Here is a 123907-nt window from a genome sequence, read left to right as displayed (position 1 = left end):
CGAGATTATCTCCTCCACCACGACACCGCCACCAACTAGATAGTCGCTTTGGTCTCACTTTTTTCCTGGATTCACTTTCGGCTTTAATAATGCCCAAATGTTTGAACTAGCTTAGCTTGCTAATTATTAAGTTCATAAATTTATCTTTTTTTTGTAATGATAAGTAAGTATGATGTTGTCTTTGAAGAAACTAGCTAGATTCATCTGAATTTAGCATTTCAAGATCATCATTTGTCCAAGCAAAAAAAAAAAGTTAGCAAAAAATAAGGGCAATTTCCCAATACTGTAATTTTTTTTTCTTATGTATCAGTGTTTGATATTGTTTGATTTATTTTTTAAAGTGAATTAGAGGAGTATGATATGACATAGTTTGTTTCCCTCAAGGAACCTATTTTCTTGGGGCTGTGTAGATGAAGAATATATTTTAGTTGTGATCGGTGGATTGCTTTTTGTGTTAAGACTATGGGTGTTCCTACCCATTTTTATTACCTGATTATTAAACATGTTCAGGAATAGGCTATCTGCTTTGCATTCTCCATTATCAGTCTCTTTTTTCTTCTATTCTTATTTCTTGCCAATCAACATTCTCCTAAGTTGTGTGGAAAACTTTACCTGCTAGAGTTTCTTAATTCATAACCTTTTCGGAATAGTGATATTTTAGGTATTCACCTTCAATATTTCTATTGTTCTATTGTACTGAGGTTTTTTAATGATTTATTTTGATTATTTTTCAAATGTAACAAGTGAAAGTTATAAAAAAATAATAGTTTTATTTATTTTACTCATCATTGATGAGATATTTAAAGTTGTTGCATAATATTATGGTCCACCCATGTCGTGGAAACTCGTCATGTAATTCATGTGACTGTGGTTCAAGCACGCGCGCGTGTGGAGTGAACGGCCATATTCTCATGATTAGACTATGATTCTCTATACTACTAATGGTTAATGATTAAAGAAGTGTAATGCTTGTCAAATTAATTTTTGATCTTGAATTGACTGAATATTTACATATAGGTAGGTCCATTTTGGTGGACAAGTCGATGGAGGGTGGACAAGTTGATGGAGAAAGGGGAAAAAAGCACAAGGCCTACCAACAGTTCTACAAGGCCTACTAGCACTACTGCATTCACTTAGGTATTCTTTTCTTATCCAAAAGCCATGTTATTGGTGTGATTTATAATTTGGTGATAAATCATTATTCGATATTATTTCAGGAAATGCCAAGACTATTTTATCTAGATTGGTCAACATATAGCTATATTCATGGTTACCATGAGATGATGCCACTTACATTTTTCCCACCATTTTCTTCTCGTCCAAATGCCGACCCTCATTCATGGAAAAACGAGGTGATAAACTTTATGATTCAGAAGTTTTTATGTTTAAATCCACTTTGTGAATGCTACATTTATGTTTTTTTCATTGTAAATTGCAACAGCCAACGAGAGTACCATTTAGACCACCGATTTCCTATCCGGGATGTTCAAGTAATCCTAAGGATATGACAGAACCCACCTTGTCTACTAGGCGATTGTTGTAATCTTCTGAAAGCAATACTTATCAGGATAGCTCAAATGTGAGAGACGAGTTCATTGAACAACAACATGTATACACTTTATATATTGAAGTTGGATTTATACCTTCCTTGCCCTGATATGCATTATGGTTTAATGCGAGGCTGATAATTCAGTGGTTGAGGAAGTACTATTGATGGTTGAGGAAGTACCATCGAGCAGCCATGGAAATGATGATGATGGTGTTATAAAGTCAAGGTCGGGGATGTCATTTAAAACTGAGTATGAGCTTTTAGACTTCTATAAGCAATATGGAAAACAGACAAGGTTTGACGTAATGGCTCAAAGAAGTAAAAGGAAAGATGATGAGAGTGTTAGATATTTAACACTTGGTTGTGCTCATGGTAGTAAGACAAGGAACCGTACTTCGAAAGTTTTTAAACCACGTCCGACAATAAAGACGGATTGTAAGGCTAAGATTAATGCAATTTTGCTTGATAGGGTGTTGCATATAATTGCCGTTGATAATGCACACAACCATGGTTAAGTTCAAGAAAGGCAAGGTTCTTTAGATGTAATCAAGCTATCGACGCTTCCGTAAAAAGGCAACTAGATATCAATGACAAGGCAGACATAAGTATGCTAAAAGTTTCAACTCATTGGTTGTCGAGGCAGGTAGATATGTTAATCTTCCATTTGTTGAGAGGGATGCGTAGAATTATATTGACAAGGCTCGACACCTTAGACTTGGTAAATGAGGTGTTGATGCACTTCGTGGGTATTTTTAAAGAATGCAGTATAAGAATAATGAGTTCTATTCTTTGATGGATTTAGACGACGATGGAAGATTAAAGAATGTTTTTTGGGCCGATGCACGTAGCAGAACAGCATATGGATATTTTGGAGATGTTGTGACATTTGATACAACATACCTAACAAATAGATATGACATGCCATTCGCCCTTTTCATAGGTGTTAACCATCATGGACAATCAATACTTTTTGGAGCAAGTCTAATTTCAAACGAAGATACTAATACATTTGTTTAGTTATTTGAGACTTAGTTGAAATGTATGGATGAGAGAACTCCAATGCTATCATCATTGACTAAGACAAGGCCATGAAACATTTCATAGCAATAGTCTTCCCGAAGACTTGACACAGGTATTGTTTATGGACATTATACGAAAACTACCAGAGAAGTTGAGTTCCCATTCTAAATATAATTATGGTTTGAAGAGCGCATTGCACAAATGTGTTTATGATTACCAAACTTCTGAAGAGTTTGAGAAGTCTTGGGAGGTGTTGCTTAATACGTATAATTTGCACGAGAATACATGGCTTCAAAGTCTATATAGTGAGAGGAGGCATTTGGTTCCTGTATATCTAAAAGATACATTTTGGGCTGGAATGAGCACAACTCAAAGGAGTGAGAGCATTAATGCATTTTTTGATGGTTTTGTGCATTCGGGGACCACGTTAAAAGAGCTCATTGATTAGTTTGACAATGCACTGAGGAAGAGAGGAGAGAATGAGATGGCAGTAGACTTTCACTCATTCAACTGCACAATCTCATGTATAACCCATTTACTCGTGGAAAAGCAATTTCAAGAATTGTATACTAATTCTAAATTTAAGAAGGTATAGTCTGAAGTAATGAGGATTATCTATTCTCATTGTATTTTCATCAAGACGGAAAGGAGAATTTCAACATATCAAGTTAATGACCAGTTGCAAGTTGAAGGGTCCATTAAAAGACTTACATATCAGGCATACTTTAATGAAGATGAGTGTGAGCTGAAGTGCATGGGTGGACTATTTCAGATGAGAGGCATTTTATGTAGGCACATTCTTGTTATTTTATCAGTAAAGGATGTTTGATCGGTGCCTTCAAAGTACATTATGGACAGGTGGAGGAAGGACATTAAGTGTAGGTATTCTCTCATTTGAAGTAGGTATGATGATTTAAGTAGTAAACCAACTATTGGAAGGTATGCTAATTTGATTAAGTTATGCTACGAAGTTGCTACAAATGTAGCTAAAAGCGATCATGATTCAATGGATATGACACATAAGTTGTTTGCTATGAATTTGAGTTACACAAAAACCAAGGCACAACCTGTACTTGTGAATACTGGTACTGAGGTCAATGATGTTGAAATGGGAAGTTCAAAAAAAGTGTTGATCCTCGCATTGTTAGAGGTAAAGAGAGGCCTCCATCGAAGATGATGACACCTATAGTAGAGAAGGTTGTGAGGACGCCACAAACTAAATGTAAACAGTCCGAGACCAGTGCTAAGAGAAAGGGGAAAAATGTATTCAATTTATTTGTTATACTTATGCAAAGTTGTTTCATAAATCTATTTAATTTAATTATGTATGGTTGAAATGTAGGCAAGTCAACTTCCGGATGAGGTCTTGAGTGGTGCTCCAACAATAGATAGCGTTGCTGCAACATTAGATGAGGTCTTGAATACAAGTGGCATTGCAGCATCAACAGATGAGGTTTTGTACAAAAGTGGCATTGCACCAACAACGGATAAGGTCTTACTTCCTAGCACACAATAAAGTGTCATTATACAGGTATGTAGTAGTTCATCTATACAAATTTTTTTACTAAAGTATGACAACTTTTAAGTGATTTTTAAGTCTATTTTATTTAACCTGGTTATAGGTGCATCTTCAACATAGTTAGTTTTAGTCAGTGTATTGGAAGTTGGCAGCAACTTTATGCTTGTGGAGTTGTTGGCATTTGTAGAGCTGGTTGCTTATGGCATTTTTCATTTGAAATGTTGTTGTTGCTGGTCGTTGTTGGAATTTTTGTACTCGAGCTTTGTGGTCTATGTTTGAAAGTTGTGGTCGTTGTTTGTATTTGACATTTTTGTGGCTATGGTCATTGTTTGTATTTAGCATTTTTGTGGTCACCATTTGTGGTCACTGTTTGTACCTGGCACTCGATTTATTTTCAGACAAAAGCAACAATTGTATAACTATATAAGCAATATACTTGTTTTGTGTTTTTTAATAAAGAATGTCATTTATTTATTTTTAAAACAACCCAGGCTTGCCTGGACCTTGGTTCTTAAAGTTAGTCTGGTTATTAGGTGCTAGAAGTGTTCGATATATACTTCAATTTTACACTTTATTAATGTACTGGTATGTAAAGAAGAGCAGCTGCCGCATATTACAAATTTCAGCTTACTATTACAGCAATAAATTTGATGGAAAATGCGTTATATTGAAGGGATCATAAGTTTGGTTTAGTTGGAAACATAAACTGCATAGTACAACTTCGACAAGACTACATATTAATGCAAAAAGTTTACAAGTCACCAGTCTAGCTACACTAGAACACTAACAAAGTTAGCAACACACAAAAAGCCCTAACATGAACTTAATCTTCCATTGATCTTGATCGTAGCAAACAATATGAAATTAGAATTGTAAATCCCAATACACGCAAAGTAGCAAGCGTGCATGATGAATATCTCTTGACTTTGAATATCTTCCCTTGCATGTTGGAGTTCATTCTCTCTCATTTGGACTTCAACCTCTCTTTTCGAGTTCTTCCTCTCTTTGCTAGAGTTCTCTTTCCCTGACAAATGGATTTTCATTTCGTTCTTCAAAATATGCCCATATAAAGTAGTTGCAGTATAGCTTTCCCTGTAGCAAACAACTTGCAAAAATCAATGTAGAAAAAAGAAAGATTACTTCAACAGTGTAAGAGATTAGATGACCTTCTTATTGTACTTTGGACAAGTAAAAAAAGTGTCTTCTTGGATTTCTTGAGGTGTTCGAGACTTTGAGATGTGCAATCGACCCACATAAACATATTGGAGCATTTTTCAAATAACGATCACCCAAATAAGATGATGACTGAGATTGCGATGAAGACATTGCACTTTATTAAACACAAACACCCTTGAAACAAGTAAAATGTTAGTATACTGGTAAACACCATTGAAACAAATAATATCATGAATGAGTTGAAGACTTCCATGATTACTTGCTTGTAAACTTTAGAAGGAACCATATAGAATATCGAGGTCCATACTGTTCTAGCTACTTTGCAGTTTGTCGGGAGTAAACAGAATGTGTCTTAGTATTTGATAAAAAAATAAAAGAGTAATGAAATCCCTAACACATGAATGCATCTAATTTGTTGGGTGGTTTGGATGAGTGTTTGATCTATAACATGTATGTATCATGTGTGGCTGGTAAGGGTTAGGGTGGATGGTGTGCCAAGAATGCTTAAGTGTGGGCAACAACAAAATCAAAGAATAAAAGTTACAAGTTCATACATAAAATAATAATTCAAAGTTTCATGTGTTCATATCAAATAATAAAACCCATGCCACAAAAGGAACACGTGATCACCAAAAGCAATGTTGAATGTGACAATACCAAAAATATAAGCCACCAATGTTATGGCATCATAATTACCTAGCAGAATGTAATGTCAAATACTACAGGCAAATATGTGCACAGGAGTAGTGGCAAAAAGTGCATGGTCAGAGCATGTTAAGGTCCCTATAGACACCATTAGTTTCTGGAAATTGGACAATCACCTTCATATATTAAGGTAGAGTGCAGGAAATTAAAAATTAAAATGTAAAACAGGATCCAGCTTTACATGCATTGGTTGATTAGGAAGCTAGGTGCAAACTAGGGTTGTACACGAAAGTGGCAAACCGATCGGGACCGACCCAAATCGGCCACCGGAGCTCAAAACCAGCCAAAACCGACAGTGAACCGGTCGGTCAGTGGTGGAATTTCAACAAAATTGACGTCGGCCGGTTCATCTCAGTTTGAATTAGGAAAAAATCAATGAACTGGCCGACGTTAGCAACCCTTTCTTTTATATATATATGACATTCTAAAACGACATTGTTTCACTTAAATAAATGAAACGGCATCATTTTGCTTCTTGAGCTAAAAAAAAAAAAAAACACTAAAGGGGAACGATGCCTTTTGGCAAATCTAAATAGCGCCGTTTCATCCTAGGGCTTATTCAAAAGGGCGCGCCCTCTTATTCTATTCTCATTCGAGCCCTCGGCCCTCATTTCATCCTCGATCTCCAGCTTCAGCCTTCCGTAGCCCTCCTCTCCAACGACTGCGACATCGGCATCGGTAACGGCTGTGGCAGTGGCATTTGCAGCGGCAGCAGTAGCGACCCAGCCTCCATGATGTCCACGTCTCTCTGGCAAATGGTGTATCCCACTCCCACGGACCCACTGGTCTTTTCAGTTTTCACTCCAAAATATTTTTTTAGGTCTGATTTTCAGTTAATAGTTTCACTCCAAAAGGTAGCATCATGATTTGTATTTTGTGGTATCTTATTTTGTCTAGTGTTATTTTTATTTTCTTGATTCTATTGTGGGATTGAATGGCTATTTCAGGATTGATGGATATTTTTGAATTTGGTGGTGGGATTGTAAGAACTTATTTCCAGCAAATCGCCAAACCGACTGTGAACCAGCCGGCAACCGAAACGAACAGTTTTACCCCTTACATGGTTTGTTTTCGGTCGATTTTCTTCTCCAAAATACTAGTTTCGGTCGGTTTCGATTTTTGTATAGAACCGAACCAAGGGTCAGTTTTTCATCCCTAGTGCAAACCATATTCCAAAATCATCTTGCTTAAAGTAATCAATGAAACCGTGAAATCCCCTGATTGGTAAAACCCAGAGATCATTACATTTCATGAAACTGAATCCCTCTCACACATTTTCTCAAGCAATTGGATTGCAACTTTTACTGCACGACATTTCCAATATGAACTCAACACAAAATTTTCAACAAAAACGTGTATGAAGATGTAATTAAAGATGCCTTAATTTCCAGAATTACCAAATGCCTTAATTTCCAATACGAACTCAACACAGAATTTCCAACAAAAACGTGTATGAAGATGTAATTAAAGATGCCTTAATTTCCAAAATTACCAACTAGCTTAATTCCCAATACGAACTGAATACAGAATTTCTAACAAAAACGTGTATATAGTTGTAATTAAAGATGCCTTAATTTCCATAATTACCAACTAGCTTAATTTCCAATACGAACTCAAACACAGAATTACCAAATGCCTTAATTTCCAACAAAAATAAAAAAGCATACCAAATGCAGTAATTAAATATTTATTCTTATTTGAATTGCTCAACTGGAACGTGTATGAAGATATAAGGAATACCAAATGCCTATCAAATGCCTTAATTTCCAAAAAAAATCAGAAAGCATAATAAATGCCATAATTAAAGATGTAAAGAATCTAAATTGCTCAGCTAGAAAATCACATTGCAATAACAGAGAAACATTGCCATAAAAAAATTGTCAGAAATCAACCTATTTCACGAACGGAATGGAATTAGGGCTTAAACAGAGTGAAGTTAAGGCTGGGCTCAGACGGAATTACTCTTTTGGGCGGAATCAGCTCCTCCACCACCTCGCACGATGACGATAAGGGTGGGCTCAGGTGAACAAAATTACTCTTCTGGGCAAAGCGAATTAAGGCTCAAACGGAGTGAAGTTAGGGTTGGGCTTAGACGGAAGTACTATTTTGGGTAGAAGCAACTCCACCACCTCGCACGACTTTGTTAGGGCTGGGCTCAGACAGACGAAATTACTCTTCTGGGCAAAGCTTGGGTCTCGGGAGGAAGGAAGAGCAATCTCTCATGAAGAGAAGACCAGCCAAACGAGAAAAGGGGAGAGTCATCACGAAGAGAAGATTTTTCTCGAGCAAGACGATGTCGTAAACTCAACTTAGTAAAACGGGACATTTTTGCCTCGTTGGACATGCGCGCCCAGTCATCTGATATGGGACTACATAGAGAATTTCTCTTAAAAATAATAGTCATGTACCTTTCTCGTGAGACTCGAGAGTGATGCGCGACCACCCCCATGATATCTACAGGTCACACAAGTGCCACTTGTAGACTTCATTGGATCGATGAGTGGCCAAATGGTGCAAGCATACGTTTTGCAAACACGCTGACTCGCGTTCGAACCCCTCCCCCTACGAGACAATTTTTTGCAAACTCTTTTTAAGAATTTCTTAAAACGACGCCGTTCACACCTCTTATATGTTCATCTCTTCATTTCAACTAAAACCTTATGTTGTTTTCTCTCTTCTTCTGTTTTCTCTCTTGTCCTCAGCTGATAGCAACTACTCAGCCTCACATACTCTCTTTCTTTGAGTCTCTCATGCTTGTCTTCATCAAGTTTTGTGAGTTGTCTAGGCATCCTAATTTTTGGATGTTGTCTTCGTCATTGACATCAATTTCTCTCTCAAAAATCTTTTCTAGGCATCCTAATTTTTGCGAGTTGTTTCCTCTCAAATGCTTGTCTTTCTTTGAGCCTCTCCGCACATTTTTTGATATGGCCATGCAATAGGGGTGCAGATATGAAAATTGTTAGATGTTGTTTAGAATTTTTGTATATTGTTTGGATGCTGAAAAAGCGGTAAGATAATTGGGAAAAAAACCTAACTCTAAGTCGGAATCCTCTCCGATTCGAAGTAGAAGTCGGAACTCAACTTGGCCTTCGACTTTAGTCGGAATTGGGCATTCTGACTCCGTCGAAGCCCAGCCCCAGATGTCACCTCCCTCTCTTTAAGATTAAGGGTGTAACGTGATCACCATTTCACTTTAGCTTATTTTAAAGATTAAGGTTTTCTTAATTTAAAAGTTTTTTTTGTTTATAAATTGAAGTCAAAATTTAATTACATTTATTTTATTTTTATTGAAACGTGTTGACAAACATTCTATAGGCACTTATCTTATGTTCGTGCTTACAATGTGTAAGCTTCGTTAGTGACGTCTTAAACCAATGGGAAGTAAAATTTTTAAAATTATAGTAATTAATCTATCCAAACGCCAAACCATAGAGATTATTTTTGTATGTAACTCTACTATTTATGTCTTGAAAATTTCTATTTTTAAGTCAGTATATAGAGTCCACCTAGTAAAGTACTTACATGACATAATTTGATTTTGAATATAAAATTTGAAATTTGAATCTTACAAATCAAATTTTACCATTTAATTGATGTAAATAGTGTACTTTACACACCAACTTAAAAATAGAAAAACTCGTATCTCCCTGGCACAATGCTTGTTATGGACGTGTTTCACCGTCACCACCTCACGACCAACTGCAAAGAGTAGAGGGCTTGGGTGTTTAAGGGAACGTCTCCGATACCTAAGTCAGTGACTGAAGATAATAATAATAATACCTATAAATCTGATCCCTTTTACGTACCTGGTTTTCCTCTTATATAGAACTTATGAACAATTCTGTTGCTTAAGTGATGAGGGTTTTTACTCTAATGGATTGTTATAATAACTACCCTTCCTTTATTACCACTGGGTGGTTACGTAGTCAGCAATGGTAAGTGGGTTGGGTCATTCTTGTCTCTAATGGGCCCCTTCAGTATTGGGACTCAAATCATGAGTAGGTGAAGGCCCCGGCCCGTACTCTATGGGTGAGAGGAATGCCCTCTCTAGTTACCCCGCGAAGTCTTATTACATCTGGTGTGATGGGACTTGAATCATTAGTAGGTGAAGGCTCAGGCTCGTACTGTATGGGCGAGAGGAATGATCTCTCCAGTTACCCCGCGAAGTCTCACTACATCTGGTGTGATGGGACTTAAATCTAAGCACCGTTTCAGTTTTCGAGGCATGTCAAAGCGCAGTTTCACCTTCATTTCTCGGGCACGTCAACCGTTTCCTCACGTACATTCCTAATTAATGCACATTTGCTATTCATTTTCCCTTCTCTTTCGAACTTCTGCCTCTTTTGCATTTCTTGCTTTCTTTCTGAGTTCTTGCTCTCCTTTCAAGTTCTTGCCCTCTTTCCAAGTTCTTATTCTCTTTTCTTTCTCCATGGCGTCCTCGTCTTCTAAAGGTAAGGGCATGGTTTCTACCTCTGAAACTTCACCACCCTGCGACTCTTCTCCCCGGATTGTCGTTGCTCCTCCGACGTCCATATTTGTGGGCTCTCGCTGGTCTTCAACCATTACTTCCCGCGAACTAGAGAATCAATGAAACAACTTCAATATTCCCGACTCTGTCAATTTGAGGGCCCTTACTCTAAACCAGAAAGCTATCAATGCTAAAGATATGGTTGTTTCTGTTGCCCTTTGCTTTGCTATGTTTACCATGGGGCTTCATATGCCCTTTGTATGACCAGTCCACGACGTGTTAGACGTCCTCGGGCTCGCCCCAGCTCAATTAGTGCCCAACAACTGGAGAATTTTGATGGGTTGCTGCGTTTTGTGGCGAAAGGTCCTAGAACCTGTGGGTAATCAATATCCAGATTTAACAGCCCGTGAGTTTTTCTCCCTACACGGGTTTAGGCGTTTGGATGGGAATCTTTGCAGTTTTAGGGCCAAAAGGGCATTGGTTGAGTTGGAGCGTAAATATTTGCATGTGAAAGATTGAACCAATGAATTTTTTCTACTTACTGGCAAGGGTTGGGAATTTCCCACCGATGAAGCTGTTATTCGGGAGTTTCATGTTAAGGCATGCTGGTCTCCTATTCCTGATGGGGATGACTTTGAGGTTATTCTTTCCCCTCGTGAGGAGGGTCGTGTGAGGTTGGTTGATTCTTGAGAAGTTCCAATGGTTCCTAGTCAGGCCCATGTATTAGGACGTGAGTGTTTGGGTGCCCCCTACCGGCAGGTGACTTGAGGAAAAAGAAGCGCGCTGGTGCTGATGGATCAAAGAAGAGAAAACTCAAAAAGGCCAGTGTCTTGCCTCATTCTGATGAGTCCATCTCTTCAAAGCATGACTCCTTACTCCCTCTTGCGCCTAGTGGAGGCAATAAGTTGACTCCTCTTCCAGAGCAACCGAGCAAATTGATGCCAAAGGCGAGCGAATGTGACATTAAATCGGCCCCCCCAGTCTAAACATAGTGGAAAGACTTCCCGAGCGAGTGGGAGCATGGAGGCGACACCTAAGGAGAAATTGAGCAAACTATCTACCTTTGTGGTGCCATCAACTCTTTCCTTGGATGATGTGATGTCTCTATCCGACGAGGATCTCGAAGCCATTATTACCGCAGAAGCTGCCACTATGGCCGCTGCATAGCCCTTAAGCACATTGGGAGATGTTTCTACAAAGAAGGGCGATGATAATCCTCTGGGAGAGGATGATATGGTCCCTCTGAATCCTTACTTGTTGGTGCCTCCATCTACTCAAACGGAGTTCCAATCTTTCGAGGCTCCTCTGCTTGTATTGCCTTTGTCTCCACCTTCCGCTGCTCGGTGCCTTGATGTTCCCGTGGAACCTCCTCGGGTGGAAAATGTTGACGTGGAAAATGTTGAAGAATATGTTGAGGAAGTGGCAGCAGGTTCTGGCTCGCCACTTGCTTCGACGATATCTTGTGGGGCTACTCCTGATTTACCTTTTGTTTTTCAGCCCTTTCTCTCGCCAGTGGAAGCAAGGTTTTAATCCCTTCCCCCCCCCCCCCCCCTCCCCCCTCTTCCTTTAGTGTTTCTCCTAGAGAGAGATAAGGATGAAAATAGCAGTTGCTTTGAGGAGAGAGAGGGATGAAAATTATTGAGGGGAGAGAGAGAGAGGAAGGGAGAAAAAGAGAGCAACAAAGGAGGTGAATGGGTTAATAATATTTACTTAACATCTTAGTATATCAGGGAAGGGAGCGGTGAAAAATAAAATTTTACACCATCCAATCATAGTTTGACACGTGTAAGTTTTAAGATATGTAAAACAAAATTGATTGTAGGGAAAAAATGGAATTAGTTGCAGGTTTCTCCCCCTCTCCCAATTCCCGTGTTTCTCCCCTCACCTCTATATCCTCTTTCACCCCCTTCTCACTCTCTCTCTCTCTCCTCAACAAACACGTTCACGTTCTCTCCCTCCCTCCTTCCATTTGCTTCCCTTGACCTCATCACCCAAAATACAAAATATACTAAACACAATTGAATCGAACGCATTTTGGTTCCGTAGTTACTAACTTCTTGCTATTCAACTCAGAAAACAACTGATACATACCGCTTAAAACATTGATTGAAGATATGCGAACTCAGGCAAATAATTGAAATGAATGCACTTTGGTTTCATAAATGCAAGTTTCTTATTTTTTATTTTGAAGAAAATTAAAGATTGAAGATACCCATAAGTTTTGGTACCTAAAATGATCTTTTTGCTCTGATATTTAAGGAATTGAAGCCAACATTCACATTCGAGATTTTAGAAGGAAGAAATTATCAACCACTTTGGTTTGTTCACGTTCCACAGCAAACACGTTCATGTTCTAGAGTTTGGGTTTGGAAAGAAAGAACCCAGATTTTTACTGTTTCCTAATGCTTGGATTTGATGAACATCAGATGAATGTTAATGTAAAAAGAATGAAAACAAAAGATATTTAACTCTTCAATTAAACAAATGAAGTTTTAATTGTTAAAAGACGAAATGGAAAGGAGAGAGAGACTTACAGGCTGTGCTTGAGGATAGAGAGAGAGAGAGGCCGACGGGCTGGCTTGAGAAGAGATAGAGGCTGGCTTCGGCTTGTGAAGTAGAGGAGAGAGAGAGAGCTTGGCGATGGAAGAGAGAGGTTGAGCAACATGCTTCAGACATTTTTTTCTATTTAAATCCGCTATAGTTGCTTCGAAGATTCGGCTAGAGATGAGAGAGAGAGTGAAAGAAAAAGGTAACGCTAGAGAAAAGAAGAAAACGAACTGAATGCAGAGAGGATTGTGGGGAATGTGACAGAACAGAGGGTAATAATCTACAGTCATATCCATGGTAAACAAAAAGAAAGGCTTGCGTGTTCTTTTTCCATTGGATGGTGTAAACTTCTAATTCACTCCCTAACCAATTTGAAGCTTTTCTCATCAGGGAATTTGATATTGTAATAGATGAGATCCAAAATAATAAGCTTAGCATGAAGAGTCCATCCTCCTCCCATGTATAAACAGATGAGCATGGCCAAACTGCTTAAATCTTATTCAACAAACCACAAACCATCTTCCACAAAAGCCATCCCATATGCTATTCATGTAACGCCCCGTTCCCAGAGGTCCGGAGAGTTAACTCTTAATACCTTAAATCAACTTAAATAGTACAACTATAAAATCTGAAAAATCCAATAAAATATTAATCAATTTAATCAATCCAAATGTCTAAATTCCTCCATGAGGACGATAAAGAAAAACTCAATAACATAAATTAAAAACTCTCTAAAACTCGAAATTATCCTTAACTCATCAAATCAAAATATCTGAAACATAAATTTGGTTTACTAACTACGACTCTCAAATAAGCACTTGTACCCTCTGGCACTTATTCCACTCTGATCATCACACCTGTTAAAACTTTCTACTCTTGTTCTCCAGCTGAATCATAAAAAATATCTAAAAAATATATGGAGATAAGGGGTGAGTTATCAACAACTCAGTAAGCAGATGACATATACTAGTGTGTAAACATGAGCATTTACAGAAAACAGAATGCAGAACAAAATATTTTCTTTCAGAATGCAGAAACAGAATAATGTCTTCAAAATATAGCGTCATAACATGTCATCAAAAATATCAGAGTGAAAGATCGAAAATATTCATAATAAAAAATCCCTTTGGCATAGCATAAACTGAAACATCACACCTTATCTTATCAAATCAGAACAAATACCATGTTTAACCCCCGTGGTAGGGTTGTGCAAACCCCGGTAACTAACCGAGTAGAAATAGAATGTGAATCTTCCCCTTATTCATTCTCGAAGCCCCGAGTGTGCACATAGGAAAGACTATGCAGAAAACCACTTTGTTTCCAAAGTGAGTGCACCAGAAACAGAAAAGTTAGTACCAACCCGAACAGAGTCCATAGTTTTACACCCCTGGTGAGGTCAGAACGGAACAGAAACAGAAATAGAATGTTATGCCAGAGGTTTTCAGAAATCACATCAGATCATATCAGAGTGCAGAAAATCTTTAGAATAGAACAAAATCATTATACAACATAACTTATGCACAAAATTTCATATTCGCTCTCTTTTTCAAAATTCAGAAACAGAATGTCAAAAAATAAGCTCATGTTTACACCAGTCATGACAGAAAATAATTTATTCTTATACAGAATCTCATGAGTAATGCAGAACAAATAACCGAGGTAGTTCAAATTTCTTTTCAAAATCAAATATGTATATTTTCCAAAATAACCTTAGCACATTTTATTTTAATGCAAAGTCTAGCATAAGAACCCCGCTTACCTGGACTTCTTAGATTTTTCAAAATTCCTCAAAAGCGTCAGATAATAATTAATCGTCACCTATAAAATAATCACGTACTTCTCATAAATTTTCAATTAATCACGTATCTCAATATTTAAGCCTAAAATGCTAAAATAACCTATTTTAATTCCTCAAAAACCTAAATTCTCATTATTCCTAATATACCAACATCACTTTCTAACTTATCAATATCCAACATAATAACTCCGACTAAAACATTAAATTCCAATTTATTTATAAATTATAAAACTAAAAATAGCGTAACTATATCGAAATCATTATAAGTAGATGATCATACTTTTGTTTAAATCAAAAAAATATTCTTTTAAAAAGGATTTAAAATAAGATTTTGCATTTACCAATCACTCCAAGAATTTCTCAATATTTTCATAAAAAAATATTTTGTTAAAAAAAAAAAAATCAGTCTTTTACAAAAAAACAACTTCACAAAGTACAACTCACATGTGCCTAAGTCTAAAAATAAATAAAAAAACACATGCAGCTCACGTTGTAAACCCATGATTTCAAAATCCAAAGTACATAATATAAACTCACAAAATTAAACACCCGAAACAATAAATCTAGAGGTATGCTTTAAGGGGTAAAAATGTAATAATACATCCTATAGTTCACGTAACATACAAATACATATATATATATATACACGCCGGAAAAGAAAACTCCACACAGTGCAGCTGAAGCACTTACGGAGAGGTGGGGCACGACGGCGTGGAGCTAGTGGTTGGCTACGGCGAAAGGGAGTGGCACCTGGTCACTGGCTGCGAGAGCAAGAGAGGGAGACGAGTGAGAGAGGCACACGGTGAGGAAAAAGTGAGGTAGATACCAAGAGAACAAAGACACCAACTAGAAATGGCATGAGCTTACAGGGGAAACAGAGGCAGTGTGCGACGGACAGGGGTGATGAGACGTCCTTCCTGGCAGTTTTTGAGTGGGCACATCGCGGAGGAGCTTTCGGTGGAGGGTGTTTTCAGCGGCTCAAGGTGGCTGGAAAAATGCTCTGTTTTTGGATGCCAAAACAGAGCAGTCCGATGCTTGTTGTAGAGGCTACGGGAGGCTAGGCGATAGCTTCGTGTGACTGGGCAGAGGGCACGGTGGTGAGGTCTGGATAGTTGGTTACGCGCGGTGGACAACCCAGGTTGCGTTCGCTGATGGTGAAGACGCACGGGAAACGATTTTTAAGGAAACAAATCACGGAACAACTACCGAAAGTTTCTCGGGCTGGCTCGACTGCGATGCCTAGTGGCTGGGAAAGGTTCCGAGGAGGAGTTTGGGAGATGGCAGTGATCACCAAGGAGGGCAGAAGCTTAGGGAAAACTGGCTGGCCGAGGTCATCTAAGGAGGGTAGCGGCGTAAGCTTTCTTCGAATACAAATATATATAAGAATATATATAGGTGGATGAAACAAGAAAGAAAACCCTAAAGGTGGAGACGTGCGAGCGGATGAAGATGGGTTGAGCGAGAGCATGCACGACGTGCACGAGAAAAACAAACTTACGGAAAACAATAAAGACCGAAAGAGAAGAAAAAAAAAATCACTACTCAAGTCCGTAAAATAAAAACTTAAAACATCAAGCTCCAATAAATAAATAAATAAAAATCTAAAGTCCAACTATACCCATTTTGGGTCCTTGTGTTACATTCTCCCTCCCTTAAAAAAAATTTCATCCTCGAAATTTGCTAGTACCAGAAACAAGGACTAAATATTTATCCGCTACAACAATTCCATGCCTAACCCATTCGATAATCATAATGTCAAACCTAATTAATATTCCGCAATTGTCAAACCTAATATTTCAAATTCTAACCCTCCCATATTGTCGATCGTATTCTCCCATAATTTCTCTAGCCAAACACATTCGCATACACTGCCTTTTAAAGTCTGGAATATAAACCTCAATAATACAATTAAATATCCAAAAATAAATTTTAAAAATCTCCACCTAATATAAAGCCTCACTAAATGACGAAATAAACTCTCAAACTATCATATCACTCACCAAACCACGCTTCCGCTGCTCACTCTATCAACTTATAGTCCTAAAAAAAAAAACATTGAGTCGCATACCCCGGAAAAGAACTAAACCCCGCATTTACAACTAATTAACAGAGAACTCTTAAAACAAAGTAGTATAATCAAAAGTTCCAAGCTTAAGTCCTGAATAACCTCGATTCACAAATTTCAAATCCTTAGAAAATCTACTCTCAACCAAACTTTAATATTCTAAGCTACCCTATAAGAACAGCTCCATACAAGCATAACTAATCTCGACTAAATTAAAAAGATTTCAAGGAGAAATAGAGTGAGGTACCTGTGATCTCATTGTTGTCATTCTCAGCATCTTCAGATGTTAGTGCGAACACTCGGGCCGGTCCCATTCTACGTTGATTATTACCCTGATTCGCTTGTTGGGAACCTGGATGTGGGTTAGGCTTCTTGTTGTCTGTCAGCAGCAAAGGGCATTCCCTGATAAGATGTCCGGTCTTACCGCATCGAAAACATGCCCCCATTTCCCTTCTGCACTCTCCAGTATGTGCACGATTACAAAACTTACAGAGGTTGTTCGATTGATTTACTTGCATTTGCTTTTGTCCCGAGCTGCTTCCATCATTTCTCTTCTTCCATGGCCCTTGATCCATACTAGAGGATCCATGTGGAGTAGCTCTCTTTCTCTGTTCTTGCAATTCAGTACCCCTCTTGAGATTCTGCTCAACTAGCATCGCCTTGTGTACTAATTCTGAATCTGAAATATCATCACACGTTCATAAATCCTATAGTTCAAACCTTCCTCAAACTTCCTAGTCTTTTTCTCCTCATCAGGAATCAAGTATGCGGCGAAATGTGATAATTCCGTAAACCTTGCAGCATACTAGCGCACAGTCATGGTCCCTTGCACCAAGTTAGTGAACTCACGAGCTCTTACTTCCCTATCAGTTTTAGGGAAAAATCGATCAAAGAAATTCTGCTTGAATTGAGCCCAAACAAATAACCCAGTCCCCTCAGTTTCCCTGATAATTTTCTCAGAATTCCACCATCTCTTTGCTTCTCCAGATAGTTTGAAGGCTGCGAACCTGACTTTTTGCTGATCGGTGCACTCCAAAACACCAAATATTTCTTCAATGTCTTGTATCCAATCTTCCGCAGCATTCGCATCGCCTCTTCCATCAAATATGGGAGGATGCGTTCGATTAAATTGTTCGAACGTGCAACCCCCACCATTGTCATCTTCGTTCAAATCTTCAAGAGTTCGAACTCTACGACGAGCAGCCATCCTGAAAGTCTAAACTCGGTGAAACGTTCTAAAAATGAAAGAAAGCGAAAATACCAGGTAAATAGAATAAAATAAGAGGATAAATAAAATATGCATCTAAACACATATACATATATATATATATATATATCAGATAACTAAGCAAATCTGACATCACTTAATACACACGTATATCACTAGAATCTATAACCTCAAAGTTCCAAATTCAATTCCTAACATTAGCAAAATCTGAAACCTCAAATCCCATCAAAATCCATCATAAGGTTCTTGGAACTCAAACTTAAATATCTACATGGCTATCCTTATAATCCTCCAATTCCTATATTGAAATTTCCACATCTTATGAACCCACAGATATCTAAACCTCCAAGGTCTACAGTATGCAGAATTCAAACCTGTCTCCGATACCAACTGTAACGCCCCGTTCCCAGAGTTCCGAAGAGTTAACTCTTAATACCTCATATCAACTTAAATAGTACAACTATAAAATCCGAAGAATCCAATAAAATATTAATCAATTTAATCAATCCAAATGTCTAAATTCCTCCATGGGGACGATAAAGAAAAACTCAATAACATAAATTAAAAACTCTCTAAAACTCGAAATTATCCTTAATTCATCAAATCAAAATATCTTAAACATAATTTTGGTTTACTAACTACGACTCTCAAATAAGCACTTGTACCATCTGGCACTTATTCCACTCTGATCATCACACCTGTTAAAACTTTCTACTCTTGTTTTCCAGCTGAACCATAAAAAATATCTGAAAAATATATGGAGATAAGGGGTGAGTTATCAACAACTCAGTAAGCAGATGACATATACTAGTGTGTAAATATGAGCATTTACAGAAAACAGAATGCAGAACAAAATATTTTCTTTCAGAATGCAGAAACAGAATAATGTTTTCAAAATGTAGCGTCATAACATGTCATCAAAAATATCAGAGCAAAAGATCAAAAATATTCATAATAAAAAATCCCTTTGGCATAGCATAAACTGAAACATCACATCTTATCTTATCAAATCAGAACAAATACCATGTTTAACCCCCTTGGTAGGGTTGTGCAAACCCCGATAGCTAACCGAGCAGAAACAGAATGTGAATCTTCCCCTTATTCATTCTCGGACCCACGAGTGTGCACATAGGAAAGACCACACAGAAAACCACTTTGTTTCCAAAGTGGGTGCACCAGAAACAGAAAAATTGGTACCAACCCGAACAGAGGCCACAGTTTTACACCCGTGGTGAGGTCAGAACGAAACAAAAACAGAAATAGAATGTTATGCCAGAGGTTTTCAGAAATCACATCAGATCATATCAGAGCGCAGAAAATCTTTAAAATAGAACAAAATCATTATACAACATAACTTATGCACAAAATTTCATATTCGCTCTCTTTTTCAAAGTTCAGAAACAGAATGTCAAAAAATAAGCTCATGTTTACACCAATCATGACAGAAAATAATTTATTCTTATACAGAATCTCATGAGTAATGCAGAACAAATAACCGAGGTAGTTCAAATTTCTTTTCAAAATCAAATATGTATATTTTCCAAAATAACCTCAGCACATTTTATTTTAATGCAAAGTCTAGCATAGGAACCCCGCTTACCTGGACTTCTTAGCTTTTTCAAAATTCCTCAAAAGCGTCGGATAATAATTAATCGTCACTTATAAAATAATCACGTACTTCTCATAAATTTTCAATTAATCACGTATCTCAAAATTTAAGCCTAAAATGCTAAAATAACCTATTTTAATTCCTCAAAAACCTAAATTCTCATTATTCCTAATATACCAACATCACTTTCTAACTCATCAATATCCAACATAATAACTCCGACTAAAACATTAAATTCCAATTTATTTATAAATTATAAAACTAAAAATAGCGTAACTATATCGAAATCATTATAAGTAGATGATCATACTTTTGTTTAAATAAAAAAAAAATATTCTTTTAAAAAGGATTTAAAATAAGATTTTGCATTTACCAATCACTCCAAGAATTTATCAATATTTTCATAAAAAATATTTTGTTAAAAAAAAATCAGTCTTTTACAAAAAAACAACTTAACAAAGTACAACTCACATGTGCCTAAGTCTAAAAATAAAAAAAACACATGCAGTTCACGTTGTAAACCCATGATTTCAAAATCCAAAGTACATAATATAAACTCACAAAATTAAACACCCGAAACAATAAATCTAGAGGTATGCTTTAAGGGCTAAAAATGTAATAATACATCCTATAGTTCACGTAACATACAAATACATATATATATATACACGCCGGAAAAGAAAACTCCACACAGTGCAGCTGAAGCACTTACGGAGAGGTGGGGCACGACGGCGTGGAGCTGGTGGTTGGCTACGGCGAAAGGGAGTGGCACCTGGTCACTGGCTGCGAGAGCAAGAGAGGGAGACGAGTGAGAGAGGCACACGGTGAGGGAAAAGTGAGGTAGATACCGAGAGAACAGAGACACCAACCAGAAATGGCGTGAGCTTACCGGGGAAACAGAGGCAGCGTGCGGCGGACAGGGGTGATGAGACGTCCTCCCTGGCAGTTTCTGAGGGGGCACATCGCAAAGGAGCTTTCGGTGGAGGGTGTTTTCAGCGGCTCAAGGTGGCTAGAAAAATGCTCTGTTTTTGGATGCCAAAACAGAGCAGTCCGATGCTTGCTGTAGAGGCTGCTGGAGGCTAGGCGACAGCTTCGTGTGACTGGGCAGTGGGCACGGTGGTGAGGTCTGGATAGTTGGTTACGCGCGGTGGACAACCCAGGTTGAGTCCGCTGATGGTGAAGACACACGGGAAACGATTTTTAAGGAAACAAATCACGGAACAACTACCGGAAGTTTCTCGGGCTGGCTCGACTGCGACGCCTAGTGGCTGGGAAAGGTTCCGAGGAGGAGTTTGGGAGATGGCAGTGATCACCAAGGAGGGCAGAAGCTTAGGGAAAACTGACCGGCCGAGGTCATCTAAGGAGGGTAGCGGAGGAAGCTTTCTTCGAATACAAATATATATAAGAATATATATAGGTGGATCAAACAAGAAAGAAAACCCTAAAGGAGGAGACGTGCGAGCGGATGAAGATGGGTTGAGCGAGAGCATGCACGACGTGCACAAGAAAAACAAACTTACGGAAAAAAATAAAGACCGAAAGAGAAGAAAAAAAAAATCACTACTCAAGTCCGTAAAATAAAAACTTAAAACATCAAGCTCCAATAAATAAGTAAATAAAAATCTAAAGTCCAACTATACCCATTTTGGGTCCGGGTGTTACAGTTCACAGGGCAATAACTAGAACTAGAAGCCAGTGGAAATACAGAAAAGAGTACAGACAACATTGTTGTCATACCAGTGGAAAAATCTATTCATGAGCCAACTGCAGCACTGCTTCTGCTTTAAGTGACTCAGAGAAACTATATACATATATAAACTAACTTTATCAGTTCGGAGATTTCTCCTTGTTGCATGTCAACCCAAAGCCTAGTGAGAATAGAGGGTCGCATGCATTCATTTCAGCATGCAAGGGCAGCTGCTCGACCCTTTTGAACCATGTCACTGGCAGTCTGCCCTCAAAGTCATGATCCCCAAAGACAACATCTGCAATTCCTCCTCCTTCACTTCCCGGCAACCAAGCAGCAATCAGAGCATCTATCTTCTCCAAAAGCCATGGCTCAAGAGCTAAGGGTCTTCCAGATACCAGAATTGCCAATGTGGGGATACAGCCAGCAACTGAACTTAATAAGTCAGCTCCATCAAACGGGATTACAAGCTCCGAATTGTCACCATGTGTCTCTGCATAGGGTTCTTCCCCAACAGCTACAATTGCATAAGAGAAATCCCGACGTGCTAAGGTGTCTGCCGATGGATATTGCTCATAAACTACTTCTGTTTCATTTCCAACTGCTTCTTTAATTGCATCCAAGATAGTTGTGCCTAAAACGAAATGACATCATGAGTTCATCGCCATCGTGCTTCCAACACATCTATAACATATATAATTTTCGAAACAGAACTTTCGCTCCTGTTGAGCCACATGATGAGTTTTATAACTTAACTGTTTAAACTTAAAATAATTTTGAAGTTTAAAGTTTTGTGACCATTTATTATTTTCTAATTTTACTTTTTCAATCCAAAAAATATCTTCAGTTTTTGGTCCAATCCAAGAAATGGCCCCCACCAGATCCAAAGGACTGACTCTCATGGATTACTTTGTGGCTGACCTGCAGCTTTAAAAACCAGTCATCCACTACCAGATGAGGAAAACAAGCAGGGAACTTCGATTGGCATGCAGGCAACTTCCCCTGCACAAGCTGTCAAGCTGTGCAAACTAGGCTGAGCCCACCAAGGAACCAATACAAAGTAATTATGATGCTGCAGTTGCGGATAGATTCTCCATGTTAGCTGCTGTTTGTAGTGACGGAATAGATTCACCATGCTTCGACTTAAAATGATCAATCAATCAACCCCAACATTGGAAACGCCAAGCAGCTCTCCTCCTCTGAACCATTCAAACTGGATATGGACAACCTCATTTAAGGAGACTCGTTGACTGTCTCTGTAGCCATACATGCCATACAAAACCCAGGAATAACCATAGATTGGAAAATATTGCCCATCATAACTGATATAGTTAGCGAGTATCACAGTGATTCTAAAGAAACAAATCAGTCTTACAAAGCTAAATATGTTTTCGCTCTCATGGTGAAAGTCAACCTATTGCTTAATACTTATAAGATTAACAACGTAATTACATACCAATTGCAATGTTGCCGCTGCTTCCTTTCCAATCAGCTGTCCACCCACCACACTGATATCCAAGATCATCAGCATGTGTCCCAGCAACAAGAATTCTTTTCGCATTTCTATCCAATGGAAGAAAAGGGTTCTTCAGATCCTTTCCATTTTTCAAAAGAACCAAAGACTTGCGGACTGCTTCACGTGCTAAATCTCTGTGCAGCTGCAGAAAATTTCGATTGCCAAACTTTTATCTCAGTTTTTAAGTACTAAATCAGTTGAGTTTGATGGTATAGTTAGTTGCTAACTGAAAGCATTTGATATCTTTTAAATAATTAGAATGAAAACAGTAGTTATGCAACTGTTTCTAATGGCATTAATACAAGGGAGAGATGACTGATTCAGCTTAACGAATAAAGGGAAAGCTTTTGCATCTTCCAAAGATCGTGTAGATGCCAAAAATGTCTGCACCACCGTTTGCTAAATGTTTCAAAAAGTCACCTTGCATCCAACTGTATCAAGCACAGATCTATTCGCGAAAGGAAATTCAAAAAGACTGGCAGCAAACTTCACTCTAAGTATCCGTTCAACAGCATCATCGATCCTTGACATTTGTATCTCCCCTGATTCAACTAGAAATGTCAAATCCCCCACAAAAAGTTCGTATCTGTAAGGCACCATCACCTGCATCTTTTCTCAGTCAGGCAAAGAAGATATAAATAAATGAAGAAACCTTGTTATAGATTTTGGAATTGGAGTTCAATGAATCTATACCATGTCTATTCCAGCATTAATAGCAGAGGAAATACAGTAACGATAGTTTGAGCCACGAGGTTCGCTAAGTCTGTCAAGTCCTCTCCAGTCAGAAATTACAACACCCTGCAGCAGAATATTTTCCCACGATTTATCTAGATGTGCAGAAACTATAATCTCAGAACCCCAACAAAAGAAATGAGTTATACAAGTAATATCAAGCTTTTTACCTTAAAACCGAGCTTATCTTTTAAAATTTCTGTCAAGAGAAAATGGTCAGCATGCAGTTTACGCCCATTCCAGCTAGAATAGGATGCCATAATAGTGGAAACTCCCCGAGAAATACAATCCAGATAAGGTGCCATATGTATCCTTTCTAATTCCTCGTATGATAATATGGTATTCCCCTCATTTATTCCTCCTTCCGTACCCCCATCCCCTACAAAATGCTTTGCACAAGCAATAACATTGTTTCTGGAAACAAAAGTGGGATTATGAGAAAGAGTCAATCGGACGGCTGCTAACAGAGGAATTGACAATCAGGGTTTCTTTGCATTATTATGAGTATATATTACAAAGCTTGAAAGTATGAAGAGTTAAGTTAGTTATGTAACTATTTAAGAATCGAAATATATGAAAGATATTACATAAAATAAACCCACAAATTGACGTGATTTCTAGAATCCGTTAAATCTTTCTTTTTTCCCAGTCGCCATATGTTTTTCTCAGACATTAATAAACGTATTTAAATTGATGATGAATGTGGAATGAACTAGCTAAGGAGTGAATTTGATTAAAGATATAAGTATAGTCATTAAATAAATGCAAATAGAATATCAACCACTTTTCGCTACCTCCCAGCCACAAAAGGGTAGCCCTTTGGGTGTTTCGGGGGCTGCTGGCCCTGCAGGCCTGTGACAATGGAAGTCATCTTTCTAACAATTCCAGCGTCTTCACTGTAACTTTCATAGCACCTCCCCCATCTGGGATCCCTTGAAACCTATCAGAACTTATGTAAATGAGTTTTCCTGACAATTTCTTGTCCACAAAAGAGTGTTTAGAAGACAAACACGTGAAAGGAGATAGAAGAATAACACCTCAGACATAACGCTAGCTAGCATAATATCACTTGTTCATGATTTACATGTCGAGCTTCTCAACATTTAAATTAGTTTGTTAGTTCTTTACACTACAAGAGATCCCTAACTCATTGAAATGGCAGCAACATTTGAAGAGAAACATAGTCAATATTCTCCACAGATATTGAAAAGCATAAAGAACTGTTAACTTCTTACAACTATAAGCCTACTGCCAAATTGCAAGCACCAACCACTTAAAACAGATAATGGCCCAGCACAAGGTCACATTTACAGTACTTACAGCCACACAAGGAGCAAAAGTATAGTTAATGCCGCTAGCTCTAACTTCAAGTGCCGTTGCTTCCCCAATCTTTCGAGCCAAATCTGCATCCCTATCATAAGTTTTACAATATAAGTGGTCCTGAAGCAAAAGGGCCAAATACCTTCCATTTGGCTGCTTTGAGATTTTAAGAAGAGCGGAGAAATTCATAAGGGTTAGCTGTTATGGTTATTTGTCCTTTAACTTCCCCAGAAATGGTTTTTATCCCTACCTTTCAAAGGCTAAAGCATAAACTAAGCTGGTGGCTGATAAGATGGTCCTATGAGAAATTAAAGTACAGGTTATGGAGTACTCTGACCATTGACCTATTTATTAGTAAATTAAGATTTCAAACGGCATGCCATTTTCCATCTTTCTTCCAACAGTCTCCCATCAACTGTAATACTCATATTTAATATGAAAGGGTGGTGGATAGAATCCCATATAGTTTGGAAGGGATAAGTTCTTGCAAATTATAACGATTCCAAGAGGTTGCAGTTATAACATTTACTGGTATTTTGGGGTATAGGTCCAGATATGACTTTGATTTTCTTTGGATATAGTGATTTGAATGCACTTTTTAGATTTAGAGTCTATAAAGCAAACTTTTTAAGGTCTTTTCCTTTTTTTTTCACAATCTTTCTATGTTTCCTGTTCTAGTTTTGCCCAGAAGTGCCTAATTATGTAAGAAACCCGGGACAGAGTCAAACACTAACCTTGTAGCTCCAAGGCCAATATTATGAGGAAATATGGTGGCACCATAGATACTATTGTTACCATGAATCGCATCAATCCCATATATTAAAGGTATCCCTAGCCGTGAATCAAGCGCCGACTTCTGAAACCTGTCAACCATATCGGCCCAATCCGACGACTTTGTTTTCACCTTCCGAAGGGTCCACTCCCACCAGCACTCATCATGCCCCCTACAGAAAATAGTCCACAAAATGTCAGCAAAACTGCAGAAACAAAACATGCACAGAAGGGCACATACATGTAACAGTAAGCAACTTCTAGACATGGGAAGAGAGAGAGAGAGAGATAGAGAGGTCCGTACCAATGGAAAGGTCTTTAATGGCGTCGTCGGTGGCGACACGGCGCTCAATCATCGTCATCTGGCCGACCTTCTCTTTCAATGTCATTCGAGAGAGCAGGTCTTTGATGCGAGCCTCCACTGCTGCATTGGGGTCTCTGTAAACGCAATAATCCAAGACCTTCACTTGGCTCATAATTCTGGTAATCCGCCTTGCTTATCCGTCGTCAGCGAGCGTACTAAAACACAGAGAGACAGCAGAAAGCAAATGAAACAGACAGCAACTTAAAACTTACTATGTTCAAATCTGTGAGACTAATCGCTGGAGTTCACTGTCTTTTATAAGGGGCGGGAATGACTAAGGGTAGGAAGTAGAACCCGCATACAAGTGGACGTGAAAAAGTTCTGTTCATTACAAAGAGAGTATATTTGCGCGTAAGAGTGGTGCTATTCTGCCGGATGTGCCCCGGTTAAATTGTATTTTTTTAAAAAATATTTTTTAAACATATTTAAATATTTTTTAAAAATATATATGTATATATATAAATATACTAGTAGTCATTATTTAAATTTTTTTTTAAAAAAAATACATAATGGAGCAATTTGAGGGGCATAATAACATTAGTCTTGAGCGTAATGCCGTGGATTCTTTTTGAAAAATATTAGTGAATATAAATTTATATAAGAAAATTAATTTTTAATGACAGATTTTACTTTTTTATAAAATAAATGTACATAATTCACGATTGTATTTAATATTACTCTTACAAAAATTGGTGTGTATTTTGAAAATTCTAGTTGTTGAGTAGGTGTGTAGAATATATCAAGTAAAGTATTTACATTATATAATATGATTAAAGATAAATTTTAAAATTTAAATCTTATAAATTAAATCTTACTATTTAAGTAATGTGAATGATGTGTTTTACACACCAATTTGAAAATAAAATAACTCGTAAATATTAACCAATTTTAATATTTTGTAATTTACATTCTAGTCATATAAATTTTTCCAAAAGATGAAAAATATATCGGCATTTTAATTTTTTAGAATCATAATAGATCCTCAACCCACAATAAATAATACATTGAAGCACAAATAGTAAATAATCGAATTTCTCCAAAATATTCGCTATAATCGGATAGACGTGTCAAATAAGTTTTATATAATTTATAATAATCCGAATAAATTAATATCACGTAAAATGTTTAACAAAATTATAGAATCTATTTTAGGTATATCTTTTATTATAAGTTTTGATTTGAAGTGCTGACTTTATTTGTACCGAAATTTGTTTTTCTTTTAGCTGTTTGTTTATTTTTTACTATTGTGTTTTTTATTGTATGTTTTTTTTAAATACATAAAAAATGCTTTAAAAATTTTTTTTTTTACAAAAAAAAAACTAATTTCACGCTATCATGTGCATGTGGTTGTAGCACCATCAATTATTGGGTGCTTAGGCTGTATTTGGATGTTGATGTAATTTCAAATGATTTGAATTAATTTATAAATAGTAGTATTTTATGAATCTCATTAAAATATATTTAAATATAAATAAGTTAAGACATGTATTTGAATGTATGACGTATGTAGAGATGGATTTAAACTTTGAGTGGCACTACAGCCATAAAAAAAGTGTCCCAAAAGTGTATTCCGATAAGTGCATTTCACTTTTTTATTATTCTTTTCATTTTTTTCATGTATTTTTTTAATCATCATAAATATTTTTTAAAAAATTAAAAATTAAAAATTCACAACATCATTAAAAACTATTTCCTTAATTACTAAATAAAAAAAATTAAAAAAAAATTACTTCGGGACTCATTTTTGGGATCCAACTTCGGTGGGTTTAGTATTTCCGTTAAACTTTTTATAGTAAGTTAAAAAAGTAGTAGATTACATTAATAATTTATTTGAGATTATTGTAGTGATTTTGATATCAAATATAGCTAAGTTTGATGGACGATGATTCTCCATTTGTAATAAAATAGAAAGATGTTGTCAAGTCAACAATCCACTCACTGTCTCACATGCTCTTACTTAATGACTTAAAAAATAACTGATATAAACAAAGACTAATTTAAAATAAATATTTATTTGGAAGTGAATCTCGAAGTGGTTTTCTTTGCTGAGCAAGCAGCAACTGAGACTTGTCGGTGTAGCTTTTACAAACATTTGGCGCAAAACAAAGATAGGAATACACATTGGTATGACCCAAGGTTCTTCAAGTTTTGGTCTAACTTGATTTATCTCATGTTGAACCTAGATTTGATAAGTTTTTTTTTTTTTTTTCTTGATGTGTGTGTATATATATGTATATATATATATATATATAACTAAATAAAAGGATATGAAGAAATAATCAAAAGTGCCAAAAGCCTGATAGCATATGAACTGATTTTTCAAATAAAAAATTTAGATTCGAAACCCCCCTTATATAAAAAAGAAGAAGCGATATCTCTACCGATGTGATCATAATAGCACCCTATGTATATATTATATATTACTTAGCATTTAGGTGACACCCAAAAGGATAAAAACACCATTTAGATCTTAGTCCATTTGTTTTTACAACTTGCACTAAGAATGGCACTTACTAAAATGGACAAAAAATTCTATTTATTTATTTTTATATTAATAACTTTTCAATCATGACTAATTGTCTCTCCCTTCCTCTCAATTTTGTAAAATTTATATTATATTTCTATCTTAATATTTTATCCTACAATGTGAAATATGAGATTTTTATCACTCTTGATTATCCATTGTTTAAAAACAAATTAAAAGTTTGGGCAAAGCCACCTCATCGCAGCGGGAAGAGAGTGAGATTTGTAGAATTTTTCTTCCATAAATGATAAATCTTGATCATTAATAAAAGGTCAAGTGCTATGTTAGTATTTAGTGCAATAAATATTGTAAACTCATTTTTAAAATTTGATCAAGAATCTTAAAAAATTAAAATCTCGAAATGGAACAAAAAAAAAAAAAAAACTATGGATATTACTTGTCAAAATAATTTAAACTAAATAGAGACACAATAATGGATAGTGGCCACTAATTAAGGAGCTACAAAGCATATATATATATATATATATATATATATATATATATAATATGTGTATGTGTATATAATTATTAGGATAATGATAAGGTTACTACCTTCTACTACTTATTTATTATTTCTTTTATTATTATTTTTTTACTTAATTATTACAAAAGTGACTATTAGTGAAATTGTATATTTTTTTTTATTTTTTTTTAAATAAAGGATGTTAAAAAAATACTTAAAAGAAAATAATAATAAAAATAAAGATTTTAAATAAACTATAGAATAGTAAATGGATAGTAAAAAATAATAAGCCTATTATTATTTTAATTATTAATCACTAAGATGCCCTTAAAAATAGTATTTTTTAAAAAAGTCAAATATTTTAATTATAAAAAATTTATATAAAAATAAATTTATAAATTAATATAACTTGAACTATACGTAAAATCAAATCTGTCCCTTGCGTGTGAGAAACGAAGAAAAAGACTAGCATTAAAAAAAAAAAAATCAAGGTACCAAAGTCATCCTTTGCCGTGGCCGGTGGGAAAAAGACTAATGCGAATACGAATGGTTCACGTAAGCCTAACTAGAAAAATAAAATGAACGGTTCATATAAATTTAAATGGGCTAGGATTATTTATTAAGGTCTCATTTGGTTCTTAGACTCAATTAATATTAATTTAGTTTAGTCTAATTTTAAATTGAATCTAATATCTAAACACTCAATTTTAAAATTATTATATTTATTTTTACTTAAAATCTCTTTACATGTAAGATCCATAAACTTTTTTAATTTAACACTTATTTACACGTGAAATTCATAATTTTTTTAAACTTCCTACAAAGCATAATGTAAGGCACAGAGTTCAACTTTACAAAAAAAGAAAAAGTAAAAAAGCTTACAAAAAATAAAGGCAAAGAGTTCAACTAGTTTTAGCCCTTCAATTCTTATTTGAGAATGGATTTTGGGAAAGCCAACAAAAATATTTGATTCTAACGGAGGGTTGGTGCTGATGTTGCTTGCACATGATAGGGTCATCCTCCACTCTCGTTGTCCCTGGGACGTGATGTTTGGATAAAAAAATATTTTAAAATCATCTCATTTAATCATTATAATTTTATCAAATTTTTAAATAAAATATAATAAAATATTTAATATTTTCAAATCTCAAAATAACTATAATATTAAAAAATTATATTCGATTATAATAATATTTTATTCAACTTTTATCTCATCTCATCTAGCTCATCTTAACTATACTCCCTAGCATAAGGGCTCTAGCTTGTTCTTTGAACATTTAAACCATGCCCTAAAGATTAGGAGTAATAATAATTTGCCACAATGATCCCTATAAAGACCACCAGATCATATCCTACCATACCCAAGAGATGAACCATTAATGTTAAATCTCACAAGACCTACTATAAGTTTTAAACTGCATTAACATGGAATAGTTTTAAAGAGAGATTTAGGGGATGCTCACGGAATGAGGTGAGATGAGAAATCTGTGAATAGTAATGAAATAGTTTAAAATTATAATATTTTATGGAAGTTTAATAAATGAGAGATAAAATATTGAATAATAATATTATAAAGTTAAAATATTATTAGAATATATTTTTTTAATATTATTATTATTTTGAGATTTGAGAATGTTGAATTATTTTTTGTGTTTTGTTTGGAAGTTTAGAAAAGTTGTAATGATTAGATGAAAAAATTTAAAAATTTGAAATTAAAGTGTATATTTGAATAGTGATTAGATATTGAGATGAGATGTGATGGAATGAAAACATCTTAACATCTCAACAACCCCTTGATCCTGCGTAATCATAATTTCTTAAATTGTTAGATAGGGTTTGGATAGTGAGTTGAAATGAGATGAAAGTTAAAAATTGAATAAAATATTGTTAGAATATTATTTTTACTTTGAGATTTGAAAAAATTGAATTGTTTATTGTATTTTATTTAAAAATTTGATAAAATTATAATAATAAAATTAGATAAATTGATATATTTTTTGAATACAAACAAGGCATAAGAATGGGCATAGGAACTAAGGTTGAAATGATGCGGCCCACTTGTTCCTTTCTTTTACTATTTTCCCACCACATGATGAAATACCTATCTTGCCATTGAAGATTAAAACCAAAGATGGCAGAAGAATCGATTTGCTTCCATACCCCTACAGTCAAATGATCACCTTCTGCAACATACAGTGAGCAGTTGATTCTGCATTATTAAGATAGAGGACAACATTGATGCTTAGAAGCCATTTGAGTTTCACAATGCTTGATAGCCAAATTCACATAAATATTATGAAATTATCATTTATATTAAAATTTTAAACTAATAAAAAGACGTATATTTAATTATTTATATTATATTTTTAATATTGTTCTTCACGTGAGTCACGTGTAGGCTAGACTCTCAGTCATGATTCAACACAGACTTTTGAAAAAATTTATATAATTTTTTACTATTCACACAACCTCTATACATCATATTTTTTTTAATTTTTAATATTTTTTTATCAAATATTTAATATATGAATAATGAATAGAAGAATTTAATTAGTTTTAAAAAATAAACTCAAAAAAAAATTAAAAAAAATATTAAAATTAAGTAAAAATATAGTATACGGAGGTTGAAAGGTTGTGTAGACTTTTTTGGTCCATGGTTGTCAGTTGACCAGGTCAATGGAAGTTAGTGGTTTTGTTTTTATTTGTTTGTTTTTCTTCAGATTACTCGACCAGGCTACCTACCCCATAGCTAGTGACCTTCATTGTCGGGAAAATGTGTCATTATACGTATGACCAGGAAGACCCCCGTTTATGTCAAGGTCAAGTTCTACCAGCCAATAATTATTAATTGATATAAAATAATATAAAAATTATATTTACAATTTTGAGTGGATGACTGTATATTCAATCTCATTGATAAATTGAGATAAAAAAGAAAAAATATTTTCCTCCTTACTTCCTACCATGATTTGATTATAATAGTTTTTTTAGGATTATACTAACATATAATGGATAGATTAATGGTAAGATATAATAAAATTAAATAATTTAAAATCTTTTTAAAAATAAATTAAAATTATGTATTATTATATAAAGAATATATGTATAATTCAATGTGAAGATTGGATGTAAATAAAATAGGTAAAGATCATAAATTCATGTCATATTAGCTAAAACTTGGATTTGGGTTTAGTTATTCTAATGAGAGTGCTCTTATCCTTATATTGGATTATCTATCTATAATCTATATAATAAAAAAATATTATTAATTTAATATTTTTATTATTATTTTTTATCTAATTTATTTTTATCATAATCTCTATTACCATTACCTTCAGCTCAATCAATTGCATAAGACACCAAATTTAATCAACACTAGGCCTGTTCATTCGAACCAGATTTTTTCTCGGCCCGATTCGAAACTTGGATAACTGGGTTCCAGTCTGTAACAAATCTGGGCCATTGAAAAATTCGAGTACACCCAATCCGAGAACCAGGTTTACAACCCAATAACTTTTATTTTTTAAGTAATGTTTTTTTTTTTTTTTCCTTTTTAGCAACTAAATGGACAGAAATTCAAAAAAAAATGTATATTATGTCTAATGAATCATAAATTTTATGATTTTTTTTACTCTTTTCTCCATGTAGCTTTTTAATGGTGGTCAAGGAACATGTAGGCTTTGATTTAAAAAATTAAATAAATAGAGTTTAAATGCTGCATCATCATTCTTTTCATAAAAAAATATTCATAATATGTAGGCTTTGATTAAAAAAAAAAAAAAGCAAGGTGCAACCCGAAACCTGGGTTCCGGGTTTTTAAAAACCGGTTTCAATCCGGATTCTAGGCCGAGTTTGACCAGGGCTAACCAAGTCCGGGTATATCCGGGTTTCCGTGCTAAAACACGGATGAACAGTACTAATCAACACAATATTGAAGATACAAAACTTAACTATATAGAGACATTCAAAGGCAACTAGATACAATTACAACATCTTTGGCTTCAAGTTTCTCGGCACAGGCATTCATGCCATATGGCATACATCAACACATCATAAAGCAACAAGTTCACCACATAATCGAAGAGAAAACATGGTCCTTGCATTATGTGTCAGACTTTCAGTTCAAAATCTATTACAAACCATACGGAATTCATTAATAAAATTTATTAAAGTAATGTTATACATTATACTCTTATCTTACATTTATTTTATTATATAAGATATGATACATTTATTACTATTAGATGATAAATAATTTTTTAATAAAAGATAATCTAACGGTGATAAATATATCATATAGTGGGATGAAAGTGAGATAATAATATGATATATTGAATTTTTCAATTGATCAATATCTATTACAAAATCACTAGACCAACCGACAAGTCTATTACAATAGATGCTGACTCATTACATTTGGAATTCCATTACCAAAGACCAAGTCCACCAGCAATCCAGCGAGTCAAAAAAGCAATACCACTAGCAAGTCCACCAGCAACCAACAAGTACATTACAATAGAGCAAGTTCACCAGCGAGTCAAAAAAGAAGACACTAGCAAAAATCAGATGCTCCCTCGTTACATTTGTAATTCCATTGCAAAAGACCAAGTCCACTAGCAAGTCAAAAAACCAATTCAGCAGCACTAGCAAATGAATGAAGAACATGTCATGAATGGTGTATGTCATAAAGAACCAAAAGCCCATCCAAGCAATCAACAAGGCTTTGGTTTTAATTGCTGCAATTGCTTTGCATTTTTCAGAGAATAGGGTGACATAGTATATAACAAAGAAGTATGTAATAATACTTATCAATTTTCCAGAGAATCTACAATTTACAATGCCTATCAATTTTCTCAAAACCTGTAAGCATAACACATTGAGGTTAGATTTAGATAAATGAGTTGAGATGAGATAAAAATTAAATAAAATATTATTATTATTATTATTATTATTATTATTTTGATATTTAAAAATATTGAATTGTTTATTATATTTTGTATAGAAATTTATAAAAATTATAATGATGAGATAAGATGGATTGAAACTCTGAGGCCCTCTCAATCCAAACCAATCTTGAGCCATCATGGGAAAGTACGATTTCTATATGTAAGAAAGGGGCACCCATAGTGGGCAACCCTTCACCTTCTCTTGGTGGTTATGAAGTGGTTCTTAAACTACTTCATGAGACTTGATAACTGGCCATTAAGGGCCAGCCGGGGGTTACACTTAGAGGGGCTATTTACATAGCCCCTCTCCACTTTAGAGAAGATTGGCATCAAAAACATGAAATCTCTCTCTCAAATGATTCTCTCTAGTTTCGGCATTTAGGCTGTGGAATATGTGGGTGTTACTCTGGTATTACCACGTAGCACACTCCACCATCGATATGGGAGATTGTGAATGACAACGACGATGACGAAGAATCTGTGGAACAACCGCACTAGATCCTAGATATTTACGATGAGGTAATATCGCTTCCGCTGTGTACTTTGATCTAGTATTTCTAACATTGGTATCAGGCATGAATTGGTTGTTCTCGATTTGTGTTTGATGTGCATGTTGTGATTTCATTCACTGATTTTTTTTCTGCCCGAAAATTTATTTTCTCTCGATAACCGTGAGAGGCGGTTTATGTTCACCCCTTAATGGATGCCGATCATTGTTAACGCAATCAAAGAATCGCTGCGGCTATGGCCATATGAGGCAACAACCTGCACTGGAGGGTATTGTACACCCCGGTGCCATGGGCGCCGCAAAAGACACCAGAGCGCATCGCTTGGGTGCTGCCGCACAGGTGATGGGTGCACCTCTGTGTTGCATCTGCAAGGCAAACATTGAGCACCTCTTGAGATGTATGAGCGCCACGGTGCTGCTCGAACCAGAGGGCAGCGACGTGCACCCAAGGTATTGCGGCACCAGGTGCCGATGCTGCATACCAAGCGAAGTGGCACGATGGTGCACTACGTACCAAGAGCGACTGCACCGCAATGAGAAGCAGCGACAAGGCTGGCCTTGCTGTGCACAAAGCCGCCCACTTGGGCGCGGCAAGCTCTGCTGCACTCAGAGCTACGCACAAGGGGAGTGAGGCAGTCCAGCGCCTCAGGAATGCTGCCGTGGTGCAGCGTTGCACACAGTGCAGGGTGGGGGTGGTGCTGCCGTGGATGGGCGCCTCTGCCATGGCTACGAAGTGCATCGAGCACTGCAGTGGGGGCGCACCAGCTGGGTGTTACGCTGCCCATGCAGTTGCGCGCACCAGCCATGGTGCAGCCCGCCATGCTCTGTGCTGCACCATGGCTTACCAATCCGTGTCGCACAGTCCTCTGCTGCGTGCAGAGCAGCGCGCACCATGGTGGTGCTGCGAGCTCTGCTGCTAGCAGAGGAGTACGGCAAGCTCTGCTACGGGAAGAGCTGCGCACGGATGGTGCGACAGTCTCTGCCTCCCGCAGAGCTGCGTGCTGCGAACATACGTGTGGAGCGTAGCCCACGGTGCTACGGCCGTTGAGAACCAGTGGCCGAACGTGTATATTAGTGCCAACATGAAACGGCAGTAGGCGGTTACAAGATGTGGCATCGGTTCCAATTTTTTTTTTTTGGATGCACTGTAACCATCGCTGAAGGAGGAAGATGAACAGTGATGTTTGTGATGAAGTCTGGGCTGGATTTAAAGGGAGTTGGGCCTATTTTTTTTTAAGTTCTGGGTCCGGCCCATTTTTTTTTGTTTTAGCAAAACCCATCTGTTTTAAGTAAAGGAAAACAGTTTTGGTTTAAATTATTTATGGGCCGTGGGCTGCAAAACTATTTGTTTTATTTCGATTGAAAAAGAAAAGCCCAACTAGTATTTTTAAACAAAATGCAGGCTAGCTCATTTAAAAAAAAAAAAAAAACCACTGGAAGATTTGGGCCGTGAGCCCAGCAGGCACAGGCCTGCTTTGCAATTGGGCGCCCAAGAAGGTTCGGCCCTTTGGCTGTCCAAGAACAGTGGCATAAAATTTTTTTTTTTTACAAAATGCTTGAGTGGTGTTTTGAAGCCAAGACCTCACACACAAAGACTATAAGCTCAACCATTTGGGCTAGAGCCTATTATTGGTAAGTTTGCTGATTTTAGTTATTTATTCAGCATGTTATTGTGGCATAAATGTTTTTTGAAATATTTTTGCATGTGATTATGGTTATTAAATACATGCTTGCCATGATATTTTTTTTTGTCACATTTGTTTGGCATTTTATTTTAAGTTATAAATTGCCTAGATTATTATTTTTTTTGTGAATAATAATTATTTGGATAAAATGTGATGTGATCATTTTTTGTACATGTATTGTGATTACATGTAATTGTACGAGCTTATTTTATCACTTGTATTGTTAGACTATTTTTAAGAATTGTCTTTAATTTTTTTTAGAATGTGATAAACTAGAGGATTAAGTAGCCCGAGTTTGATTAGTCCATACTTATTATTGGCTCATATTGATTTCTTCAATCAAGGAAGAATTTTTTTTTTTTTTCATGTGACTAACTCGGTAAATTGCTTATCCTAGTGGGAGTATGGTTGAGATTGATTTGTAATTAATCTCCTATACGATATAAATTTGCGCGAAAATTAAGTTAGAAATTAATAATTAGACATTGAGGCGCAAGAGATGATTAGGAAGCTTAGCGAATTTTCGATCTTGCGACGTGTATTAATTATTTTTGTTCTGACTTAGATTAACGCGGCAAATTTCTTAAATGTGTATGCAATTAGATGTACATAGTTTAGTAACTTTGAGATAACTATGAAAAAAGCCTAGAGATTATTTATACGACTTAATCGTCGCATTAATCTCCTCCATGAGCAATAGTTGGAAACAAATAAAGATTATTTTGAGAGTCAGATAGTCTTAGACCTTCATTATTGTAAAACCTCTAAAATGTCTAGAATAAAATTGGAAGTGCGCGTGGGACGCATGCACTACAATTTTTATAGAAGTTGATGGGATCAACTATCATATAGAGCTAAATCACTATTTTGCCTTTAAGAATCTTGTGGGTAATAGAAGAAATTGCGCGTTATTTTTTGTAACGCAAAGATTAATTGCTCCTATATTTTGAGGTTGAGTATTATAATCTTAAAGCAAATTAGATTACTCACAGATAAGAACATACTCTCTAAAACTTGCTAGTATGTCTGGCGAGGAAGGATATTAAAATCTGAGTGTCCAAGCGTGTTGAGGACATTCTTGATTAACACATTCATTTTTTTAAAAGATTTTATCAGTGCACCTTTATGTGGTATTAGCATTGGTAATCTTGCTCAAGTTTTATTTCTCTTTAGAGAGAACAGATAGGTTCTTGCAGATATATAAACTTTGGAGCACCCCTTGAGAGTTATACCAAGCACCTTGGAGGTTTGCATGGCAACTGTGGCAAAAGTCTGAATAATTAGGTATGACTTATCTAAACCTAAACTAAAAATTTTGCTCGTGGTGGCACTGATGCAAGATAGGTTTTAGGTTAAGATAATTTCTCGCAAAGTTTTTTCTTTTTCTCTCCTATAGTGGATTGAAGAATATGAAAAATATTAAGTAAGCGAGAAGTGAAGAAATATTGCTAGTTAGCGACTAAAACGTCACACACTGCATTTTTTGCACAAAGTGATATTTTTAGTGTTTTTAATGCGATAATAAAGAAGTCTATACCTAATTTGATTTAAGACTCATAGAGTGGTGTTAGTGAGAATTTCTAGAGGTTTAGAAGTTAGATGGTCACTCATTGACTCAGTGATATTATTTCTCGAGTGGGGAAATGATATATTAAAATATGCCATGAAAGCATAGGATGATGGGTGTGAAGCTTGAGAAATTGAAGATTTTTTCGCTAATGAGATCCCTCTCCTTGGTTTAGAAAAGTCAAAGAGAAAAGGCAATATGAGCATTTTCTATGTGAAAGTTCCTATACATGCACACTAAGGACTTAGATAATAAAAATATTGTTTCATCATATAAATGCGATCCAAAATTTGTTTTTAGGAAAATATATTTTTCAGTTAAAATATTTTCAAAATCGCAATCGTATGAGTTATATGATGAGAACAATTATCTCGCAGTTTATTGACTTGCTGAGAATGGTGTTATGGCGCAAAGCAGTTGTTACATCACACTTGGGTTGATGTAATATGGAGTTGCGGCTGTAATTCTTATTTGTCGTCCTTAGATCGAGTTCATTCGCTTTTGAGAAAGGTTGAGTGATTATTTTGTGCAAACGTGAATTCTATTAAAAATCGAGAGGATCTAAGCTTGATTATTTTTTGGTTGAGTCAAGTAAATTACTCGTATTTTCGGCGAGGGTGGGGAATTGTGGATTTTTTGTAACACTTATTTTTTGGAAAGAACGTTTTCATCACGTTTCATTCCACATTACCTTAACCAAAATATTTTCAAAATTCTTTTTATATAAGATCGCCGAAAATAGTGGGAGTAATTCAACAGCTAGTGGGAGTATACTTTTGAGTTAAGGTGTACCATTAGTGATAGTGACTCCCAAAAGTTATAGAATATAAGGATCCTCTTAAATAGCGTGGTAGCTTTATATCAATATTCTCTCGTCGTTTAGAGACTAGAAGAAAATATTTGTAATATGGCTCCGCTAAAGGTATTGAATTCACATAGTAGGAATCCCAACATAGAATCTTAGATTCGCTTCACTTATATGATCCAACTTGGGGTTGTTGATCTAATTGACAAAGGTAAAGTGGAGTTGATAGAGGTATAGATCCATCTCTTGGCACTAATTGAGTTGCATTTAGATAGCCATTGATCGCATATTCATTGAAACTTTTCTTGAAGGTGTTAACTAGCTGATTCTCATAGGAGAATTAGATGGTTAGCTTTTGTGATGTTTAGGCATGAAGTACTTTGAGCGCCTGATTATTGCTAGTACTGTTTTGGTACATAAAGCGAATAAATGTTGCTGGTACTATTTACATGCGACCTAAACAAACCATCTATTCAAAGATACCCAATGTACCTAGTCGTTTTTTTTATTAAACGACTTATTGAATAAAATGGGGTTCTTTGAATGCTGTTGACAATATTAGAAAAGTGTCATCATAAGAGATATTGCGAACTGGTTATCTTAGATAATTAATTGTCGCCTAAAAAGAGGTTTTCCATACTACGAGGTGATGGACATGGGTTTGTGAAAAGTAGCTCAGGCTTCATGTCTTGTGAGACTGTTTATAAGAAAAACAGTTTCTATGAGCTCTTGTTCAAAATCTATAGACAATTAATGAGATGGAAAATACTAAAGAATCTAGTTTTGCCTATATTGTTTGATGTTTCCATTATGGTTTGCTCATGGGAGTTAGAGGTTAAGTTTTTGTTAGAGGGTAAATATAACTTACTTTGTTAAGTGAGTTTGTGATGCGATTGTCATTAAAAGTAATGATTAGACTATTATGATTGTCTTTGGGGGCAAAGGCCCTAATCGCTTTACCTTTAATGAAAAATAAATTATGGTTATCTCACATGCTTTTGTGAAACCTTGAAGTCGCAAATTAAGTTTGTTGAATAACATTTGTGGTCACCTTATAGATTCTCAGTTAGACTTACTGACTAGAATCTACGGCTTATATTGTGAGTCTGACCTAAATGAGATTCGTGATGAGTCATCTCTGACTTCATGATTGTGCAAAGGACTTTTACATGTAAAAGTTGAGTCTCTTGGTAGGAGCATGTTTTGGAAAGTTACTATACATTAGAATGCGCATGGAGAGAAATGGTCATTAAACACCACTTGAGAGTTGTGGTTTAATAATTTGTTGTTGACCATGTGATTTCTCTGTACCTCACAGTATTGCTCGTCATGCACATGATATTGATATGTTCTATGATCATGTGGCGTGATTGGAAGCATTCTTTGGTATGCACACACATTCACCATAAATTTAGAAGTTATGGTGAAAAATGTATATTGACAGGCTTAGATCGGCTCACTTACACGAGCGATCGCCTTTGGCGCTACAAAGAGGTAGCGAGCAAAAATGAGACAATGTGTTACTCGGTACTTGTCCAGAGAGGGATAAGTTGGAAGACACAAAATATATGTTGCCTTAGTGGGAGCTAAGATGAGGTCTAAGGATCGTGCATGGTTACCCACATACCATGTAGCCTGTGATTTAGCCAGATGCGAGATCCTCTTTGGCGCTTTGGATAGCGAGCAAATGGAGGGACTCGGGTTAGGCGCTGAGATAGCGATTAGACTAAAGTCTGTACGGTGAATTGAGAATAGATATACGCTCTTTCTTTGGAAAGAAAACTTCACCGTAGCATGTATTTCATACTACATGTGCTTTTACGACCAATAGTAGAGGTGAGTGAATGGTTCCCTGCTTCCTCACCGTGTGAGTCTTGTAGGTTATAATTGATGACCTTAATTTATTTATGCTCTTAGGAGACCTTTGACTATGTCACGAGGTTGATGTTTTAGTGTCTGCTACTTTGGCATGTTATCTATGGCCATGAATGATGCGGTCTAAAGAGGCATTGCTGGGAAAGCGACTAAACTAAAACTAAATGACATGAGCGCGAAGGGAAGACTATTTGGTAACACATCGATAATGGTGTGTACTCATTGCCGGCAAGTTATGTTGCTTCCTGGGAGTTGCAATATAGCTGTGAATACATCATGTTTTATGGAAATTGAGCATTGCTCTGAGTCATTTGGACTCGAGAGGGATTAGGGATGCTTAGTTTGATGTGACCAAATGAGTCGGGGCATAACGAGACACTTTTTTTTAGGGATGTTGCTATGCTAGTCTTCTCTAGGAGAGATTTGGTATAGTGCTCCTATTTTTCTTTTACAGATGTGCTCGATGGTCGCACGGCCTATTTGTCAGTATGAATAAGATTGAGAACATATTGAGGGATGCAGACCTGGGGTCTTGCCCACTATGTGTGAGTGGGAGATGTAAGAAAGGGGCACCCATAGTGGGCACCCCTTCACCTTCTCTTGGTGGTTATGAAGTGGTTCTTAAACCACTTCATGAGACTTGATAACTGGCCATTAAGGGCCAGCCGGGGGTTACACTTAGAGGGGCTATGTAAATAGCCCCTCTCCCCTTTGGAGAAGATTGGCATCAAAAACATGAAATCTCTCTCTCAAATGATTCTCTCTAGTTTCGGCATTTAGGCTGTGGAATATGTGGGTGTTACTCTGGTATTGCCACGTAGCACACTCTACCATCGATATGGGAGATTGTGAATGAACAACGACAATGACGAAGAATCTGTGGAACAACCGCACTAGATCCTAGATATTTACGATGAGGTAATATCGCTTCCGCTGTGTATTTTGATCTAGTATTTCTAACACTATAAGAGTTTTATGTTTTCTTTTTCTTTTTCTTTTTCTTTTTCTTTTTTGTGAATAGAAAAAGAACATGGCACTTTTCTTGCCTTCTCTGCAAGCTTGTCTTGTAACTCAATCACACTACTGAAGACAAACATTTTCCGTTTCTTAAAGATAATTGCTATTTAAATGTCATACTCAATTTCCTAGTAAACTTCCTTTACACTGGTTAACGCACCATTTATAATACAACCTATTATAATTTAAGAAAAAAACTAAACACCAATTATTTTTTAAAGAGAAATAATATTTATAATCATAGAATACTGTACAAGCATTGCATAACTTTTTAAAAAAGTAAGTAAATACATGACATAGATGAAAAAAACTAATTTTTTAATAATAGATCTTACTATTTTTTAAAATGATTGTGCAACGCTTGTATGCTCTACGACTGTATCTAGCATTACTCTTTTTAAAAAGTGTTAGAAATACAAAGAGATTCCATAAAAATAAATTCATAAACTGATAATTACAAATCTTCATATGATGCATCATATCTATTTTATAATAAAAGTAATTTTAGAAGGTCATGTTAGTTTATTAGCTTATTTTTTTAAAAAACTTTCTCGTCAGCAATGCGATGGGTGTATAAAAAATAAGGTTTATAAATAGATTTTCTATTTAATTTCTTCTTATAAATCAAATTCTGCATGTACATGTCCTCCTGATCATTGACTCGCAAGTAATATAATTACTTTTCATTTTTAATAGTAATTCGGATAAAATTATTTACTATATATATACGAATTTTGCTTCAGATCATGATCAACCACAAATATTTAGCAGAAAATATGTACTGATTTTAAAAATCATCTCAAACTAATTATTAATAATGACGACGTACACATAAGTCTGTACTAAATTAAGGGAATTAAGGGAGCTAAAAAAGAATAATCATGATCAAGCCAGTTGGTTTTCCTCTGCTTTAGCTTGCATCTCTCTGTCGTCGTCATCAAAGTACCTCTTCCAGAGCCAATGCTTCTTCCACACATCTATTGTTTCGTTTTTTGTTGGAATGGATTGTGTTTGGAAGGTATGGATTTCGAATTTGAAATCTTTCATTTTTGTGTTTTTTTATAGAATTAACACCAAAATAATCAGTAGAAATGATGGAGCTTCAATTCTTAATCATTTCTACCGATTAAAACCAAAGATCCTCACTAGATTGCATTTTTTCGTTCGAGGCTGAGTCGACTCAGCCACGGTTGTTTGGCATGTTCCCGTTCTAACGGACTCAAACGCCCAGTTGCCAAACAGATATTTCTGTTCAAACAAATTAAATTTGTCTGAATAAACAGAACATTCCATTCGAATAGAGATTTTCTTAGTTCGGACTATGAACTATGAAGTTACATTACAATGGTTAGTTCAAACAGAATATGTTTCGTTCAAACTAATTATTTCAATTCAGTTCAATATAGTATAATTCTTCAATAATATAATTATATTCTTACTTTCATTGTGGTTAAATAGTATACTAATGGCATCCAGAGCATACAGTCCATCATCACCGATCGGAGATGGACACCGATCTATCAGTAACGGGGGACTGCTTATCCAAAAATGGTCAATGAGTTTTACCATGCCATGGGATGGCATGACTCTAATGCTCTGTGCTACACTATAGCGGTCCGGGGAGTGAGTATTACTTTCTCTCCCCGCATTATTTTTGAGTTCCTTGATCTTCCGCGCATGCCCAATGCATATCCTGTAGCAGCTGCGGCGGCTACACCGTGAGTAGTGGTCGCACCGTCTCATTCGGACACACCAGCCGCATCCTCATCGCTAGCAACAAAAGTAGAGCTAGCAGCTAGTTCGAATGATAGTGAGGATGATGATCTACTTGATGATGGTCTCATAGATGATCAGGTCTGTTAGCTAGTACGAGACCTTTCGGCTCCTCCATATGATGGGAGCAAGTTGATCCGGTAGGCCGACTGTATAGCATTTTCAGAATGCTTAATTTGATTGTTGGGCATAACATTGATCCGAAAAAATACAAAACTGATTTTGAGATCGATTGAGCCAGATTTTTGTTGCGAATTACAGGGGGACCCCATTGATCTGGCATTGTATTTCTTCCTCCGCATTCGATCGGAATCACGCTATTCCAGTGGAGGTAGTCTACCATTTACACTGCTGATATCTAATCTCCAACTCCGATCAGGGGTTACAATGTCTGGGACTGAGCGAAGGTCACCACAGATGAGGCCCCTTAACAAGATCACATTCAACAAGAGCAAGGGGCACTTGCAGAAGACTAAGTCCCTTTCACACATTTTCTCAAACAATTGGACTGCAGCTTCAACTACATGACATTTCCAATATGAACTCGACACAGAATTTCTAACAAAAACGTGTATGAAGATATAATTAAAGATGCCTTAATTTTCAGACTTACCAACTAGCTTAATTCCCAATATGAACTAACACATAATTTTCAACAAAAACGTGTATGAAGATGTAATTTAAGCTGCCTTAATTTCCAGAATTACCAGCTTAATTTCCAATACAAACTTAAACGCAGAATTACCAAATGCCTACCAAATGCCTTAATTTCCAACAAAAATCAGAAAGCATACCAAATGCAGTAATTAAAGATCTATTCTTATTTGAATTGCTCAACTAAAACATGTATGAAGATGTAAGGATTACCAAATGCCTACCAACTATGCCTAAATTTCCAATAAAAATCAGAAAGCATACCAAATGCCTTAATTAAAGATGTAAAGAATCTGAATTGCTCAGTTGGAAAACTACATTGCAATAACAGAGAAATATTGCCATAAAAAAAATTGTCAGAAATCAACCTATCTCATGAACGAAGTGAAATTAGGGCTCAGACGGAGTGAAGTTAGGGCTGGGCTTAGACGAAATTACTCTTTTGGGCAAAATCAGCTCCTCCACCACCTCGCACGACGACGTTAGGGCTGGGCTCAAACGGATGGAATTACTCTTCTGGGCAAAGTGAATTAGGGCTCAGATGGAGTGAAGTTAGGGCTGGGATCAAACGGAATTACTATTTTGGGCGAAAGCAGCTCCTTCACCACCTTGCATGACCTCGTTAGGGCTGGGCTTAGACAGACGAAATTACTCTTCTGGGCAAAGCTTCAATCTTGGGGAGGAAGGAAGAGCAATCTCTCATGAAGAGAAGCCCAGCCAAATGAGGAAGGGGGAGAGTCATCACGAAGAGAAGATCTGTCTCGAGCAAGATGACGTTGTAAACCCAACTTAGTAAAACGGTGCATTTTTGCCTCGTTGGGCATACGCGTCCAATCCTCTGATATGAGACTGCATAAAGAATTTCTCTTAAAAATAATAGTCACGTACCTCTCTCGTGAGATTCGAGAGTGATGCGTGACCACCCCCATGATATCTACGGGTCGCACAAGTGCCACTCATAGATTTCATTGGATCGATGAGTGGCCTAATGGTGCAAGCATACATTTTGCAAACATGCTGACCTGTGTTCGAACCCCCCCCCCCCCCCCCCCCCCCCCCCCAACAAGACAATTTTTTGCAAACTCTTTTTAAGAATTTTTTAAAGAGTGGGGCTACTATGCTGCCCCGCCCCACTCTTACCGCTGGGCGTACCGTCCAGTAGTTTTTTTTTTGTTTTCATATTTTTTCAATATATTTAAATATTTTTAAAATATAAAAAAAATACATCAATACACTTAAAATCACTTCTTTAATCACTAAGTTAAAAAAATAAAAATAAAAATAAAAAAGATTTGACCAGCAGTCAAATGGAGCAGTAAGAATGGGGCGGCAAAGTAGTTTTTCCCATTCTTAAAACGACGCCGTTCACACCTCTTATATATTCATCTCTTCATTTCAACTAAAACCTTATGCTGTTTTCTCTCTTATTCTATTTTCTCTCTTGTCCTCAGCCGATAGCAACTACTCAGCCTCACATCCTCTCTTTCTTTGAATCTCTCGTGCTTGTCTTCGTCAATTTTTGTGAGTTGTCTAGGCATCCTAATTTTTGGATGTTGTCTTCCTCATTGACCTCAATTTCTCTCTCAAAAATCTTTTCTAGGCATCCTAATTTTTGTGAGTTGTTTCCTCTCTCATGCTTGTCTTTCTTCGAGTCTCTCTGCACTTTTTTCGATACGGCCATGCACTAGGGGTGCATATATGAAAATTGTTGGATGTTGTTTAGAATTTTTGGATATTGTTTGGATGCTGAAAAAGTGGTAAGAAAATTGGAAAAAAAAAAAAAAAAAACCTAACTCTAAGTCGGAATCCACTCCGATTCGAAGTAGAAGTCGGAACTCAACTTGGCCTCCAACTTTAGTAGGAGTCGGAAGTCGGAATTGGGCATTCCGACTTTGTCAAAGCCCAGCCGTAGATGTCACCTCCCTCTCTTTGAGATTAAAGGTGTAACGTGATCACCATTTCACTTTAGCTTATTCTAAAGATTAAGGTTTTCTTAATTTAAATTTTTTTTTTTGTTTATAAGTTGAAGTCAAATTTTAATTGTATTTATTTTATTTTTATTGACACGTGTTGACAGACATTCTATTGGTGCTTATCTTATGTTCGTGCTTACGTGGTGTAAGCTTCGTTAGTGAGGCTTAAACCAATGGGAAGTAAAAAATTTTAAATTATAGTAATTAATCTATCCAAACGCCAAACCATAGAGACTATTTTTGTATGTAACTCTACTATTTATCTCTTGAAAAATTCTATTTTTAAGTCCATGTATAGAGTACACCTAATAAAATACTTACATAACATAATTTGATTTCGAATATAAGATTTGAAATTTGAATATTACAAATCAAATTTTACCATTTAATTGATATAAATAGTGTGCTTTACACACCAACTTGAAAATAGAAAAACTCTTATCTCCCTTGCACAATGTTAATAATATTTACTTAACATCTTGAAGTATATCAGGAAATTTGATATTGTAATAGATGAGATCCAAAATAATAAGCTTAGCATGAAGAGTCCATCCTCCTCCCATATATAAACAGATGAGCATGGCCAAACTGCTCAAGTCTTATTCAACAAACCACAAACCATCTTCCACAAAAGGCATCCCATGTGCTGTTCACAGGGCAATAACTAGAACTAGAAGCCATTGGAAATACAGAAAAGAGTACATACAACATTGTTGTCATACCAGTGAAAAAATCTATACATGAGCCAACTGAAGCACTGCTTCTGCTTTAAGTGACTCAGAGGAACTATATATATATATATGAACCAACTTTATCAGTTCGGAGATTTCTCCTTGTTGCATGTCAACCCAAAGCCTAGTGAGAATAGAGGGTCGCATGCATTCATTTCAGCATGCAAGGGCAGCTGCTCGACCCTTTTAAACCATGTCACTGGCAGTCTGCCCTCAAAGTCATGATCCCCAAAGACAACATCCGCAATTCCTCCTCCTTCACTTCCAGGCAACCAAGCAGCAATCAGAGCATCTATCTTCTCCAAAAGCCATGGCTCAAGAACTAAGGGTCTTCCAGATACCAGAATTGCCAATGTGGGGATACAGCCAGCAACTGAACTTAATAAGTCAGCTCCATTAAAAGGGATTACAAGTTCCGAATTGTCACCAAGTTTCTCTGCATAGGGTTCTTCCCCAACAGCTACAATTGCATAAGAGAAATCCCGACGTGCTAAGGTGTCTGCCGATGGATATTGCTCATAAACTACTTCTGTTTCATTTCCAACTGCTTCTTTAATTGCATCCAAGATAGTTGTGCCTAAAACGAAATGACATCATGAGTTCATCGCCATCGTGCTTCCAACACATCTATAACATATATAATTTTCGAAACAGAACTTTTGCTCCTGTTGAGCCACATGATGAGTTTTATAACTTAATTGTTTAAACTTAAAATAATTTTGAAGTTTAAAGTTTTGTGACCATTTATTATTTTCTAATTTTATTTTTTCAATCCAAAAAATATCTTCAGTTTTTGGTCCAATCCAAGAAATGGCCCCCCACCAGATCCAAAGGACTGACTCTCATGGATTACTTTGTGGCTGACCTGCAGCTTTAAAAGACAGTCATCCACTACCAGATGAGGAAAACAAGCAGGGAACTTCGGTTGGCATGCAGGCAACTTCCCCTGCACAAGCTGTCAAGCTGTGCAAACTAGGCTGAGCCCACCAAGGAACCAATACAAAGTAATTATGATGCTGCAGTTGCGGATAGATTCTCCATGTAGCTGCTGTTTGTAGTGATGGAATAGATTCACCATGCTTCGACTTAAAATGATCAATCAATCAACCCCAACATTGGAGACGCCAAGCAGCTCTCCTCCTCTGAACCATTCAAACTGGGTATGGACAACCTCATTTAAGGAGACTCGTTGACTGTCTCTGTAGCCATACATGCCATACAAAACCCAGGGATAACCAAAGATTGGAAAATATTGCCCATGATAACTGATATAGTTAGCGAGTATCACAGTGATTCTAAAGAAACAAATCAGTCTTACAAAGCTAAATATGTTTTCGCTCTCATGGTGAAAGTCAACCTATTGCTTAATACTTATAACATTAACAACATAATTACATACCAATTGCAATGTTGCCGCTGCTTCCTTTCCAATCAGCTGTCCACCCACCACACTGATATCCAATATCATCAGCATGTGTCCCAGCAACAAGAATTCTTTTCGCATTTCTATCCAATGGAAGAAAAGGGTTCTTCAGATCCTTTCCATTTTTCAAAAGAACCAAAGACTTGCGGACTGCTTCACGTGCTAAATCTCTGTGCAGCTGCAGAAAATTTCGATTGCCAAACTTTTATTTCAGTTTTTAAGTACTAAATCAGTTGAGTTTGATGGTATAGTTAGTTGCTAACTGAAAGCATTTGATATCTTTTAAATAATTAGAATGAAAACAGTAGTGATGCAACTGTTTCTAATGGCATTAATACAAGGGAGAGATGACTGATTCAGCTTAACGAATAAAGGGAAAGCTTTTGCATCTTCCAAAGATCGTGTAGATGCCAAAAATGTCAGCACCACCATTTGCTAAATGTTTCAAAAAGTCACCTTGCATCCAACTGTATCAAGCACAGATCTATTCGCGAAAGGAAATTCAAAAAGACTGGCAGCAAACTTCACTCTAAGTATCCGTTCAACAGCATCATCGATCCTTGACATTTGTATCTCCCCTGATTCAACTAGAAATGTCAAATCCCCCACAAACAGTTCGTATCTGTAAGGCACCATCACCTGCATCTTTTCTCAGTCAGGCAAAGAAGATACAAATAAATGAAGAAACCTTGTTATAGATTTTGGAATTGGAGTTCAATGAATCTATACCATGTCTATTCCAGCATTAATAGCAGAGGAAATACAGTAACGATAGTTTGAGCCACGAGGTTCGCTAAGTTTCTCAAGTCCTCTCCAGTCAGAAATTACAACACCCTGCAGCAGAATATTTTCCCAAGATTTATCTAGATGTGCAGAAACTAAAATCTCAGAACCCAACAAAAGAAATGAGTTATACAAGTAATATCAAGATTTTTACCTTAAAACCGAGCTTATCTTTTAAAATTTCTGTCAAGAGAAAATGGTCAGCATGCAGTTTACGCCCATTCCAGCTAGAGAAGGATGCCATAATAGTGGAAACTCCCCGAGAAATACAGTCCAGATAAGGTGCCATATGTATCCTTTCTAATTCCTCGTATGATAATATGGTATTCCCCTCATTTATTCCTCCTTCCGTACCCCCATCCCCTACAAAATGCTTTGCACAAGCAATAACATTGTTTCTGGAAACAAAAGTGGGATTATGAGAAAGAGTCAATCGGACGGCTGCTAACAGAGGAATTGACAGTCAGGGTTTCTTTGCATTATTATGAGTATTACAAAGCTTGAAAGTATGAATAGTTAAGTTAGTTATCTAACTATTTAAGAATCGAAATATATGAAAACGGGACAAAAAAATTTTAGATGCACAATATATAATGAGAACTGTACAGACACAAAGATATTACACAAAGTAAACCTACAGACTGACGTGACTTCTAGAATCCGTTAGATCTTTCTTTTTTCCAGTCACCACGTGTGTTTCTCAGACATTAGCAAACGTATTTAAATTGAGGATGAATGTGGAATGAACTAGCTAAGGAGTAAATTTGATTAAAGATACAAGTATAGTCATTAAATAAATGCAAATAGAATATCAACCACTTTTCGCTACCTCCCAGCCACAAAAGGGTAGCCCTTTGGGTGTTTCGGGGGCGGCTGGCCCTGCAGGCCCGTGACAATGGAAGTCATCTTTCTAACAATTCCAGCGTCTTCACTGTAACTTTCATAGCACCTCCCCCATCTGGGATCCCTTGAAACCTATCAGAACTTATGCAAATGAGTTTTCCTGACAATTTCTTGTCCACAAAAGAGTGTTTAGAAGACAAACACGTGAAAGGAGATAGAAGAATAACACCTCAGACATAACGCTAGCTAGCATAATATCACTTGTTCATGATTTACATGTCGAGCTTCTCAACATTTAAATTAGTTTGTTAGTTCTTTACACTACAAGAGATCCCTAACTCATTGAAATGGCAGCAACATTTGAAGAGAAACATAGTCAATATTCTCCACAGATATTGAAAAGCATAAAGAACTGTTAACTTCTTACAACTATAAGCCTACTGCCAAATTGCAAGCACCAACCACTTAAAACAGATAATGGCCCAGCACAAGGTCACATTTACAGTACTTACAGCCACACAAGGAGCAAAAGTATAGTTAATGCCGCTAGCTCTAACTTCAAGTGCCGTTGCTTCCCCAATCTTTCGAGCCAAATCTGCATCCCTATCATAAGTTTTACAATATAAGTGGTCCTGAAGCAAAATGGCCAAATACCTTCCATTTGGCTGCTTTGAGATTTTAAGAAGAGCGGAGAAATTCATAAGGGTTAGCTGTTATAGTTATTTGTCCTTTAACTTCCCCAGAAATGGTTTTTATCCCTACCTTTCAAAGGCTAAAGCATAAACTAAGCTGGTGGCTGATAAGATGGTCCTATGAGAAATTAAAGTACAGGTTATGGAGTACTCTGACCATTGACCTATTTATTAGTAAATTAAGATTTCAAACTGCATGCCATTTTCCATCTTTCTTCCAATAGTCTCCCATCAACTGTAATACTCATATTTAATATGAAAGGGTGGTGGATAGAATCCCATATAGTTTGGAAGGGATAAGTTCTTGCAAATTATAACTATTCCAAGAGGTTGCAGTTGTAACATTTACTGGTATTTGGGGTATAGGTCCAGATATGACTTTGATTTTCTTTGGATATAGTGATTTGAATGCACTTTTTAGATTTAGAGTCTATAAAGCAAACTTTTTAAGGTCTTTTCCTTTTTTTTTTTTCACAATCTTTCTTTGTTTCCTGTTCTAGTTTTGCCCAGAAGTGCTAATTATGTAAGAAACCCGGGACAGAGTCAAAACACTAACCTTGTAGCTCCAAGGCCAACATTATGAGGAAATATGGTGGCACCATAGATACTATTGTTACCATGAATCGCATCAATCCCATATATTAAAGGTATCCCTAGCCGTGAATCAAGCGCCGACTTCTGAAACCTGTCAACCATATCGGCCCAATCCGACGACTTTGTTTTCACTTTCCCGAAGGGTCCACTCCCAGCAGCACTCATCATGCCTCCTACAGAAAATAGTCCACAAAATGTCAGCAAAACTGCAGAAACAAAACATGCACAGAAGGGCACATACACGTAAGTACGTAACAGTAAGCAACTTCTAGAGAGAGAGAGATAGAGAGGTCCGTACCAATGGAAAAGTCTTTAATGGCGTCGTGGGTGGCGACACGGCGCTCAATCATCGTCATCTGGCCGACCTTCTCTTCCAATGTCATTCGAGACAGCAGGTCTTTGATGCGAGCCTCCACTGCTGCATTGGGATCTCTGTAAACGCAATAATCCAAGACCTCCACTTGGCTCATAATTCCGGTAATCCGCCTTGCTTATCAGTCAGCGAGCCTACTGAAACACAGAGAGACAGCAGAAAGCAAATGAAACCGACAGGAATGTAAAACTTACTATGTTCAAATCTGTGAGACTAATCGCTGGAGTTCACTATCTTTTATAAGGGGGCGGAAATGACTATTTCGATCGCAATCTCCTCGTTATAATTTTTTTAAATTTTAATATAAAATATAATAAATAATTCAATCTTTTAAATTTTAAAATAATATTAATATTAAAAAATAATATTATAATAATATTTTATTCAACTTTTAATTTTTATCTCAATTTAATTTAATATCCAAATGCAGGTCGAAACCGCATATAAGGGAACGTGAAAAAGTTTTGTTAATTGAGTTGTACTACACAAAAGTCACACACTCTTACATACTACTTAAAAATATGTAATTTTACTTTTTTATCTTTATATTTTATATTTCAATTCAATATAAAATATAATAGTAAAAAAATAAAATTATATATTTTTAAATAGTGCACATATGAAGTTTATATCTATAATTTTTCTTGTTAATCACAAAGAGAATATATTTGCGCGTAAGAGTGGTGGTATTCTGCCGGATGTCCCCACTCTGAATCTCTGGTGTAAATTGTTTTTTTGTTTTTTTAAATAACTTTTAAACATATTTAAATATTTTTCTTTTTTAAAAAAAAAAAAATATATATATATATATACTAATAGTTACTGTTTTTTTTTTTAAAATAAATGCTTGAAGGAGCAAATTAAAAAAGTATAGTAACATTATTCTTACGAGTAATGCCGCGAATTATTTTTGAAAAAAATTAGTGAATATAAATTTATATAAGAAAATTAATTTTTATTGACAGATTTCACTCTTTTTTAAAATTAGTGTACATAATTCACGACTGTAAGTCTGTATCTAATATTATTCTTACAAAAATTGGTGTATTCTGAAAATTCTTGTTGTTGAGCAGGTGTGTAGGATATATGAAGTAAAATATTTATATGATATAATATGATTAAAAATAAATTTTAAAATTTGAATCTTATAAATTAAATTTTACTATTTAAGTAACGTGAATTATGTGCTCTATACACCAGCTTGAAAATAAAATAACTCATAAATATTAACCAATTTTAATATTTTGTAATTTTCATTCTAGTTATATAAATTTTTCCAAATGATGAAAAATATATCGACATTTTAATTTTTTAGAATCATAATAGATCCTCAACCCACAATAAATAATACATTGACGCACTAATAGTAAATAATCGAATTTGTTAATAATCGAATTTCTCCAAAATATTCGTTATAATCGGAAAGACGTGTCAAATAAGTTTTATATAATTTATAATAATCCGAATAAATTAATATCACGTAAAATGTTTAACAAAATTATAGAATCTATTTTAGGTATATCTGTTATTATAAGTTTTGATTTGAAGTGCTGACTTTATTTGTACCGAAATGTGTTTTTCTTTTAGCTGTTTGTTTATTTTTTACTACTGTCTTTGTTTATTTTTTGTTATGTTTTTTTTAAATACACAAAAAATACTTTAAAAAAATTTAAAAATAAAAAAACTAATTTAACGCTATGTGTATGTGGTTGTAGCACCATCAATTATTGAGTGCTTAGATTGCATTTGGATGCTGATGTAATTTTAGATGATTTGAGTTGATCTGTAAATAATAGTATTTTATAAATCTCTTGAAATGTATTTAAATATAAATAAGTTAAAACATGTGTTTGAATGTATAAAATAGATAGAGATAAATTTAAACTTAGAGTGGCACTACAACCACCAAAAAAATGTTCGGATAAGTGCATTTCACTTTTTATTTTTCTTTTCTTTTTTTTATGTATTTTTTAATCATCATAAACATTTTTTTAAAAAAATAAAAAAACATCATTTAGATCTTAGTTCATTTGTTTTTACAACTTGCACTAAGAATGGCACTTACTAAAATGGACAAAAAAATTTATTTATTTATTTTCACATTAGTAACTTTTCAATCATGACTAATTTTCTCTCCTTTCCTCTCAATTTTGTAAAATTTATATTATATTTCTATCTTAATATTTTATCCTACTATGTGAAATATGAGATTTTTATCACTCTTGATTATCCATTGTTTAAAAACAAATTAAAAGTTTGGGCAAAGCCACCTCATCGCAGCGGGGAGAGAGTGAGATTTGTAGAATCTTTCTTCCATAAATGATAAATCATGATCATTAATAAAAGGTCAAGTGCTATGTTAGAATTTAGTGCAATAAATATTGTAAACTCATTTTTAAAATTTGATCAAGAATCTTAAAAAATTAAAATCTCGAAATGGAACAAAAAAAAAACTATGGATATTACTTGTCAAAATAATTTAAACTAAATAGAGACACAATAATGGGTAGTGGCCACTAATTAAGGAGCTACAAAGCATATATATATATATATATATATATATATATATATATATATATATATATAATATGTGTATGTGTATATAATTATTAGGATAATAATAAGCTTATTACCTTTTATCACCTATTTATTATTTTTTTTATTATTTTTTTTTATTTAATGATTATAGAGGTGACTATTAGTAAAGTTGTATATTTTTTTTATTTTTTTAAAAAAATAAAAGATGTTAAAAAAATACTTAAAAAAAATACTTAAAAATAATAATAAAAAATAAAGATTTTAAATAAACTATAGAATAGTAAACGGATAGTAAAAATAATAAGCCTATTATTATTCTAATTATTAACTACTGAGATGTCCTTAAAAATAGTATTTTTTTTAAAAAATAAATATTTAAATTATTAAAAATTTATATAAAAATAAATTTATAAATTAATATAATTTAACGTGATACGTGGAATAATGAGAAATCAAATCCGTCCTTGCGTGTGAGAAACGAAAAAAAGGACAAGCACTAAAAAATAAAGCATCAAGACCAAAGTCATCCTTTGCGGTGGCGAATATGAATGCTTCACGTAAGCCTAGCTAGAAAGATAAAATGAAAGGTTCATATAAATTTAAATGGGCTAGGGTTATTTATTAAGATTCCGTTTGGTTGTTAGATTAACCGATATCAATTTTGTTCCGTTTAAATTTAAATTGAATCTAATATTTAAATATTTAATTTTAAATTATTAAATTTATATCAATTCAAAACTTCTTTACAAGTGAAACTTATAATTTTTTTCAATTTAACACTTATTTACACATGTAATCCATAAATTTTTTTTTTAATTTCTTATAAATACATCTAAACTCATATTAATATTCAAATATATTATTATTTGAATCCCACAAAACTCATATTAGGTGAATCTCATAAAACTTATTTTACTATCTCAACTTATTAATATTCATAAAAAATTAAACTAAACTCAAATCAACTCAACTCAATATCTAAATTCAGCCTAAGTTTATTAATTAGTCACGATTTTTCTTAAAAAAGAAAGTATTTGGATTTGAAAAGATCCCTAATCCATCACTTGAATTTAAAAGATACTTCTTGAGACTCTGAGGGCATATCATTTAATAATAAGTAATGCTATATACAATCGTAAAATATATAAGTGTCGTGTAGTCGTTTTAAAAAAGAGTAAAGTTTACTATTAAAAAATTAATTTCTTTTCATGTAAATTTCACATTTATTTATTTTTTTAAATTATTATACGGCGCTTGCGTACTCACGATTACAAATATTATTTCTATTTAATTAAGCTTGACTCATGAATCAGTAAAAGTTATTATTTATTTATATATTTTTTCAAATCTCCATATTTTTTAGAGGAAAAGGTAATTGAAAAGTCATTTTTCATTTAAAAAATACCAAGATTTAAAAAAAAAAAAAGATTCAAAATATTAATTTTCAATTAATTCAGTCAATTTTGGTTGTCAGATTCTTTTTTCTTTTCTTTTAAAGAAAGAGGAACGAAACTATCAATTTTGTCTTCACTTATGACCGAAAGAAATTACAACAAAATTTGGAGGTTACAAAGAAAGAAGAAGAAGAAGACGGAGGAGAAAAAAAAAAATCTCAAAACCAAGACTCTAAGGCAATTATGAATATTTTCAATTTATCTCATCTAATTATTAAAATATTTTTAAAAATATTTGTACAAAATATAATAAATAATTTAACTATTTCAAATTTCAAAATAATAATAATATTATAATAATATTTTATTTAAATTTCATTTCAATTCATCTTATCTCAACTTAATATTCAAACCATTCATTTAATTAGTTTTATTATATTCTTAACAAATACCATTCATGATGGCTTTCCAATGAAAATAATAGATTTCTTAGTGGGAATCAATTTACTCCATAATAGATTATGATAAGGAAAATAAGGATTATACACCCTTGTTTTGTCCCGTGTTGATTTTGTGGAAAACTCCTTCATCATTAATTCTTATAAGTAGAAGTAAAATTCCTAAAGAATTTATTTGCTAACGTCTCTAGGTTTTTAAAATGAGTTATTCTATTTAGCGCTTTACAATACACACATACTGACGTGAGTTTTTATTTTTTAAAAAACTTTACTTAGCAACTTTACATTACACACCTGCCTTATATTTTATCTTCTTAATTTTTTTCCTCAACATGTATGTGGTGTAGGGCTGTTGAGTAAATAAATTCTTATTTTTTTATTTTTTTTATCTTTTTATGTTTTGAAAAACTCTACTCAGCAGTCATACACCACACACAAAACACCACACATATTTTTTTTCCCCTCAGTAAGTGTGTGGTGTACATGTGTAGAGCTGCTAAGTAGAAGAACTATTATTATATTTTTTTCTTAATAAGTATGTAGTGTAAGACTATTAAGTAAAATTTTTCTTTTAAAATTTATCAAATTACTCATTTTATTGATATGCGTCTCAAAAGTTTGACACGCATGATTTTATCTTTTTTTACATTCATTTAAAATAAAATAAAAACTCATATATCTTCGCTCTTGATTTGTCATTCATTTTATACTAATGTAATTGAAGACAAAGTAAATTTTTCAATATTTACACAATTTTAAATAAAATATGCTTATTTTCTAAACTTATTTAAATCTTATTTTATCTTGAAGGGTTAGAATTCAAAGAATAATAATATTTTATTGAATAATTATATTTATATCATTTTTTACTTAAAAATAACAGTATACGATAAAATAAAAAAAAAGAAAAAAAAAAGACTTAAAAAAAGAAGAAGAAGAAGAAGAGAGAGAGTCATACCAAACAGCCTTTTTTGGTCCATGGTTTATCGGTTGACCAGGGGTCAATGGAAGTTAGTGCCTGAACAGTCTCTTTCCTTTTATTTGTTTGTTTTTCTTTAGATTACTCGACCAGGCTACCCCATCGCTAGTGACCTTTATTGACGGGAAAGTATGTCATGGTCAAGGTCTACCAGCCAATATTTATCAATTGATATAAAATAATAATAGGTGACTGCTACAGCCGCGAGAGTGACCACCGACGCGTATTTTTTTATTTTTTTAAATATTTTTAAAAATACGAATTTATTAAAAAACATTTCTTTAATCATTAAATTAAAAAAATAAAAAAAACAGTAGCTTTTATCTATGGGTATCTTCAGTGGATACAACATTTTCCATAATAATAAGACTGTGTTTGATAAGTGAAGTAATCTCATACTACTTCACTATTATTAATTATTAATTTACAAATATTTTACCATTTTTTTACTATTATTTACTATTTTTTTAATATTATTAACAAATTATTTGAAATCACCTTAGCATCTAAAAGTAGACTAAAATTATTGGAAATGGTTTTCTATTTGCAGCTCGGGCGTAGATAACATCATTTGCATTACTTAGAGCATTCTCATTAGATTAGGTAAATGCAAAATCAAATTTTGGCTAATTTCATATGTTTTGGCTTTTGCCTATTTCATTCAAATATTATCCCACAATGGATTATCCATCTATAATCTAATAATAAAAAAATATTATTAATTTAATATTTTTATTATTATTATTTTATTTTTTTATTTAAGAGATAATATATAACAAGCCCATAGTATTTCCTAGGCCTTGCCAAATGGGAGGGACTCATCAGGATGGAAAAATGAGAAGAAAGAGGGAAATGACAAAAGGCTGAGGAAGTGCAGAGTGTCAAGAGGAAGAGAGGGGAGAAGTGACATAAAGAAGGGGTGAATGGACGTAAAGCAAGGGGCAGAAGATAAAAGAGGATGGAACCAGACGACTTGGCGGGACTTTTGGCCAGCTTCTTGGAGACTTCACCTTCTTCAACCTCACCATAGTGACTCCATCGAGGGGATGAAAACTAGATGATAGAACTTAGCAAGTCAAATAGAATTACAACATCTTTGGCTTCAAGTTTCTTTACACAGGCATCCATGCCATATGGATCATTAACAGCAACACAAATTACAGAATTAATATTTTTTATATAGTTATAGATGTTCCCTTATATTGGCATACATCAGCACAAACCAACAAATTTACCATAAAAACAAAGAGAAAACCCGGTCCGGTCCTTGCATTATATGTCAGACTTTCTGTTCAAAATCCATTACAAACCACATATAATTCATTAATAAAATTTATCAGAGTAATAATATACAACATACTCTTATCTCATTTTTATTCTCCTGTGTAAGACATGGCACATTTATTACTATTGAATGATAAAGAATCTTCTAATAAAGGATAATCTAACAGTAATAAATGTGCCACATGGTTGGATGAAAGTAGAATAGTAGTGTGATGTATAGAATTTTTTAATTGATCAACATCCATTATAAAATCATCACTAAACCAACCAACAAGTCCATTAATATAGATGCTGCCTCATTACATTTGTAATTCCATTACCAAAGACCAAGTCCACGAGCAATCCAACAAGTCAAAAAAGCAATCCCACTAGCAAGTCCGCCAGCAACCAACAAGTACATTACAATAGAGCAAAAGAACACCAGCAAGTAAAAAAAGAAGCCACTAGCAGAAATCAGATGCTCCCTCATTACATTTATAGTTCCATTAAAAAAGACCAAATCCACTAGCAACTCAAAAAAACAATTCAGCAGCACTAGCATGTACAACAGAAAATACAAGACTGAAAAACATGAACGAAAATGAAGGTATGCCAGGGAAAAATGAAGAATATGTCATGAATGGTGTATGCCATAAAGAACCAAAAGCCCATCCAAGAATATGTCATGAATGGTGTATCTCAATATTTTTTAAAAGGATTGTGTGACGCTTGTACTCCATGATTGTATCTAACATTATACTTTTTAAAAAGTGTTAGAAACACAAAGAGATCCCATAGAAACAAATTCAGAAACTAATAATTACATGTCTTCATATGATGCGCCATATCTATTTTACAATAAAAATAATAAAAGTAACTTTAGAATATTACGTTAGTTTGTAGGTTTATTTTTGTAGAAACTTTCACATCAGCGACGTGGTGGGTGTATAAAAAATAAGGCTTATAAATATATTTTCTACTTAATGTCTTCTTATAAATCAAATTCTGTATGTACATGTCCTCCACGTTCACTCGCAAGTAATATAAATACTTTTCATTTTTAATAGTAATTCGGATAAAATTATTGTCAACTATGTATGAATTTTGCTTCAGATCATGATCAAGCACAGATATTTAGCAGAAAATATGTACTGATTTTAAAAATCATCGCAAACCAATTAATAATGACAACGTACACATAAGTCGCTACTAAATTAAGGGAGCTAAAAAAGAATAATCCTTATCAAGCCAGTTGCTTTTCCTCTGCTTTAGCTTGCATCTCTCTGTCGTCATCATCAAAGTACCTCTTCCAGAACCAATGCTTCTTCCACACTCTTTCATTCATTTCATCAATGGGAACTCCCTTTGTTTCAGGCAGCAAGAAGATGGCAAAGGAACCCATCAAAATAATCCATGCCACGAAGAAGAAGAAGATCCCAGACCGCATATGGCACAGCATTGTGAGGAATGCTTGAGCAATGAGGAAGGTGAAAAGCATGTTGGTGCTGACAGCAAAGAAGAACCCAGCACTTCGAGTCTCGAGTGGGAAGATTTCACTAGGAATTAGCCAGCCCAAGGGACCCCAAGACCATGCAAAACCGGACACGAAAAGACAGACCAAGAAGACCACGAACAGTGCATAATTGCTTGGCATCTCGTTTGAAGCTTTCAAATGGACTGCAAGTATCGCTCCCATTACAGACTGCGAGAACACAAAACATGCACAATTTAGTAACACGTAAAACATGCATGCTAGAGACTTATCGTCTCGGGCAAGACTTCATGTGTCTAGATCTCGTTGAAATTGGACCCATTAAACGTGAGACACGAGTCTCACATTAATGGGTCCAGTTCCAAGTATGTCACATCCCCATGAATAAGAAACTCTTCACAAAACAAAATGAGAAAAAAATCTAGAAAAAAACTGAATGGATCGATGAGTAAATATTCAAAATATTAATTATATATCCGTTTCTGTGCTTCTAATTTTTTCCTTACCTGGGCTACAAGCATTTGAACGGCAGCTTCGATGAGCAATTTCCTTCTCCCGATTCTGTCAACCGAGAAAACTGCAACCAATGTGGATAACACGTTAACCAAACCGGTAACGACGGCAGATAACAACGATCCATCGCTCTTGAATCCCATGGTCTGAAACAGTACTGGTGCATAAAACATGATGACGTTGATTCCTGTAAGCTGCTGGAAGACCTGAAGAAGCGCAGCACAAATGAGCTGAGGCCTGCTGTTGCGTTTCATGAGACTTCTGTAGGCGTGCTTGGTTTGTTTAGCCAATTCAGTGGTGTGCACGAGTTCGTTGAATTCTTTCTCTACATCTTCCACGCCCCTAATCTTCCTCAGAGTTTTCAAGCCTTGGTCTTCCTTCCCACGCTCGATTAGGCTGGTGGGCGTCTCGACGATGACGATGGATCCGACGAGAAGAATTATGGCGGGCACCGCGGCACCCCCTAGCGACACTCTCCAGCCGTATGGGTGCATGTTTGACGTGAAATAATTAATGACGTTTGCGCACAGAATGCCGACTGTGATAAGCAACTGAAAGCAGATGTTCAGGCCTCCCCTGTACTTGGCCGGAGCAATTTCTGATATGAACAACGGTACTGCCTGTTCATGCATTGAAAACATCAGGATCAGCGATTGAGAAACCTACTGTATTCTTTCAATTAAATAACACGAGGGTGCAATATGATCGTGACTGGGATATACTCTCATGCGTTCACGTTAAACTATTAGCACGTGGCCGGTCGGCATTAAATAAAACTTATCCACAAAAATCAATACAATTTTAAAAATAATATTAAATAATGGTTTGAATTTTTACTATTAAAAACAAAGAAATTAATTTTTTATAATATTTTTATTCAATTTTTCTCTCTAATTTTTCAAACTCCATTAAAATATCACAATTTAAAAAATTTCAATACTATTCAGAAAATTATGAAATACTCATCGGAGTGTCCAATTGAGTCCTAAGTCTTAGATACTAATTTGAAAAGGAATTCGTCTCATATATGCTATATAGTCTCCATTATGTATAAGCTTAATTAATTTTATCTTTAAAATTTTTTAAATTATAATAATATATTTCTCAAAAGGATATTTTTTTTCTATTTAACAAAGGATTTGCTTATACATTCCCTAAATAAGGACCGTAAATAAAATTTCTGGATTAGTATCCGGCGCCCAGATAAAAATACTTATTCGATTGTATGCTGGACCTCTTTTAATTGCTAAGAAAAAAAAAAGAAGGAAAATAATTATGTTCGTGATGTTATTGTTACCTGGTTACCAAACCCAACTCCAGCGCCAAGACACAACCTGCCTAAGATCAACATCAGTAGATCTTTGGCAACAGTGTTTAAAATGGCTCCGGCAACAAAGAAAACAGAGGCGGCTTGGATTGCTGGTTTCCGGCCAAACTTCTTGCAAGCCATGGATGCAAAAAACGAAGCCACGATGGCTGCAAGATAGAGTGAAGAAGTAAAGAGCTGGAGATACTGATTATCGTACTTGCAGTAGTTGTTTTCCTTGGCTCGGTGCTTCTTTTCATAAACAGCAGGAAAGAATTTAATCAAGAAATCATCCATTGAAGTCACTCCCCCTGTAACAACGAAAAAACAAAGCATTAAACCAAACTTCTCTCAGCCACGATCAGACATGCAAAACGTATAAAAAAGAAAAGAAAAGAAAGGACAGACGTACAGACAGACAGACAGACGTTCATGAAATCATAAATGCTTGTATGCATTACGTACCGGAGATGCCAATATCGTAGCCAAACATAAGGCCTCCAAAGGCGGCGATAACACTACAGACAACAACCTGCCCTGTAAGCTTGGCGGGGAAGTCTTGTCCACCTCCAGATTCTGAAATAACGATTGCAGGCATGGTTGCAGATTGGCCTTACTTTTCCCTGGCTGATCGATCGATCGATCGATCTATGATGTGTGATGGAAAGCCAGGAAGAGTTTGGCCGCGGCCTGAAGAACTGAAGGTAATGAATTATATATATAAGCAAGTAGTACTGTTCCTTACGTCTGTGAGTCCTTTTTATATATCTACTCCTGACGGCATAAGGGTAATCTTAATAACAGGAAGTTTGATCGTTTCAACTATCTTATCCTCGATCGACGATAATCTGTTCAAACCCTAAAGTCTCTCCCAACTCGGTCCTTGGATTTTGGATATTATCAACAATTTTTGTTCGGATATAAAGGAAAGGAAGTTAATTTAATTTTGATTTGTTATTTGACACGCTTTCTTTTGTGGGTTGAGTGTTGGATGAGCTTGAATTTACGTATTATTAGTCATACTAATACTTATAGTATCAGTGATATCGCTATACTAATACTATTATATAGTTATACTAATCACTATAATTAAATCACTATAACTATATATAGTATTAATATTATTATTAGTATAATATCATTGTTTGAACAATTTTTTTTTTAGACGAACCAATTTCATCTCAAAATATTGTTTAAATGAAATATTTCTCAGTTCAAACTGACAAGTCCATTCGAACAATATGAAATTTTGATTCGAACTAATGACCATATTTGATCATGTTTGAACGGACGGAATGTTTGAACTGATTTTATGCGTTCTACTAATAAATTTTTCTAATGACTTGTGTTCGAACATAAATTCCATCCATTCGAACAAACATTTTATTTTCGAAAATTATATCCATTCGAACGGGGTTTTCATATTAATGTTGTTCGAATCAATATTTTATTGTTTAAACAGTTGTACGGACTGTATTTCTCGATTTTCGTTTAAATGGGTTTGTTTTTGTTCGAATGAGTCTGTTTTGTTTCGAATGGATTTATAAATAAAGTCTGCAGTTGAATAACCAAAAAATGTTTGAATAGTTCTAGTCAATAATGTCCCAAAATTTTATGCCACCATTACAATCTTAAAATTTATTTTTTCTTTAATTACTTTTATATTATGATGTTCCAAAACATTTGAACAATTGATATTTGAATTACAATTTGTGTAATAATAGTATGGTATTATTAATTCAATTCTGTTATGTATGGTAAATTACCGTTCGAACAGTATTAATCATACATAACAGAATTTAATTAATAATACCATACTAATATTACACAAATTGTAATTCAAATATCAATTGTTCAAATGTTTTGGAACATCATAATATAAAAGTAATTAAAGAAAAAATAAATTTTAAGACTGTAATGGTGGCATAAAATTTTGGGACATTATTGACTAGAACTATTCAAACATTTTTTGGTTATTCAATTGCAGACTCTCTTCTAATCTTGCCTCTAAATCTGCTGTTTGATCTAATCGGGTCAGTAATTTTTTTTCCTTGGACCTCAATTGTTCTATCTCAAGTGTTGCATACTCCAATTATTTAATCTTATCGTCATTCGATCTGGCTCGAGAAGAGGATGATGATGTTGATGATGGCTTCAAGCAACGTCTTAGGCCCTTCAAATATCCAAAACGTAATCCAAGAACTTGATAAATGATTAGAGCATCATTGACAGATGATTCATCAGATGGATTCGCAACAGTTTCTTTAAGAGATATCATCTAGTCCTACAAAAATAAAAATATTAAAGTTAGTATAAGTAACAAAAATATTATTAAATAATGGAATTACAGAAATTTAAACTTACATAATTTGTCTCTGCTTTGGGACTGGTTCAAACACAAACATGATTTTTATGTGTTTTAGCATATAATTGGGTCAAATCATAGTCAGTAGGATTTTCTTCTTCCTGCAAAAGGAAAATCTATATTAGAATTTAAATCAGAAAAATGTATTATATGTTAATATTTAACGGGGATAAGAATAACTCACCATTTTTTTAGACAAACAATGAAAAGATCGAGAACCTGCATTATGATGTGTCGTTAATTTTAATCTATTTGCTTGGTTCACAGTACTTTGTTGCTAAAAAAAATTATGTCTATATGTTTAATATATCTATCATTTACTATTAGAAAAAGATAGCAGCAAAATTACCTTATAAGTAGGATCTTCAAACATATCACAAACTTTCTCCCATTTGTTTGGTGGCATTGCTTGGAATAGACTTTGGCATGCCTCTGTTGTAGTACTAAACTTTTTATAGTGTGCAAGACATCAACCTTTGTACCTCCGGGATGCATTTGACATCAGTTCCTCAACCATTAATCGATCCTCTCGTTGGTCAAAATTAAGTTCAAACTCGTCCTTTCAAAAATTATAAACAATTAGTATAAATACAAAGTAATTTTAAATTAACATGTTATATACTTAGTTGCTTGGGATGTAACTTATTATCAAGTAACAATTTTTGATATGATCTTTCACATCTTGTGAAATTTTAGACTAGGGGGATGTAGCCATCAGTGCATACGTGTGAGTAAGCGTACCAACATAAGAAGCAAGCCACGATGCCGAATCTCCGGAGCCACTAGTGTGATAATCAGGAATATCAACTTTAATTTTATCCAATTTCCTTACTTTCTTTATGCAAACAGCCCTCGTAGTACCTTGACCTCGATGCTAGCCTACAACAGCTATATATACAATAATTAAAGTATATATTTTAATTAAATTATTTTATTTATATATATTACTTAAATTGAGTATAAAATATGGTATTTAATTTGATAAAATATCTTGTTCTAGATTTAGTGATGTTAGTCTACTATGTTTGGCAGATAAACCATACGTGGAGTCAGTAATGGATGGGGATAGCGCACGTGTTGCTTTGCATTTGGGAGGCATATATGTTTGAAATTGTAACAAATTATTATTCGAACAAACATTACAGATATTTATAAGAATAATACTTACAAAAATATCGGTTTGAAATTTATTCACTATCAGTTTTGCTGGACTAGTTGTCTTCATCCTCACTAGATACTTCAGTTGATTCATATTCTTCTGACATTTCACCCTTAATTACTTCGGGTTGAACATATTCACTATGTAATGAAACCATGTCATATTGGCTTAGATTAACAAATAAATTTATGACTGGTTTGTTTTCTTGATATACTTCTTTATTTTCTAGACTATTAACTTCTTCATGTGGTTCATCTGCCTCTGGAATGTAATCATATACATTTCTTGGTGCAAACTTCTCAATTACCCACTATGGGTTCTCATATTCTGGATCATCTAAATAAAAAACTTAATTTGCTCGACAAACGAGAACGAAAGTATCGTCCTCATACCATATGCAAGATGTATTGACACTCACAAAATATTCATTGTTACACACTTCCAATCTAGGATTTGTGACATCCTATCAATTACATTTAAACAGTCAGACCATTTATCCCCCATGTACTTTAATGTTATGATATCTTTAACAATTCCGTAGAAGTCAATATTATCATCTCTATGGCATCATTCAACTACGACCCCACAATTTTGAATTTTCTTATATCGTTTTCTGTCAGCTGTATGAAATCTATATCCACAAACCAAACATCCTGAGTATTCAATGACTCATCCGGATGGATCACATGCCAAAGCATACAGTTAAATAAATATTATGGGAAAACTTAAGCGATCTGTTGGGAATAAAGCTCATCTAGAAGGTTCGATTGCAAAGTCATACATTGATAATGAGTGTCACACATTTTATTCAATGTATTTCCGTGGGGTTGATACTAGATTTACGAGACTGGATCAAAATTATGAAAGTGGATGCACGAAGAGGAATTTGCCTTGTGGTTTGAATATACGGTAGTACCACTAAACTCCATATATTTCTATCTTACATTAATATAACTATAATAATATTTATTGATGTAGGTTGTATCAAAACAAGGCGAAAATTCAGAAGAAATCTCGCATGTGAGTTTTCACCTTGTTTCGATACAACCTACATCAATAAATATTATTATAGTTATATCAATGTTAGATAGAAATATATGGAGTTTAGTGGTACTACCGTATATTTAAACTACAAGGCAAATTTCTCTTCGTGCATCCACCTTCATAATTTCGATCTGGTCTCGTAAATTTAGTATCGACCCCACGAAAATATATTAAACAAAATGTATAACACTTATTATCAATGTATGACTCTGTAATCGAACCTTTTAGATGAGCTTTATTCCCAACAGATCGCTTAAGTTTTTCAAAAAACTGTTCAACAAGATACATCCATCTATACTGAACTGGGTCATCGACTAAAGTCTCACGAGGTAGGTGCATAGCCAAATAAACCATTACATCAAATAATGAAAATGGGTATAAACTCTCCAATTTGCATAATATCATTGCAATGCCAGCTTCCATTTTTAACAATACATAAACTTTCAACGTTCTACTACAAATGTCCCTGAAATATTTTTTCAATTCTGTGAGAGCTGTACGAACATCTCGAGTAAACTTTCCACGCACACCAACTGACAATAGACACTGTAGAAATACATGACAGTCATGACTTTTAAGACCAGTTATCTTCTAATCATGTGTTCGAACACATCTTGACATGTTTGAACCATAGATATCGGGTAATGTGATTGTCATGAACCAATCACAAAATTCATTTCTCTCATAATTTGAAAGTGTATGACATCCGATGAGCATATAGGCTAACAACTCATTATCTTGTAAATGTAACTTCGGTCTTATCCCAAATCCTTTAAATCTTTACAAGAGTTAGCTGTATCTTTTTTCTTTCCTTTTATTGACATCAGAGTGCTTAATATATTCTCACATATATTTTTCTCAATGTGCATAATATCTAGATTGTGGCGCAATGTCGAGCTAGACCAGTATGACAACTCTAAAAAAATATTTTTTTTTGTCCAATTCAACTCACTGCTTATCGTTTTCCCTTTTGAACTCTTGTATCTTTCCCAAATCTATTTTCTAAAACATCCCCTAACTACGCGATAATATCATTCACAAACAACTTTGGCAGTGATGACATGCACTCAACCCTTCAATCAAACATCACTCTATTTGAGCATCATCTTTGTTCATGTAGTAAATATCGACGGTGTCACATGAAACATAATTTCCTACCCATTTGTCAACTATTGAGACTATGTATCTTTATTGTAAACAGGATAAGCTACTTTAACTTTTGTGCTCCACCCAGACAAATTTTCATATACTGAAAAATTATTTATTATCCACATCATTACAACATGCATCTTGAACTCCCGCGACGAGGCTGCATCATATGTACTGACACTTTGATTCCACAACTCTTTCAACTCTGCAATTAGTAGTTACAGATATACATCTAATTCGTTCCTTGGTGACGTTGCTCATGGTATCAGTAGAGTCATCATAAAATACAGATTCTTCATACACTTCCAAGGTAGCAAGTTATAAGGTATTAATATGATAGAATAAGTACTATGAGAAGTCATGTTGACAAATGGATTAAAACCATTCGTTGCTAAACCAAGACCTACATTGCGACGTTTTTCGGCAAACTATGAATATTTGACGTCAAATTTCTTCCATTGTAAGGAATCTGTAGGATGCGAGAGGAAGTTTTCATTTTGGACTCTTTTTGTGTGATGCCAAGACATATATTTCGCAGTCAACCGAGACAAAAACAATCTTTGAAGTCGAGAAATCAATGGAAAAAGTCTTAACACTTTTTGGGGTACATTACGTTTATCGGATATCCATCTTGACTCATGACACACTGGACATGAATCAAATTCTGCATATTGCTGCCAAAAGAGAACACAATTATTTTTACAAGCGTAGATGATATTACAATCAAATCCTATCCTCGCTTCAATTGTTTCGTTTCATAAAAATTACAGGGTATTACATTATCCTGAGGGAAAGCTTCTTTAAATAATTCTAGCAACATATTGATGGTCTTGGCAGAAATATGACAAATAAACTTAATATGGAGCAACCTCACCGTAAAAGATAACTTGCTATGACAGGTGCACCCCTCGTACAACTCTCGTTGTGCATCCTCCCATAATTTTCTAAAGTTTCCATTTCCCTCAAATGATTGTGTAGATGTTCTTTCTCAATCCTTTGTCCCAAATATTCCTGCACCCAGATCGCCTAACATCTCAGTCATATCCTCTTCATTATAATCATTGTCATCAGAAGCATATATATTAATGTTGTCTATGTCGATGTTGTTACTCTCCTCCATTTGATTGGACTGGCTACTAAATCTAACACCTTTAGAAAATGGTTTGTTATGTAAAACCCGAGGTGAGTATTTAGGATCGATTTCATTTACAAATAAATGATCCTCCACTACAACGAAATTATAAGGACTAAGATTTTTTCACTTCTTGTATAGACATCTTATAAATTCTCGATTGTCAACACTCATGCGGGCAAACTTAATAAAAAACTTCACCCATTGTGCATACTCCTTATAGTCTCCCCCAAGTCTATTTCCCAACAACATCCAACTATTATCCATAGTATTTCTGTTACTCGTCGGTTGTCTATCAAAAAAATCCAATTCATATGATAAACACTATCAAGAGTATATTCATACTTGTTGATCATCTATTTTATAAGGTAATTGGTTCTATCTCATTCGAGAGATTATCATCTTTATCGCATATATACTCTGTCCAAAATTTTAATGTTAGTAAAAATTTCGGTAATATTTTCCTACAATTCTCCAAGTATGCTAGTCACAATAAGTCGTCGACTCTATTCATGGGTCCTAAATAGTAAACCAACCCACTAGTAAAGCAACTCCTACAATTATTAAATTTTAAATCAAATCACATTCCAAATCACAAATACATTACCAAATACATTACAAATCACCAATATTATTATTATTATTTTATAAGTATATATTTTAATTTAAATATTAATAATTCTTATGTTTATTATATTTTAAGTAGTAATTTTAATTCTATCAAAAAATATTTTTTAATTATACATTATAGTTTTTTAATTAAATATTTTATAAGTATTAAATTTAATTTAAGTATTAATAATTCTTGTGTTTAATATATTTTAAGTGTTAATTGTAATTTAAGTGCAAAATATTTTTAAATTATACATTATTGTTTTTTAATTAAATATTTTATAAGTATTAATTTTAATTTAAGTATTAATAATTCCTATGTTTATTAGATTTTAAGTATTAGTTTTAATTTAAGTGCAAAATATTTTTTAATTATACATTTTAGTTTTAATAGAGAATATTTTATAAGTAGTAATTTTAATTTAAGTATTAATAATTCTTATGTTTAATATATTTTAAGTATTAATCTTAATTTAACTACAATTTTTTAATTATACATTATATTTTTTTAATTAAATATTTTATAAGTATTAATTTAAGTATTAATAATTCTTATGTTTATTATATTTTATTTATTAATTTAAGTATTAATAATTCTTAAGTTTTTTATATTTTAAGTATTATTTTTATATATATTATTAGTCTTTTAAGTAAAATCTTTTAACTAAAATCTTATTAAGTTCAAAAAGGATTCTGTTCGAATAAGATTCTTTTCGAATAGGATAATTCTGTTTGAAAACTATAAATTATCAAATCACTAAAAATTAGAGATCTTACCTCAAATTTTTGCTATCTAATAAAAATATGAATCCACAACACCTACATATGCATAAAATACATTATGAGAAAATCCTAAATCAAATTCAATAAACCAAATACAAAGTAACTCGAAATACAAACACAATAGCAAAAAACTAATGCCTACTTATTCTAAACATCTCCCCTCTCTCAAGAATCCATTCTCTCTTATTTGAATTTTTCCCCTCTCTCTCTCTCCACAACACTCACTTACGGACCACAAAATTGTCTTATAGTGCTCTGCCTCTCTCAAATTTCAATTCATGCGTGAAAATGAACTGAAGGTATATGTATTTGAATCTTTGAAGTCCTGTTCGAACACGAAAATCTTAAAAAACAATAAAATTCTGCTGTGATTTATTTCAATTTTTAACATTTGAACAATTAATATGGTAGTTCAAACTAACTAATCAGAAAATTCTGTTGTGATTTATAACTAACCAAATTGCACCATTGCTTTCGAATGTGGCATTTTCACGTTCAAATAAGTGAATCTTCAGAGTATTTGACGTGAAATTTTCCTCTAAACATATTCTACGAGATAAATCCGTTCAAACGAGACTTTATTTTGTTCGAACTAATATTGATATTATTATACTTATAAGTATATATATAGTTATAATAATATATGTATATTATATATTTTAATAATCTATAATATATAATATACATATATATAGTAATTATTAATATATAGTACTTATGAGATAATGTTATTATAATTTATAAAATAAAAGTTTATCTTAACTATGAAAATTTAATTTATCATATGCTTTAAATATAAAATATATATTTAAATTCTTAATAATATTTTATTTATAGCTATACTAATATATAACTAATTATACTGATATATTATATATAGCTAAATAATCACTATACTAAATAATCACATATAAAATAATGATATGGTATTATACTTATACTAATATAGTTATATATATATATTATAGCTATACTAATATATAACTAATACTAATATATAACTAATATTAATATATATCTATACTAATAGTCTAATATTAATACTATTATATAGTCTAATATATTACATAGATATAACTAATACTAATATATATACTAATACTAATAGTTTAATATAAACTATAGTTATACTTATAATAATATAGTTATACTAAATCACTATTAGATATAAATCATTATAATTTTTTTAATAGGTTAAATCACTATAACAAAATACTATATAGTAACTATATATAATACTTACACTATAGTAGCTATATAATTAAGTGTTTATAATATATACTAATTACTTAGTATGTTATAGGTAATAGAATAAGTATATTAAGTATTATTATATATTAGTATTAGTAATATAATTAGAAATGTATTAGTATAATAACTGTTCGGACAGATTTCCTATCGGTTTGAACAACATTTATTAGTATAATAACCGTTCGAACGGGTTTTGTACTGTTCAAACGAAACGTCGCGGATATCATATACCTAGTTCAAAGAGATTGCCATTTATGTTCCCAGTTCAAACAAATATCCCTCAAGAGACTAGTTGCCCGTTCACAACTTCGCCACTCATCCGCCATAGCAAGCCCACATTTGAACTTCTAAGAGGTATGGGTCAAGTCTCCACACCTATTATTTCATTTTTTGTTTGAATAGGTTGTGTTTTGGGGGGGTATGGATTTTGAATCCGAAATCTCCCATTTTGGTGTTTTCCATATAACTAACACCAAAATAATCGGTAGAAATGGTGGGGCTTCAATTATTAATTATTTCTACTGATTAAAACTAAGGATCCTCACTAGATTGCATTTTTTCTTTCGGGGCTGAGTCGACTTAGTCATGGCTGTTTAGCGTGTTTCCGTTCGAATTTGTTTGAATGCTCAGTTTCCAAACAGATATTTTTGTTCGAACAAATTAAATTCGTTCGAATGAATAGAACATTCCTTTCAAATAGAGATTTTCCTAATTTGAACTATGAAGTTACATTACAATGGTTAGTTCGAATAGTATATGTTTCGTTCGTACTAATTATTTCAATTCAGTTCAATATAGTATAATTCTTCAATAATATAATTATACAATTATTTTAATTATATTCTTACTTTTCTTGTGGTTAAACAATATACTAATGGCATCCAGCGGAAGAAAACGTGCGAGAGATTAGACTGACCAAAGTAGTAGAGCAGCTCATGCTCAGGAGACGAAGCTTATACTTGTCGAGTGAGAGATCAAGAGATGCTCGGTGAGTTTTACCGTTTCATGGGAGAGCATGACGTTGATGCCTTGTGCTACACTTTAGTGGTCAAGGGAGTGAGTATTACTTTCTCTTCCTGTATTATTGTTGAGTTCCTTGATCTTTCGTGCATATCCTGCAGCCGCTGTAGCGGCTACATCAAGAGCAGTGGCTACACCATTTGATTTGGACACATCGGCTGCATCCTCATCGCTAGTGCCGAAAGTAGAGCCAGATGCTAGTTCGGATGATAGTAAGGATGAGAATCTACCGATGATGGTCTCACAGATGATCAGGTCTGTCAGCTAGTGTGAGACCCTTTAGCTCCTCCATATGATGGGAGTAAGGTGATCCGACAACCCGATTGTATAGCATTTTCCAGAATGCTTCATTTGATTGTTGGGTATAACATCGATCCGAAAAAACACAAGACTAATTTTGGGATTGCTCGAACCAAATTTTTGTTGGGGATAGCATGAGGGGAACCCATTGATCTGGCATTTTATTTCTTCCTCCTCATTCGATCAAACTCACATTATTCTAGTGGAGTGAGTCTACCATTTGCACTGCTGATACCTAACCTCCTACTCCGATTAGGGGTTACAGTACCTGAGACTGAGCGAAGGTGGCCACAGATAGGGCCCCTTAACAAGATCACATTCAGCAAGAGCAATGCCCACTTACAGAAGACTGCACTAGAACAACCTAGTGGTATGTAGACCGATCCAGCTTCTAGTAGTACTGTCAGTGTTGAGAGACAGCCTCTTGGAGCTAATTTGGATCAGCTACGAGCTCTGTTTGTGGAGTTCATTGAACCTATCATAGAGAAGCTTAGGAATCTGGATGAACGCATTAAAATGTTACAAGAGGATTTTGATCTACTTAGCATGTAGATCGTTTTAGTTATTATTTTACTTTTTTATATTGTATTGAACATTATATATTTGGGATGTATTTAATGTATGATTTTTATTTTTCATTTTTGCAACCTTGTTTATTTTTTTCATTTTACTTACCATTCATGATGATATAAAAACTGACACTATCTTTAAATTAATATTTATATAACTTTAATATAATAGAAATCACTATAAAATTTTGAAATTAATTAAATAAAATTAATTTATGAATTTATAAATATTTTAACTTACCTTAAATCATAATATATAATATTTTTATATTTGAAAATGATAACAAATCAATAAAAAAAATATTTATTACTTTAATGAAAAAAATATATACACAAATTAATGACGATAAACAATTTTTTTATAATTTTCAACTAAATTAGTCGTTCGAATGAATAAATATGGTGTTCGAACGATATTTGTTTTTGTTCGAACGGTAAAGCAACCTTGCCGCCACATTTTTCCACCAAACCTAGTCTGTTTAAACAAATATATTTAAGTTATAACGGTTTTAAACTTTTTCCGGAAAAAATTAATTAATTTCTCGTCAAGATTGTAACACCTCGTAAATTAGTACATTTTTAATGAAGCATTTTTATTTATTTATTCAAAATTTATTCTCTTATTTTATAATTATCGGGTATTTTAAATGGGTTATTTTATGATCTTTAAATTGTGGGAATTAAATTGTTATGTTTCCTTAATATTTATTTATTGTTGTACATATAAATTGTTCTTCTTTAAAATTAATTGATTGTGAAATTTAATTATTTTATTTTCATTGTATCATTACGTTTAAATTATTTTAATTGATTTGCTGTTTTAAAATCATTTCCGTTGGATCATTTTCGTGACTCAAGATGTGAGGACTAGACCTCATTTCTTTCACTTCATTTTCTCTTTCCTCTTTTTTTTTTTTTTCTTTTCTTTTCCTTTTTTTTTTTTTTCTTTTTCCCCTGCTTTCCCCCCCCTCTATGCGCGACCCAGCTCCCTCTCTCTCCCTTTCTCTCCCCGTGCGTCCGTCACCTTCACCCAGACCGCCGCCGTCGCGCCGCCGTGCCCGACACCGCCCGGCCGACCAGCTCCCCCTCACTCCGGCGACCTCACCCCCCAAATCCCAGCCCCTACCTCGCTGCCGGTAGCCCGCACGCACCCCACGAAGCCGCGACATTCTTTGCGCCGTTGCGCCGCCGTCGCGACACCTCCGGCCTCCATTTCTTCACTACTTCATCCCCGACCTCATAGCAACCCAATGGACCCAACCCCAGCTCCGATCCGTCACCGGTGAAGCCCCACCAAGCCCATTTCCGATTTGTGCATCTTTGGCCTAAAACCACCCCTTGCGCCGCCACCCACGGCAAACCACCACCACCATTGGCTTCACCGACCTCTCTAAGCCCTACCCTATCAATTTTGGGTTTTAGTTTGTCCCCGTTGAAAAGTGGGTATTTGAGACCCACGGCCACAGTGTATTTTACACTGTGTTGTTGCTGAGTCGCTACCTTTTGCAACTCCGTGATCCTCCAGAAATCATATTTTAGCGCTGTAAGTATTATCCTTAAAGAACTTTTGTGATTTAAATATATTTTTGCACTAACACATATTATCTGTGAATTGATTTGTTTTGCCGGACTGAGTCCGAGGAGTTTCGGGGGTCGGATGGATTGTGGACGGAGTTGTTGTGTGTTTGTTTGCATTGTGAATTGTGGTTGTTGGTTATGGCTTGTTCATGTACATCGCATATTGCACGCATGATCATGTTTGTAAAGAAAACTGAGTTTTTGCATGATTGCATACATGTTCATGTGTTTATTGAAAATTGGATTCTCATGTGAGTAAAAGGAAAAGAGACTGTAGGGATGGTGGTAAGCAGGGATGGTGGTAGAGTCCCGCCTGCGATTCCCGCCTACGGTGCACGCGATAGGGATGGTGGTAAGCAGGGATGGTGGTTGTGTCCCGCCTGCGATTCCCGCCTATGGTGCACGCGGTAGGGATGGTGGTAAGCAGGGACGGTGGTAGAGTCCCACCTGTGATTCCCGCCTACAGTGTTCTGTTAAGTATTCATTGTGTGTAAAGGAACTGTATGGATGGTGGTAAGCAAGGATGGTGGTTGTGTCCCGCCTGTGATTCCCACCTACGGTGCACGCTGTAGGGATGGTGGTAAGCAGGGACGGTGGTAGAGTCCCGCCTGCGATTCTCGCCTACAGTGTTCGATAAATGGTTTGTTTTGTGTGAATCATTTTCTGGGAAAATGACAAACTATATTTTTGGGCCAAAATAGGGTTTTTGGCGTGTGTTGGAAATAATCATTTTTGGGAAAAATGGTATTTTATGACTAAATGTATTTTGTCATATTGTTGGTTGCATTAATGTATTTGTATCTCGAGAGTTGTTTGGTTTAAACTTACCTGTGGTACCATTTTATGGTATCGCAGATTTTGATGCAGATGATGATGACGAGCCTTAGCATGGCTCCGTTGGTGGAGTGATCTGGGATTGCTCCTGTTTAGCGAGTTATGTTTTTATCAATTTATATATTGCCTTTGTAATATATTTGGGATGACTGTATAACTCTTTAAAGATAAATTGTGTTGAATATTTGTATTTAAAATTCTGGTACTTAGTTGACTATTATAATATCCGCTGCGAATTTTTATTGTGCACCTTTGCATGTTGCACACACACTTGAGCACATTTCGTTGGGATGCATGACTGTATTGTCATCATCCCGACGTCACGATTCCTGTTCTTTTGTACGTGGGAGTCGGGGCGTCACAAAGATTATTATTCGAACAGATTATATACTATTCAAATAGACATTAATTCCCTGTTCGAATCTATTTATTTCCGTTCGAACGGTTTTTTTTAGACGATTTTATTCGTCCTAAAATATCTCGTTCGAATGGATATTTATCCGTTCGAACGAATTTAGAAACTAAGCCATTTTTTTGAGACGTCTCTAATAATTACTTTTAGGGACGAAATCTCATTTGTTCCTAACAAAATTCATCCCAAAAAAGAATATTTCTTGTAGTGAGTAATAATTTAGTATCAATGTATTATTATATTTCATAATGTATAACATATAATATTAATATCACTATAGCACTATAATATATATATATATATATATACTATATGCAACAGGAACACTATAATAGTATAATATATAGTACTAGTATATATTAATATATTATAAGAGTTATATTATAGCTATAGCAAATTTTTTTTTTTTTTTTGCTGATTTTCATATTCTGTTTTTATAGTAGTTTTATTTATTGAAGATTTTTTTTCCTTTTTACAACAGATTTTCATTTTATGTTTCTTATAGCAGTTTTTTTTTATAACGGATCTTTTATACAGCAGATTTTTTTATACAAAAAATTTTTTTATAGCAGTTATTTTTATAACAGATTTTTTTTTTATGAGAAATTGGCATTTGATTAAAACCCATAAACCAGACCGAACCAGGCCAGAACCTGTAAAACCGGAAGTACCGTTTTATGAGGGTAATCGGTACGGTATCGGTTTTTAAAAATACAAAAATGGTGTATACCGATTCGGTTCTAAAATTTATCTAAAACAGAATCAAACCGGATCGGTTACACCCCCAAGTGAAGTAAAGCATAATGTAAGGCAGAGTTCAACTGCTTACAAAAAAAGAAAAAGAAAAAAAGCCTGCAAAAAAAAAATAAATAAATAAATAAAAAAGATAGAGAGTTCAACTAGTTTTAGCCCTTCAATTCTTATTTGAGAATGGATTTTGGGAAAGGCAACAAAATATTCGATTCTAATGGAGGGTTGGTACTCCTGTCGTCCCGGGGACATGATGTTTGGATTAAAAAATATTCTAAATTTATTTTATCTCGTCTAATCTTTACAACTTTATTAAATTTTCAAACAAAATATAATAAATAATTCATCTTTTTCAAATCTCAAAATAATTATAATATTAAAAAAATAAATTCAATTACAATAATATTTTATTCAACTTTCATCTCATCTCAACTATACTTATTATCCAAACCTTGAGGGCTTTACTTGTTCTCTAAACATTTAAACCATGCCCTAAAGATTAGGAGACATCTAATAATAATTTGCCACAATGATCCCTATAAAGATCACCAGATCATATCCAACCATACCTAGATTTTCAAGAGATGAACCATTAATGTTAAATCTCACAAGACCAACTATTAAGCGTTAACCATTTAATTAAAAAAAGGCTTCACACTTTTAACAATGAGAGGTGCCATATTTAGGGTTGTAAAGAACACAGAGCTTAAATGCACTAGGAGAGGTGGCTTGAACTGAGTAATTCTTTTAATCACTCTTAAACTGCATTAACATGGAATAGTTTTAAAGAGAGATTTAGGGATGCTCACGGAATAAGATAAGATGAGAAATCTGTAAATAGTAATGAAATAATTTGAAATTATGATGTCTTATGAGATTTTAGGAAATGAGAGATAAAATATTGAATAATAATATTATAAAGTTAAAATATTGTTAGAATATATTTTTTTAATATTATTTTTATTTTTGGATTTGAGAATGTTGAATTATTTTTTATGTTTTATTTAAAAGTTTGAAAAAGTTGTAATAATTAAGTAATGATTAGATAAAAAAAGTTAAAATTTAAAATTGAAAAGTGTATATTTGAGTAGTGATTGGATGTTGAGATGAGATGAGATGGAATGAAAACATCTCAACATCCAAACAACCCTTAATCCTGCGTAACCATAATTTCCTAAATTGTTAGATGAGATTTGGATAGTGAATTGAGATGAGATAAAAGTTGAGAGTTAAATAAAATATTGTTAGAATATTATTTTTTAATATTATTTTTACTTTAAAATTTAAAAAAATTAAATTATTTATTATATTTTATTTTAAAATTTGATAAAATTAGATGAGTTGATATATTTTTTTTTGAATCCAAACAAATCATAAGAATGGGCGTAGGAACTAAGGTTGAAAGAAAAATGATTGAGGCAACCGCCTGGTGTAATCGGCGTGCAACTGACTTGTCCACGTCATTTAAGAGTTTTTCACCTGTTTCATTTTCTTCTCTCTCTCCCTTTCCATTTCGTTCGCCCTCTCTCCCTCGAAATTTCATCTCTCCCTCCCTCTCCATTTTGTTTTCTCCTCCATCTTCCACTCCATGTAAAATCAAAACCCATTGCTATGAAAAAAAGCAGATCCAAAGAAAAACAGGAGCTGAGATTGGATAGAGAGATCGGAGGAAAAAGAACCGAAAGAAGGGGGCAGAATTGGAAGAGGAAGAAGGACCAAGGAGTCTGCCGCCGCAACCGCCACCAGGTCTCAAGTTCAGCACTGTCGGATCAGCTTGCTGCATATATACCTCAAATCTTTCGCTCAGATAAAATATGAAGACAATCTCAGCCGCCCGATTCAAACCTTGAAGAAGAAAGCAAAGGAGATTTAGCTACGTAATTCGCCGAATCAGAAGGAAAATATATCAAATGGAGATAGAGATAGAGAAGAAAAGAGAAGCTTTTTATATGTATTGTGAGAGACACAGTCCATCCCTCTCCATCTCCATGGGGACATTACTGTGGGTTGACTAAAGTAGGATCGTTTTGTGTAACGGAAAGAGAAATTCGATTTCATTGTTGAATCCGTTGATCTTACATTCGCCTGAAATTTTGTTGTTTCGCTAGAATTTCTTCTTTTTTTAGGCGGAAAAATGTTTTCAATGTCGGATTTCGTGGATTTTGTTTCACGAATTTGTTGAAATTTCGGTTTCTGTTGTGGGTTTGATCGTAAAGACGGGGTTAGCTCTCTTGAACATTGAGTTTAATATCTAAGAAATCATGCGAAATTGAACAAGAAACTTCTATTATGACGCGCACTTCAACCTCAAAAGCCTTATACGCACACGAAGTTCATTTTTTTTCCTTAAAATTTTCCCGTCAAATGGCTTCGTTGTTTTCACTTCTATGACTTTTTTTCTCAATTTCCTTACCCTTTTGCTAATTAATGTGCAACGATCAGTGTTGATGCAAAAGAATTTCTGGTTTGTTTTCTTCTGCTGTGCCCGTACCTTCAGAGAATCCATGACGAGATGAACAATCTAATCTCTAAGAACTACTTCTCTTAGGCTACAAATTGCCAGGAACTCGGTTATGCTCCAAGGACGTCCAGATAAAGAAGCTTTTGTTAAATCTTTTGTTAAATTGAATTGAGAAGAATGAGAATTAAAAGTTAAATAAAATATTATTAAAATATTATTTTTTAATATTATTATTATTTTAAAATTTAAAAAAATTAAATTATTTATTATATTTTATATTTAAATTTTAAAAAATCTACATCAGGTACAAATAAAAGATCTCAATGCCGAGATCGTGCAATTGCTTACGTTTCAGTCAGATTTTTCTATCTTCTAATATATCTTGACTGATGTGACTTTATGCCACGTCAACCCATTCCTCAGGATTTCCCACCCCGGTTGCCTATAGCAGGAGCCAGGTTGAAATGATGCCGCCCACTTGTTCCTTTCTTTTACTATTTTCCCACCGCATGATGAAATACCTATCTTGCCATGGACCAAAGATGGCAGAAGATTTGTTTCCATACCCCTACAGTCAAATGATCACCTTCTGCAACATACAGTGCGCAATTGATTCTGCATTATTAAGATAGAGGACAACATTGATGCTTAGAAGCCATTTGAGTTTCACAATGCTTGATAGCCAAATTCACATAAATATTAAGAAATCACCATTTATATTAAAAATTTAAATTGATGAAAAGATGTATATTTAATTATTTATATTTAATTTTTAATGCTCTTCCTCACATCAATCACATGTGGGCTACACTCTCAATAAATAAGTGACCTAATACGTGAAATATTTAATTAAGGACAATACTAGGGTGTACACTAAATGCACCCCAAATATGCACATCAGTGCAACTGAGTTTTTTTTTTTTTTTTTTTCTTTTCTTTTTCTTTAAGTATTTTTTAAACATCATTTACCATTAAATAAATAAATAAATAAATAAATTCACTAATAATCACTTCAACCTTAACTATTAAGAAACAAATAAAAATAAAAATATATGTGTGGTCATATTTGGTAGACATATTTAGAAGTTATATTATTATTTTCCTTTAATTAAATAAGATAGAGTGTAGAGTTAGGGTTCGAACTCAGGACTTTTACTCTAATATCATGTGAAATTATCACTTGTCTAAAAAACTTAAGTTAATAGGAAGAGATATATTTAATTACTTTTATTATATTCTTAACAAATACCATTCATGATGGCTTTCGGACTTGAAAATAATAGATTTTTTTAGTGGGAATCAATTTACTCCACAATTGATTATGATAAGGAAAATAAGGAATTATACACCCTTGTTTTGTCCGGTGTTGATTTTGTGTAAAACTCTTCCATCATTAATTCTTATAAGTAGAAGTAAATTAAATCCCTAAAGAATTTATTTTCTAACATCTCTAGATTTTTAAAATTAGTTGTTCTATTTAGCACTTTACACTTAACACATGCTAACGTGAGTTTTTAGTTTTTTGAAAAATTCTACTTAGTAGCTTTACATCACATACTTATTTTTTATTTTTTTTCTCAATAGGTGTTTGGTGAAGGGCTATTGAGTAGATAATTTTTTATTTTATTTTAATCTTTCTATGTTTTGAAAAGCTCTACTCAGTAATCCTATACCACACATATTTTTTTTCCTCTCAATTAGTTTCTGGTGTACATGTATAGGGCTACTAAGTACAAAAATTATTTTTTTTTTCAACAAGTGTATATTGTAAGACTGTTAAGTAAAATTTTTCTTTTAAAATTGATCAAATTATTCATTTTATTTATATGCATCTCGAAAGTTTGGCACACATGATTTTATCTTTCTTTTCATTCATTTAAAATAAAATTAAAACTCCAATATCTTTATCATTCTCAATTGAGTTATGCTAGGTAGCACTCACTTTAACGGTGCACGCATTGCACACCCTACGAAGCTGCTGGTCTTTTGTTTTAATGCAAAATGCACGTTTTGCTCGGTAGCGTTTTCTCCTCTTCCCAATTTGAATTTCGCCCGCGTCAACCTCTCGATTTTTCACCCGCGTCGAATCTCCTTTGCCCACCGCCACCGATGATGCCATTTGTCTTTCCAGCGACACCGAGTTCATCTGCACTGTAACTCGTTCCCTACGCCGCATCGATTTCTTCCTTTCCTCCCTCCCCATTTCTTTTCTTCCTATCCTCACCCCTCCCCGCGTCACCTTCCCCGTCGGCATCCTTTCCCTCACTCCTACGCCGCATCACCCATCCTCCACCCCCACCCCGCGTCTCCCAAACAATGCCCTAGTTGCCCTGCATCCCCTCTGCCCTGCACCCCCTCTGCCCAGCACCCCCTCCCTCTGCCCATCCTCTGATTGCCCAGTTTGAAAATGTGTTATTTCTGCTGAAGAGATCTGCGGGCACGGGCTACTAAGGTATGTATTTATTCATCTTATGAATCTGATGCAAGATGGTGCCATGCAAAGCATTTTAACCTTTAGTATGCAACACCGTAGCAACAACATATTAGAATGCACTGTTTCACTTGCAATGGATTGAAGCACAATGTTTTACCTTTTAAAACTTTAGGCATACATAAATGTTCTGATATTTTTTTTTGGGTGCTTGTTTTTGCATAATGGATTATTCACCTAATTGTGAACAAAATTTTCTGATATTTTTTTTTTTGTTCTTGTTTTTGTATAATAATTTAGAAATTGTTGTTGAAACTGTTTTGGAAATTCTGTGTTTGGTTTGAGAAGCAAAGGAATACAAAACAAAGCCTTAAGTACCCTCTCCAAGAACTAAAATGTCGTGATCTTCATTGGTGTTCACATAGATCTGTCGTTGTTTACAAATTCTGGAAGGTTGGTTTGTGTTGTAACAAAGACTGAAAGGCAAATAAAGGATAGATTTTTCTCTTTTTGGTTTGGTTTTCTGCTATTGGGCAAGATAAAAGCAACAAAATGTTTGAATAAATTCCTCTATGAGGATTATTCATGAATCAATCCATTTAACTGACCAAAACAACTACAAGAAAAAGTTCCAATCCTAATTCAAAATCAGCTACAATCCTAATCTTAAAATAGTCGTAAGAATTATTTAGCTTTTATTACCTCTTGGGGAAGAATTTGAGAAGGAATTTATAAAAAGAGCTAGGAATGTAAATGAGAATAGATGGGGGAGAGTAAAATTTGAGGTGCCTGCAACTATGCAAGTGCGAGTTCAAGTGTTTATACCCCAGCTTATTGTGAGTTGGGAAGTCATATGTTCGAGTATAGGAGACATTGGGGAAGGCTGTAGCTCCATAGCAGAGATTAGAGGCATTTTAGATGGACTGTAACTTTGTAGGAAGCTACACTGATGTTAGTGGCCTGATTGAGCTTGAATCATCAGATTCTCCCAAGTTTCCTCGTGATATAACTTGGTTGCATATTTGCCCTGAATTGAAAGGAAGTGTGGTTAGTGCGGTGTCAGGCTATGGTACTAATTATTGTTCAGATTTGAAAAATGTTAGTAAATTAAGGTTGCAGATTTATTGGCCAAATTAGGTGAAAATAATGGCGTCACTCGCTGAATATTTTGGTTGGCTTGATGTTTCGAGAGAGGTGGGAGGTTTTTGGTTGGTTGATAGATAAGTGTTTATCCTAAATGATTATATGATTTTTACATCAATGTACAATGTGGAGAGGGTGTTTATCGGTATGCATGGACATTTCTTTTGCTTAGGGCTGTACAAAAAAGCCATGTATCCTACTCGACTGATTTTTCATCGGTATCCATGGGTGAAACTTACGGTGCTTTCAAAGTGTTGTAGAGACTGACCCTTTCACTCACTCAAACTTCACAGTTCTAGAAAGAGACCCCTCTGAGTGTTGAACTTATCCCATATTTTTTCAATCATAAAAGTCTAGTCATCTATTAAGGAATTGAATGTTTGCATTTTTTTATTTATTTCAAAACCAGTGGGGTATGTGATCTTATTAAAGAATAAAACAAAAAAATAAAAAAGAGCAGGTAGTGGTGCTTATGATTTCATTCATTGAAATCAAATATGTTCACATACCCCACCAGTTATATACATTGGGATGAAAGCTAAATGTTGCTTGTTCCTGATTAGGTGGGTTATTTTGCCAACCAAATAAGCTAAATCTTTGTAAGGTTCTTTAGCGGCTTAAGGGGTGAAAAAAAATAGTGAAGTTGGGACATTTTCGCATTGATTTAAGAGCTGTAAAGTTCTTGTATGCCTGAGGGCTTTAGGTGGGTTATATTTTTCAGAAAACATAATTTTTTGCACAATAGAACCATTAAATTAAACTAAATGATAGTAAAGCAATAATAATAAAAAAAGATATATGGCTTTATGTACATTATGTTCATCCTATGTCTTTACAAAATATCCAGTATTATAGAATATGTTTCTATCTACCCCTGCATGAGAAATTTCTTTGGGAGATTGAATAATGTGATCGTTTGCCATTATAGAATATGTTTCCATCTTCCCCTATCAGTGGATTGCAAGACATATATAGCAATCAAATCTTGTAAGTTCCCCTCTTATTATTGTAGCTTAAGATGTTAAAGTTTCATTAATCATTAACTTTTCTTTTCTCATTTTGCTCATTTTTTCATGGCAGAAATGTAACATATCTTAATTCTCAAAACCACAAGCACATTCTAGAACCTTCATGAAGAATACAATGAAAGCCCAGTTGCCCGGAAAAGAGATCTCCAGTAGAGAGAGAGGGAGAACTCCATCAAAAAGAGGAAAAACACCAAAAGAGAGGACAATTAGTTTTGTTAATGTTGTGTTGGGGACTTAGCTGATTGATTAAGTTTGTAAGCATTGTAGTTAAACGGATACAATGCTTTCTTGTAATGCTTTCGTGTCATGCTGATTGTAATATTTTTTTGTGATGGAATGAGTATACCATTTTGATTCAGTACTATCTTTAGTGTAATGGTTTTTCTGTGATGGAATCAATTTACAATTTCCTACAATTTCCAGTAATAAATGAATGATAGATAGCTACTATGTTGAGTGGCCTTTTTTCAACCAAGGGAATTCACCATGTGCTTACTATTTTGATGGATACAAATCAAAATAGGACATATTTATCTGTTAGGAAAGATAAAAGTAACACTGTGCAAAACTGCCACATGAAGATAAAATGCAAAATTAAAACTGCTTATTCATTCTCAAGTACATAATATTTACAATCAAGAGAGTAATGTTTACAACCAAGTACTCAAATATATTGCCTTTACATTTACTCGCCATAACTCTTGGTTACGAATCCTATATTATAGCAGAAGACACTTTCGAAAAAGTCAAAGTAGTTGTAAATGACTATCGTAATCAATCTTCAGTCCACCTTATAAAGAATGCAGATGTTATAGAGCAATGACAAAATGATCACCTCCATAGATTTTAATATCTTTTCCATTTCTACCTCTTTGGATGACTTGGGCACAAAAGGTTCTCCTGGAGGTGGCTTGGTATTGCATGCTTTAGTAAGGTCTTTACATAAAAAGTTGACCAACAAATCAAGTTGTGGCTTGGAGCTATATAGATATTCAGCAACATCAGTATCAGAATATCTGATGACCTGGAAAATCCACAAGCAGTGATTTGATCATAATGTGAAGTGTGGTATCCAAAAAAATGTAAAAAGAGCCAAAAACCAAACAAAATTTTCTGGACAGTGACAAAATGCACATGAATGCCACAATTTAGAAGATGTTAAACATCCCTTTTAGCTTTACTTAGCAGTATCTTAACCTGCGACCTCACCCAAACGCAACATCAAACTCAAGTCCACCTATGTACCATCTGAGCAAGATCCAGGGGCAGACAACTTAGTGCCAAGAATTCCATTAGATTGTAACATATTACCTCTCTCATCCTATTCAAAACTCTACCCATTTAAATGGTAAACCAAATAAAACAAAAAAGTTAGCCTGTTTTGTCCATATTATAGCTACTTACTTTAAAGAAAAAGAACTTCGTTGCCAATATAGAGTTACATTATAATAAGCAGACCAAGACAAAATAATGCTGTAGACCCTGACATTCTGGATTTGATTCTAAAAAAAGAGCTCCTTCGAATTATAGGTGGAGTCATGTATTTGGAATTTAAACCTTAGGGGCGTATGAAGTGTCCTACCATGGTGAAGTTCTACGCCATCAAAGAAAATAATAATCCATGGATATTCTGACTTGAGATAGCTAAGAAAGTAGGTAGAGATACAATATTTAGCAATTGAAAGGCGTCCCCACCTCTCCCTTCTCAAACAAGTGAGCCAAGAAGGAAACTGATGAAAGCGGAGTCCATGTTGACAAGGCAACTTAAACTCAAGTCTTACATTTCATCGCCATACACTCGCAGCAGCTAGCTGGCATCTTGAGGGTAAAATTAGTTATGCAAAAAAGAAGGACGTACACAAGTTTCAGGGGCTTTGATGGGAAAATATGGACTGATACAATATGTTAGGCATGAATATACTTCACACTTTTGTTAATTTATTGCATTACTCAGATACCCAAGAGATCCTAATCATGAAGTAACACTTCTAGCCTCTGAGTCATCTATTCAATATGCCTAGAAGGTTTATCAGAACCACAACTGTATGTTGCCTTCCACATTAATTATGATATATATATATATAAGATAATTTTTTTTTTAACAAAATGTGTACAAATTATAAGAATCTGCCAACATTCTAAAACATCACAATTTTCAAAAATCAATATGCTAGAAATGTTTATCCTGTTAATCATTCTAAAATATCAGCATGTTTAGAGTTACTATCAACCAATATTAGGCATTGTATATAGAAAGGGGGCAACAGCCAACATATAAACATTTGAACCGCATCAGGGGGTTCCTCATCATGAAGCTCAATTGAAAGTAGAATAGCTCTTCGAGCCAAGGAAGCAAGAAATGCCCCCACAAATAAATCTTCTATTGAATAATGGTTTTGCAAAATAGCTAGAAGCTAGATACCCTACCCCCACGTTGATGTAGGGAAGCCTGTAAAACATTGTAAATAAATCAATTAATCAGAACTTACTAGACACAACTTGCCCAAAGTCACAAAACCGTATACAGGCACACACAAATATTCATTCCACCATATTTTCATTTTTACATCTTCAAACTACTTACTACATGTAAACGACAACTTAACTATACCTCTAGAAATATACTCTAAATGCGCAACATAAAATGAAAAGAGAAATAAAGGACAAAGAAATTAATCCCTCTTCTTCTTTATAAGAATAAATACCTTAGCCCGTCGGAGAGGGTGCTGGGTAGAGGGAGATTCAACGACAACAGAGGTAAGGGAAGGTTAGTGGAGAGAATGTGAGGTGCTAGGCAGAGGGATGGTTGCAGCGTCAGAGCAGAGGGAGGATTGGGTGACGCGGGGGTTTGGGTGGGGGAGAGGAGGTCAGCAAGATTTGCTGGAGCTGGGAGATGGGGATGGGGATGGGGGCGAGGACTGCGAGGTCTGCTGCTGGAGATGGGGATGGGGGGCGAGCACTCTGAAATCTGTGACACGGGCTGGGGCTAGGAACATTCAAATTTGGTTGGCGCCCATCTCCTTTTGTTGCAGGGATAAGTTGGTAATTTAACAATGGTGTGTAGTAGCTGCTGTCAATAGTGACTTCTCTCGAGAATATTTCTTCTCGAATATTATATCATTTGATATGACACAATATGCTGACATTTTATATCAATCTTTTCAAGTAAAATGATATATATATAAGTTATATTCCAACTCAACTATTATTATATATTAAAATATTAATATTTTTTATTTTAATTCAAAAATTTTATACTTGCAGAAGTTTAAAATAGATAAAATAATAAAATAATAATTTTTTTATACTTAATTATAAACAAATTGTAGTATAGTTGTTCCCATATCATTTTTCATCTTTTAAAAAATAAGTCACTGTTTCACTAAAAATATGTTAGGTATAACTAATGTAATTGAAAACAAAGTTAATTTTTCAATATTTACACAATTTTTAAATAAAATATTCTTATTTTCTAAACTTATTTAAATCTTATTTTATCTTGAAGGGTTTAAATTCAAAGAATAATTATATTTTAATGAATAATTATATTTATATCATTTTATAATATAAAATAAAAGTATCCGAAAAAACAAAATCATACCAAACAGACTTTTTTGGTCCATGCTTATCAGTTGACCAGGTCAATGGAATTTAGTGGTCTGAACAGTTTGTTTTTATTTGTTTGTTTTTCTTTAGATTACTCTACCGGACGTTGCTACGTCCACTAGAGGATTTCTACCCTCCAACGATCACTAAAAATCTTTTTGGTTTTTTGTTTTTAATTTTTTTTAAAAATAAAAAATAAAATCACATATTCATTTAAAAACATTTACTTAAAAATTAAAAAATTAAAAAAAATTCGGTAAAGAATTTCGGTAGAAATCCTCTGTAGACATAGTATTTTCCTTACTCTACCAGGCTACCCCATAGCTAGTGACCTTCATTGACGGAAAAATGTGTCATTATACGTATGACCAGGAAGACCCACGTTTATGTGAAGGTCAAGATCTACCAGCCAATAATTATTAATTGATATAAAATAATAATTATTAAAATTCATATATGAATTTATTAAAAAACACTTCTTTAACTATTAAATTAAAAATAAAAATAAAAAAATCGGTAGCTTTTATCTTTGGGTATCTTCGGTGGATACAACATTTTCCATAATAATTAAATTATTGGAAATGGTTTTCTATTTGCAACTTGGCAAATGCAAATCCAACAGGGTGTTTGGCTAATATAATCACAAAATGTATTGCATTGAATTATGCAAATATAAAAAGGGATGGCTTTTTGCAACAGTAAGTTAGTGCTGTGGGTCAAATTTGATAGTTACTGTAACATGACCAAATGAAATAAAAAATAATTTCCTCCTTACTTCCTACCATGATTTGATTGCAGAAGTTTTTTGAAGACTATAATATTATTACTAACATATAATTAATAGAATGGTAAAATATAATAAAATTAAATAATTTAATTTTTAAAAATAAATTAAAATTATTTTATTATTATATATGGATAACTCAATGTGAAAATTGAATGTGAATGAAATCGGTAAAGATCACAAATTCAAGTCATATTAGCTAAAACTTGGATTTGGATTTAGTTATTCCAATGAAAGTGTTCTTCTCCCCAAATTGAATTATCCATCTATAATCTATATAATAATAAAATATTATTAATTTAAGATTTTTATTATTATTTTTTATCTAATTTTTTTTTTCATAATCTCTATTACTGCTACCTTTAGCTCAATCAATTGCATAAGACACCAAATTTAACTAATACTAGGTCTGTTCATCTGGATCGGATTTTTTTCAGGTTCGGTCCGAAACTTGGATAACCGGGTTCCAATTATGGGTTCCGGCCAAGAAAAATCCTGGCCGGTACCAACATAGAAAAACCTTAGTACACTTGGTCCGAGTACAGAGTTTTGAACCTGATACCTTTTTTTTTTTCAATTTGAATGTTTTGATTTTTTTTTCTTTTTTAGCAGCTAAATGGACAGAAACTTAAAAGGAAAATGTATATTATATCCAATGAATTATCAGTTTTTTTTTTTTTTTACTCTCTTCTCCAAGTGGCTTCTTATTAGTGGTTAAGGAACATGTAGGTTTTGAATTTAAAATTAAATAAATAGAGTTTAAATGTTGCATCAATAATTTTTTTTCATGAAAAAATATTCATAATATGTAGGATTTGATTATAAATAAATAAATCGGGTGCAACCCGAAACCCGGGTTCCGAATTTTTTAAAATTGGTTTCAATTTGGGTTCCAACCCGGGTTTGATCCGGGCTAACCCGATCCAGGTATATCCAGATTCTCAGACTGGAATCCTGATAAACAGTACTATTTAACACGATGTTGGAGATATGAAACTTAACTACATAGAGACATTCAAAGACAACTAGATACTAATGGAATTACAACATCTTTGGCTTCAAGTTTCTCTGCACGGGCATTCATGCCATATGGATCATTAATAGTAACACAAATTACAGAATCAATATTTTTAAATAGATGTTCCCTTATATTGTCATACATGAGGACACTATAAACCAACAAGTTCACCACGTAAACAAATAAGAAACCCGATCCTTGCATTATGTGTCAGACTTTCAGATCAAAATCCATTACAAACAACACAGAATTCATTAATAAAATTGATCAGAGTAATGCTATACATCATACTCTCATCCCACTTTCATTTTACTATATAAGACATAACACATTTATTACTATTAGATGATAAAAAATCATCTAATAAAGAATAATCTAATTGTAATAAATATATCACATATTATACAATGGGATGAAAGTGGAATAGTAATGAATGTATATAATTTTCCAATTGATCAACATCCATTACAAAAGCATCACTAGACCAACCAACAAGTCCATTAATATAGATGCTGCCTCATTACATTTGTAATTCCATTACCAAAGACCAAGTCCACGAGCAATCCAACAAGTCAAAAAAGCAATCCCACTAGCAAGTCCGCCAGCAACCAACAAGTACATTACAAAAGAGCAAGTACACCAGCAAGTAAAAAAAGAAGCCACTAGCAGAAATCAGATGCTCCCTCATTACATTTATAGTTCCATTAAAAAAGACCAAATCCACTAGCAACTCAAAAAAACAATTCAGCAGCACTAGCATGTACAATAGAAAATACAAGACTGAAAAACATGTCATGAACGAAAATGAAGGTATGCCAGGGAAAAATGAAGAATATGTCATGAATGGTGTATGTCATAAAGAACCAAAAGCCCATCCAAGGAATCAACAAGGCTGGGTTTTAATTGCTGCAGTTGCTTTGCATTTTTCAGAGAATAGGGTGACAGAGTATAACAAAGAAGCATGTAATACTTACCAATTTTCCAGAGAATTTACAATTTACAATACATATCAATTTTCTCAAAACCTGTAAGCATAACATTGAGGTTAGGTTTAGAGAGTTGAGATGAAACGAAAATTGAATAAAATATTATTAAAATATTATTATTATTTTGAAATTTGAAAAAATTAAATTGATCATTATATTTTGTGTAGAAATTTTTAAAAATTATAAGAATGAGATGATATAAATTGAGACTCTGAGATGATACTCTGAGATTGTCTCAATCCAAACCAATCTTGAGCCATCATAGCAAAGTACGATTTCTATAAGAGTTTTATGTTTTTCTTTTGTTTTTGTGAATAGAAAAAGAACATGGCACTTTACTTGCCTTCTCTGCAAGCTGCTTGTCTTGTAATTTAATCACACTGCTGAAGACAAACTATTTAAATGTCATACTATTAAATGTCATACTCATTTGCCTAGTAAACTTTCTTTACACTGGTTAACGCACCATTTATAATACACCCCATTATAATTAAAAAAAAATAAAATCAAAACACCAATTATTTTTTAAAGAGAAATAATATTTATAATCGTGGAGTACTGTGCAAGTGTTGCACAATTCTTTTGAAAAAGTAAGTAAATACGAGACCTAGATAAAAAAACTAATTTTCTAATTGTGTGATGCTTATGCACTCCACAATTATATCTAACATTACTCTTCTTAGAAACACAAAGAGATCCCATAACATAAAATTCATAAACTGATAATTACATGTCTTCATATAATGCGCCATATCTTTTTTACAATAAAAGTAATAAAAGTAACTTTAGAATATCATGTCAGTTTGTATGTTTATTTTTATAGAAACTTTCACATTAGCGATGTGGTGGGTGTATAAAAAATAAGGCTTATAAATATATTTTCTATTTAATTTCTTCTCATAAATCAAGTTCTGTATGTTCATGCATGTCCTCCACATTGACTCGCAAGCAATATATATACTTTTCATTTTTAATATATAGTAATTCGGATAAAATTATTGTCAACTATATATATATATATATGAATTTAGATCATCAAGCACAAATATTTAGCAGAAAATATGTACTGATTTTAAAAATCATCCCAAACTAATTAATAATGATGACGTACACATAAGTCTGTACTAAATTAAGGGAGCAAAAAAAGAATAATCTTGATCAAGCCAGTTGCTTTTCCTCTGTTTTAGCTTGCATCTCTCTGTCGTCGTCATCAAAGTATCGCTTCCAGAACCAATGCTTCTTCCACACTCTTTCATTCATTTCATCAATGGGAACTCCCTTTGTTTCAGGCAGCAAGAAGATGGCAAAGGAACCCATCAAAACAATCCATGCCACGAAGAAGAAGAAGATCCCAGAGCGCATATGGCACAGCATTGTGAGGAATGCTTGAGCAATGAGGAAGGTGAAAAGCATGTTGGTGCTGACAGCAAAGAAGAACCCAGCACTTCGAGTCTCGAGTGGGAAGATTTCACTAGGAATTAGCCAGCCCAAGGGACCCCAAGACCATGCAAAACCGGACACGAAAAGACAGACCAAGAACACCACGAACAGTGCATAATTGCTTGGCATCTCGTTTGAAGCTTTCAAATGGACTGCAAGTATCGCTCCCATTACAGACTGCAAGAACACAAAACATGCACAATTTAGTAACACGTAAAAACATGGATGCTAGAGACTTATCGTCTCGGGCAAGACTTCATGTGTCTAGTTCTCGTTGAAATTGCACCCATTAAACGTGAGACACCAGTCTCACATCATTGTGTCCGGTTCCAAGCTATATGTCACATCCCCGTGAATAAGAAACTCTTCACAAAACAAAATGAGAAACAAATCGAGAAAAAAACTGAATGGATCGATGAGTAAATATTCAAAATATTAATTATATATACGTTTCTGTGCTTGTAATTTTTTCCTTACCTGGGCTACAAGCATTTGAACGGCAGCTTCGATGAGCAATTTCCTCCTCCCGATTCTGTCAACAGAGAAAACTGCAACCAATGTGGATAACACGTTAACCAAACCGGTAACGACGGCAGATAACAACGATCCATCGCTCTTGAATCCCATGGTCTGAAACAGTACTGGTGCATAAAACATGATGACGTTGATTCCTGTAAGCTGCTGGAAGACCTGAAGAAGCGCAGCACAAATGAGCTGAGGCCTGCTGTTGCGTTTCATGAGACTTCTGTAGGCGTGCTTGGCTTGTTTAGCCAATTCAGTGGTGTGCACGAGTTCGTTGAATTCTTTCTCTACATCTTCCACGCCCCTAATCTTCCTCAGAGTTTTCAAGCCTTGGTCTTCCTTCCCACGCTCGATTAGGCTGGTGGGCGTCTCGACGATGACGATGGATCCGACGAGAAGAATTATGGCAGGCACCGCGGCACCCCCTAGCGACACTCTCCAGCCGTATGGGTGCATCTTTGACGTGAAATAATTAATGACGTTTGCGCACAGAATGCCGACTGTGATAAGCAACTGAAAGCAGATGTTCAGGCCTCCCCTGTACTTGGCCGGAGCAATTTCTGATATGAACAACGGTACTGCCTGTTCATGCATTGAAAACATCAGGATCAGCGATTGAGAAACCTACTGTATTCTTTCAATTAAATAACACGAGGGTGCAATATGATCATGACTGGGATGTATTCTCTAATGCGTTCACGTTAAACTATTAGACGTGGCCGGTCGGCATTAAATAAAACTTATCCACAAAAATCAATACAATTTTGAAAATAATATTAAATAATTGTTTGAATTTTTAATATTAAAAACACATAAATAAATTTTTTATAATATTTTTATTCAATTTTTCTCTTTAATTTTTCAAACTCCATTAAAATATCACAATTTAAACAATTTCAATACTATTCAGAAAATTATGAAATACTCATCGGAGTGTCCAATTGAGTCCTAAGTCTTAGATACTAATTTGAAAAGGAATTCGTCTCATATATGCTATATAGTCTCCATTATGTATAAGCTTAATTAATTTTATCTTTAAAATTTTTTAAATTATAATAATATATTTCTCAAAATAATATTTTTTTCTATTTAACAAAGGATTTGCACATACATTCTCTAAATAAGGACTGTAAATAAAATTTCTGGATTAGTATCCGGCGCCCAGATAAAAATACTTATTCGATTGTATGCTGTACCTCTTTTAATTGCTAAGAAAAAAAAAAGGAAAATAATTATGTTCGTGATGTTATTGTTACCTGGTTACCAAACCCAACTCCAGCGCCAAGACACAACCTGCCTAAGATCAACATCAGTAGATCTTTGGCAACAGTGTTTAAAATGGCTCCGGCAACAAAGAAAACAGAGGCGGCTTGGATTGCTGGTTTCCGGCCAAACTTCTTGCAAGCCATGGATGCAAAAAACGAAGCCACGATGGCTGCTAGATAGAGTGAAGATGTAAAGAGCTGGAGATACTGATTATCGTACTTGCAGTAGTTGTTTTCCTTGGCTCGGTGCTTCTTTTCATAAACAGCAGGAAAGAATTTAATCAAGAAATCATCCATTGAAGTCACTCCCCCTGTAACAACGAAAAAAACAAAGCATTAAACCAAACTTCTCAGCCACGATCAGACATGCAAAACGTATAAAAGAGAAAAGAAAAGAAAAGAAAGGACAGACGTACAGACAGACAGACAGACAGACAGACAAACAAACGTTCATGAAATCATGCATGCTTGTATGCATTACGTACCGGAGATGCCAATATCGTAGCCAAACATAAGGCCTCCAAAGGCGGCGATAACACTACAGACGACAACCTGCCCAGTAAGCTTGGCGGGGAAGTCTTGTCCACCTCCAGATTCTGAAATAACGATTGCAGGCATGGTTGCAGATTAGCCTTTCTTTTCCCTGGCTGATAGATCGATCGATCTATGATGTGTGATGGAAAGCCAGGAAGAGTTTGGCCGCGGCCTGAAGAACTGAAGGTAATGAATTATATATATAAGCAAGTAGTACCGTTCCTTTCGTGTGTGAGTCCTTTTTATATGTCTACTCCCGACGGCATAAGGGTAATCTTAATAACAGGAAGTTTGATCGTTTCAACTATCTTATCCTCGATCGATGATAATCTGTTCAAACCCTAAAATCTCTCCCAACTCCGATCCTTGGATTTTGGATATTATCAACTATTTTTGTTCGGATATACAGGAAAGGAAGTTAATTTAATTTTGATTTGTTATTTGACACGCTTTCTTTTGTGGGTTGAGTGTTGGATGAGCTTGAATTTACGTATTATTAGGCCAATCCCGGCAAAAATAGGGAAAAAAAAAAGGCTGGAAATTAGTTTTTTCAAAAAAAGTAGGAGATAACATTAATGATGAGGTTACCCTTCAACTATTTATAGATCATATAGTAAAACAGAAACATATGAATATTGGGTTGGAAATATTTTATAAACATGGCATGCCAAAACAAAATTTAGGACTTAATTTTAAACAAGATATATTTTTAGGAGAAAATCATCTATTCTTTGTATTTGATATCTGTATATATAGATACAAGTTTGTAACAGAAACTACAAGATTTTAGGAATTGTAAAGCTGTACAATAGTTAGTTACAAGAAATCAAGTATTTAATCACTGTAGCTAGAGATCACGCAATCAAAGGTGTCAATCTTTCCAAATCTGATTCTTGTGTATTATCACTTATACACCCCCGCAAGATGGACATGCCGTCGAGGACTCCAATCTTGGACCTTAGTGAACCAAATCTAGCTTTTAGAATCGCTTTTGTTAAAAGGTCAGCAAGCTGATCATGGGTTGAAACGTGATTAGCATCAAACAGACCTTTGTTGACATAATCTCGGACAAAATGAAGGTCAATTGCAATGTGCTTCATCCTAGAATGCATTACTGGGTTTAGGCTAAGTTAAGTTGCCCTGATATTGTCACATAATATGAGAGGAGTTCTGGAGAGAGGGAAGTAAAGCTCAGACAGCAAGGATTTAAGCCACATAATTTCTGATGTTGTAGCTGCAAGTGCTCGATACTCAGCTTCGGTTGATGAACGTGCAATGACTCGTTGCTTGTAAGTGCTCCATGAGATTAAGTTATCACCAAGGAAAATGAGATAAGCTGTGGTACTTGATCGGTCATCAGAATTTCCTACCCAATCAGCGTCGGAGTAAGCTTGGAGTGTTGATGCACTTGTGTGATTGAGTTGAAGGCCATGATGAATGGTGTGTTTGAGGTAGTGAAGAATGTGTTTGGCTACAGTCCAGTGAGTAGATGTTGGTTGGTGCATGAACTGAGCTAATTTGTTGACTGAGAAGGCGATGTCTGGTCGAGTGAATGATAGATATTGGAGTGCACCAATGACCTTTCTATATTCGGTAGCATCTGTAGGATCTGTGCCATCTTGAAGTTTGAGAGTAATACTTGTGCTTTGAGGTGTTTGGACATCTTTGGCACTATCCATCTTAACCCGATCAAGGAGACTGCGTATGTACTGATGCTAGCTGAGAAACATTCCAGTAGACGTTGGGATTATTTCAATACCAAGAAAAAAAAAAAAAAACCTATCCCAAGTCTTTAAGAGAGAAACGTTTGCTGAGTTTTGTAATGATCTCATGGACAAGAGAAGTGTTGCTGCCAGTGATGAGGAGATTATCAACATAGACCAAGAAGTACATAGTATGGCCACCTGCTTGATAAATAAATAGAGACGAGTTCGATTTGGACTGGTTGAAATTCAAATCAAGTAGAGCACCTTTGAACTCATTATACCATGCACGTGGGGCTTGCTTTAAGCCATAAATGGATCTCTTCAACCTGGAAACATAATTAGGAAAATTTGTGTCAACAAATCCATTGGGCTGCGCCATGAATACATTTTCCTCAAGTGTTCCATGTAGGAAAGCGTTGTTAACGTCGAGTTGGCGAATGGGCCAGCAATGCATAAGAGCAATTGAAAGAATTGTGCGAATAGTAGTGGGCTTGACAACGGGACTAAAAGTTTCTTTGTAATCAATACCCAATCTTTGATGGAAGCCTTTTGCAATAAGGCGAGCTTTGTATCTATCGATACTTCCGTCAGGTTTCCTCTTGATCTGGAAGACCCACTTACACCCAATTAAATTTTGAGAAGCTTGGGGAGGAACTAAGTCCCACATACCATGCTTAACCAAAGCTATGAACTCTTGTGACATGGCTTGGAGCCATTGAGGATGCTTTAGTGCTTGAGTGACGCAAGTTGGTTCAAGTGTTTCGAGAAGAGGGTGTTTGGTGACAAGGTGCATGTGTTTAGGCTTGTGAATATTGTTCATGGATCTTGTGGTCATCCTATGAGGAAGTGAAGGTTCGGGTGTAGCAATTGAAATGGATTGATTGGTGCATGCTTCAGATGTTAATTGTAAAGGTTGTGAAGGAGAAAGAGATGGCATACCTGAGGATGGCTGTGGCGAAGTTGGTAGTGCAGGGGAGTGATGTTCTTCAGGTAATGTGAGAAATGGAGGCACATGCTTAACTGGCGAAACCTGTGGGATAGGGCCAAAGAAATCTACTATAGTCGGTTGTTGTTTGTTGCTGTCAAAAGTGAGGTGAAGCTATTCATCTCCTGAGTTTGAGAGAGAAGGAAAGGTATGCTCGTCAAACATGACATGACGAGAAAGGTAGAGACGATGGGTCTTGATATCAAGACACTTATAAGCACTTTGAGTTAGAGAGTAGCCGAGAAAGACACAGCAAATGGATTTGGGTTCAAGTTTGCTTTGGTTATATGGTTTGAACCAAGGATAACATAGACAGCCAAACGTGCGGAGCTTGAGATAATTTGGTGAATGAAGAGTGAGAGATTCAAAGGGAGTTTTGCCATGTAAGAGAGGAGTAGGCATTCGGTTTATTAGATAGCATGCGGTCTCAAAAGCAAAGGACCAGTAGGATAATGGAAGTTTAGAGTGATGGATAAGGGTAAGACCAGTTTCGACTAGGTGACGATGTCGGCGTTCGAAGACACCATTGTGTTGAGGCGTGTGAGGAGGGGTTGTAAGATAGGTGATACCGTGTTTGGCGAGGAAGGGACGGAGTTTGAGATACTCGGCACCATTATCAGTGTAGAGATGCTTGATGGTAGTGTTGAATTGATTTGTGATGTAATTTTGAAGGTTAATGAAAATACTCTCAACATCAAATTTTTGTTTGATTGGATAGAACCAAGTAAATTTAGTGAAATGATCAATGAATACAACGTAAAAACGATAACCATTGATTGAAGTAGTTGAAGATGGACCCCACACATCTGAATAAAGCAATTCAAATGGCTTAGAACTAGTCATGGACGAGATGGAAAAAGGTTGCTTGTGGCTTTTATTACATTGACAGGAAACACAAAGACTTTTCTTGGAGATAGAAGATTTTTGTAGAGGTAAATCAAATGAACGAACAACTTGAGTGGCAATTTTGGTGGAAGGATGATCCAATCGTGAATGCCAGCCATCAAGAGACGTGCGGACACCAACAAATGCCGTAGGTGGTTTGTGCAGGACATGAGTTGGTTGAGGCATATAGTAGATCCCATCCTCACATTTACCTTGAAGTAGATGCACCCCCGTGCTCAGATCCTTCACAGAGAAAGAAAAGGGATTAAATTCAATAGAACAGTTGTAACACCCCATTCCCGTAGGCTAGGAGTGTCACGTACTTTTTATAAAAATAAAATCCGGCAAGAGATCTCAAATTTCATAAATGAAATCAGCAATTTATTTTGTAGAAAATGTCTAATAAAAAGTCTTCCAAAAAACATTAAATGAAATAAACTGAACGAAACTCATGTCATAAAAAATATGTTTTATTTTAGAAAGTCTGAACAAAAATTTAATGCTCCTTCTACTCCTGGCCTGCCTACTCGTATTCATCATCATCACCTAGGTGGTTTAAAACATGAAAATAAACAAAAATGAGTCGAAGACTCAGCAAGGAATCCATCACAACGTAAACATACTAAATATAAGGTTTTCATAAAAACTTTCATGCTGAGAGTTTAAAATCATGACTATTCATATTGATGCTTATGATATGCATGACTATTTAACTGAATTAACTGACTGATCTGACTGATTAATCTGACTGATCTGATTTATCTGACTGGCCAACACACTTAACCCTATGTACGAGGTTGTGCACCGACCCCACGTCCCGCTGCAGCAAGGGGAGCCGCTGATAGTATTCTGGTATACTATGATGGATCACGATTGAGTTCGGTCTTGCACATCCACCCTGAAACTGAACTGCATTGGTATCATGCATCTGAATGACCATCTTATTAAATGATCTTATCTTATCTTTCACTTGAATTTAAGATGGCTTACGTGTCTTATACACATTAGATGCATGACATAATACATACATAATTATAATTTCTGAATTTAAACATGATGCGAAATGACAAAATAGTATGCTATGTTGGATGACATGTTTGCATATGACATGAGTGGTGCATAAATAATTGGCTGGAAATGAACTGGCTTGAATACTAATTATCTATAAACTGAACTGTGATGATCCTAAACTTGTGATCAAATTACTTACCTCGCTGCGTGTCTTCTTGAATAACACTTCGTAACTTGAGACCTATATGAAATAATAACTATCATTAAATTGGTTTGGAATCACATAAGTACTAATATCCTACTTAATTAAATCTACAATCTAAAAGATAGTGTTAAACAATTCAATAAATCCTAGTATCTAAATTGCTTAAAATACTTATTCATAATTTAGATGAATACTCAAACTATTTTACAATAATTCATAAGACTTAAATTCTTAAACTAAGTTTCATTTCTTAACAAAATTATTAAATCTTATAAGAAACCTAATAAACTTTATTAAATATTCTTAACATCACAATTTTATTAAATTCTTAACATAATAATTTTATTAAATTCTACCACATAGACAAATGAATATTAACAAAATACTCGCAAAACATCCTTATAAAATAACCTTTGACTACTATATTTATTTAAGAAAAACTGACTTTTAAAAATGTAAAGCCTAGTAAAATTAATAAACTGCTAATAAAATAAAATCAAATACAAATTAAAATACAAGTTCATTTAAAATAATTAGAATAATTTCTATAAAAACATACAACCTGGCCCATAACATAATATTGTACTACATGAGCCCAACGAAAATGAGCTCAAACACCCGCGCAAGGCCAAGGGCCCAAAGCCCATCAAAAGCCCATGGTTTCCTTCTAGAAATAGAGAACACGGCTAAACCAAAAGGAAAGCAGAGAGTTTGAGCGAGAGAGGTTCTACGATCGGAAGACTCACCGAGAGAGGTCTGAGTGCGAGGGCGGCTCCGGGTGGCTGGGAGAGACAGGCGACGCGACTGGGAGTTCCTATGGTGGTGCGGCACCGCGTGAGGGAGAGAGAAAGAGAGTTTAGAGAGAGAAACTGTAGGACCGAAACAAAAGAGAGGGAAAAAGAGGAGGCTGGCGACGGTCGGCTTACCGAAAAGGAGTGGCTGAGCTGGGGCTGGGCTGGTCGGCACCTTTTGTGATGGCCAGGAGGTGGTTCGACGTCCCTCTAGGTGGCTACAGTGGAATCGAAAAACAGAGGCTTCGGCCTTCACGTCCGTTGCTGTTGCTGCTTGCTTTGGCGGTTGAGGGTGGTCCGATATCTTCTAAGGTGGCCGGTAGTGGCATCGACATGATCTGAAGGTGGTGGTGGTGCCGTGTGGTTTCGAAGCTGGGCTACTCTATTTGGTTTTCGGTGCAACGTTGCGGCAGCACCTATTTTGGGTGCTCTGTTTTGGAAGTGGAAAATAGAGGCAATTGGTGCCGTTTACGTGGGATGCGAGTAGTGTTTCCGTCGTGAACATGGTTTGCACAGTGACCTTCGGTGTTCGTCACGGAGGAGGTCTTGGGCGGTCTGCTGGACGAATTGAGGGGAGGTGGGGCGCAAAGGCCGTGCGTGCTGGTTGGTGCTGTGTGGGTGAAGTGAGTAATGCATATATATAGAGAAACTGATAAAAACCTAGAGAAACAAAAGGTAGAGAAACTGCATAATGTGAACGTATATCTCCCATGCAAGTTGTTGCCGTGAATGTTGTAGGGATAGGAAGAAACGAGATATAAATCCAAACCAAAAACTCTAGTAATCTGATAAAATCTAATAGTAATTATTAAAATTAATAAATGTAAAATCTGATAATAATAATAATAATAATAATAATAATAATAATAATAATAATAATAATAATAGTTATATGAAAAAAAATACATAAAACTTATCCTATGGTTTAATCTTAGGATCGGGTTGTTACAAACTCCCCTTCTTATAAAAATTCCGTCCTTGGAATTTGCTAATACCTTAAGCAATATATATACTTGTCCATCGCATTCTTTTCATGTTTCTATTTTAGATCATCAATTATTTAGTCGAGTCTAACATTTCAAAATTTGAAACCTCAATTATTCATTCCTAAATCTCGCATATTTTCCTAATCCTATTACACGTGCACTTACTATCAATGATTACACGCTTTAGAAGTACAATACAAACCTAATATGTATACCTCAACAATAGGATTAATCAAAAACCTATTAATAATATCACTCAAACTATTATCTTCCTCCAACTAATAGTAATCGTCTCCTCATAAAATAATAAATAAAATCTCCTCATTTATTAATAACCTCAGAAAAATAGCAACTTTCTAAGTTCGGAGTCTCTAAATATCTCGATTTTAAAATTCTAAAAAAAATGAAATATCACAATGATCATATGCATATGGTTATGGGCCTACATCTCCAATTATAAGCATAACAACATCAATTAAACTTCCAGATCAAACCTCGACATCTGTTGCTATTCTCTAATAATGCCGACCTAAACATTAAAACTTTAATATGCATGTCTAAGCCATACGTATACTTAAATCATCTTCTACTCGTAAACCTTAAATTTTCGTATCTCAAAAATATATTGACTTCACAAATTCTTTCAATAGCTCTATTGTTACCTAACTCCTCGACACATGAGATTTTTACTAAAATCTTTTGTCCACTATTCGTGCTAGGCGAGAGAATCATATCACCTATAATATACCTTCCGTCAAACATTGCGAAATACAAAGCACCATATGTAAGTCTACGTCATAGCTCCAAAATCTACTAACAACATTCCCTAATTTCCTTAAATAAGACTTCATCAAATATAAGTCATCTCCATTCACTCTCCTGAGCTACATAAAGTATCAATTTTAAAAGTAAAAGTTTCCCAACTTCACATAACCCATAGTACACGTAATATCTATAAAATCCTAAGTATCTTTGCTACAGAAAGTTTCTGGTGCTAAGTGTCATATTCTAAGTTAACTCATAACTAGTGTCTTGAAAAAAATTAAAACAATAATAATAATAATAACTATGAGATAATAATAACAATAATAATAAATTCTAGATATCCATGTGACATGAAATTTCTAGAGTCGTGCCATAATCTAAAATAACCATTAACTAATATTTCGATACTGACATAAATAATAACTACAATGATGGTTCTAACTAGTAAAAACTATAAAGTATTCAACTCTACATAAAAACAAACCTCGATTACTCACGAGCAGGCTAGGAGCATCCTAGGTAACTTAATTTTCTTTTCTTTTTTTTTTTTTCTTTTTTTTTTTCAAAAAAGTCTATAGGTCTCAACCTGGCTCTCATACCAAATTATAACACCCCCTTCCCATAGGCTAGGAGTGTCACGTACTTTTCATAAAAATAAAATCCGGCAAGAGATCTCAAATTTCACAAATGAAATCAGTAATTTATTTTGTAGAAAATGTCTAATAAAAAGTCTTCCAAAAAATATTACATGAAATAAACTGAACGAAACTCATGTCATAAAAAATATGTTTTATTTTAGAAAGTCTGAACAAAAATTTAATGCTCCTTCTACTCCTGGCCTGCCTACTTGTAATCATCATCATCACTTAGGTGGTTTAAAACATGAAAATAAACAAAAATGAGTCGAAGACTCAGCAAGGAATCCATCACAACGTAAACATACTAAATATAAGGTTTTCATAAAAACTTTCATGCTGAGAGTTTAAAATCATGACTATTCATACTGATACTTGTGCTATGCATGACTGTTTAACTGAATTAACTAACTGATTTGACTGATTAATTTGACTGATATGATTTATCTGACTGGCCAACACACTTAACCCTGTGTACAAGGTTGTGCACCGACCTCACGTCCCGCTGCAGCAAGGGGAGCCGCTGATAGTATTCTGGTATACTATGATGGATCACGATTGAGTTCGTGTCTTGCACATCCACCCTGAAACTGAACTGCATTGGTATCATGCATCTGAATGACCATCTTATTAAATGATCTGATCTTATCTTTCACTTGAATTTAAGATGGCTTACGTGTCTTATACACATGAGATGCATGACATAATACATACATAATTATAATTTCTGAATTTAAACATGATACGGAATGACAAAATAGTATGCTATGTTGGATGACATGTTTGCATATGACATGAGTGGTGCATAAATAATTGGCTGGAAATGAACTGGCTTGAATACTAATTATCTATAAACTGAACTGTGATGATCCTAAACTTGTGATCAAATTACTTAGCTCGCTGCGTGTCTTCTTAAATAACACTTCGTAACTTGAGACCTATATGAAATAATAACTATCATTAAATTGGTTTGGAATCACATAAGTACTAATATCCTACTTAATTAAATCTACAATCTAAAAGATAGTGTTAAACAATTCAATAAATCCTAGTATCTAAATTGCTTAAAATACTTATTCATAATTTAGATGAATACTCAAACTATTTTACAATAATTCATAAGACTTAAATTCTTAAACTAAGTTTCATTTCTTAACAAAATTATTAAATCTTATAAGAAACCTAATAAACTTTATTAAATATTCTTAACATCACAATTTTATTAAATTCTTAACATAATAATTTTATTAAATTCTACCACATAGACAAATGAATATTAACAAAATACTCGCAAAACATCCTTATAAAATAACCTTTGACTACTATATTTATTTAAGAAAAACTGACTTCTAAAAATGTAAAGCCCAGTAAAATTAATAAACTGCTAATAAAATAAAATCAAATACAAATTAAAATACAAGTTCATTTAAAATAATTAGAATAATTTCTATAAAAACATACAACCTGGCCCATAACATAATACTGTACTACATGAGCCCAACGAAAATGAGCTCAAACACCCGCGCAAGGCCAAGGGCCCAAAGCCCATCAAAAGCCCACGGTTTCCTTCGAGAAACAGAGAACACAGCTAAACCAAAAGGAAAGCAGAGAGTTTGAGCGAGAGAGGTTCTGCGATCGGAAGACTCACCGAGAGAGGTCTGAGTGCGAGGGCGGCTCCGGGTGGCTGGGAGAGACAGGCGACGCGACTGGGAGTTCCTATGGTGGTGCGGCACCGCGTGAGGGAGAGAGAAAGAGAGTTTAGAGAGAGAAACTGTAGGACCAAAACAAAAGAGAGGGAAAAAGAAGAGGCTGGCGGCGGTCGGCTTACCGAAAAGGAGTGGCTGAGCTGGGGCTGGGCTGGTCGGCACCTTTTGTGATGGCCAGGAGGTGGTTCGACGTCCCTCTAGGTGGCTACAGTGGAATCAAAAAACAGAGGCTTCGGCCTTCACGTCCGTTGCTGCTGCGGCTTGCTTTGGCGGTTGAGGGTGGTCCGATATCTTCTAAGGTGGCCGGTAGTGGCGTCGACGTGATTTGAAGATGGTGGTGGTGCCGTGTGGGTTCGAAGCTGGGCTACTCTATTTGGTTTTCTGTGCAACGTTGCGGCAGCACCTATTTTGGGTGCTCTGTTTTGGAAGTGGAAAACGGAGGCGGTTGGTGCCGTTTACGTGGGCTGCGGGTATTGTTTCCGTCGTGAACGTGGTTTGCACAGTGGCCTTCGGTGGTCGTCACGGAGGAGGTCTTGGGCGGTCTGCTGGACGAACTGAGGGGAGGTGGGGTGCAAAGGCCGTGCGTGCTGGTTGGTGCTGTGTGAGTGAAGTGGGTAATGCATATATATAGAGAAACTAATAAAAACCCTAGAGAAACAAAAGGTAGAGAAACTACATAATGTGAACGTATATCTCCCATGCAAGTTGTTGCCGTGAATGTCGTAGGGATAGGAAGAAACGAGATATAAATCCAAACTAAAATCTCTAGTAATCTGATAAAATCTAATAGTAATTATTAAAATTAATAAATGTAAAATCTGATAATAATAATAATAATAATAATAATAATAATAATAATAATAATAATAATATTTATAGTTATAAGAAAAAAATACATAAAACTTATCCTATGGTTTAATTTTAGGATCGGGTTTTTACAACAGTTGTTAGAGGAGGTGAATTTATGAACAGAGATAAGATTGCGATTAATGGAAGGGACACAAGGAAGGTCTGTAAGAGCAAATGTTTTGGAAGGTGTGGTGAGATTGGTTGAACCAATATGTGTGACATTCAAATCTGTGCCGTCCCCAATGACAACCTAGTCAGGTCCTTCCTACTTAGAGAGCATAAACATGTTTTGGAGTTCAAATGTGATATTATGAGATGCGCCCGAGTCAAGCATCCAACGATTATTTTCAGGTTGAGGCATGATTGTGCAATTTGCTTGGGCCAAGACGCGAGAAAACTTGCGGCATTCTGTGACAGTGTGGCCATTGAAGCCACAAAAGTGACAAGTCTTTCTGATTGGCGACCTCTTTAAGTAGAATCAGCAGAGAAGTTGTCGTTAGTCTTGTACTAAGAAGGACCACCAGAATTTCCAGGTCGAGAGTATGTTTGTTTCTTGTCATTCTTTAAGAGTAACGATTATTGTACCTGCGTTGAGAGACATTAGCTGTAATAACAGTAGAGCTAGAAGCATGTTCGAAACGTTTCAAGTAGCGTTCATGGCCAAGGAGCAGGTCAAGGAGTTCTTCAAATGTAAGAGGTTGCCCGAGTGCGAATTGGTGCGACAATTTCACGGTACTCCAAGCCAAGACCATTAAGAATGTAGAGTGTAAGGTCATTGTTTGTCACAGGTGTATCGATGAGTGCTAACTCATCTGCGATACTTGTCACAGGGACATCACCCTCAGAAACACTAGCAAGAATGGCGTTTAGCAGGAGCTTGTCTTGTTGTATCCAATGTGAGTATGCAGCCTTGACAACGACCTGTTTAGCAGTGGAGACACCACTAAGAGAAGGGCATGGCAGGGTACCATCAAGATACCCCATAAGGTCATAACCAATGAGTAGAGCTTCGAACTGACACCGCCAAGCAGGAAAATTGGTAGGTGTCAGCTTGTAAGGAAGCTAGGCAGCAGCGTTTACAGCAACAAGAGGTATAAAACTTTGAGGATTAGAAGAAACAGAGGTATTATTAACAACCATAGTAGTGAGAAGGATCGGCTCGTTGGAGCTTTGTAAGCTCTGATACCATAAACAAGATATATTTTTAAGAGAAAATCATCTATTCTTTGTATTTGATATCTGTATATATAGATAAAAGTTTGTAACGAAAACTACAAGATTTTAGAAATTGTAAAGCTGTACAACAGTTACAAGAAATCAAGCATTTAATCATTGTAGCTGGAGGTCACGCAATCTTAATCTTTCCAAATCTGATTTTTGCATTATCACTTATAAATTTGATGCTGAGAATGAGCTTAATTTCCAATTTGAGAACATCAAAATATGTTGTGTCAACGATCGTTCTGTATTGATTGTATAGAGTACTATTTTTTCTGAGCAATGTTATTCTAATGTCTCTACACCACGTGACATAATCATCGATCCACATGACATGTAGATCATGTTATTCTAAATTTTATTTAAAATTTATCTTTTAAATAAAATTATATTATGTGGATCGTGTGTGATGTAGATGCCTTAAAATAAAGTTATCTTTTTTTCCTTAGAAAATACTACTAATAAGAAAATTAACAAGCCAGCTCAAGCCATAAAAAATGGGAGCTCAAATTTGATGCTTACAATTAATTTTGATTCTTTTGAATAATGAATTTCACCATAAGTTATCTGGTTACCGTTTAGTACCGTACCAACTTATAAGTAGCAAAATTTAATTATTTAAAATATGGGTAGATTTTCTTAAATCCAAACGATTGTTTCCAATTAATTAATGGTGGAAATTTTGGCACGTAAGCAAGATTTTATATATCATTTATAAATTCAAATTGCATGAATAAATTATATTTTTGGGTTATAAATTAAATGGATGGATATTGCAAATTGCAATTGATTTAGATAAAGTTAAAAGGAGGAGGAGTTTAAGTTGAAAGTGGATGCTTGATAAACAGTTTTATAAAATCGATAAGTCGTTTTAATTTTAACGACTTTAAACGCTTTAAGTTGAAAGACCTCGTAAATCTAATTCCCATGCTAGAAATTGGTATCAGAGTAACAGTGCTTTTACAACTCTTTAGAGGATCGTGCGGTGGGTGTAGTCCGAGAGATTCTCCTGATAAGGTTATTTAATTTTTTTAATTTTTAATTTTTTTATATTAAAAAAATCACAATATTAATTAAAAAAAATTTTATTTACAGTCTCTACTTAGAGACTATATGTACAGACTCTTTATTAAATGAGAAAAAATATTATTTTAAAAGAGATAGTTTTATAATTTAAAAAAATTTTAAAAATAAAATTATTTAGATTTACATTACAATCTATAAATAATAACCGTACGTAGGGTTGCTCCACAAGGGAAAGGAGTTAGATAAGATATATATTCTATTTATTGACAGCTAGCGTGCCACTTTATTAAAAATAATTTCACGTTTACGTAATTATCTCTATTTAAAATAAAGGATCGATCCAATGCTTTTTTATTGAGAAAATAAAAATCATGATTTTTATTATACAAGATATTTATCGAAATAGAAGTACTACAAATATAAAGAGATTATATAAAAATAAATTCATAAATTAGATCTAAAATTTACGTAATTTTTTTAAAAAGAATGCACGTTTTTTTATTTTTTTTTTTAAAAATAACCTCACAAAAATTTCATTCATCAAATCTCAAGCATTGCATTGTCTAACAGCAGCAATAAAAGAATAAATACAATCCAGAACCTCTTCATTGCACACTATTTCATCTTCAACATACTATAAAGCAAACTTTCACTTTCTCTGGACACATGTTGTACTCTCCATGAAGATCTGTCCATACCATTTGCAGTTTTCATCTGAGCTATTAATCAGCTCCTTGATTAAACTCTGGGCATCCCCTTCAAACACTAGAGCTGTGAGTCCAAGTTCCAAACAGAAAATTACAACCTTCCACAAAGCTAACAACTCTGCTAAAACTGGTTGAAATACTGAATCCTGAACCTTTGCCATAACAGCAATTAATCTTCAAAGTGCCAACAACAGGTACCCTCCAAGAGTTTATCCTCACAACTGGATTGGTGAAACTATCATTTGCTTTAGGAGACTTTGATTGTGCTTGCTGAAATTCTTCCGTCTCCCTCAAACCACTACTATAAACAGTCTTGGAGTCAACAAACTTTCCTTCAAAAATAAACTGATTTCGCCTAAGCCAAATCCTCCTCATCACACAACATGTTCAAGTTTTTCTAGACATAAACCTGTAGTTAACAACTCCCACAAACTGCAAAAAATCCATATCTCTACTATCCCACTTCTGAACCACACTAAACTGATCTACCCATACATTAGAGGTAGCCATACAACTTCATACCACATGACAAGTAGTCTCTTTAAACTATTTGCAGATGGGACACAGAGCTGAATCAACAACCCCATGGTAGCCAAATTCTTCCTTGTAGGTAGCCCTTCATGAATAGTTTTTTAGATAAAAGTACTCAGAGTTAAGGGGACTTCCATCTTCCATATATGCTGAAAACCCCCTTTAATCCCATCTTTATTTGAATGCTCCCCACTAGACTGCCTCTTTTATTGAACAACAAGAAAATATGCACTTTTGACACCAAATTTACCATCTCTACTCATACCCCAAATCAACTTATCCTCTTTTCCCAACTTACTCGAAGGAAGACTGCAAATAACACTTGCCTCTTCCTCACTCATAATCTGGTAAAGTAAATCTCTTTTCCACACATTTTCTTCAGCATCAATCAATGCACACACTAAATCATCTTGCATCAACAATTTAATAGGAGACTGCACTATAAAAGTAGTCTGAGTGGGCAACCAATTATCCTTACAGATATGCACTTTTTCTCCATTTCCAATCATCCATCTCAACCCCTCTCTCACCAAAGATACTGCCCCCTAAAACTCCTCCATATATATGAAGGAAACTGTCCCAATTTTGCCGACAAAAGGTCCCCCACCCGATAGTATTTTTCCTTTAATATAGTAGCAGTCAAAGAACAAGGGTTATGAATTAACCTCCACACTTTTTTAGCTAATAAGACTTTGTTAAAATATAAAAAATCCCTGAATCCCAAAACCCCATACTTTTAGACTCCCCTACCTTATCCCATCTAACCCACTACATTCTTTTACCCTGTTCCACACTAGTCCACCAGAAATTAGCAACTAAGAATCCCAAAACCCCATACTTTTAGACTCCCCTACCTTATCCCATCTAACCCACTACATTCTTTTACCCTGTTCCACACTAGTCCACCAGAAATTAGCAACTAAAGAAGATATCTCAGCATATAACTTTTTAGGAAAACGGAACACACTCATAGCATAAGTGGGAATAGATTGCAAAATAGTCTTAATGAGTACCTCTTTCCCAGTTTGGGAAAGAAATACATTTTTCTAATTTTGAATTTTATTCTAAATCCTTTCTTTTATGCCTCGAAAAGAATTGTATTTAGATCTCCCAACCATAGTGGACAAACCCAAATACTTCTCCAAATCCCCACAAGCTCTAGCACCTGAAACTCTCAGCAACAGTTCTCTAGTTTCAATCCTAATATTCCCACTAAAAACAATAGAAGTTTTATGAATATTTAATTTCTGCCTAGGGGCCCCTTCATAAATTGTACTGGACCCCGTTCACAATATTCTAGAAAGTTCCAAAAAGTGGAAAGAGAAGGAGAGAAAGAAGATCAAGAAGAAGAAGGTAATTGACTGAATATTTTTTTCTGCTTTTCTCTTCTTCTTCAATTCCGTATTTATAGTGTTTACATCTCTTCAAACGACAACATTCTATATGAATCTACACTTATTCGAGTAAACCAAAACGACAAAGTTCTACTTATTAGTTAGCACTCCATTAAAACTCACTCAAAACGACAGCGTACAATTAAAACATGTATTAAAGTCAGCTTAACGAACTAAACTGCCACTTTCCATCTTATTCTCCTACGCAGAGCTGCCTTCCCTCTTTCAGAATCACCCACAACCACCTTCCATAGCCATCTTAACTGCTTCCTTCCATGACCATTACATAAATATTCAGCAAAGTTCTCAAACAAATCCAATCCTCCAAAGTGGCTCTAGAAACCAAAATACAATAATATGCAAAAAGCAAATGATTCAACCTGGTTCCACCCCTTACTACAACCATCCCTTTAATCCATTCCTTCATTTCTGCATTATTAATAAGAGCAGTAAAACCTTAAACACATAAAACAAATAAATAGGGGGAGAGTGGATCCTCTTGCCTCAAACCCCTAGAAGAAATAATAGGCTCTCCTGGCTGCCCATTAATCAAAATGGAATACTTAACAGAGCAGACACACTCCATTATTAAATTAACTCACCTCTCCCCAAAACCCAATTTCTCCATAATTTTTCTCAAAAAAATATACTCCATCCGATAACTTTAGCCATATCTAATTTTACGGTCATACATTCCACCCTCTCATTCTTTCTTACCTTCATAGAATATAACACCTCATATGCAGCAACTATGTTATCAGTGATAAGCCTTTCTTGAATAAAAGCGCTCTGTTTTGGAGAAATCACCCCAGGCAGCACACACTTCAGCCTATTAGCTAATGTTTTTGCAATAATTTTATACAAAACATTACATAAGCTAATAGGTCTATAATCACCCACCCCCTCAAGATTCTTATTTTTCGGGATTAAAACAATGTAAGTCTCATTTAAGGAACTGTTAAAAACCCCAACATTTAAGAAATCCAAAACTACTTTACTAACCTCATCTCCCACTGTACCCCAGTAATTATGGTAGCTAGAAGCACGCTCCAAACCCAGCTGGTCCTGGAGATTTAAGAGGCCTCATCTCATTTAAAGCTGTCTCCACCTCACATCTAGTTAACAATCTCAGCAACTGAGTATTCATCTCCTTTGACACCTTAGGAATACCTTCTTTTAAACATTCTTCAATCTCCACCTCCCTGGAACTGAAGAGCTGTAAACCTGCTGGTAATGGTTCATAAAAGCTTCCTTAATCCCTTATTCCCTTGTTCATAGTTGATTTTCAGCATCTCGAATTTTTTGAAATTCTTTTGACCCTCCTCATCTGAAAAGCACATGCATGAAAGTATTTACTATTTCTGTCACCCAACTTATACCAATTATTCTTAGCTCTCTGTCTTCACTTCATATTTTCTTCCTCTAAAAGTTTCCCTACAACCCCTTGTACCTCTTTAATTTTTTCCACACTCTCCCCTCCACCCAACTCTAGCAAATTTTTTAACTCATCAAACTTACTCTCAATAACACTCTCACTAGCATTCAATCTGTTTTTGCTCCACACAGTGGCAGATTTACTGAACTACTGCAAACAATTTTGAACATCCAGCAAACCAACCCCTTCTCTCCCTTTGATCCTCCACTCTCTCTCAAGAATAGCAGCACACTCCTCATCTTTTAACCAGCTAGCTTCAAATCTAAAAATTCTTTTTTTTCCTTCTCCACTCCTGCCACCTCCCTTTACAAGTCAAAACAAGGTGATCAGAACTACTAGCTGCTAAACACTCCACTCTACTTTCCCCAAACGTCCTTCTCCACTCTAAATGCACGAAACTTGCACATTTTAATACTGTAAATATTATTTATAAATTAAAGTGTTTTCTTTATTTAAAATTGATCATGATAGTATTGCCTCAGAGTCAAAAGATATGACGAGAAGTCTCACGAGCTCTTTGATAGAATTTTAATCCAATTCAAAATTATAGTAGTGTAAAGTGTTAAAGGTTGATACAAATACTTCTAAAGAAGTATAGTGTAATCGGAAGTCTTTGATCTGTTTAGATATGGTCATAATAGTATTTATTTTATCTTTAATTAGATATAAGAGATTTAGATAACAAGAAATCGCAAGCTCTCCCTTCATACATTTTTTTTTTAGAAACCCTTTATACAATTTTAATCCAGAAAAATTCTACTCAATTTCTTCACACTGCACACTATATGTAATTTTTTATTTTTTTCTCTTATCAAATGTATGGTATATGGATGATGAATAGAAGAATTCAATTGGTTTAGAAAGAATAAAATAATAAAATAAAATAAAAAAGTAGTGTGTAATATGTGGTGCGTGTGGATGATGAGTAACAAAACTCTTTAATCCAACTCAAATTTTTATTAATGCTAGAAGTTTATACAAATACTCTTAAATGATTTCATATGTAGATTAAAATTTGATAAGAGTAACGCTACATACAAGTCTTAAGTGTGTAAACCTACTCTTTGTAAAAAGAGTATTGCTATTCTAAAGTCTCTATATCACACACTACTTACGTGGTATTTGATTTGAAAGATAAACTTTAAAATTAAAATTATACAAATCAAATTTTACAATTTAAATGATATAGATGATGTACTTTATGTACCAATTTCAGAATAAAACAACTCTTAAAAAAAAAAATTTCACCAAGAGAAATTACTTTTTTATATATTGTTTCTACGGTGGGGTCAGTTTTGTGGGGTCAGTTTTAAAAGGAGAACCTATGTAAGACTTGTAGAAAGGTTACAATTTAGTAGGGGTGGGCTCCGACTCCGACGGAGTCGGAGTTGTCATTTCCGACCTCCGACTCCGACAAAAGTCGGAGTCGGATTTTCCCTCCGACTCCGACTCCGAACGTAGTCGGAGTCCGATTCCGATCGGAGGTCGGAGCCCCGAACTCCGATCGGAACTCCGAACGGAGGTCGGAGCTCCGACTCCGAACAAAATTTCCGAACTCCGAACAAAATTTTGTTCTTTTTTTTTATTATTATTTAAATTTTATTGTTCAATTTCGTTTCAGATAGTGAGCAACATATATATTTTTTTTAAAAGTGAAACGATCTACAAATATTTGGTTTATTCAAGAGTTTTCAATAATTTAAATATTCGTTCTGATTTTGTTACTGAATTTTGATTATATCTTTAATTTGTTTTATGTCCGCCTGAAATTTAGCATTAAAAGTGCTCATGACTCATGAGTTGAAAATTACATAAATTTAAAATTTTATAAAAAAGAATGATGGTACGAATTTCTATAATTCGATTAATTTCAATTGGATAATAAATTCTAAACGTTTGAGAGAGGATGAATAAGTACTAATAGAAATTATAGAATAAAGAGTACTTATCTCACGTCTTTGCTCGGGATATAACTACATAAATATAACTATATAAATAGTTTAAAAAGTAAATAACATGTATGATGTAGCCATAAGTTATAACAGTCTCATTTATAACGTAATAACAATATGACTATAATTTGAAATATAACTACAATTCGATTAAACACGGATTTCAGTCAAATACTTTTTGTTCCATTGGTTATGCCTAAAATGAAGATAGAAAGTAGCATCAATAGATGAAAAAAAATGATAATAAAAAATTGAATACGATAAAAGAATAATTTTATTCTTACCAAGAAAGGAGGTTCTCCCAACTCCATCCCAACTCTCAAGTAGCGTCCGTTCCAGACTCTCAATCATCGGTAATTATGTTAGGGTTCACAATTAGATCTATAAAATCATAAAAATTAGAAGTTAGAAACATTAAAAATAATTAAATCATCATTTAAAAGCATATAAACTTACCCGATTCAAGCCTATAGCTCTCGGCATCAACGCCAACGGTATCTAGTCCAATAAGCGTTTCACTTATCCAATTCTGTGTGCAAACGAGGGCCTCCACGGTTGACGGTGACAATGAACTCCGATAAGCATCCAACACGCGACCTCCAGTGCTAAATGCCGACTCTGAGGCAACTGTAGTGACAGGAATGGCTAACACATCTCGGGCCACACGGGAAAGGACTGGATACTTGGTGGAATTAACTTTCCACCAAGTTAATAACTGAAATACATCACTAGGTGCCTCGACAGCTTCCATAAAATATCGTTCAACCTCAGATATACAATGCATAATATTCCTTGTTGACATGAGTTGATGATACTGCTGTATAATACGATTGCCTCTAACCCCTACAGATGGGTCAGTATCACCTGAGGAAACTGTCAATCCTGTCGGCCTCGAATGTAAGGAGCTACCAACTGCGGATGAAGGCTGAGCACTAGTACTGTAGTGATGATATAAGTCATCAACATCACTTTTTAGCAATTTAATAAACTCTGCAGCCTTCACTGCCCCGAGGACGGAATTTACCCAAAATTCTAGAACGGCCAACTTAACTCGGGGGTCAAGGATCACAGCCACAAATAGCAATCTATTTATCTTCTCAATATTCCCCCAATATTTATCATATTTGATCTTCATCCTCGTAGCCATAGCAGATAACAATCCAGCAGAGTCAGTACAACTATTTTCCAACTGGAAGTGAAGCTCCGAGAGCTCGTTGAAAAATGAGTTCGCAGTCGTATATTTGGATCCAGATAGCCGCATGGTTATCTCATAAAAAGTTCTTAAAAATTCAACAAAATAACTCACACTGGTCCAATCATGTGCGTCCGGCGCACCGAGCCCCTGTCCTGCTGGCTCCAACAAAGCATACCTCAGACCCCCATCCTCGACCTCCATCCGCTCGAATGCTTTTTGGTACTTCTGTGCCACATCCAACATCATGTATGTAGAATTCCATCGAGTCGGAACGTCCAAGCACAACATACTAGAACATTCAATCTTCAGATCTTCTGCTATTGCCTTAAACTTGGCAAGCCTTTGAGGGGAACCCCTCACATATCGTACAATGTTGCGGACTCGGGTTATGGAATCATGAACCTCTTTTAATCCCTCAACAACTATGAGGTTAATGATATGAGCACAACATCGAACGTGAATAAACTCGTGGGCCCGAATGACATCATCTCTCACCGTCGTGTTCCGCTTAAACCAATCAATTGCTGTTTCATTCGCACTGGCATTGTCAACTGTAATACACAGCACTTTTCGAATTCCCCAGTCCTTTAAACAATCATCCATCTTCGCCCTAATGGATGCACCTTTATGATCCACAATTTCTTTAAAACCAATAATTTTTTTATGCAAAATCCACTCACTGTCAATGTAGTGTGCTGTGATACACATGTAGCAGACGTTCTGTATGGAAGTCCATGTGTCAGTCGTAAAAGACACTCTCTGGCCAGTGGTAATAAACATCTTCCTCATCTCCTCCTTGTCCTTCGCATGCCTCTTCATACAATCTCGCATCACTGTATATCGTGATGGAATGGGAAATCGTGGCTCAACAAAATTTAGAAACTTTCGAAAGCCTCTTTTCTCGACTGTGGTAAATGGCATCTCATCAGTAATTATCATCTCTGCAAGCATGTCCCTCAACATCTTCTCACTGTATTGAGGGATGACCAATTTCTTAGTCTGTGTACCATCAGTGGCTGTAGAAGTTTGGTAACTGAGGTTGGTCTGATCAGTGGCTTGCAATCCCTTTGCTATCCTATATCGTTGACAACCATTTAGATGTGCTATTAACACACTGGTACCTTGCTTCTTCGAATGGCATCCACAAAGTGATCCACAGTAATGGCATCTTGCTACTGGGTTCGCAATTTCACCAGGAATTTTGGTGCAATGCTCCCATGTCCACGACCTCTTTTTAGAAGGTCGTGGTGGTTGATCTTGCTCAATGGGCATCTCCTCCTCTTCGTTGAACATCTCATCATCCTCTATATCAACTAGGAGTGGGAGTCGACTACTCGCACAAGATGTAGCTGCTCTAGATGTAGCTGCCCTAGATGTGGCTCTAGGGGTGGAAGTACCCACCGGTGTAGGAGTTGTAGCATTGGCATCCGCCACATTCCTTTGTGGACGATCATCTCCACTATGTCTAGGATCCATATCACAATCAATGAAGCTGAAAAAATTAAATTAGAAGCAAAAAATTAGTTTAAAAATAAACTAGGCTATTGTATTATACAATAGGACATGTATTATTGTATCATAATATATTATTGTATCGATGTATTATTACATCGAGGTTCGGTTGACTTGCGCTCGACTCAGCGGAACCCATCCAGAGAGGTTCGCTCGACGTGCGCTCGACGTTTGCTCGAGCGGAACCCATCCAGAGAGGTTCGCTCGACGTGCGCTCGACGTGACACTCGAGCAAAATCCATCCAGAGAGGTTCGCTCGAAATGCGCTCGACATGGCTCTCGAGCAGAATCCATCCAGAGAGGTTCGCTCGACGTGCGCTCGACATGGCGCTCGAGCAGAATCCATCCAGAGAGGTTTGCTCGACTTGAGCTCGACGTGGCGCTCGAGCCAATGTTCAATACAACGTGCGCTCGACTTGCGCTCGACACCTCGCTCGAGCGCAAGTCTGCAATACAATGTAAAATTCAGGGTTTTGAGCGCCATGTTGGGACTATATTGAATATTCAATACAACCAATTCACAAGAATCACAACTGCTGGCTCCAATTCATAAGAGACGTGCTTGAATTAAATTTAGGGCTCATAAATTTAGGGCTCACCGTAGGTGGAAGCTGAGTAGAGGAGCAACGAGGAACGGCGGCACGGAGGAGCAACGACGAACGGCGGCACGCTGGCACTAGGACGGAAGACGCGAGAGAGAAGGGATGGTTCAGTCACTGGGACGGGAGACGCGAGAGAGAAGGGAGAAGGAAGAAGAAGAAGAACTGGAGAAGGAAGAAGAAGGGGGGAACCGGAACGTATGAGGAGAAGGCTTCCTTAGGAAGACATTTTAAACGACGCCGTTCCATATTAAGTGGAATGGTGTCGTTCAATAATTTTTTTTTAAACCCAGCTGTAAAACGACGTCGTTTTACAGCTGGGTTTTAAAAAAAATTCGGAGTCGGAGTCGGAGCTACATGGAGCTCCGACTCCGACTCCGCTTCCGAATCACTAGTCGGAGTAGTTCCGAATTCCGACAACTCCGACTCCGTCGGAGTCGGCGTCGGAGCGGAGGTCGAACGAAGTCGGAATTCTCAGAATTTTGCACACCCCTACAATTTAGAATAAAAAAAAAAAGGCGTTATAATTTCGGACAGGGGTTGCGTTAGGAGTCTTAAAAAGTATTTAAATAGCTTTAAAAACTCTTTAATGAAAAAATTATATTGTTTAGGCGTTACATATTAAAGTAATTTTTAATCTCAAATAATCTAAAAACTACGCTAAGGGTCAATTTAGGATAGCGGTATGAGTCTTAAAAAGTGTTTAAATAATCTTAAGAGCTCTTTAATGAAAAAATTATATAGGTTATTTAGATGTTACATATTAAAGCATTTTTAATCTCAAATAAGGTAAAAGTTTTCCTCAGACGTGTTTTTTTAGATAATGCAGAACGTAATTTGAATTTTAAAAAGACTGTCAATGGACAAAAATACTCATACAATTTTCAGATAATTACAACTTTCAAACTTTCAAGGATATGATCATAATCTTTAAAAATTTAAATAATCGTAATTTCTACATCATAAAGCACTTTTTTAATTTGTTTCCTAACAAACGTAACATGTTTGAAAGTGTTTAAAATATATAGTTACCAAACAGTAAATAACTTTTTAATAGTAGAACTTATTAATTTAGCTTAGTTCTAAAGTTATAAGTTAAATTTTCCACCGCAATCCCAAAAATACACTTAATTTCAAACGTATTTTTTCGGATTATGCAGAAGGTAATTCAAATTTTAAACAGACTGTTAGTGAGGAAAATATCCATACAACTTTTAAATAATTACAACTTTAAAAATTATGATCATAATCTTTAAAAAACTAAATAATTGTCATTTCTACATCAGAAAAGCACTTTTTAAATTTGTTTCCAAACAAATGTAACATGTTTGGAAGTATTTTAAACATATGCTTACTAAACAATAAATATTTTTTTTTTGAAAAAAACCTTATATTACTAGAAATTTCAAACCATAGCACGAATACAGGAGGAATATCCTTCAGTTCAATACACTCCTAAGAGAGTAGTAGTGCATTCCTGGCTAAAACATGGGCAACACTATTAATGCCCCTAGGAACATGCCTAACATACCACTTATGAATTTTCTGTAAGAGAAATTTAACATCCCTGATAATCAATCGATTTGAGCTCCACTTCTCTTCTGAACTGTTTATAACTTTAACAACTGAGAGAGCATCACCTTCAAAGATTACTTGCTGCATCCCTAGTTCAATACATAATAAGGTAGCTTTAGATACTACTATTGACTCTCATAGCTGAGCATCTAGAAATATCCCTATTGATGATCTTAGTGTAGCAACCACTCGACCTCCACACTCTCTAACAATCACTCATACTCCTACTTTGCACTAAAGTTTATCAATGACTGTATCCCAGTTGATCTTGAAGGTATTTGGAGGTGGAGCTTCCTATATTTGAACAAATGTTGAACTATCTTTTGCTCAGGCCTGAAACTCTTTCACTGAATTTCTGTAATCCTCCATTGCTTGAAGAGACTGAAGACAGCTTATCAGGAGATAAAAACTTTCCTTCAAATACAAAATCATTCATTCTCCTCCACACTTATATGCAGTCATTGCTACTTCATCTAAAACCTCAAATGACATTGAAGAGAAAAAAAATGGGATAACAGATTTTGGAATGAAGTTACTTCCACACAACACTTTTGTAATCTCTTTGAACATAAGCCCCAAACATCCAGAGCAGATCTACAACTCCATAAATCATGAATAACAGATTCAGGTTCAGCCAAACAAATGGGATAGTTAGAGAATTCCACTACCTTTCACTTAAACAGATTGAGTTTTGTTGGAATGGAATCAAGACTGGCTCTCCAAAGATATTTTTTTTACAGCATTTGTCACTTTTAGTTTCCATAGCTTAGACTAGATTCCTGCATTCAGTATGGTATTCAATGACTGTCCCCTCCTTCTTGCCAACAATTCACCTTGAAGGTGGTAATCACTTTTTACTGAGAACTTGCCATCTGCAATACACCTCCATCCTAACCTATCTGGATTGTTGCAAACACTAATGGGAATTCTTGAGAGAGTCTTATACTTAGGTTCTGAAAATATTTCCTTTAGTAGGACCAAGTTCCAATGCTTTGTGTTAGGGTCAATTAAGTCTTTGACCCTTGCATCCTCATATAATAATCTCACTGGTAATTGAACCTTGAATGAAGTTGGTGTAGGAACCCATTTGTCATGCCATATCTTCACTGAATATCCATTCCCTATCTTTCATATCAGTCCTTCAGATAACAGATGTTTTGTTGCCATTATGTTCTTCCAAATGAAGGATACATCGTTGCCAGTTTTAGCATTGAGAAAATCAGTTTGAGAAAAATACTTTGCCTTCAGGACCATAGAAGCCAGTGAAGTAGGCTACTGAAGGACTCGCATCCTTGCTTTGCTAGTAAGGCCATGTTGAAATTTTCAGAATCTCAAAAGCCCACCAACATTTTTAGCTTTCCCTAATTACTGCCAGCTTAGCCAATGTATTTTAGGTCTCTCATAAAGTCCTGTTGAGAGCTTTGAATTTGTTCCTACCCACATATGTGGGTAAGCTCAGGTATTTCTCATCTGAATGTAATGCTCTAACTCATGCTGCAGCCAACATAAGATCTTTCACTTCTGATCTAGTATTTTTGCTAAAAAAGATTGAGGTTCTCTCCAAATTCAGCCTTTGACCTGAAGCTTGTTTATAAGATTGAAGAAGATGGAAAAGCCTGCTCCACTCTAGATAGTTAGCTTTACAGAATAGTAAACTGTTATCTGCAAAAAAAAAAGGTGATTAAGATGTAAAGAGCCTCTTGCAATTGGTATCCCTGAGATCAATCTTTTTTCTTTTGCATTATTCAATATTGAACTAAGTACTTTAGAACAAAGAATAAAAAGATAAGGGGAAAGAGGATCCCCTTGTCTAATTCCTCTTGAAAGTTTGAAACTGCTCTGTGGAACTCCATTTATTAGAATGGAATAGCTAATAGTGCTAACACACTACATAATAAGTGCAATCCACATTCTATCAAAGCCAATCTTCTCCATAACTGCTTTAAAAAAAGATCATTCTACTCTATCGTATGCTTTGCTCATATCGAGTTTAAGTGCCATATAACCTTCCTTCCTTCCTATCATTTGAGTTTGCATAGTGTGCAAGGCTTCACAGGCAACAATTACATTATCTAAAATGAGCTTACCTAAGATGAAAGCACTTTGTGTTAGAGCAATCAAATCTGGAAAAATAACCTTCAGTCTATTTGCAAAAACCTTTGCAATTATTTTGTAAAAAACATTGCATAAGCTTATTGGGCGATAATCTGAGACCAGCTTAGGACTTTACTTTTTTTGGGATCAAGGTTATAAAAGTCCCATTCATTTCTTCAAAACACAATTTGAGTTTAGAATGGCCTTGACAACCTAAATCACATCACTGCCAATAATATTCAAATGATCCTAATAAAAACCAGCTGGGAACCCATCAATTCCTGGGGAACTCAAAGAATTCATATAAAAAATAGCAACAGTAATCTCCTCAGTTGAAAGTTCTCTAATCAGTAGCCTATTCATATCATCAGTCACTGACTTACTAAGATGATCAAAGTTGTCTATTATCCAAGTAGGATGGGAAGTGGAAAAGAGTTCCTAATAAAATTGCGGGAAAAAATTGCTAATTTCTTCTTGACTTCTTGCCCACGAACCTTCTCCATTAGAGGTAGAGTGAATGGTATTTGACTGCTTTCTCTGGTTAGCACATGAGTGAAAATATCTGGTATTTCTATTACCTTCTCTCAACCACTTCGGTTTAGCTCTCTGGCGCCGTTTCAGATCCTCATATTCAAGGTAATCATCTACTTCTTTCCGCAAGCCTCTAATTGTCTCATCAAAGTCATCTTGATTAAGTCTCTGCATCTCTTTAATCAAGTCTCTCTTTTGTTTTATTGTCTTCCTTCTATGATCTAGGGGTGTTAAATTGTGGTAACGGGTCGTGTTCGTATCTTGTTAAGACATGTATATTATATTTAATATAGGTCAACCTGAATACGACCCTTTAAGGATTTCGTGTCAAAATCTCAAATCCTAACATGACCCATTAAGATAATGGGTTGATACGATACGACCCGTTTTGACCCGTTAATGAATATGAAGTAGATTGACGCGATACGACACGCACGACTAGACCCGTTTCAACCCGTTTACGGTAATGGGTTGAACAGACTCGTTTCAACCATTTTGACTTGATTGATTTTATATAAATATTAAAATATAAACAATATCTACAAAAAATAAAAAAGTAAGTACAAGTCCAAAATTACAATCCAAATAATAAAAATACCGATATTAAAATCCCAACAGTACCAAAATGATAAACACATAATTACATAAATATGATAAACACATGTTGTAGTAATATTAAAGTTACAATCTCAAATATGATAAACACACATTGTAAAATATTAATATTACAATTTTAGATCTAAGGGTATAAATATAAATTCAACTTTTTTAAAGGGTCATAACGGGTTGACCCGTTAGTGACCTGTTAAGCAATTGTGTCTTAACAGGTCAACCCGTTTTAACCCGAACCCGTTAAGGCTAAACTCAAACCCGCTTTTATTGTGTCGTGTTCGTGTTGGGTTAACAAATCGTGTCACATATTGTTACCCCTAACTTCTATTACCATGAAAACCTTTATTCCACCTAACTAGATGGTCTTTGCAACTGTTCAAACCTTTTTTAATGAAATCCATTATGCTAGCACAATTAACTGTGGATCTCCAAGCATGCGTAACAATTTTTGAGCAATCCTCCTGTCTTGACCAGTTGACTTCATATCTGAAAATTCTTTTCTCTCTACTGGTAGTCCTATCAGCATTGTAACAAGAAATGAATAAAAGACAGTGATTATAATTCATTACAGGGAGTACATAAACTTCAAAAGTGCCAAAGAACATATTCTACTCTCTATTCCCTACAACTCTATCTAGCCTTTCTTTGTTGAACTCCCTTCCTGCTCTATTGTTACACCATGTAAACCTTGAACCCTTATAACCCAAGTCACTTAAGGCACAATCCTCCAAGGCTTCTCGAAACAATTCCATCTGTTTATAAGGTTTGGAAACAGCTCCTAATTTTTTCTCTTGTGACAATATTTCAATAAAGTCTCCCATATATAACCAAGGTAAAGGCAAGGAAGGTTTGAGTTGTCTCAACAAATTCCAACTTTCTACTCGTTTTGCCACTATAGGACTCCCATAGAACCCAATCAACATTCATTTCTGGTTCAAGTCAACTTCAATAATAATCACTGAGATGTGACCCTGAGAGTATGACTAAAGCCTAGCCTGTAGCTCCATTTTCCACATCAAAGCAATACCACCCCCTCTACCAATACAATCCACCACAAAACTATGCTCAAACTATGCTCTATCTTATTTCTTCTACATTTGGTCTCCATAAGGAAAACCACTCTAGGGAACTTCTCCTTCACCAACAGGTGAATCACAAATTGTTTGAGGGTTCTCAAACTCTCGGTAGTTCTAGCTTAATAGATTCATTGATATTGGCAGGGCTACTGAGCAGCCACTGCCAATTCATTTTGGTCACTCACATCAATAAGCACCTGGTATTTTGGTTTTTTGTTGTAATGAACCTTCTCTTCATTTACCTCCAAACTCCTTTTCTTTTGACCACTATGATCTTCCAAAGATATTGTTGTATCCAATGTTAAATCCAAAATACCGCTCCTAGCTCTTCTCTTCCAATTGGAAAGTTTTCTGCCTACCAATCTTAATAGCTTTTTGTGTGAGAGAAATAGGTTGAGAACATACCTACCTATCCCTCGCAGTAAAATCATAAGAGAGGACTTTCTGCATAGGAATTTAATCTTTCTATTGATCACCTGATATCTCGGAGCATAAATCTCCAACCTTATCTTGTCTATCACTAGCCATAAAATTAAAATAAATGTTCATTCGGCATAGGAATGTCAACTGCCTTTTTGTTACCTGACTTTTTGAAGCATAATCCTCCAACATTACCTTGTAGAACCATCTTTGAATAGTTTTCCTTATTTGCATCATATTCCAATCGTGATAAGTCAGCACTCTTACTCCTTCATTTATCTTCTTTCCAAAACCAAATTCTACAAAATCAACACTTCTTAATTTTAAGGGATCATGTGAAACTGAACCCATTTTTTTAGCGATCATAGGATCCTTTTTATTTTTGTTAAAGCCAAGCAACATTTCATTGGAGTTTCCCTGCCCTATCTCGTGGAACCTATTCGTCAGTTTTGTACCTTCCTGCTTCCTATGGACTCCAGTTGACTTGAACAATGGACTCGCTTGTAACTAAGGGCCATATTGATTTAGCAGACTATTAACATATTTCCTTTGGTCACTCATCTTAGAACACTTCTGATTTGCATGCTTAATAATACCACAATGGACACAAAAGTTTGGAAGCCTTTCATATTTGAAAGTAATCTAGAACCTTTTATCACCAATGTTTAAAAATCTTCCTCTTGGCAGAGGTTTCGTGATATCCCCCATAACTTTCACTCTTAAGAACTTGCCCCATCCTGATCCACCTTCATCTGTGTCAACCATTAAGATTTTTCCTATAGTGGCACTAAGATTCTCACCCGTATGTTTGTTCATGCCAGCAAAAGGCATATCATGAAATTGAATCCAGAGGCTCAATGGGTGCAGTAACTCCATCACATTCAATAAGACTCACTAAGAATTTATCAAAAGACCATGGATGCCCAAACAAGATCTTATTCTTCTCATCTTCCCCACAGAATTCAATCAGAAAACTATTCCATCCAACTTCTTTGAAAACAACACAGCCTTCAGCCTGCCAAAGTTTTGTCATTGTTGATTTAAAGGCCCCTCTATTCAACTCCTTGTCAGAAACAATGAAAGCCACTAAACATCTCATACTCTTCTCATATGACATCTCAATATCTTCCTCTAACACATTCACCTCTTGTTTTTCTTCGTCAATGAGTTTCAGTCACTCACACAGTTTAAAAATCTCACTCTCATTTCTCACACTCTCTTTAGACCTGCAGTCTAAGAGACTATACTCCATGTTTCCAAGGAGTTAGAGAGAAAACACCCTACCCTCACAAGAGGAAAGAAATCCGATAATTTCTTACTTAAATTATAAGTTATAAATCTTAAAATTATAAATTATATTTTTTATTGCAATCCAAAAAATGCATCTATTCTTTCCAAAAACCATTGACCTTAAAGGTACGGAAAGATTTGCAGAACATCTAGCTTCGGTTTACTACACGTGTTCGTATTACAACGTGATCAGAACATAAACCCACGTGGTCATCGGCACAGACAATCTACTTGAGATCTTACTTTGTTTTCTTTTGTTTTTCTTTTTTCTTTTTACTTTTCTGCGTTCCAAAGGCCAATGTGGCTGCCGGATAACGATAACCAAGAAATTGACGGTCAAGATTGGAGATTTAACTTAATCGTAAGGCCCGTAATCCAAGTTCAATTCGTCTGTCTCCTCTCTTTCTGTCTCGTTTCAGAGACCTTAGCCTCCATTGGTGGTGTCAATCTCTCTCTCTCTAGCACTGACTCACAGACCAACATATACATATTATATTTTATTTTGAAATTAGTTTTGCTTTTTAGGGTTTGAAATGTCATCGGTCGAGTCTCTATCTCCTATATTTCACCAAAATATCCATTTGAATTCGTATAGGAAGCTCTATCATTGTCATGGATTGCGCTTCGTTCGCGGTCAATCTAGGGTTTTTCACCAGAGCGCCAACCGTTTTATCCCTAGTTCTCTACGTTTCCCGCCCACCAACCTCGACGGACAAGTTCTTGGTGCTTCGGAGAATACGGAGAGGTTTAATCTTTGGGGAGCTTTTGTCAGGGACTGCGGGTTCAGAAAGAAT

General features: G+C 34.9%; 5 protein-coding genes and 2 long non-coding RNA genes across 9 annotated transcripts in view; 2 read left to right on the top strand and 5 right to left on the bottom strand.

Annotated features, from left to right (window-relative positions):
- Positions 1-6795: 6795 nt before the first annotated feature.
- LOC121240551 lies at positions 6796-23323 on the top strand. Its single transcript, XR_005935560.1, has 3 exons — positions 6796-6808; positions 9969-9971; positions 23193-23323. It is a non-coding gene; the product is annotated as an uncharacterized LOC121240551 (long non-coding RNA).
- LOC121240549 (beta-glucosidase BoGH3B-like) lies at positions 21352-26330 on the bottom strand. Its single transcript, XM_041138007.1, is given in 10 exon segments — positions 21352-22005; positions 22828-23029; positions 23308-23490; positions 23581-23685; positions 23790-24033; positions 24414-24559; positions 24940-25030; positions 25674-25849; positions 25852-25883; positions 26015-26330. Coding segments are annotated over 10 exon segments (1845 nt in total). The 5' UTR covers positions 26187-26330; the 3' UTR covers positions 21352-21511.
- A 195-nt stretch (positions 26331-26525) lies between these two features.
- LOC121240548 (beta-glucosidase BoGH3B-like) lies at positions 26526-51507 on the bottom strand. 3 transcript variants are annotated; one of them, XM_041138004.1, is made up of 10 exons: positions 51229-51465; positions 50893-51103; positions 50157-50247; positions 49631-49776; positions 48956-49199; positions 48748-48852; positions 48475-48657; positions 47995-48196; positions 46652-47172; positions 26526-26541 (listed from the first exon to the last, which is right to left on the bottom strand). In XM_041138004.1, exons 1-9 carry the CDS (start codon positions 51398-51400, stop codon positions 46679-46681), a joined length of 1848 nt encoding a protein of 615 aa, XP_040993938.1. In that variant the 5' UTR covers positions 51401-51465; the 3' UTR covers positions 26526-26541; positions 46652-46678. The 3 variants fall into 3 exon arrangements, with proteins under 3 accessions (XP_040993938.1, XP_040993937.1, XP_040993940.1); XM_041138003.1 differs by lacking the exon at positions 26526-26541 and having other exon boundaries at positions 46399-47172; positions 51229-51507; XM_041138006.1 differs by lacking the exons at positions 26526-26541; positions 46652-47172 and adding an exon at positions 47281-47792 and having other exon boundaries at positions 51229-51474.
- Positions 42121-61975, bottom strand: LOC121240550 (sugar transport protein 8-like). Its single transcript, XM_041138008.1, has 5 exons — positions 61712-61975; positions 61238-61557; positions 59934-60560; positions 59240-59637; positions 42121-42410 (listed from the first exon to the last, which is right to left on the bottom strand). Exons 1-5 carry the CDS (start codon positions 61842-61844, stop codon positions 42350-42352), a joined length of 1539 nt encoding a protein of 512 aa, XP_040993942.1. The 5' UTR covers positions 61845-61975; the 3' UTR covers positions 42121-42349.
- Positions 61976-83851: 21876 nt separating this feature from the next.
- On the bottom strand, positions 83852-86026 carry LOC121240547. The gene is made up of 2 exons (XR_005935559.1): positions 85973-86026; positions 83852-84291 (listed from the first exon to the last, which is right to left on the bottom strand). It is a non-coding gene; the product is annotated as an uncharacterized LOC121240547 (long non-coding RNA).
- Positions 86027-90611: 4585 nt separating this feature from the next.
- On the bottom strand, positions 90612-93638 carry LOC121240546 (sugar transport protein 8-like). The gene is made up of 4 exons (XM_041138002.1): positions 93374-93638; positions 92880-93199; positions 91579-92205; positions 90612-91278 (listed from the first exon to the last, which is right to left on the bottom strand). The coding sequence occupies exons 1-4, from the start codon at positions 93504-93506 to the stop codon at positions 90820-90822; spliced, it is 1539 nt and encodes a 512-aa protein (XP_040993936.1). The 5' UTR covers positions 93507-93638; the 3' UTR covers positions 90612-90819.
- Positions 93639-123499: 29861 nt separating this feature from the next.
- LOC121240544 (ATP-dependent zinc metalloprotease FTSH 9, chloroplastic-like) overlaps positions 123500-123907 on the top strand; it is a 6791-nt gene continuing 6383 nt past the window's right edge. The window contains 1 exon segment of the mRNA XM_041138001.1: positions 123500-123907. This exon segment is cut by the window's right edge and continues 612 nt beyond it. Coding sequence (XP_040993935.1) covers positions 123647-123907 — 261 coding nt within the window. The 5' untranslated portion in view covers positions 123500-123646.

The sequence above is a fragment of the Juglans microcarpa x Juglans regia genome, chromosome 7S, assembly GCF_004785595.1.
Source record: "Juglans microcarpa x Juglans regia isolate MS1-56 chromosome 7S, Jm3101_v1.0, whole genome shotgun sequence".
NCBI classification, from domain to species: Eukaryota; Viridiplantae; Streptophyta; class Magnoliopsida; order Fagales; family Juglandaceae; genus Juglans; species Juglans microcarpa x Juglans regia.
The sequence above is the reverse complement of the archived record's forward strand: the minus strand, read 5'-3'. Positions and strand labels throughout refer to the sequence as shown.

Bases quoted from the DNA above. Each gene is read 5' to 3' on its own strand.
- LOC121240546 (XM_041138002.1), bottom strand. From the start codon at position 93,506: ATGCCTGCAATCGTTATTTCAGAATCTGGAGGTGGACAAGACTTCCCC. The intron at 93,200-93,373 runs GTACGTAATGCA...TCGTTGTTACAG, and splicing joins CTACGATATTGGCATCTCCG to GGGGAGTGACTTCAATGGAT. The intron at 92,206-92,879 runs GTAACAATAACA...ATGCATGAACAG, and splicing joins GAGTTGGGTTTGGTAACCAG to GCAGTACCGTTGTTCATATC.
- LOC121240550 (XM_041138008.1), bottom strand. From the start codon at position 61,844: ATGCCTGCAATCGTTATTTCAGAATCTGGAGGTGGACAAGACTTCCCC. The intron at 61,558-61,711 runs GTACGTAATGCA...TCGTTGTTACAG, and splicing joins CTACGATATTGGCATCTCCG to GGGGAGTGACTTCAATGGAT. The intron at 60,561-61,237 runs GTAACAATAACA...ATGCATGAACAG, and splicing joins GAGTTGGGTTTGGTAACCAG to GCAGTACCGTTGTTCATATC.
- LOC121240548 (XM_041138003.1), bottom strand. From the start codon at position 51,400: ATGAGCCAAGTGGAGGTCTTGGATTATTGCGTTTACAGAGATCCCAAT. The intron at 48,853-48,955 runs GTAAAAATCTTG...ATTCTGCTGCAG, and splicing joins AAGATAAGCTCGGTTTTAAG to GGTGTTGTAATTTCTGACTG. The intron at 48,658-48,747 runs GTATAGATTCAT...GAAAAGATGCAG, and splicing joins TTAATGCTGGAATAGACATG to GTGATGGTGCCTTACAGATA.